Source organism: Rhinatrema bivittatum, chromosome 7 (assembly GCF_901001135.1).
Source record: "Rhinatrema bivittatum chromosome 7, aRhiBiv1.1, whole genome shotgun sequence".
NCBI classification, from domain to species: Eukaryota; Metazoa; Chordata; class Amphibia; order Gymnophiona; family Rhinatrematidae; genus Rhinatrema; species Rhinatrema bivittatum.
In genome coordinates, this window is record NC_042621.1 from 155,517,832 (window position 1) to 155,662,010 (window position 144,179).

At 44.3% G+C, this 144,179-nt stretch overlaps 1 protein-coding gene across 1 annotated transcript; it reads right to left on the reverse strand.

Annotated features, from left to right (window-relative positions):
• Positions 1-32,048: 32,048 nt before the first annotated feature.
• GHITM (growth hormone inducible transmembrane protein) lies at positions 32,049-115,089 on the reverse strand. Its single transcript, XM_029609449.1, has 9 exons — positions 114,852-115,089; positions 98,887-99,025; positions 84,822-84,924; positions 81,809-81,920; positions 72,464-72,605; positions 54,517-54,625; positions 53,811-53,999; positions 40,911-41,082; positions 32,049-32,691 (listed from the first exon to the last, which is right to left on the reverse strand). Exons 2-9 carry the CDS (start codon positions 98,992-98,994, stop codon positions 32,604-32,606), a joined length of 1,023 nt encoding a protein of 340 aa, XP_029465309.1. The 5' UTR covers positions 98,995-99,025; positions 114,852-115,089; the 3' UTR covers positions 32,049-32,603.
• Positions 115,090-144,179: the final 29,090 nt, after the last annotated feature.

The following is a 144,179-nucleotide window of genomic DNA, read 5'->3' on the forward strand; positions in this document are numbered from 1 at the left end:
GATCCCGCGACAGCCTTGCAGTTCCGGTGCTAGTTGGGTGGGCCTGGGTCTAAGTTGGGTGGGCACCTGCCCACCCAGGCCCACCCGTGGCTACGCCACTGCTTTATCATTTCCACCCTCAGCCGCCTTTTCTCCAAGCTGAACAGCCCTAACCTCTTCAGCCTTTCCTCATAGGGGAGCTGTTCCATCCCCTTTATCATTTTGGTTGCCCTTCTCTGCACCTTCTCCATCGCAACTATATCTTTTTTTGAGATGCGACCAGAATTGTACACAGTTTTCAAGGTGCGGTCTCACCATGGAGCGATACAGAGGCATTATGACATTTTCTGTTCTATTAACCATTCTCTTCCTAATAATTCCTAACATTCTGTTTGCTTTTTTGACTGCTGCAGCACACTGAGCCGACGATTTTAAAGTATTATCCACTATGATGCCTAGATCTTTTTCCTAGGTAGTAGCTCCTAATATGGAACCTAAGATCATGTAACTACAGCAAGGGTTATTTTTCCTTATATGCAACACCTTGCACTTGTCTACATTAAATTTCATCTGCCATTTGGATGCCCAATTTTCCAGTCTTGCAAGGTCCTCCTGTAATGTATTACAATCCGCTTATGATTTAATTACTCTGAATAATTTTGTATCAACAACAAATTGGATAACCTCACTCGTCGTATTCCTTTCCAGATCATTTATAAATATTGAAAAGCACTGGTCCAAGTACTGATCCCTGAGGCACCCCACTGTTTACCCTTTTCCACTGAGAAAATTGACCATTTAATCCTACTCTCTGGTTTTTGTCTTTTAACCAGTTTGTAATCCACGAAAGGACATCGCCTCCTATCCCATGACTTTTATCCATTTTAAAAGTCATTTATCCCATGACTTTTATCCATTCCTCATGAGAGGCAGAAGCCTCTCATGAGGAATTTTGTCAAATGCCTTCTGAAAATCCAAATACACTACATCTACCGGTTCACCTTTATCCACATGTTTATTAACCCCTTAAAAAAAATGAAGCAGATTTGTTAGGCAAGACTTCCCTTGAAAAGGGAGTGAGGACGCAACAGGATGTGAGCACATGCCTGCACTGAGTCAGGCCCCACATTCACTTTCTTAATGTCTCCTCCTGGAACTTCAACCACAACACAGTCTTTATGAAAATGCATTGTTTGCCTCCCTCCCCCACCCACCAGTGCCGGAGTGTTCCTGGATCAGCCAAGCCATGTAGGGAGGAGAACCCAGGGCCATGGGGAGATACTGGGCAGGGGAGATATTTGGAAGAGGGGACAGTGATGGGCAATGCTGGGTAAGGGATTTAAGAGGAGGGACGAGATATGCTGGGTGAGGGAGGAGGAGGTGAAAAGAAAAATATGCAGACATGCTGGGCAGGTGGGACAGAGGAGGGACTGCGGGTGGGGGGAAGGGTAGAGGAAGAGAGTCTTGTGAGAAGGAGATGCTGGAAAGGAAGGAGGAGAGGGATGGAGGAAAGAGGGGATACTAGGTTGAGTGGAGAGAAAAGGCTGATGCTGGGCAGAGAGTATGTATGGGGATGGAGAGAGAGAGAGAGAAAGGACCAAAGCTGGGTAGGAGATGGGGGTGGGGTGGGAGGAGAAAGAAAGCGGTGATGCTGGGTAGGTTTGGGGTGAGAAAGAGGTGATGCTGGATAGGAGCTAAGAGGTAGAGAAGAGAGAAAGGGGCAATGTTGAGTAAAGGGGGGGGGGGACAGAAAGAGGTGATGCTGGGTAAGGGGTGGGGAGGAGAGAGAGAGTGAGATTCAGAGCAGTGGTAATGATCTCTCTGTCAGAAAAAGATGTGGGCCCGGTTTTACTCATAGGTAATGTAAGAAACTGCCCTTAGCACCAAATTTTTGTTAGCTCAAGAGCATTGTCGCTATTACCAGTATCCAGGACTGCAGCCTAAGTGCCACTTGACCTATTTAGTGGCACTAGCCCCAGGGCAGTGCAAAATACTGGTAACAGTGGCAATGCTCTCACACCTAGAAAAACCTCAGTGCAGGATCTCTTGTAGCCGCTGCTTGCTGACAAGCCATACTGCACTCCACCCCTTATACAGATTTCTTTGATAAAAGGAAGCTTGTGCAGAAGTGGAGGCAGAGCATCGCAGAGCCTATGTGCATACCATGGCTGCAGAAGCCCCCCCCCCCCCCCCCTGAATTTTCTATCCCCACTGCTGTTGTTACAGGGCTAGCACCACTAAACAGAACAAGTGGCAGAGCAACTTGGAAGTGAAGGAGGACACCCCAGGAGAAGAGGACTGGGCAGGGTTGATTGAAATAGAGGAAGACAGACAAGAGGAAAGCAGAGTAAAAGAGACTGGGACTAACATAACTAAAAAAAATAAAATGTCCAGACAACAAAGGTAAAGAAAAAAGAAAAAAGCATTTTCACTTTAGTGATTGAAATATGTCAGCTTTGGCAATGTGTATCTCTTATATCTTTAATTCTGCTTAATAGAAGAGAAAATGTAATTCTGTTTGTGTTTCTCTAGCATTGTATTGCATGTATAGTCTGGCTTCTCAAGGACTCCATTTCAGTTTTTGTCTGCACATTTGAAATTTGTAATCTCCTATTCTGTATTTGGTGAGGAGCTGTCAGTGTTGTGCGTGTGTGACAGAGGTGAAGAATTTTCCTAGTGTTTGTGTGTGGATCTGTACCAATCCAGCTTGTTTCTTTATCCTTACCATGTGACAGGGGCCAGCCAATGGCACCAGTAGCCCCTGTCACATGGTAAGGGTAAAGGGCCACCAGCACCATTTTGAATACTGGCACCTGAGTCCCGAGAGCAGGAGATTGCTCCTGGGCCCACCGCTGGACCACCAGGGACATTGGGGGAGTCTTAGGGTGTCAGGAGGGTAGGGGTGGGAGTTGTATTTAATTAAATTTGAAGGACTGGGGTAGGTTTGCGGGTTTTTTTTCCCCTAGATGTGCACTTCCCCAAAAAAAAAAAAATAGGAAAACCACCCTAAATTTTGGGGATTTTCCTTTCATTTTTTTTACTTCCCAAAATGCAACGAAATAGGAAATATTGTCTTTCTTATTTCGTTGCAAACGACTGCACATTTCTAGAGCCAAATTGCCTAATTATAGCTCTTTTTTCCATTCTTAGATTCAGAGCCCTCTGGGGACTGGGAAATTTCTACACCACCTGAATATAAGCTGCTTTGAAGTGTCTTGAAAAGCAGAATATAAAATAAAATAAATAAAATAGTGAGAACTGCAGCAAATTTGGATTAAACCAACCATTTGTTGTCATGAATAAGCAAACATGCTGATTCTTGAGCAGTTTTAGCTCATAATATGAAAGTGTGTAATTATAAAAGTACAATGATATTTTGAAGGTTTACACTGGGCAACAATGAAAGTGTTACTGACCTAAAAAGGTCCTACTCTGTAGTATCTTGATGTGCTGAACACGAATATGACCATGAAAAGTTTGTATTGGCTCTCGTTTTGAAGATATTTAATATAGTTCACTTTCTATGTTTAGTCATGTAAATTTATTCAGTAGGACTGTAAATAAGCCTAGAATGATGTAATATTGCATCATATTGCATAATACCATCATGTACGCATCATCCAGAGTTTATTACATCATTTTCTGATGCAATGCAGTTCTACTGCCATGCTGCTGCTGAGTAAGCTGACATCAGCAGTGTACTCTATGAAGCCCAGTCAGAAAGGGTGAGCATTTGAAATATTCATGCTGGCTGACTACTGCTGGACACTCCGCAGAGATGCTCCCGAAAAGGTGTACAAGAGACAAGCAAAGAAATCTAAGACGTAGTCTATGACTTCATTTTTCAAACGGTACTAACCGTAGGTCTCCTACTACTGGCATACAATTCAAGATGTAATTATATTATTGCATATTACAAAAAAACTAGAGCCAATTTTGCATTTTCACAGTCACATTCGTGTTTAGCACATGGAAATGTATAAGAATTGACTAATTTCATTTCCGTAACATGACTTTTGTGAAAATTTGTTGCCCAGTGTTATTTTTGAGTCAGTTCTGAACTATACGTATTTGTGTGGGGAATGCTCCCCTTTTCTTCCTTCTCATTTCACTTTCCCTGGCCTTGGTGCCTGGATTAGTGAGATTTCAATTGCTGCATCTTCTGCACAGGAAGAATGTGCCATGTATTTATTTATTAAAAATATTTATATTCACATATGCTGAAAAACATTGCTAAACAGATTACAAATATTAAACATAAAACAGTCTAAAATACATTTACAATAGTAAAATACAAAAAAACCTTTATATCATAAAATTAAAATCTATGAAAATTCTGTCTAAAATAAAGGCTTCAGCTGTTTGTGAAACACTTTTATATCATCAATTGCTTGAAGGGAGTCTGGTAAAGAATTCAAATGAGAAGGGCCTGAGACAAAGAAAGCTTGATTCCGGGTTTCACTTAGAGGGGGGCATCCACTAAAAACTTCCCTTGAGCGCGCAAGACACATGATGGATGATAAACTTTTAATAATGAAGAAAGGTAACTTGGGACCTTCTGTTTTACACTTTTAAAAATAGTTATCAATTTAAATTCAATGCTCTGTTTGCAGATAGTGAAGTTCTTTTATCTGTAATTTATCTGCTTTTCTAAATATTAAAAAAACAAACAAACATTGGAAGTGGTGCTTTCCTTCATCCTGGTTAAGCCTGCTTGATTAGGTTCAGTTTGGTTGATTCTTTGGATGGGAAAAAAAAATCAGGGTGCTCAGAATTTAGCAAAACATTTAGCTGTAGATCTGTGGCCTGAGTAATGATGCCAACTCTTAATGCAACTCGGGGTTCCCATTCTAAAATTGAGTAAATAAATATAAAACCCTCTTCCTGCTCTTCTGCTGAAAAGTATATGAAGGATAACATTGCAATTGCTAACTGTTCGTGCAGTCAATGTAAAACATAGGCTTAACCATTTGTGTTAAATAGAAAGCAAAATATGTATTATAGGCCCGATTTTAAATGGCCCGCGCATGTAAAAAAACAGGGGTTACGCATTTTAAAAGAGGCCCGGCCAGGCGCGTAACCCCTGTTACGCGCAAAAGAGCCGGGCCTTGGCAAAGGGGCTGTCCGGGGGCAGGAAGGGGCTGGAGGCGCCGGTACAGCGGACATTTGCTGCTGTGCCGGCACACGGAACCTGCTACTACTCCTTTGGAGGAGCAAAAGGTAATGTTAAAAAATTGGGGTTACCTAGGATAGGAATAGGGAAGTTCCCTCCCAGTCCACTCCTTAATTGGGGTGTAGATATTAGCTAGTTCTCGCGGGATCGAGATCGGGGCTCCCTCAGTTCCCTCCCAGTCCGCTCGGGAGCCCTGATCTTAATACTGCATGAATTAGCTAATTTCTCCCACCCTTGCGTGTGCCGCCCAGGATTTTATAACATGCACGCTCATGTTATAAAATCGCGCTCCATGTGTGCGTGCCAGATAGCACACGCCCATGGACATGCGCGCTTATTTTTTAAAAGTCTACCCCTATATGAGCAACTGCTATTTTTGTGTATAAACAAAGTCTGTACAGTTTGCGGTATCTTTTTACCAGGAAGTTCTGGTTCATTTGATTCGATCTCAGCTTGAGTGTAGATGCTTAGTTTGGGCATTTCTTGTTGCCCTGTTCACATGACAGTGGTGTCTATGAAAAAAAAATGGTAACTAAAGCATTGAGGAAGCTTCAAATTGCCTTCACTGATATGACGTATTACTCAATGTAAAAGTGAAGGGGAAATGGTGTACAGTATCATTGCAACTCAAACTTAAAATATACTCAGAACAACATTAATATGCTGAAAGCATGATATCATAAAAATATGTGCCAAGCCAAACATCAGAAAAGCACTGTGATATAATCATTTACCATGCATAGTTGATATACCTTTTTGGTCACTTTTTTGTTTGCTTAGACGTAAAAACATTTTCAAAGTCCTTATTTCCATCTTATATTAAGTCACATCTGATAGATCACTTATCTAAAAAGTGGACATTACAGGGTTAAAAAAATACCACTGTATCTCCATTTGTCTTTTTTTGGATATAACTATTATTTTACAACAGGAACAGTTTCAATTTTCTATATGTAAGAAATATGCTGACCGAAATTCCATTCTGAGGTAAACTAGTCATCACCCTAAGAGCCTTCCGGATTTACATGCAAGCAAATAAAAAAAGAGTAACTATGCATGGTAATAAATGATTATATCTCAGTGCCTTTTTCTTGTTTGATTATCTGGTGCATATTTTTATGATATCATGCTTTCTGCATAGTAATGTTGTTTTGAGTATAATTTTATTGTACTGCAATGATACTAAAAGTAAAGGGGGCATGGTGTAAAGTATGAATAAGAAAAAAATGACCCATGGTCCAAAAAATAAAAATAGTTCAGGAGCAGCTGTAAAATTGGCCAACATGAGGTGGATGCAGGATCCTCAGCAGAGCACAGAGGATCATAGCCTAGGTCCCCAGTGGTGATTTTTTTGAAAGCTCCCCCATCCTGGAATCTTCGAGTGTAATTTTCAAAGGAAATTTGCACATAAATCTAACATACTATTGTAGCAATTTTCAAAAGCTATTTACTTGTGTAAAGTGCACTTGCACAAGTAAATCCTATGGACAACTCAATTGCATATAGGGCCGGATTTTAAAAGGAACGTCCAATTTTATAACATGCACGTGCAGCCGCTCGCATGTTATAAAATCCACGGTCGGCGTGCACAACGGTGCGCACAATTGTGCAACTTGCACGCACCGAGCCGCGCAGCCTTCCTCCGTTCCCTCCGAGGCCGCTCCAAAATCAGAGCAGCCTCGGAAGGAACTTTCCTTCTGCCCCCCCCCCCCCCCCCCCACCTTCCCCTCACCTAACCCGCCCCTCAGCCCTACCTAACCCCCCCCCCTTACCTTTATCCTATAAGTTGCGCCTGCCAGCCGATGGCCAGCCCGCAATCCCAGGCACAGCAGCAAATGGCTGCTGTGCCTGGAGGCTCCGGCCCTGCCCCCGCCTACGCCCCTTTTTTCAAGCCCCGGGACATGCGCGCATCGCTGAGCCTATGCAAAATAGGCTCGGCCCACGCAGGGCTTTTAAAATCTACCCCATATTGTATTAATTTTCAAAAGCCCATTTACTCAAGTAAAACCCAGTTTTATGCATGTAAATGCTTGTTAAAAACAGGCCCATGGTTAGCTTGTTTCCTTTTCTTCATTTGGAAAAAAAATGGGAAGATGGAAGTTGCAGCTAGCACAAACCTGGTACCATTTTTTTTTTTTAATTACTTGTACAAGTCCTAGAATGAATTCAGTGCCAGTCATCTCCTATCTGAGAAGCAGGGGAAAAAACAGTGAATTCTTTCCCCCTTTCCAGGAGCATATAGAGAGAGAATGTGAGATTGGTCTATGCTTCAAGATGGGTCAGGTGGCTCAACAAAAGTCCACCCCAATTGATAATCATTCAGAAATCAGAAGCCCCATCCCTTTTGCCCCCCACCCCACCCTGGAAGGGGTTTCTAGAGGAGGGTGTGGGGATGGTTTTCTTGCTCAGGCCTGGGGAAACGGTGATACTGTTGCCAGGAGACTATAACATGCATCACCAGAGTGTTGAGACCCGACGTCTGATGGTCTTCCCAGATGACCTGGAGCAGGTCATAGCATACCATAGGGGCTGGGTCCGCCCAGGAAGCTTTCCTGCTGGGGGGGGGGGGGGGGGGGATATGATCTCCTGCCTCAGTCTGACTGATCAGCCTGCCAGGGTTGAATTCTCCAGGTTTCACTGCACAGACCCCACTTATTTACCTTTTTATACCCTCTTGAACTCTCTCTTCAAAGTTCTTTTCAATTTTTCTTTACAGTACTTATTGACTATAAATTGATGATCCCCTACCTGAGATGCAAGCCTGGTAGAAAGGCTATGCATTCAGAAGACAGAGAAAACAGAGACACTTAGAAAAATTGAATGTTTCTTAGTGTCTAGACAAGATGAATCCAGAACCAGTGGGTTATGCACCTCTACCAGCAAATGGAGATGGAGCAAATCTAACATCACACTACATATTCCCCTGTAATGACATCAGCCAGTCAGTATTCTCCGTCTCGATTAGATGATGGGCGCACATCACCATACTGGGAATTGCTTTAAAGTTTAGGAGAAAAGAAGAAGGAAATTAATTCAATCCGCTCTCCTGTGGTGATACCTTAAAGTTCCCTGCTTTAGTTGAGAACACCTGAGGCGAGTGCTGTGGTCCCTGAAATGAGTGCTTTTAGCTGTAAAAAAAAAAATCTGAAAGGCAAGAGGGTGCAGGAAGGTATATACCCTCTCCCCCCCCAGCCAGAGACCATGCTTGAACTCAACAGGCACAGGCTGAGCGCAGGTAAAGTTAAAAAAAAAAAAAATTCTTGAGAAGGGGAGTTTAGTAGGGATTCTTCCCCCTTCCCGGTCTCCATGCTCAGCAAGCGATCCGACAGTCATTCCCGCCTCTGGCAGTGTTCAGGGGTCGGGGCAGGCAGCCTGGCGGGTTGAGCAGTCCTTGCAGCTAGACCCCGCTCTACTGTTTGACTGGTTTCCTGCATGATAGGTCACGGTGGCACTTTCGCATGTGTTTGTGTGCCATATATGCCCTCTTCAGGTCCATTGGATCATGCCTTGTGTGTCCCACAGTTAGGCCTATTGTACGTTTAGTAGGGATGTGCAGAGCAAAATTTTATGTTCATATTTTTTATGTCCGAAAGGGGGTCCCACTTGCGGCCAATATGGACATAAAAAAAATCCAATGAGTTGGGTATATGTACATATGTGCAAAAAAAAAATTTAAACCCCCTCACCCTCCTTAATCCCCCCCCCCAGACTTACCACAACTCCCTGGTGATCGAGCGAGGAGTGAGGACGTCATTTCTGCAATCCTTGGCGAGAAGCATGTGACGTCGGTGGCACGTCGAGTGACGCGGCGTCACGTGATTCCCGGCTCGTTCGCGCCGGACGGCTCGTTCGGCCCAAAAAGAACTTTTGGCCAGCTTGGGGGGGCCTCTGAGTGACGCGGCGCCACGTGATTCCCGGCGAGTTCGCACCGGACGGCTCGATCGGCCCAAAAAGAACTTTTGGCCATCTTGGGGGGGTCAGGAGGCCCCCCCAAGCTGGCCAAAAGTTCTTTTTGGGCCGAACGAGCCGTCCGGCGCGAACGAGTCGGGAATCACGTGACGCCGGCGTCACTCGACGTGCCGCCGCCGTCACATGCTTCTCGCCAAGGATTGCAGAAATGGCGTCCTCACTCCTCGCTCCATCACCAGGGAGTTGTGGTAAGTCGGGGGGGGGATTAAGGAGGGTGAGGGGGTTTATATTTTTATTTTGGCTCAACAATCGCGATTTCCCACATATCGAACATATCTATGTTCGATATGTGGGAAATCCGATCGTTTATGTCGAATCAATTTTTTAAGTAAAAAAAAAATATGAGTTGCGTTTTACTAATGCGGTCAATCCGAATGCACACCCCTAACGTTTAGTTGGGCCCCTAGTTAGAAGCATAGGAGCGCCTACCAGGGTGCCCATTTGTACGTGCATCCACGTACCCTTTTTACGCAAACACGCACTCGCTTGTTTTTACACACATTCCATGTTGGAACTCAAGTTGGGAGCTTATTTCAGCACAGTGTTGTGCACCTTATCTGATGGCACCTTTAGCAAAGAAACCTAAGTGCCTTGCCATGTGTGGCGTGTCATATTCTGGCATCTCAGCCTGGCATTCCTTCTAACTTTTGTCAGCGCTGTTTGGAGGCTCAGGAAGGAATTGCCCGCCTCTGATTTTACTAAGCCCAGTATGTCCCAGCCTGGTGCAGTAATGGAGAAAGAGCTGCCAGAAGGATTGCCTGATCTTGGCGCTCCCCTAACTGATTCATCAGCAGGGGAAGGTAGTTCAGTGGGCACAGGACAGCTGCCCCCAGGCTTTGGCATGGATCCTTCAGCTTTTTCTTGACAGGAAACCACTCGGAGCTCTAGTAGGTTTATTTGATAGTGGGATTCTTTGGAGGACCACAGGTCTTGTATCTTGAGATCAGCCAGGTGGGCTCCCCAACCCTTTCTGGAAGCATCCGTTGTGAGTGTGATTTGGTGCGGTGGAGATCGAAAGAAAGTCCCCCTGTTCATGGGGGACAGCCACCACTGGATGTCCTCTGTCATGGATTTCGTCAGTGAAATTTTGGTTGTTAGTGGTTGCAAAAATTGAGACCATTGATGCTTGAGGCCCCATTGCAAGCGGCGCATATGGAGTCTCGTGTGAGGCATGACGTGGATGGCTGCCACCATATGGCCTAAGAGTTTGAGTACTTGACGCACAGAGGGCCGAAATGGCGCCGGCCATTTTAAAGATGGCGCCAGCCATCCAGTGCTCCTACCATGTGACAGGGGCCGGCGAATGGCACGGATACTCTGTCACATGGTAAGGGCAAAGGGCCATCGGTGCCATTTTTATTAGTGGCAGCCGATGGCCCGAGAGCGGGAGATCGCTCCCCGTGCCCCCACTGGACCACCAGGTAATTTTAAAAGGTTATTGGGGGGGGAGGGGGGTCGGGAGGGTTTTTTTTTTTTTTTTAATCGGGCCATCGGCGCCATTTATATTAGTGGCAGCCAAAATGGCGCCGATGGCCCGAGAGCGGGAGATCTCGCCGGGACCCCCCGCTGGACCACCAGGTAATTTAAAACATTTTGGGGGGGTTCGGGAGGGTGGGGGATTCATTTTAAAGGGTCGGGGTGGGTTTAGGGGTTGTTTTGGTATGCCGGTTTTCCCGCCCTCCCCCTCCCCGATTTACGATTTTTCATGATAAATCAGGGGAATTTATATTGTATCGCGACTAACAATTTTTGATGATTTAAAAAATATCTATTTTTTTAAATCGTCAAAAAACGATTCACATCCCTACTCCAAACCATCATATTCTCCAAAATAGATTATTGTACTCCCTCCTCCTAGGACTCCCTGCCTCCACCATCAAACCCCTACAAGTATTACAGAATGCCACAGCCCAAATCCTAACCAACACTCGCAAGAACAACCACATTATGCCTATACTGAAAGATCTTCATTGGCTTCCTATCAACTCAAGAATACAATTCAAAACCTTATCCCTCATACACAAGTCCCTAGTGAATGAAAACACTCAATTGCTGCATGAGCCGCTCCAACTCCATGCCTCCAACAGACCTACATGAACTGCATACCAAGGAACCCTCCACATACCCATCCCCAAAAGTCACAAAACTCGCCTCCACAATGAAGAGAGCCTTCTCAATAGCAGGGCCCTCAATTTGGAATGCCATGTCCCTCGATCTCCGCACAGAATCCTGCACATTGAAATTAAAAAAAAAAATTTAAAAACATGGCTGTTCCACCAGGCCTTCTGCTAACCCATACACACCCTACCACTGCAGAAATCTTATGGAATCTCTATTAAACTCCTGCTGCTAATTTGTACATAGTCATAGTTGCATCTCCTCTTTTCCCCTCCCTCCTAACATACTTAATGCCTAACAGATTTAATGCCCCTTTTTCCATGTTACCTGGTTACCAAACTGTCCATGTAATTTATTATTATTTAATGAAGTTGCTGGTTTTATATGCGTTCCATGTTCCATGTACCTGCTTTGCAATATATTTAGGCAATTTGTTTTCTTGTTCACTGTAAACCAATACAATGTGAAAACAGATATCGGTATATAAAAACTATTAAATAAATAGGACTGAGGGGAGACCAGAGAACCAGGGCTCTGTGGATGTATGGAGGCTGGGGAAGGCCATTTGACAGGGTCCCAGGGCTGAGATGGTGAGGCGGCCGGAGGAGAAGCAAGTGGGGAGGCAGTCAGAGGCTCTGCTCTGGATACCCTGGATTCCAGGTCTGTAAAAAAGGAGGAGTTAAGGGCCTGTGATATCTGCAGCATAGCTTTGGAGGCAAGGCTGCCATCATTAAAGGCTTCCAACAATAAAAAGAGTCCCCTCGCTTCAATTCATCACTAGGAGTTCCTCAGGGTTCCTCCCTGTCCCCCACTCTCTTCAACATATACCTCCTTCCCCTGTGCCAGCTGCTAACTAACCTTAAACTAAAACACTTCCTATTCGCCGACGACATGCAAATCTTGATCCCCATTACAGAATCCATTACAAAAACACTCAAGCACTGGGAAAATTGTCTCCGAGAGATCAACCTCCTCCTCTCTAACCTAAACCTGATACTCAATTCAGCTAAGACTGAACACCTCCTCATTTCCCCAGATGACAGTGAAACTCCTCAAAGGTCACTCACCAATACTTTTGTCACCCAAGCAAGAGAACTGGGAGTATTAATCGACAACCGTCTGAATTTAAAAACATTCATCAACCACACAACCAATGACTGCTTCTATAAACTGCAGGTACTAAAAAGAATTAAACCACTTCTTCACTTTCAAGATTTCAGAACTATCCTCCAAGCCATAATATTCTCCAAGATAGACTACTGCAACTCCATTTTGCTAGGTCTCCCCACCTCCTCCATCAAACCTCTTCAGATGCTAAAAAAAAAATGGTGGCCAGAATCCTGACAAACTCCTGCAGAAGAGACCACATCTCTCCCATTCTCAAAAATCTACACTGGCTACCAATACGTTTCAGAATTCTACACAAGTCCCCCACTAGGGATGTGCAGAGGGACCCCATACATTGCATTTGGGATACGTATTCGTCGGGTGACAGATACGTTGTATACGTCCGTATGGCGTCCCGATACGGTTATACGTCTAATCCTATTCGTTACCTGGCTAAAATTAAATTTACTACAACCCCCCACCCTCCTGACCACCCCAAGACTTACCAAAACTCCCTGGTGGTCCAGTGGGGGTCCAGGAGCACTCTCACACCCTCGGTACCAGTTCAAAATGGCACCGATAGCCCTACCATGTCACAGGGGCTACCGGGGCCATTGGTCAGCCCCTGTCACATGGCCATTGGCACCATCTTGTGCTCCTGCCATGTGACAGGGACTGACCAATGGCATCGGTAGCCCCTGTGACATAGTAAGGGCAAGGCTATCGGTGCCATTTTGGTTCCTGGCACCCGACGGCACGAGTGCAGGAGTTCGCTCCCGGACCCCCGCTGGACCCCCAGGAACTTTTGGCCAGCTTGGGGGGGCCTCCTGACCCCCACAAGACTTGCCAAAAGTCCAGCGGGGGTCCAGGAGCGACCTCCTGCACTCGGGCCGTATTGCCAGTATTCAAAATGGCGCCGGCGCTAGCCTTTGCCCTCACTATGTCATAGGGGCTGACGGTCAGTGACATAGTGAGGGCAAAGGCTAGCGGCTGCCAGTATTCAAAATGGCGCCAGCACTAGCCTTTGCCCTCACTATGTCACAGGTCGGCTCCTGTGACATAGTGAGGGCAAAGGCTAGCGTCGGCGCCATAGCAGGTCAAAGGCTATCAGCGCCATTTTGAACTGGTACCGAGGGTGTGAGAGTGCAGGGGATGGTTCCCGGACCCCCCGCTGGACCACCAGGGAGTTTTGGTAAGTCTTGGGGGGGATCAGGAGGGTGGGGGGGTTGTTTAAATTGGTGGCCGAATAATTCGGCGAAAATTCGTTGTATCCGTGGGGAATCGCGATACGTTTCTCTTCCCCACGAATACAACGAATATTGGCACATCCGTTGCGGATTGCCAATACGAAGGGACCGAATGCACACCCCTATCCCCCACCATCATCCACAAAACCATTCACAAGCAAGCCACTCTCAACCTTCAATTCCCACTCAGACTACACACCTCAGAACTATTAGAGAAGCCTATAGAGGATCCCTGCACGCCCCCTCAACCAAATCCTCACACCATCTAGCATCCAGAGAACGGGCTCTCTACACAGCGGGACCAACCATATGGAATGCTATTCCCCCCAAACTCAGACAAGAACCCTGCCTGGTGACTTTTAGAAAAAGGCTTAAGACTTGGTTATTTAAACAAGCCTTTCCAGAAACTCACTGATTCAACATAGCAATCATTACTGTACATTCAGCACAATGTAAATAATTGCTCTTCTTGTCGTTTAGTTACTTATGTTTTGTTCTTCCTCTTCCCCCAGTTCCAGCACCCCTGTTTTATTGTAACTTCTGCTTTTCTTCGCTTTGTTAATATCTAAGGTTATTGTACCCCCATTCCATGTAAACCGACATGATATAATTGTATCATGAATGCCGGTATAGAAAAGCACCAAATAAAATAAATAAATCATGTGGAGCTGTTTGTCCCTGATTAGAGGAATGTCTTGGTCTTGTAGGCAGTGCTGCAAGCAAGATGTCTTCTGCAGCCGTTCTTTGAAGTTGAGTGCATGGTGGAAGTGCAGGAGAAGGTCTGTGCTGCTTTGTCAGGGTTTACTGGATTTGGGGCGATAGGCGTTTTCGTCTTGAGATAGAGGACAAATCCGAGTAGACTGTGTCTGAGCTCCCCAAATGCCTACCAGATGGAGAGGAGCTAAGAGGATTGTCCAGGTCTGAGGTGACCTCCACATTACTGTGTGCGTCTCCCAAAAGTTCCTGAGGGAGTGAGTGAGGTGGACATTTGTGGCATGCTGAGTGCACTGAATGCTCTGAGTGGGTTGAAGCAGGTTTTGGGTGGATTGAGTGCTTAGAGTGCGCATGATGTTTTGGATGCGGTGGACTCTTCTGGTACGCCATTTGCTTGGGACATACTGACTGGGTCGCCTGCGTCATGCGCGCTGTATTCGTTGGGTGCACTGTATGTATCAGGCATTCCATAGGCCCTTCATGCGGCTGACACTGTGCTCCAAACTGGTTTCCCTGTGCAATTTTCTCCGGTGCCGTGGAGCGGGAAGGGTCCGGTACAGTTCTCTGTCTGTGGCCTGCTTTTCCAGTATTGCTCCCCGTGTAAGGGGATGCAGTGCCGCGGCCTGTCAGGGCTTTCTTGTGGGCCGCTTCTTCTGATCCTGAAGACTCAGGTGGTCTAGAAGGAGGCCACTCCTGGGTGTTGGGTTTGGCACGAGATGGGCCCTGAGGTCCCAGGGAGGACCTCTGTTTTTGCTTTCAGCTTGTGTGGACCCGGTGAAGAGTGAGTCGACCGGTCCGGTATGGTGTGTAGGAACCGGAATGGTACTCAGGCGCGCCATTTTTTGGCACTCTGTCGTGCTCGGGGGGGGGGGGGGGGGGGGGACATCTGACCACAGTCCCAGCAGGAGGACAGGTCATAGTCTGACCCCAAGCAAATGTAGTACCGCACTGGCAGTATTTGAAGCCAGACCGTTTAAGTGCTATTTGAGGGGAAAAAAAAATCTGAGGAGAGACTCCATGTGCGAATGGCACATGGGAAGGGAAAAAAAAAAAGATTGAGAAGGGGGCACTGAATCATGTGGGAAGACAATCGCACAGCCGCACAGAGCATCAAAACTCTGTGACTCATGAGGAAAACTTCACCTACTGGTAGCTGTGGAAGACTCCCAGACAGCAAGGTTAATTGAGCCTTTATCAATGAGAAACAAGCCTAACACGATTTCCCAGGCAGTGATTATATCAATATGGATCAAAGACTAGACCTACTGGGGTCCAGGAGGAGAGATTACAACATTCCTGGAATTGATGAAAAACTTGAGTTGCTCAGGAAGGAAACACACAAAACAATTATTCCAATATCTATTATCTAATAACACATTTACAGGGATATCTAACACAAAGGAACACCCTAAAGAAAAAGCTTGCGGCCTAATAGCAAGAAAATCTTTCCTTCTCTCTTGGGTAGAATGGGCAAAAAGCAGGAAAAATACAAATCTGTCCATGAAATAGAGGAAATATTCTTGAAATATCTTTTCATCACTTCACTTAAATCCTATTCAGAAATAAAATAAACAAGGAACGTAGAGCGCGCAATAATCTCAGAGCCAGAACTTTTTAGAAAATCAACCAAATTTGAAATATTAGGTACATGAACAGATTGAGACTGCTAAGAACTCATTCTATTAGGAGAAGAAAGAAAATAAAATGTGTTAATAGGAGGGGACCTTTTAAGAATTAAAGTGAAGAATCTCAAATATTTCCTAAGGCTATGATAAGGATTCTCTCCCAATCACCCTAGGAAAGTTCAAGAATCACAAGTTAAAATGCCTGATGATTCTCAAGAAGTTCTGTGAGAGGTTATTTCGATCCTTGACCAAGAAGAATTAAAAGTTTGAATGCTTCCAATTACAGTTTCAGTAGCCAGACTCCTAGACTTCAACTTCCCATGCTGAAATTCATATATACTTCCCATACTATCCACCTTATTGGATGGGCACTGAATCTGTGTTTTACATTCTTTCAAAGCTTGCAATCACATTGATGACTCTGTTGGCTCTCCCCTAACCACAACAGGGGAGGAAAAAACCAGTCAAGTGACAAATTTTAGTCTCTCCCCGAATATTCAAGCAGTAAGGATGGTAATGGCTGCTCGAACCCTTCTCTTCCAAACACTCCCCCCATCGCAGGTGCTGAGTGGACATCATTCTGAAGTGCCATGAGTTGCAGTAGGGAAGCAGATCTCTTGGCCAGTAGGAGAGGATCCGGGACACAGAGAAACTTCTCCTGGTGAGTCGAACACTCCTTTGCTCAAACTCACAATGGAGCAGTCTCCATTTGCAGAGCTGAACCTGGTAAGAAAGTTGGCATTAACTGCTAGGGATGTGCATTCATTTTTTACAAATTAGACAATGTCATCGATATTGTCTAAATCGTAATAGATCAGATGCGCACTAAATATGTTAGCGCACAGTAATACTTAGTGCGCTGTAAGTTCTATTAGGGCGGACTAATGAGCCTTAATGCACATTAACATCTATCTAGTGTGCACTATCTCGTTCAGTGTACTGCGCACTAATGCTGATAGTGCGCACTAACTGGTTGATAATGCGCACTAACTGGTTGATAATGCACATTAAGGGGTAGATTTTAATAAAGTGTGCACCAGGCGCGAACAAGAGTACGCTGGATTTTAATCGATATGCATGTAGCTGCGCGTATCTTTTAAAATCCAGGGTCGGCGTGCGCAAGGCTGTGCAAAATTGGCAGCTTGCCTCCGTTCCCTCCGAGATCGCTTCAAAATCGAAGCGGCCTTGGAGGGAACTTTCCTTCCACCCCCCCCCCACACCTTCCCCTCCTTTCACCTTCCTAACCCACCCCCCAACCCTATCTAACCACCCCCCCTACCTTTGTTTGAAGAGTTACACCTGCCCGAGGCAGGCGTAACTTGCTTGCGCCGGCTGCGCGATTCCCCGGCCTGGGAGCAGTTTAGAGGCCTCGACCACACCCCCAAAATGCCCCCCCGAGCCAGAACCACACCCACAGACCTGCCACCGGATGGCGCACAGCGACACGTCCCCCCGACATGCCCCCATAGCAAAGCCCCAGGACTTACACGCATCCCGGGGCTTGCACATGCCACTGAGCCTATTCAACATAGGAGGTTGGAGCAGGTTTTCGGGGGGGGGGGGGGGGGGTACGCATGAATCTTACACGTGTACCCCTTTGAAAATCTGTCCCTAAGGCTCATTAGTGTGCACTAATGCATTTCAGCGGAAATTGCCGAAAAAAACCCCCGAACCATGCAAAAACAAACTTTTTTGCGGAGCAGCCGATCCGAAGCCCAACCTGATATCTTTAAACGAAGCACATCTCTATTAACTGCTGCCTGGATAGGAGAGGTACATCTGGAGGGAAGACCCATACCTTCCTTTTCCTTTTGGATGGCATATCACCAAGGAAAATCAAATTATGAGGAAAAATCCAGAGCAGGAGTTCACCCAGTCTCATTCAGCCTTCTTGCTTCATGCCACGTCTAACTTCTTTTGGGAAAAAGAAACAACACAAATTTGTACCTGCTTTTTGTTTGAATACTTTTTTTGTGTGTGGAAAACAAATGTAGCTTTGACAATGGAAGACTATGTGTGTTGTTGCCTTCCCCAATCTAATGCTGCCTCCGAGCCCATCTATCGGGCCGATACAGTAAAGTCCGCGGGAGAGCGGGCGAATGCCCGCTCTCCCGGCACATGCACAGGCCCCTCTCCTGTGCACACGATTCTCTATTTAAATGAGGCACGGCAGTAAAAACAGGCAAAAGGAGGCGCTAGGGACACTAGCGCATCCCTAGCACCTTCGTTTGGACCGGAGCGGCAGCTGTGAGCAGGTTTGACAGCCGACGCTCAATTTTGCCAGCGTCTGTTCTCGAGTCCGCTGACAGCCACGGGCTTGGAAACAGGACACCGGCAAAATTGAGCGTCCAGTTTTCGACCCGACTTCAAATTTTTATTTATTTTTTACCCTTTGGGACCTCCGACTTAATATTGCCATGATATTAAGTCAGAGGGTGCACAGAAAAGCAGTTTTTACTGCTTTTCTGTGCACTTTCCCGGTGCCCGAAGATTTCTGAAAGTAAAATATGCGGCTTGGCTGCACATTTTGCTTTGTGAATCGCGTGGGAATACCTAATAGGGCCATCAACATGCATTTGCATGTTGCGGGCGCTATTAGGTTTGGGGGATTGGACGCGCGTTTTCGGCCCCTTACTGAATAAGGGGTAATGCTAGTGTGTCGAAAATGCGCGTCCAATAGCGGGTTAACAGTGCGCTCCGTCTGAGGGCACTGTACTGTAGCGGCCCGTATGTTTTGTCCTGGTAAACATAAGCATGTTGTTGATGCTCATGTACTTTTACTTAGGGAAAGGATGGGTATCACTGGTAAACAAATTTCTGGGAACATTTTGTTTCCTCCACGTTTGATGAGTCAAGTAGATTTTAACAAGCTGAATACAAATATGCATTTATTATGTCTGTATCATGTACCATTTGCCAGAAAAGTGCAATATACATTAAGCATTGTTACATGTCTGTAGCGGCATATGATGGCAATGTTGGCACCAGAAAACAAAACTAAACATTTTTTTGCCACAGATTTATTTTTGTAATTACTGACTGAGGCTTCACGGATGAGAGTCCAACAATAGTCACCCAGCATGGAGGGGTTCTACTTGCCTTGATACAGTTTCTCCATTTTGACAATGTCTCGATGAAACCTTTCACCATGTTAGTCACTCACAGCGCTAAGGTTGTCTGGGAAGAAGTCCAAGGGGGAATGAAGAAAATGTATCTTTAATGATATGTTGCACTTCATCAATTTGTATGCCTGAAGCAGATTTTCTACCTGTTCGACAAAGCCTGCTGCCTTATAGTTGTCTAGAAAGTTACAAACGGCATCCTTGAAGGCTGTCCACACAACACATTCTATACCTTACAGAAGACCATCAAAGTGGCTGGCCTTCATCACAGCTCGGATTTGTGGGCCAATGAAAACACCTTCCTTTATCTTGGGGCCGGCGCTTTACTTATGCATAGACAAGCTGGGGCTTGCCCGAGCAAGTTCTGGCATGATCAGGCAGAGTTTCTTGGTGTATTTTAAAAAACATTAGTCTCTGTTATACATTACGTTACTTATGGCCATCAAAAATATGACATGAATTTTAAAAATCATAAAAACTACTGTCCAGGAAGAAAATGTGTATGCAAGATTATGTTTTAAAATTTCACAATTATTGTAACACAAAATTGGCTGTTTCTCAAAAACCTTACGTGATGTACAAATTCCGAAGTAATATCTGTGATCAGCATCAAAAATTCTATTTGGAACACCCAAATGCCTGAAGGAATCAAAAACTTTGTTTACCAGTGTAATTTTCAACTAGTCAATCATCTATGTAAATTATTTTTGAAAATTGCCTTCTTAAACTAATCTTTAAAGCCATTCTGCAAATAAAACAGTGCTTTATCTGCAGAAATGAGCTTTTAGAAAATTGCATTCAATACATTTTAGATTGTTTTTCTAATGAGTTATATTTTAATGTTTTTATGTATGTAAACCTGTACACCATGCTGAACACTTTTGTTGGAAGTCACGGATTATAAGATTTTTAAACAACTTTCTTAAAAAAAAACCCCACATTGCAAGTACAGTATTACTGAGGACATTCCTACCTAATACTTTCCTTAAAAGCTGGAAAACACCTATTACATATTATGCAGGAAATCTTGAAATAGTAAAGTTGATATTTTCTGGCAAGTCAAGCTCTGATGAAAACAAATGCAACACAAACTCCCACATTATATCCCGTTAATCTTGTTTCAATGCCTCACTCCCTTCCTGCCTACATACTCCTCCTTCCCTCCACCACTCAGTCTTACTCTCATAGCTACCTTATGCCCTATGCTACCACCACACCTTATCCACTATGCAGCTGCATAATGACACTTCATTAAACGTATTTTGATATTACGCATACAGTCGCCCCAGTTGTTGTTCCCCTATTTATATATATTATGTTACTCTATGATGAAGCATTTCACTATATATTATTGTTGAACTGTTGACCTGTTCTATGTTTATTGCTCAATGTTCTATGTTCGATGTAACGCCATAGCCGCGACAGTTATGTTCAATTGTAAACCGATATGATTTGATATCTTTGTTCAAGAATGTCGGTATAGAAAAATTCGAAATAAATAAATAAATAATGCAGAACATTGAAAAATGTACTGTCAGGCATTTTCCAGCTTCTAAAAGAAAGTATTCATTTTATTTACAATCAAAAACATTTTTAAAAAATTTGGACATAGCAGCAAGGACATTTATAGACAATGTTTAATTATGACTGGATTTGGTTAAAGGAAGCCTTGAGCAAAAATCCTTAACCGGTTTTATGAAGATCTTCAGTAATACTGCACTTGTGATATGCATTTTTGAAGAAATATAAAGTGTAATGAATGCTCTTTTGTTATAACACTGGCACATTTGACAGACTATTTGGGATACCTTCAGAAAATTGCTCATTCTATATGCGGGTAGAAGTACACAGATATGGCCTCTATTCAAAAACTTTTACCCACACTGACAAGAAGTGCATCTGGGGATGGGAGTGGGTATACACTGTGTGCATACTTTTAAAAGCGGAAAAGTACACACGAGATTTGATTTTCAAAAGCATTTACGCACATAAAACTGGATTTTACACATGTAAACACACTTTATCTGTGTAACTGGACTTTCAAAAATTGCTGCGATATATGCCACTGAATTGTCAATAAGCTATGCATGCAAGTGCACTTTGGGGTAGATTTTAAAAGAAGTGTGCAGGCGTACATGTGTGCGCGCTACCCGGCACACACACATGGATGCCTGATTTTATAACGTGACGCCCGCAGCCTTCACCCGTTCTTGGAGCGGGGAGTGGCCTCGGAGGGAACTTCCTAACCCTCTACTCTATCCTTCCCACCCCCTAGCCCTATTCTAACCCCCCCCCCCCCCCGACCTTTATCCTACCTCTTGCGCCTGCCTCTGGGCAGGCGTAAGTTGCACCCTGCCGGCACGTGATCCTCTGACACAGCAGCAAATAGCCGCTGTGCTAGAGGTCTCTGGCCCCGCTCCACCCCTGCCCTTTTTTGAAGCCCCAGGCCTTAATTGAGTTGCCAGGCCTTTATAAAATAGGCCCGGTGTGTGTGTAAGGCTTTGAAAATCCAGCCCTTTCTGTGGGTAAATGGCTTTTGAAAATGGCTACAAAACCATTTTACATTTATGTGCGTAAGTCCTTTGAAAATTCACTGTTTTCTAGAAAAAAAAAAAGCTATCCACACAAATTTGCAGGTGTAAATTGTGCAGGAGCCTTTTCTGGGATAATACATAGGGAAAGTATGCTTGTCCTTTCTTTTTGAAAGCTGGTGCAAGGTTTGCAGAAAATTGACTTTAAATCAATTTGGGCAGTTCAAAAATACCCCTCATAATGTCCTTCCACTCAAGACACTTGGGAACATGATATAATTACCATTTTCAAAACAGGAGGATTATACCTCCTTTTTTTTTTGACTTTTTTTTTTTTTTTTTTTACTGAATTTTAGAATATACATATACACATGAGACAAGCACAAGCCATAAAATAAAACCAATATCATATAATACAAACGTATTGACCTGTGACAATAGCATAGCAATAGTCAGGATTACAATAACAAAAGGCACAAAACAAAAAAAAAGAAAAGAAGAGGAGAGAAGAACAGTACAAGAAACAGAAAAAGCAAAATAGAAAAAAAAGAAAAGTGGAGAGAAGAAAGACATCATATATGAGAATATCGTACCGGAGGATTACAACTGATGTTAGAAAAATAACTCATCACAAAGAATTTATGAAGGTGTCTAACGGTTTCCACACTTGAGACCATTTGCCAAGGCGACCAAATTTGATCACCATAGCGTTTTCATATTTAGTATATAAACATACTGTATTCCACCATGAATGTTCAGATAGCAGTTCACTTCGCTTCCAGTTTGACAAGACATTGTGTTGGCCACTAGTTAAGAAAAAATCTAATAATTTCCGATGGGGCAGTGAAAGTTGAAATGACTGGTGTGCCCCTTTAAGGACAATTATAGAATACGATAAAGGGAGGCTCAATCCCAAAATATGGGAGATCTTAGCCCATAGATGTTGCCAAAAAGTAGAGACAAAAGGACAGTCGAATAACAAGTGAGATATCATGGCATTAGGAGCAGAGCAGGACCAGCATTTATGAGACTCTAAGAGGCCAGCTCTATGAAGCTTCCAAGGAATCCAAACTGCCCCGTGGAGAATAAAAAAGGAAGTCTGCGTCAAACTGGATGAGAGTGAGATACGGGAAGAGATTAACCAAATATAATGCCACATAGGAGTAATCTCTAGTCCTAAATCTAATGACCACGTCAGTTGTACGGACATCAGAATAGACTGAGAAGAGAACTGTTTTACAAGTTTATAGAGGCAGGAGGCGAGATGCCCCTTATGACCTTGCTTCTGATAAAGTTCCTTTTCTATGGGAGTTTTATTTAAGCAAGGGGAATGCAAAACAGTATCTTGCAAGGTGGCTTGCAGCTGCCGCCAGGCATATTGTTGAGTGACCGGTAAGCCAAAATGCTCAGTTAATTGAGAAAAGGGCAAGGGCTCACCAGCCTCCAAAACTGAGGAAACTAGCCAAATATTACACCGTTGCCATATGGGCCAAGAAGGTGAACAATCTCCAATCTTAATAAATGAATTACGCCATAAGGGAGCTAAAGTAGAGATTCGCCACTCCGAAGACTGACCTGGCCGCTTGGTATCAACTTCAGTGAATGCTTTATACAGAGACCTTAAAATGTGATTAGCAGATATGTGGGTTGAGAGAGTCATGCCTGGGAAACAATACATAGGTGAGGGGGCCAAACTATCCTGTTCAATATGTAACCAAGGGTGATCTTTACCCACCTGCTCAAAATAATAATATCCTTGTTGTAAAATAAAAGCCAAATTATAAGAATAAAAATCCAGGAAATTCACCCCACCTTGATTCCTAGAATTCTTTAATTTAGAAAGGGCAATATGTGGAGCTTTATTGTTCCATAAAAAATCAAACTAATAATCTATCTACTTGTTTATAAAAATCAGGAGAAAAAAATACAGGAATCATGTTTAAGGTATAAGTGATTTTCTGAGCTAACACCATTTTAATAGTATCTAATCTGCCCCACCACGTAAAATGGAGAGGGGATCATTGTAAAGTAATATCTTTTAAGGATTGCAAAATATTAGCTTCAATATAGGCGATGGTGTCCAAAGGATCCATAAAAAAGGTAACACCTAAATATTTTAATTTAGTGGACATCTTTTGGACAGGAAGACGGTGAGGTTCACCAAGGAGGCAGAATAATTTAGTGGTAAAGTTCAGTTTTATGCCAATTTATCTTATACCCCGATAGAGAAGAATAAGTAGAAATAAGATCAAACAGGTGTGGAAGTGAACTCTCAGGCTCTTGCAAAAATAAAAGGACATCATCTGCATATGCATAAAGTTTTAAAAACATCAGTTCCAATAGGTACACCGTGAATAGCATCAGATTGTCTTATGGATTATACCCCCTTTAAAAAAAAAAAATAGGAAAAAGAGGCTTACCTCTTAGCAAAGCATGACCTTGCTCACCATGATGCAGATTGGTACTGCTGATTATACGCACTGGATATTAACACATTTATTTTCTCATGTGCAGTTACAATTCTAAATTATATGTAAAGGTAACACCACTTAATTTATACTGCACCTTTGCATGCCTACAACAGCAGCTGCATCAATGAGCTGCTCCATGCAATTTATATTTGTTTTTATAGATGGGATTTTCAGGAACAAGTCTCACACCTCAGGGAAAATAAAAGGTGACCTCTATGTATTTCAGTTCACTAAAATGGCAGCTACATTACCCTCTCCACATCTCAATAATGAAATAGTCTAGCAGACTGTTATATACAGAGATACCAGTGGTACTAAATCCTGCTATGGATTCAGACTACTGCTTTCACCTTGCTATTTTCCCATTATTTTGCTGCAAAGGTGGATTTAGGTGGGTAAAGCTGGATTATTTTTCTTGCTTTATTCACTTGTGCCCATGTCAGATTTTGACAAATCTCTTAAGTAACAAATACAGACAGGTTTCTCTTGACCTGCACTCAGTGCATAGACCGGTCATAGCTGGATATGAACCTTATGTCTAAATATAATACATGCAATTTTTCCCATAAAAACCCAAAGGGGGCAATTCTGAATAGCCCACCTAGCTGCAAGGTACATGAATACTGTTAGCTAGATTGAGGAAGGCAACTTTCACCCAAACCTATGTCCCATCTTTAATATTGTATATCAAGACTATGATGATATTAAGAAAAATAATTTACAATAAAACTTCATACTTTTTAACCTTTTAGCTTAAGACATTTTCAGTAACTAGGTGTGCTTGAGAATTTGCAAGTGGCAACTGAACTTGGGCAAGGGGGGGGGGGGGGGTTTGTACTGGTGTACTATAGGTACAATTCAGACCAGGTAATTAAATGAGTCTGTTGTCTCTGAACCAAACAAGATAGAGGAAGAAAACAAAGAGGTTTTAAAGACTCTGATACATGGCTGTTATATGCTTCTAATATGAAGTAACTGGGCTGCAATAAACTATGTGAAGGCACCAGACTGTCTACCTTTGGACTTGCCTGGAACAAGGTTTTTGGTCACTAATTGGATTGCTACTTATCTTTAAACATTCCTAAGACTATGCAGTTACATATACAAAAATTACAATATTTATATCCCAGCAATCTTAACATACAAACCAATCTAAAATGAGTCATAATAATTACATGAACATCAATAAAAACTTACAATAAATAATAGGACAAAATTGAACTCTACTTTTTTCTTTTTTAATAAAGTTTTCCACTCAAAAGCTGTCATTGAAACCTCATTCATATAAGTTGACTATGCCAATTTCACTATGACATAAGCAAGGGGAGACAAAGGAGCCAGCCCACCATTACCAATGGACAACACGCTGAGGGCCAGCATCCCCACCACTGCAATTCTTACACAAAGGATGCTGCATATCTGCCCATTCTCCTGTGACCAGCCTATAGATCAGCCATGTCCAACTCTTGTCAAGAACTATAAGCAGGCTGCATACTGTGGAGGTAATGGATGCAAATCTATTTTATGTATATTCATTCTGGATATCCTGAAAACCAGGAATGTCTGTGGCTCTGGAAAACTGGAATTTGTAACCCTGCTATAGATGCTGACATGACATCCTTGTACTAAGCCAAGAATTCTGTGTTCCTAACCAGCACAAAGACTACTTTAAGAGAGAAAGAAACTGCACAGCATTTCAACTGCTAATTTATCAACATGGTGAGAGAAACAGACTAACTTCTAAGTTACATTAAGAAGGTCTGAAGTTACTCTTAATTAGGGAATACTTAAGAATGTAATATTTGTGAACAAATATGTGCAGATTTTTAGTTAATAATTTTGTGCTACCTAAATCTGTGAAGATGCATTTGTCTTGAATTACTAAATATATCGTCATGTAAATGTCTTCACACCCTTGTACATTTTTCATTGTCTAAAAAATAAATCAAAATGCATTACTTTTCCCTTTCACTGTGAAACAATTATAGAAATATTCCAAAAGTAAATACAAATACATTTTTTTTAAAAAAGCCTTGATTGCATACATCATAGCAAACATTTATGACATGCAATATTTTGTGAAATGCAAAGTTACATACATTTATTTATTTATTTAGTGCTTTTTTATACTGGCATTCATGATACAGATCATATCATGTCGGTTTACAAATAACAAGGGTCGTAACCTAACTATTAACATGGTATAGAGAAGACAAAAGCTACAATGAACAGGGGTGCCAGAACTGGGAAGAGGAAGATATAGCAGACAGTAACTAGATAACTGTATCAATTATTTACAATTTGTTGAGTGATTGTTCGTAACAGCTGGGGGGGGGGGGGCCTCTGGGTTTATGGAAAGGCCTGTTTAAATAACCAAGTCTTGAGCCTTTTTCTGAAAGTCAACAGGCAAGGTTCTTGTCTTAAATGAAGTCAGTGGAAAAAGGACCAGGGGGAGGGTCTGACAGAGCAAACGCCGGGGGGGGGGGGGGGGGGGGGGGGCTGAGCTGAAGGAGGCTCTGGGTCCAGGGGATTCACTGGAGAGAGCTCCGGTGGAAAATCGAGGTCCAAGTCAGGGCCTGGCTGCGCAGGAGCTGGCAGCGGGGAATCCAAAATGGCTGCCGTTCCCACGCTGGGCAGGATCGGGTTGGCCCCACTGCGAGACGCGCCTGCAAGCGCGAATGAAGCTGCCTGGTCCATGAGTAGATTAGGTCTAAGTTTCTTGCTATAGGCAAGATGGAAAGCGATATCTGCCATATTCTTGTCTGTAATTGTTATGGAACTGCAAGTACTTGTTTAGGATTGCAGATATATCTTAGTATTCCAAAAATATCCTCCATATGTTCTGCTTCTTCCTATAATGTAAAAAAAATACATTTTTGCCATCATTTGCAGAAACACTTGAGATGACGTCCTCAGGTGGAATGTGCTTCCCACAGGCTGAAGTGAAGGGTTTTCTCTCAGGCAAGTTGATTCCTCATTATTTGAACTGAAAGATGAGGACCCATAAGGTAACAGACTCTTCTTGAGAATCCAATAGCATTATTGGTGGTTCCTCCAATGTTGGTCTATCTTTAGAAGAATGGGAACTTTGAGACTTGTTAGGATGATCCAATTGTGGGATCTTGTCTGGGCTGGTATGGTGGAACAATAGAATAAAATTCTGGCTGCAGTGTAAAAAAATACAAAATAGGTAATTGTATTTGAGCAGGAGGATGAGGAGAGCAAGGAAATTTGCAAGATATTTTTGTACAAAGTCTAGTCACATCCTCTTACAAAAAGGGTGGTGGTACATCATGGGAAACAAAATTCTCATTGAAAAACTGGTTGATTCTGGGACAAGAACAAGCACAAACTCCTTAGAATCAGATTTTTGATTCGTTTGTGCCATCTGAATCTCTGAGCCCTTTGCTAGTGCCGAAGAGGCTTGAGCATGAGAAGTTCCAAGCATGCCAGTCTTCTGCATCTAGATGCTATCACCATAGACCAGGTTCACCTTAATGTTTTGGCATCAAGGATATCTTTTCTCCTTTAGTAGAAGATGACTGATGTCTGCACTGACTTCTGAGAGTCATGGCACCAACTGTGGGTATTCTAGCCTTTTTGTTTCAGGTGTTACTCCTTCAACTGGACATTTCCTCTTTTGTACTGTTGGAGTCAGAGTGGAAATTAAAAATTCTTTAAAACTTGAAATCTTTTACAGCCCTAGAAGACATTAGGATGTAGGCAGCACAATTTGGCACATTCAGTGATAGCACGAGAGTAGGCAGCAGTCATAAAGGTCCAGAACTAAACTGTATAGGAATACTTGGGGTGCCTTTTGAAGCCTGGGTTCCTTTCCTGCATCACAAAAAGGCTGAAGCACTATCAAACTCAATTTCTTCTTTTTATATATATATATATTTTTTTTTTAAATAAGGAAAGAAAAATGTCATACTCTAATATATACATTTTTGGGGGACTTGCAAAAAAAAAAAAAAAAAAATTAAAATAAACTGGAGAAAAACAATAGCATATGACAAGTGGCTTAGAGAAAACAAATTTGCTTCTTTTTGCCCTGGCAGATGAAGAAGGGAGACTTTTTTGAGATGCAGTGACCAGAATTGTACATAGTATTCAAGGTGCGGTCTCACCATGGAGCGATACAGAGGCATTATATTTTCTGTTTTATTCACCATTCCCTAATAATTCCCAACATTCTGTTGCTTTTTTGACTGCCGCAGCACACTGAACCAACGATTTCAATGTGTTATCCACTATGACGCCTATCCTGTATCAAGTGTTCCATGTAAAGCCTGTTGCTGCATTATTTTCTCTGTAAACCGATAAGATGTTCCCAACGATTGTCGGTATATAAAAAGCTTAAATAATCACTTCACCCTTCATTGTCTCGGTATAAACTTAGAGTATAAGCCCTCTGGGGACAGGGAAATTTGTATAGTTCCTGAATGTAATCCACTTTATATTCCACCTTTCAGGCACTTCAAATCAATTAAATAAATGGAAAAATGGTATCAGGGTAAATGAAGCCCATCAATGCTTGCAGGCTATTGCTGGACAGTGGCAAGAGATGTTCCATTGAATGAATACAAGAGATAAGAGCAGAGTAGCTACTAAATAAGGACAAAACTATGTACATATATATACATAATAGTTTTTGTCCTTTACTTTCATGGTACATTTTATTTCTATAATCCTTTTGCTGATTTAATTTTTAAAGTGTTACAAAACCAGGACAGGTGAATATTATGCAACCATAAATATACAAAAAGCCCTAAGTTTAGTTTATGGTTAAAACTGTACACTATAGCAGACAATGTAAAAACTTAAATATCATGGAAATAGCCAATCAGCTGGTTAAACTGACAAATTTGAATTCAGCACATCAATAAGAAATGGCACATTTTATCACTGAAGCAGATGACTTCTAAAAATCTGTATACTGATGCTACTTGTCCCAGCTTTTTTTTCAGGCAGAGAGCAATATATATACATTTTGGGGATTAATCCAGAGCAGAAATGGTCAGATTTTAGTTGGATATTACTCGGAGTAGACAACCTGCCATTATATACTAACTACTTTATTTTATTTAATAGAATAATAATTTATTGCTATTTCAGTATGAAACAAGAAAAAAAGATAGATAAGTCTAGCATTGGCAAGTAATATCTTAAGATACATTCACTTCGCTCCACATATATAACTAAGTTTATATGTTTATACAATTTTGGAAAGGTCATGTGACGCTATGAGAGAAGCAGGATGTAAACTGACTCTGCTCCAAGTAATATCCAATTAAAATCTGAACCTTTCTGCTCTGGATTAATCCCCAAAAAGTAACTGGAAAACTGGTGAAAAAACTAGGGGCAAGTATATTATCAATTTCAATATATTCATTTCAATAATCCTTAACTAATTAAAATTATTCTTTTATTCACATCTTCATACATATAGTATCATGTAGACAAATTTGATTAAAGCATAAATATATATCCTAATTTCTCAAACTATAATTGATCAAATATTTTTACGCATGAACATAGTACAATCTTCACTCATAAAATACATTCACACACACACACACACACATATGAAGTACTTCCTCACAAACACAAATAAAAAATGCTTTAATGAAATTTCTTACAATGAGACCACAAGTATTACTGTTGGGTTTATACGTTTATGTTAAAATACCCTTGTAGATGTGTGGTTCGAGGGAAAGAAGAATGTTATATATTTACCCTGCCATAACAGTTTAAATACTTCTTAAATGCCAGGAGTTTGACTATCAATCCTGGGGTAACAGATCCCTAAGACAATCAAGTAATTTATGTACCCCTGTTAAGCCTGTTCTCGGGTATTTTTTGTTTCTTCAATTATCTCCCTTAGAACTACTGGGCCTTCAATGTTTTTATTTTCCTCTTAGAAAAAAAGTGATGTAACTTTCACTGTTTTCTTGTGAATAGGAAACTATGTTAATGAGGTTAGTAATATCACATCTCTTTTGTATTTTTCCTGTATGGAGTAAGATGTATGCTTACTTTATGAAAAGTTAATAAAATGTGAATTATAAAAAAAAATGCTTTAATGTAAAATATACTCAATAAGAAAAATTCTACAGATATTACTCTTGACATAAAGGGGCTAATGATTTCAAGTAGTCTTGACAAACCCAAATATTGGCTAAAATATATCACTATTTCAAGCCTAAAATCTACCATTAACAACTATCCCAGCAACCAATGAAATCCAAAATCAGGTTAAATTTCCGTCAGTTGCTGAAATCGGGACTGTTCCCTCTGGGCCGGATTTTAAAAGGGTTACCCGCATAAGGTATGCCTTAATCCAATTTTTAGAACGCCCCTGCGCGCGCCGAGCCTATTTTGCATAGGCTTGGCGGCGCGCGCAAGCCCCGGGATGCACGCGGCGTGAATTTCGGGGCGTTCTGGGGGCGTGGTGCCGGCCAGGGGGCGTAGTCGAGGCCTCCGGACCAGTTCACGGGTTGGGTGATGGCGCGCCAGCAGCCCTCTGGCAGGCGTAACTTTCCCAACAAAGGTAGGGGGAAGGTTTAGATAGGGCCGGGGGGAAGGAAAGTTCCCTCGGAGGCTGCTCCGATTTCAGAGCGGCCTCGGAGGGAACGGGCAGCGCGCGCAGGGCTCGGCACGCGCAAGTTGCACAAATGTGCACCCCCTTGTGTGCGCCAACCCCGGATTTTATAAGATACGCGTGCGCGTAGATTTATAAAATCTATCCCTCTGTGCGATCTGCGCATTTGAGTGAAGTGAGAGAAAAAGCTATCTCGATTGCTGGCCCTAAATTGTAGAATTCTCTCTCCATTGATTTAAGATTGTAAAAAGATTTTCTGATTTTTAAGAAGCACTTAGAAGACCTGGCTATTCAAGCAAGCATATAAGAATTGACTAGTAAAATTGGATTAAGGCTCACGGTCTATTGCAACTTTGAAATTGAAATACGAGAGGACCTAGGTTTTATTATTGCTCTTTTAGATGTTTAACTTTTATTATTTTAATTTCTTTTACTTATATTTATAATTGTACATGTCTATATGACCTTTTGCTTTCTTTATTATACAATTGTAAACAGTCATGATTGAAAACAGAATACCGGCACAGAAATTTAATAAATAAATATTTACTGGCTGTTTGGATACTTATATTTAAAGTTTACTAGTGCAGATTTGAAATCAGATCCTGAATTTTTAAATTTATTTCAACTGATTCTACACAATGCTTAGGGGTTTTGTTAACTAGATGATTCAACTTTGGTCTCGTTTTAAGCATGGGGGGAGGAATATATATATAAGGGGAGGGTTGGGGTATGTTCCATAGGATATGTTACGGTTCTTGGTTAATTGGTCATCTTAAACAAGTTAGATGTAAGGGGGGGGGGGGGGGGGGGCGTGGCATGGTAACCAAATAAAGATCATTTGCTCTCTATATTCTTTGAATGTATCTCTGTACAACATGGAAATGGTAGATTGACAAAAATACATAAAGAAATGTAACACAAAAACTAAGTATCAACAACTTTATATACATATATAGTTGAATTGATTCTCATTTTTCACTTGATTTAAGCCCACTCTATATATGGAAACATGAATGAATTAGAACATGTAAAAAGACTAAAGCCAGTTCAAGGGATCGGCAGCTAGTTATTCTGCCAGAAATTGACACACACTGATCCACTTCAGCACGTTTTCTCCTGGACGAAGTAACCATAGATCAGAGGGATAGATGCCTTGCCCCCAGGTGTGGGTTTTGGAGTTTCCATTAAACAAACAAACAAAAAAAAAACCCAAAAAAACTCCACACTTTATGCTTACCAAAGATTCTAAGGCAAGCCTATAAGCTGTTTTTCAATAAAGCTAGAAATCCGGTTACATGGTATTGGCACTATAATAAAACATGGCTTTCTGATAAGCCCTGAAAGGGGAAACTATTGATTTTTTTAAAACATTTTTTCCTCTTAGATCTAGATTTAAGAAAGCTGTTTATTTTTAGATAGTAAAAAACCCCAAAAAGCAAACACAATCCACATCATTCTGCTCCTGGGCACATTATTTACTACTTTCACAAATGTCTGTTCTAGATTTACAGGCAGGATCAGCATTGTCATAAAAATGCACTTCTCAGAGGGGAGATCATAGAACTTTACATCAAGCCTTATATGTGAGTAATAGATTAGCTTTTTTATTTTTTAAATACATCTTTGTAATACAAACCCTAGCAAAAAGCATAATTTTGAACCTCCTTGTTTACTATATCCCATAATTATTTTACAGTTGATAGCATGGCTACATGTGCATTCTTTAGCTTCAACTTCCATAGAAATAAGAGTTGCAAGAAAATTTGAATGTTTATTTCTTAGGTGGTAAAAACTAACCCAAATCTCTGCATTGCTATTAGCATGAGGAGTTTCAAATGCTTTGATCTAAGATAGTTGCTTGCACCTTGCATTACTTTTACAAACAGATGCCATGGGCAAGAGCAAAATGTTTTCAGGTTTCAAGCACAGGTTGTATTCCATTATTTCCTCCTGCTGCCACCACTATTTGATAGCATGATGGCCACCCGCATAAAAATGTTCAGTGTATCCATGTAGATTCCCAAGCATCTAAAACAGAAGCAAAGTGGAAGAAAAAAAAATGCATAACACAGCAATAGAATGAATTCAGCAATTACAATTCACTAGTAAAGGTGTAAACAAATTGAAAACTGCAGTGTAATTGTAGCTGCTAGACTGATGATTGTGAAGTGGTGAATAAGTTTACTGTATATAAATACACTTCACAAAAGGGTGAGAGGTGCAAGACTATGATTTTGGTACAATCAATATCACTTTCACAGATTTCTCCAACTGAATTTATCCACAGATCATAATTATCAATTTGTTCATTCATGACAAGCTGCCTCCCACAGCCCCAAACATAGCTCAACTATTTTTTGATTTTTAAAGTTTATCTTTCAGTTTTCATGACTGGTGGAAGCTATTGTTAAGAACAAAATTACTGGCATATGTATAAACATGGCTAAAAGGAGAAAAGCTAGCATGGCCCCTCATGAAAAACTCTTGAAAATTAAATCATGGGGTAGGAGGCAAATGTCCTATTTTGGACTGATAAGTGGTTGAAGAATAGGAAACCAAGAAGGATCAAATTGTCAGTTTTCCCAATGAAAAAGAAGTGAATGCTGGAATATCCCAGAGAACTGTACTAGAATCAGTATTAACTTATTCATTAATGATCTGAAAAAGGGAGCAATAAATGAGGTGATCAAATCAGCAGAAAAATCATTCATAGTTACCCATCTTCTTTTCTTTTGTTTTTGTGTTCTGTTTTGCTTGTGTTCCTTTTCCCCTCCCCTTCCTTTATTATAACTGCCTTTTAAAAAATTTTTTACCTTCCACCTTTTAATTTCATTTTTGGGGGTTTCTCATTACTACCTTGCTTTCAGACAATCAATAGCCTTCACCCGATTCAGCTTTGTTATTTTATTTTACACTCCGGTCCCAGGTTCCCGAATCTCGTGTGGGTTAACATCCCCCACCCCTCATTTAAATGCGGGTATGCCGCCGCTGAGAAGGCCCTGCAGAGACGCCATCGCTTCACTGTGCCAGGCAAGTTCTTCTTCATTCCACCTTTTCCTTCTTGGCAGTCCCGTTCTTCCAAAAAAATGAATTTTTTTGTCTTTCCCTCACCTATTGCTTTTTATTTGTTTTGCCCTCACAGTTGCTGGCCATGTTATATAATAATTTTTGGAGTTCCTCCTGTGAACAGTTCATAATTAGAACCTATCGCGAACCTTTGTGAGCTAGGAAGGTATGGCTCCATATATTCAGGTCCTGCCCCGCGGGACTCTCTTTCATCATTTTTATTTTCCTTTTTTTTACCATCATTTGTTCCTTTTTTTTTTAGCTTTCATCTCTTGGACAACCCTCCTCAAGGCATTCCTTTTTCAACTCAGGCGTTTTCCCTTGATAGAATGTGATGCGAAAGAGATACCTATGTGGTTTTGACTCTTTTTTCTATCTCCACTTAGTTCATTCTGTTTGTGTGTTTTCCTTTTAGAATATCCGGATATGATCATGGACTTATGCATTAAGCACCCTTGACACTAATATGTACCCATCATGACTTGTTTCGTCTAGGACAGTTGTTTCCCTTTCCTTTCTCCTCTCTCCCCCCCCCCCCCCCTTCCCTTCCCTGTAAAAAAAAAAAAAAAAAATTGTTTTCTATAGTGATTCCATCCCTTTTTTTTTCCTCTCTATTTGCAGCCTTTCTATACTGAGTCTCTAAGTATAACTTTCTCCATTACTTGTTCCTGAGCAGGTTTACAATTTACCTTCCTCCCCTCTCCCTTGAGTTTAATGATTATATGCTTTATGTATGCTACATGCGGAGTTCAACACTTTTCCCTTCCCTTTCTCCCCTATCCCTCCCGATACACATTACTGACACTGTTCACATTTATGTGTTTTATTCATGTTTATAAGTTTCACACATTTATATGCTGAGACACGTGTATAAAACACATGTTTTTAATTTATATGCTTTTCGTATAATATTCTTTGCATAGGTGAGCAGCAGTTTTTGCTGGTTGGTGTCTTCTGTGATTTCTTTATGTAGTGTGGATCCTTGGTTATATATCTGTTTTATGGTTTTGGTTTGGATGACAGTTTTCCCGGGCCTCTGTCCCGCCCGACGCAGCCCATGTAGTGAAACATGGTCCATATCGGGTGACTGAAACTTTTTTCTAAGAATTTATGAATAAAAGGTGGAAACACTTGATCTAAGTCTTCACTTTTTTTTTTTGAGTCATTCGACAAAAGGATCTGTGAACTCTTAGTGCTATACTATCTAAAAATATTATATATACACAGAAGTGGCAGTAACACACCCCTAAAGATGATGCATGGAAAAGGCCAAACTTCCTAGGAGGGTCCTGGACTGTATAGGATTCATGGAAAGAAAATTAGCAGGTAAGAACATTTCTCTTATTTCATCCAGCTACACCAGTCCAGTCCAATTGAACAGCCCCACCAAAGCCCCACTACTGTGGGTTGGAGGAAGTAAAGGTTGCTTTGAGAACACCAGTCCCAAAGCTTGATTCCCCTTTAGTGAATATTTGATGTATTTATCCAAACAATAATGCTTCACCAAAAAAAAAAAAAAATGCAAGGAGGAACACACAGGAGTACTGCAAATATCCTCAGGTACAACTGCAGCAGTTTCCTCTGAAGAACACTATGTCCTCATAGGGTGGGTGTAGATAAGGGTCAGTAGGTCCTAGAGCTTAAGTAAAGATACCAAAGAAATCATGTCCTTGATTCAATGGGCTAGAATAGCCTTAGACTGCTTTTCCCTTATGTGGACCACCAACCACCACAAACAGCCTGTCAGACCTATAAAACAAATTAGTCACTTCTAAGCACCAAATGAGAACTCTGTGAAGATCCATGAACCTCAGCAACCTATTAAAACACCGACACACCTCTCTAGAAAAAGTAAGCAGGGTAACAGACTGGTATAGAGGATATGCCAAGACCACCTTCACCAAACATGAAGTGACAGGCTAAAAGGACACCGAATCAGAGGCGATCACCAAAAATGGATCCCTACAAGATAAAGTTTGGATCTCAGACACTATGTGTAGCAGAAACAATCAACAAAAACCTTGAAAGAGATCCTTCAATGAGGCCTGCTATAATGGCTCAAAAAGGCAGAGACCAGGGTTAAAGCTAAATTAAGATCTGATAGAGGAACTAAAGGTGTGAAAGATGGCCACAGTCTCAATTCTTCAGAGAACACAAACCACATTAGAATGGGCTGTAACCAAAATATCCCGCACTTTATCCCGTAACAGGCGATTGCCATGACTTGAAACTTTAGGGAAAGGGGGGCCAACTCCTTCTCCAACTTTGCCTGGAAAAAGAATAAAATGCAAAGAAAATCAGCATGCCAGGGAGAAACCGGGTGACTCTACAAAAAACCTCAAAGATACGCCAAATCCAAATGTAGGCCAAAGAAGTAGAAGCCTTCTGAGCCTTCAGCATGGTGGAACGGACTGAATAGCTTTTCTTCCTTAAATGAGACCTTTCAAGAACCAGGCCATAAGAGAGTGGAGCTGGATCTTCCAAGACTACAGGTTCCTATACCAGAAGATCCTGGGCATCTGGAAGATGCAGAGGAAGACCGATTAGATCCCTATACAAGGTCTTTGAGGCCAACCCGGAGCTACAAGGATTACGCAATTGTTTACCATCTTGATTCTTAGCAGAATCCTGGCTGATTAAAGACCAATGAGAGAAGACACACCGAAGGCCTTCCCCTTAGCCAAGGTTGAACCATAGCATCTATGCCCTCGGGACTTGACTCCTTGTAATGACAGAACAACTGAGGAATCTCTACATTCTTGTGAGTATCTATTAGATCCATGATAGGCAAGTCCCACTTGAGAACCACACAATGGAAGGCATCCTGGTTCAGTTCCCATTCGTCTGGATCAAGAAGATTCCTGCTCTGGAAATCTGCTTGCATGTTTTCCTTGCCTGCAATATGAACTTACAGAAGCTCCAGATGCTCCTTGGCCTACGGAAAGAGAAACTTCATCTTTTCAGGATCCCCTGACCTCTGGTTCCCATCGCCTGTTAACATATGCTCCCATGGTCGCCTTATCAGATAACACACTGATCAAAGGCAAAAAATGATAGTCAACCTGATCACACTGGTTTTCTAGCCTGTTGATACACCAGGATGCCTTCAGAGGAGCTCGAGACCCTGAGCCAGCTGATCCAGACAGTGAGATCCCATCTTGATGGACTCACATCAGTTGTGACTAGGACCCAAGTGGGGGTCCCTAGGCTGATTCCCTGCAACAGATGCAGTGGTTCCATCCACTACCGGAGGCTGAGGCTTACCGATTTCAGCAGAGGGTTTTGCATATCGTAAACCTGGTACTGAGGTAACCAACGTTACAGGAACACAGACTGCAGAGGTCTCAGATGGGCCCTAGCCCAAGGAATAAGATCCAGAGCAGCTGCCATAGAACCCAACAGCTGAAGCTACTCCCAGACACTTGGGCTCAGACAGAGAGGATGACTATCCACTACTGCACCTGTAGAAACAGCTTGTTTACTTGGGCTGAAAAAGAAATACCAGAGACAAAAAGAAAACAATTTTTAAAAAATAGGATTGTGGGGTGGGGGTGGAGTGTTCCAAGATGAAACAGAAAACCTCAGCAAAAGGCTAATATGGTTGCTGCTTCAGGAAGTGAAGATATCCTTCAGGAGCCATTCTGTGGAAAGTAAGAGCTGCAACCTCAAGAAACAAGAGTCAATCCAAAAAAAAAACCTCACCACATTCACATACAAACTAATGAAATGGAAAACTGTTAGCTCTGGAAGAGCAGCCACCATAGTGTGAGAAAATCCTCTACCAAACTTACCCTTAGAAGGGCCAAGCTGTAAGAGAAAAATAGACTCAAGTCACAGAGAAGCAACGAACCATTTAAATGCCAGTCCCTGAGATACGGAAGCGTCACGGGCTTTTTGTGCTTCAAAGGCATGAAAGTCGCCTACCAAGGACTTCCGGGGCCAAAGCGGAGCTACTAGAATTACCAAACTTGGATGTTCAAGAATCAACTTAACATGACCAAAAAGAAAATGCATACAGGAACACTTCTGTCAACTAGCTCTAAACCAGAGCATCGCTTCAAGAAGAGACATTGCTACTCATGTGGCTGAAAAATTGCTGCACCTTCTCAATCAGGAATATCGTAAGGTCTATCATTGGAATTCCCTATCTGTCCTCACCTTGATCGAAGGCTACCTGTGGCAGAGATCCTGAGGATATTGGATCCTCGAAGATTTACATATGCCTCACCAAGATGTTTATTAGACTGCCTAAACATTCAGCAGAGCATGAAATTTCAGAAGAACCAAATGTATCCAATTTATCCACCCACAGATTGATATTGAGTCCTCAGGTTTCCACTATCCACAAGCTAGCTGCTCCTGACAAGAGTGCTTCCCCAGATTATCAGATTGATTTACATTGTCAGCAGCAGCTAGGCCAGCATGCCAAGCTTACCTTGATGGACTCCGAAACAGATTACCGTATAAAATAGCCTTTAGACTGGCAATCAAAGTGCTGAAGTGGGCCCATGTGCATCCTTCCAAAGGACACCAGTTTCCATGCTGCTGCCATTGAACAGAGACTTCGACCAAGAATCTGCAGCCCTATTGCAAAGCCAAAGGGCAAAGGACTGAGTCGCAACAGCTAAATCTACAAATTTGGAGGATGTAGAGAAGTGGTCATAGAGCACATCATCCAGGAAAGCTACCAGGGACTCCAGTTTCACTGTGTTATTTTTTGGAAGCTGTGGTATCCAGTGCATGAGAGCTCTAATCACAAAGTCACCATAAATAGAAATCTGTACTGCCAGCTGAAGACATCAACAAGTGTCAAAAAGGAAGTTCAAATTCCTGTCCTGCACATCCCTGAGGGAAATTTTACCCTCCACTGGAATATTAGCAAGCCTGGTTACAGCAGTGATCAACGCATTTGCCCTGGGAGTCAGAAAGTTAACGCTGAATCGTATCCATCCACCAGCACCATCTTCTCTACTTCAAAATGGAGAAGGAAAGAGTTGGAGGATTGGGATCCTTTCATTAAGAGTCTACAAAACTGGAGCCTCTTCAGCCTTGGAGTACATTAACCTGAAGCAAGATACTACCTGATCAAATCAGGGTAGAAATTGCCTCAATAAAATAAGTGGACAATAGTCATCCTCTGTCTGAGGGTACCTTCCCTTCTTCCAAAGACGCGCACCTGGTCGAGTCCAGAACGTCGTGTTCCTCTGGCAAATCAACCAAACCTGGTTAAAGAGGACCTGCTGCCTGATGAAGGAAATTAACACACATAGGTGAAAAATCCTATCATTCCCTAGGGAAATCCGGGTCTAGGGACCTGCACCAGGTTCCAAGTTTGGGGGCCCACTAAAATCCCACACTGAATTTAAATACCAAAAATAAAACAAAATACTTAACTGTGGCTACTGCACATCAGAAACACCATAGAGCTCAACCCAAAATGGCCAATGCTCCCACCAAAGCCGCTACACCGGAGTGCAGATTCTCCAGGGGTGCCGCCCCCGATGGAGGGGAAGTGACGGAAGGGCAGTGGGAGCATAGCAGCATTGCTCAAGAACTTCAGTGGCCCTTACATATATGGAGCACAGGGACCTCGTTGCAGACAAGGTCCTCCTGCAGCTGCATTCTGAACTGTCTATGCCATCCCCAAATGGGCACCCCTAGTGCTACTCCAAAGGAGAGGCTAAATAATCAATCACCTCCAAAAACCTCTCTCTGAACCAAAACCTAAGTAAAAGATGGTCAGCTTCTTAGCCTGAAGAGTCTCCAGCCTGCACCAGGCTTTCAGCGACCCATTCACTTGTCTTGTGCGCTGTTTTTTTTCCCCCACAGACCAACTGAGCAGAGAGGCTGGGGGTGGTGGGTAGGGGAAGAACAGGAGAATTCTCTCAGTTCTAACAGCTAAACACCTTAGACTCTTCTCGTTTAAAAGTTGCTTTTTTTTTTTTTTTTAAAGAAATAACCTCTCCCTGGGCTCTACCTACTCCCCTCTGGGACTGGAACCACTTAAGATGGGCTTGCTCTCCTGTGAGTACCAGGGGTCTGGCCCTAATCAACTTAAAAACAATCCTGCTGCACTATCAATGAGTCCTACCATTTGCTGAATGCAGAGTATTTTGGAGTTTCTCTGTGCTGTATTATCTATACTTAGTGGCGATATGTCAAGGAGAAAGTCTGAGTGCTCTGTCTCCATCTGCTGGTCGGGGAATTTAACATACCTATTTGGACTGGACTGGTGTAGTAAGATGAAATTGAAGGATGAGTTGGTTTTCATAGTAGGATTTTATTTACTATGTATGATTTTAAGATGATGTATTTCAGTTTATTCTTGTGGAATGCAGAGTGAGATGGAAAGGAAATAGGGGTGATGTGGAGTGTGATATGCTGCTTTGGGGTTTTATGATTAAAAACAGGTTATTACAATGTAAACAAGTTTAAAGGAAATGTATTTACTCTTTCAAATAGTACTAGGAGACATGCCAAGAAATTAACTGGCAGCAGGTTTAAAACATTAAGAAAAGTATTTTCTTTAGTTATTGCAAAATTAAGATGTGGAATTTGCTGCTGGAGGATTTGGTCAAGGCTAGTAGTATAGCTGGGTTTAAAACAGGCTTGGGCAAGTTTCTGGAAGACTGGTCCTATTAAATATTAAGAATTCCCAAGTCTGCCTATGTTGCTTACTCCCACCATTAGGATCTGTTGAGTAATTCAACTTGAGCTGGACTAGTCACTGTTGGGAGGCAGGTTGCTGGGCATGGACCACTGGTCTTAGTATGGTACTGATGTTTGCGTATGTTTGGTACATATTTTCATTACCTCATGAAGAGTGTTACTATCTGGCTAGAGCAGAGGTCCCCAAATCTGGTCCTGCAAGATCACAAACTAGTCTGGTTTTGAGGATTTCTACAATGAATGTGTAGGAAATGTGATTGGGTGCACTGCACTGCTTCCACTGTATGCAAATATATCTCATGCACATTCATTGTGAAAATCCTCAAAACTAGACTGATATGAGGTCCCAAGACTGGATTTGCAAACCCTGGCTTACAGACAGAATGAAAGAGACAGATAAAGCAGGTAGTCTTTGCAATTTTGTCTTTCAACAGCTAACAAAATCAAGTGCATGTGGGTTAAAATAAACCAAATGAGTACAGTAGAGGAGAGAAGACACCCAGAATACTTACGAATTTATGGGGTCAAATTTTGCCTGTCCATACGTGGGATAGGTCTCTGCACGTTTGATGACTTTCTGAGTGTCATACAGCAGAAACATGCCAAAAAGTAGTAAACCACCATACATTGCTACAGAATACAGGCCAGCACCAACTACAGAGGTGGGAGGTAGGAATATGCTTCCTGGAATTAAAGTACAAGAGAATCAAGTTAGAAATTTAACATCAAGATTCACTCTATTTCAAAATCTACTTTTCATTTAACATGCATTTTAATGCACATTTCTGTTGCAAGAATAGATTTGAACAGAAATAAAAAGTTGCTTACCTGTAAACAGGCATTCTCCGTGGTTAGAACAAACCAGCCACGCAAATGGGTGACATCCACTGCATGGCAGATTTGGAATGTGGTCTCTCAGAGCCCAGAAAGACAAAGTGAGCACTGCCGCCACCATGTAAACCTCAGTAGTCTATTACTTAGCTAAACTACAACTCTATGGAGAGAAGGATGGCTGCTTTAAATGTGCAAGTAACGCATTTAAAACTAAATCACAGACAATTCTCTCATTCAATGAACAATTAAGCTCTGGAATTTGAGGCCAGAGGATGTGGTTAGGGCAGTTAGTGTAGCTGAGTTTAAAAAAAAGATTTGGATAAGTTCTTGGAGAAGTCCATTAACTGCTATTAATCTAGATGACTTAGGGAATAGCCACTGCTTTTACTGGCATTAGAAGCATGGGATCTACTTAATGTTTTGGGTACTTGCAACCTGGATTGGCCACTGTTGGAAACAAGATGTTGGGATTGATGGACCCATGGTTGACCCAGTATGGCAACTTATGTTCTTATATGTGGCTGGTTGTCCTACTGTCCATGCAGAATACCTACTATAGGTAAACAACTTTGCTTTCTCTGAGGACAAACAAGAAAAATCCAGCCATACAAGTAGGTACACTACTAAGTTAAGGGTTGCAATGAAATACTTTCATTTTTTGCTGGATAGAGAGTAATTGCGACTTGGTGAAAGAGACCAGAAGGAGAGTTAAAGTTGTTAGTTAAATAGGGTCTTTATAACTGCTTGATCAAAACTATCATCTCTGCGAGATTCCTCCTTAAGACAATAGTGCTTAGTAAAAGTATGAATGGAAGACCAAGTAGATACTTTACAGATATCTGGAATTGAAGCTGACTGCAGATGACTTATAGATGTTGAAGCTGCCCTTAACTGATAGGCTTTAACATCCATAGCTCTTGGTTGCAAAATGGATTTCATATAAAAGGTATAACAATATGAAATACAGCTGGAAAGTTACGTAGATAAAGGTTTGTTTCTTTACTGGAGAACATTGTGCTGCTGTTGCATAAGATAGAGATAACTTTCTAAAAACCTTTGTTCCCTCTAAATAAAAAAAGACAAAGCTGTTCTGTAATCTACAGAATAAAGAGTCTGTTCTGCTTTAGTAGTATGACGGTTTGGGAAGAAGGGAAAAAATGGTAGAAATGAAAATTGGTTCTTACCTGCTAATTTTTGTTCCTGTAATACCACAGATCAGTCCAGAAAAGTGGGTTTGTTTATCCCTATCAGCAGTTGGAGTCAGAGAACAATTAGAACTTTGGGCACTGCTACATAACGAGAGTGCCACCAGCAGTCACTCAGTAATGACCTGTACCCAAGCCCATGCTAACAGAACTACATAACAAAGGGTAGCACCCAACCAAAATCCGGACTACCACTTCGCCACTGGCAAAAACCAGATCGAACAACTGCTAAAAACTGCTCCATGAATCATGTTTGCAAAAAAGGAGCTTCAACAATAAAAAAAATTTAAGCAGGTTATGACCAAGAGTGTCTTTCAGTATCTGAAGAAAGAGGTGGGCCTCTGGACTGATCTGTGGTATTACAGGAACGAAAATTAGCAGGTAAGAACCAATTTTCATTTCCTGAACATACCCAGATCAGTCCAGAAAAGTGGGATGTACCCAAGCGGATGATACAAAATTATTCAGAGTAGTTAAATCACAAGCAGTTTGTGATATATTACAGGAGGGCCTTTCAAGACTGAAAGATTGGGCATCCAAATGGCAGATGAAATTTAATGTGGACAAGTGCAAGGTGTTGCATATAGGGAAAAATAACCCTTGCTGTAGTTACACAATGTTAGGTTCCATATTAGGAGCTACCACCCAGGAAAAAGATCTAGGCATCATAGTGGATAATACTTTAAAATCGTTGGCTCAGTGTGCTGCAGCAATCAAAAAAGCAAATAGAATGTTAGGAATTATTAGGAAGGGAATGGTTAATAGAACGGAAAATGTCAATGCCTCTGTATCGCTCCATGGTGAGACCGCACCTTGAATACTGTGTACAATTCTGGTCGCCACATCTCAAAAAAGATATAGTTGCGATGGAGAAGGTACAGAGAAGGGCAACCAAAATGATAAAGGGGATGGAACAGCTCCCCTATGAGGAAAGGCTGAAGAGGTTAGGGCTGTTCAGCTTGGAGAAGAGACAGCTGAGGGGGGATATGATAGAGGTCTTTAAGATCATGAGAGGTCTTGAACGAGTAGATGTGACTCGGTTATTTACACTTTCGAATAATAGAAGGACTAGTGGGCATTCCACGAAGTTAGCAAGTAGCACATTTAAGAGTAATTGGAGAAAATTCTTTTTCACTCAACGCACAATAAAGCTCTGGAATTTGTTGCCAGAGGATGTGGTTAGTGCAGTTAGTGTAGCTGGGTTCAAAAAAGGTTTGGATAAGTTCTTGGAGGAGAAGTCCATTAATGGCTATTAATCAATTATACTTAGGGAATAGCCACTGCTATTAATTGCATCAGTAGCATGGGTTCTTCTTAGTGTTTGGGTAATTGTCAGGTTCTTGAGGCCTGGTTTTGGCCTCTGTTAACAGGATGCTGGGCTTGATGGACCCTTGGTCTGACCCAGCATGGCAATTTATGTTCTTAAGCCACCCTACAATGGGCGGGAACCCGAAAGACCCGCACAAAGCACACTCTCCCCGAAGGACGGTTCATCAGAAGCCTTAACGTCCAATCGGTAATGTTTCGTAAAAGTGTGAATAGACGACCACACTGCCACCCTCCAGATCTCCTGAAGCGACAGTAACTGACACTCCGCCCAGGAGGTAGCCTGAGCCCTAGTGGAATGAGCTCTGAGACCCAAAGGCACCAGACGCCCTCGGGCTATGTATGCCGCGCAAATGGCTTCCTTAATCCACCGAGATATGGCCGCCTTTGACGCTTCGTCCCTCTTCTTTGGGCCACCAAAGAGAACGAACAAATGATTGGAATGTCTGAAGTCATTGGTAACCTCCAGATAATGCAATAAGGCGCACCGCACATGCAAAAGATGAAGGTCTCTGTTCTGAGAAGACTCCTGGGACCAGTTAGGGAACCCTGGAAGCTCCACGGTTTGATTGACGTGAAAGGCTGAAACCATCTTACGGACACAGGACGGACCGTACGTAACGATACCCGATCATCGTAAATCCAAAGAAAAGGATCCTGACAAGACAACACCTGCAACTCTGAGATCAGACAGGCCGAGCAAATGGCCACCAAAAACACCGTTTTCAAAGTCATATCTTTCAGGGAAACTCCACGAAGAGGCTCGAAAGGAGCGCCACATAGAACTCGCAGGACTAAATTCAAACTCCAATCTGGACCGCAAATGTTTGACCCCCTTAAGAAACCAAGCAATATCTGGATGTGCTGCCAGCGAACAGCCATCAAAGTTTCCCCGCAAGGCACCTAGAGCTGCAACTTGTACACGAAGGGAACTGAACACAAAGCCCTTAGCGTGGCCCTGTTGCAGAAAGTCAAGCATCCGAGGAACATGCACCGCTAAAGGGTCGCAGGAACGGTGATGACACCACGTCTCAAAAAACTTCTAAACTCACATAGAGGTGGCTGGACGTCTCACCTGTACAAGGGTGGAAATGACTTGTTCTGAATAACCCGCCAAGCGTAAACATCGCCTCTCAAAAGCCAAGCCGCGAGAGAGAAGCGATCCTCCCGATCCGAAAATATGGGCCCCTGATGGAGCAGATGCGTTAGATGAGCCAGCTGAAGTGGATCCTCTACAGCCAAGAGTACCAGATCCACGAACCACAGATGATGTGGCCACTCCGGCGCCACCAGAATCACCATTCCCAGGTGCCGCTCTATGCGACGGAGAAGCCGATCTATGAGGGGCCAGGGCGGGAAGGCATACAGAAGAATCCCCGTGGGCCAAGGACACATGAGAGCGTCTATGCCCACCGAGCTCTGTTCTCGGCGACGGCTGAAAAAACAAACTGTTTTTGTGTTTGCCTGGGTTGCCATCAGATCCAGCTGAGGAGTTCCCCATCTGATGCAAATCAGATTCCAAGCCTCGATAATTCCCATTCCCCTGGGTCTAGCTGCTGACGGCTGAGATAATCGGCTTGCACATTCTTCTACTCCCGCAACATGGGATGCGGCAATGCCCTCGAGATGGCGCTCCGCCCAGGTGAACAGAAGCCGTGCCTCCAGTGCTACAGCTGGACTTCGAGTCCCGCCTTGTCGGTTGATGTACACCGCTGTTGTCGCATTGTCCTAAAAGACTCCCACCATTCTGCCCTGGATCCAGGGAAGAAACACTCGCAGGGCCAGACATACAGCCCTGGTCTCGAGCCGGTTTATGGACCAGGATCTTTCCATCGCTGACCGGAGCCCTTGGAAGGACCTGTCTGCACACACCACCCCCCCCAACCTGAGAGGCTGGCATCGGTGGAGATTATCAGCCAATTCGGAGTGTCCAAATCTACCCCCCGTTCCAGACTGTCCAGTGACAGCCACCATGACAGACTGGCTCTGGATTCCGGAAATAGAGGCATTGGTAGATGGAATTGCTCTTACACCGGGCTCCAGCAAGACAAAAGCACACGCTGTAAAGGTCTTAAGTGAGCGAACGCCCAAGGAACCAAGTCCAAGGTTGAAGCCATGGAGCCCAGGACCTGTAGATGATGCCACACTGTGGGATTGTTCCTTTGAAGGGAATGTATTTGTTCCTGCAACTTCCCTATTCTGTCCGCCGCTAGAAACACTTTGCCCAGCAAGGTATCGAATTGTGCTCCGAGATAAATCAACTTCTGAGTGGGTTCCAAGTGATTTTTCTGCACATTGATTACCCAACTAGAGATAGCAATGTGAACATCACCATGTGCACCAATCTCTCACAGTCCTCTTGAGACTTCGTGCGAATCAACCAGTCGTCCAGGTACGGGTGGACCAAGATTCCCTCCTGACAAAAGAAGGCCGCCGCCACCATCACCACCTTGGTGAACTTACGAGGAGCTGTTGCGAGACCAAATGGAAGGGCTTGAAACTGGAACTGTTGCGCCAAGACCTTGAACCGCAGAAACCTCTGGTGATTCAGCCATATCGGAATGTGTAAATACGCCTCCGTGAGGTCCAGAGAGGCGAGAAACTCCCCTTTTCGAACCGTGGCCATCACTATCCTCAGGGTTTCCATATGAAAGCGAGGAACCCAAAGGCAACAGTTCACCTTCTGCAGATCGAGGATGGGCCGAAACATGCCCTCCTTCTTGGGGACCACAAAGTACATGGAATACCGACCTCAACCCTGTTGAGCCTCCGGAACTGGGACAATAGCTTTGAGCTCGAGAAGTCATTGTAGAGTCACCAGGACTACCTCTTGCTTGACATTTGAGGCCACTCAGGACTCCACAAAAACCTCCCGGACCGGACGCGAGAACTCCAGTGCATACCCGTCTTTGATCACTTCTAAGACCCAGTGGCCTGATGTAATTCTTGCCCATTCCGTGTAAAAGTTGAATAATCTGCCTCAGACAGCTTTGATGACGGAATGGGTGCTCGTGGCTTCATTGGGGGTTTTTATTACTTCCTGCACCAAGATGTCCCGAACCTCTTCCGGTCCGGCGACCCCCTCGAAAGGACTGCTGGCACCCCAAAGCAGGTTTAGAAGCAGGAGGTGCAGAGTATCTACCCTCTCTGATGCGGCAAGAGTCCCGAAACCTAGCTCGAGAAGGGAAGACTTTCTTAGAAGATCTTTTATCTTCCGGCAACCGATTGCCCTTGGATTCAGCAAGCAGCTTTACCAGCTGATCCAGATCCTCTCCAAACAGGAACTTGCCCTTAAAGGATAGATTACAAATCTGGGACTTGGAGGACAAATCCGCCACCCAATTTCGCAGCCAGAGGAGACGCTGCGCTGACACCAAAGATACCATACCTCTCGCCACGGTCCTCACCAGATCATACAAAGCATCTGCAACATAAGCGATGTCTGCTTTTAGGCGGGCGGACACCAGAGCCCCACTGTCGCCTGTACCGGCCCCAGCAGCCGACTCTTGGACCCAACACAGACAGGCCCTCTCTGAATGAGGCTAGCGCAAACCGCCGCCCGAAGGCTTAGCACAGCAACCTCAAATGCTCGCTTCAACTGATCTCCAGCTTGCGGTCCTGCATATCCTTAAGGGCAGCTGCCCCAGCAACCAGGATAGTGGTCTTTTTAGTGACTGCCAAGACCGCGGCGGCCACCTTTGGAATCTTCAGTAAACCCAAAACATCAGACAATAACGGGTACAGTTTCGCCATAGCTCTGTCCACCTTCAAGCCAGAATCTCCCACTCCCGGTCACTAGTTCGCGAACCTTCTTAGGCAGAGGAAAGGATGTTGTGGGACCCCTAATGCTGTCGAGGACTGATTGACACCCTCGTTGTCAGATTCTTCTTGAGAAACCTTAAGTCTAGAACTTCAAGGACCTGGGGAATAAGGGGTCTTAACTCATCCCGCTTGAACAAATGCACCAGGCTGGGGTCATCCCCCTCCGCAGAAGGGTCACTGGGCTCATCCGGATCATCGGTATCCACATCAGCCGGATCCGACCGCGGATCCGGGTCTGCTGCCCCCTACTACCCCAGAAGCCGGCGTCGCCCCAGACCTTGGGATCGGATCTCTCGTACCCTGGGGAGAATCCCCTGTGGGGTGAGCCTGAACAGAGAGGTACTGACGAGGGTCCATACCCCGACCTCTTTACTCAGGCGGGTCCAAAGCTGCCCCCAGGAGACTGGGCCGCTTTACCGCCGAGCATTTCCTTGCCAGGAAAGCCTGGTGCATAAGGAGGACAAATTCTGGGGAAAACCCCTCTGGGTCCCCCCTCCCCCACTGGAGAGTCGGCTGGGGTGATATCACCAGTTCCCCTGGTGAGGTCTTCCCTCACTGGGACTAGACCAGGCGGAGAATCCTCTTCCCGCAAAGCCAAAGGAGAGACTGACATTCCCTCCCCGAGGGAGGAGCTAGAAGCCCTGAAGAGCCCTCTAACCCCGGGGAACACGCTGTGCATAAGGAGGCCGCATCTAACGCCTGGCTGTGTGATCCACATGCGCAGCAGGCCTACGATTCTGTTTTCGGTCTGAAGTGAAATAGAAAAGGGCGCGAATAAAAAAACCGCTCAGTGCCACGACGGAGAAAATTTCAGTCAGGCAGGGCTGGAAAAACAAACTTTTCATGCTGCGGGCTAAGAGACTATCGGCCGAGGAGAAAAAAAAACACGCGTGCCGCCGTGCAGCAGGAAAGGAGCCTGTCTATAGTGAAGTTGCAAGGCCCCCAAGCAGGGAAGCGGCGAGTAAACGAGGCACACGGAGAAAAACTAACCTTTGCCCTCAGAAAACGACCCGGAGCCCCGGGAGCTGAGGGGAACACTGCTGACAGCTTCCCCGGCCGGCCTTAAAAGACCTGGTCCTTCCTGCACCTCTCCTTACCTCAGCACTGAAAACTGTCAGTCAGCCACAGTGAAAACAGCTTTGCTTTTTTTTTTTTTTAAATTAAACTTTACCAAGACACAGAGAAAAGCTGTTGCAGGAGCAAGGGAGCAACTGTAGCAGAGACGGTGGTGAGTAGCCAGGAGCCCCTGGTCGTCAGACACCGAACTGTGGAGGGCGAAACCCTGACAGGAATATCCAATTCCCCTGATGCCCGACTTCTACTGAGGGATAGCCCACGAAGGCACCTAACACCTCAGGAAGCGAGTGTAAATCAAAAAATTAAATTCAAACTAACTAAATAAAAAATATAACTAAAGACTACAGGTGTGCATCTATACCACCTGCTGGAGTCAGAGAAATACTGAGTGACTGCAGGTGGCACTCGTTATGTATCAGTGCCCAAAGTTCTAATTGTTCTCTGACTCTACCTGCTGGTAGGGATACACAACCCACTTTTCTGGACTGATCTCTGGTTATGTTCAGGAATGGACTGGTTTAAATGAAACAAACACGTTTCAATTAAAAAAAAATAATAAAAACCCCCAATTACTTACAGTGTGAAAGTATGATATGGGGATTATCCTATTTTTGAAACTTTGGGTGTACATAGACTGAATTATTAGCCTTTGTAATTCTGCAAGCGTTCTGCAAACTGAAGTAACTGCAATTTGGAATAACACTTACAGATGCTTGAGGCTCAAAAAGAGGATTCACTAAGGCAGCAAGAACTTATGGAGGTCCCACTGAGTAGGAAGGTCTCTAATTGAAGGGTGTAAATGATAGACACTTTTTATGAACTTGCAAATACATTTACATTTATTAAAATGTATGAATCGCCTAACACATCAGGCCTAGGTGATGAACAAGTGAACATACATAATTGTAGCAGGAAATTATATTTCACAATTCAAATAGAGCACAAAAGGCATCTTTAAAAAAACAAAACTAAAAATTAAAACTAATATTCTTAAATAAAAAACAAATTAAATATTAAAAATGTAAAAAAACATAAGTAATAAAATTGATCAATAAAATTAATAAAAAAAATCTCTGTGCCTCTAAAAATAGGCTAATTTAAAGAGAAAAGTCATTTGTTTCGTGAATCTTGACTGTGTCGCACTCTCTAATATCAATTGGAAAGGAGATCCAAAGGATGGTTCCAGCAACAGAAAAAGCACATTCATGGGTCATATGCAATCGTGCAGACTTTTGGGGAAGGAATCTCAAGCAGCCCTTGTTGGGATGTCGTGAAATTGGTTAATCTTCCATCAGAGTCATTTATCAAATCGCGTTATGGTGTTTTCGCATGAGATGCAAATTTTTAAAAGTGGAGGGAATTCTGTAAAAGTGGGCTGGCTTCGCACTTTGCGAAGCCATAACTCATATCATCGCACAATTTTAATGCCGAAAATAACTACACCTTTTTCAATTGTGTTAAGCTGTGCGATGTCATGCGATATGCCCATAACACAATTTCCGATTTTTTTGCAAATTGTTTTGGGCATTTTTAGGCTGGGGAAGGGCAGGAAATGTGGGAGGAGAGTGTGTGGTGTGGGTGGGGGGGGGGGGGGGGGGGAGGAAGGGCAGAGGAGAGAGCTCCTCTAGGGGTGGCACCATAATAAGCAGCTATTTATGCTACTATAGGAGGCCCACCTAGTAACTCAAGGTGAGGTTTAGGTAGTAGTGTAGGGCTTAGGGGGTCACTTTTACATGCAGAGTGAGATGTACGAACAGAACAGTACACTCTTGTGAAGATTTAATGTCTTTCGGAGGGAGGAAACTCACACAAAGATGAGATTTGTACAATGTTGTCTCAACCTAGCATGATGTTACCCAGGTAGATAGTCCAAGTTAGGCTGAGAGAATACTGTACAAATGTCACCAGTGTGAGTTTCCTCACTCTGAAAGACATCAAATCACCACAAGAGTACACTGTTCTGTTCATACATCTCACTCCGCATGTAAAAGTGGCCCCCTAACCCCTACACTCCGTTCCAAATGACTTCCAAAAAAGCACTGATCTGTGGTTATGTGGATCTATTTCTAGCAAAATAGCTAAAGGCATCGGCCTACTCATGGTACCAATGAGTGGACCCACAAAACTTCATTGGATGAAGTAAGTTCTGGACAACCTAGAATTTTTCTGATCTTTTTCTTGCTACTCAAAAGCACTGCATCTTTCACCTGAATCTTTGTGGGTAGGTTGAGGATGGTTTTCCAGGCTGATATGTTCTTGAATTGCATAACTGTCCCTATTAGCCTGATAAAACGTTCTCCTAGGTTTTTGACTAATTTTTCAAGTTCATCTCTGAATAATAACTTCCTTTAAAGAAAAGCTTAGATAGGTGTGCTTTGGACCATGCGTTGGCTGTCCAGTGCTGTAATAAGCCAACCAACAAGGGCAAGCAGTCCAACCAAAAATAATCAATGAAGAATCCAACAAGGACAACAAAATTATTAAAGTCCTTTATAACTTACAATTTTAAGTTGGATTCTTTATTGTCAAGTGTTGTAGCCATAGAAGTCTTCTTGCACTTACTGATGAAGGCATAGATCTTAATGAAATCTGTATATAATCCTATAATGGATCTGCTGCCAATTCCAAGCATGCTGCCTCATCCAGTTCTGATAGTTGTTGCATGCTACGCAAAAAAGAACTCTTACAACACAATCTGAACAAACTGCAATTTGAACTATAAGAACTGTGGATGAAGAAACATTTTAATATCTCTATCTTCCTATCTCGATAGTCCTTTAGTGCTGTTCCTCCCTCTATGACAGGGGTCAGGAACCCATGGCTCGCGAGCCAGATATGGCTCTTTTGAGGGCTGCATCTGGCTCGCAGACAAGTGTCGCCACACTTTCCAGTCCCCCGCTGACCCAGCTGCTCCCCGGTCCTCCTCCGCCCGGGCTTAAAATGCTGTCAGCCTGGGCGGAACGCAGCAGAATAGCTGGAGTCGGCGGCACCGGTATGCTCTCTTCTTCCCGCCCCCCCCCCCCCCCTCGGAAGAGGAAGTGGTGAGCATCGAGTGCGTGCGCGGGAAGAAGAGACCACGCCAGTGTGGTCAGCGTCGGTCCGACGAAAAGAAGACTGCAGTGCGGCTCGGAGGAAAATGAAGAGCTTCAACCGTGGCCGATAGGACTCCTCCTCCGCGAGGGCTGAAAATGAAGGAGGTTAGCGTTGGGAGGAGGCTGCTGCTGCCGCAAGTTCCCGGGGTGGGGGAGAGAGAGAGTGAATGAGCGAGCAAGCATGTGTGTTTGAGATCCTGTGTGTGTGAGTGAGAGATTGCATGTATGTGAATGATTGAGAGCCTGTATATGTGAAAGAGAGAGCATGAATGTAAGTTTACGATTGGGAACCTGTATGTGTAAGTTTGTGATTGAAAACCTGTTTGTGTGAAAGAGTATGTGTGTATGATTGAGATCCTTTGTGTGTGAGAGAGATCATGCGTATGTATGATTAAGAGCCTGTGTGTATAAGTAAGAGAGAGATCATGTGTGTCTGTGTGTGATTGAGAGCTGGTTTAGGTGATGGAGCATGTGAGTATGTGATTGAGAGCCTGTGTGTAAATGAGAGAAAGAGAGGACATGTTTGTAAGTATGTGAATGAGAGTCTGTGTGTGAGAGAAAAAGACAGCATGTATTTATGTGATTGAAAGCCTGTGTGTGTGTAAGCATGAAAAGATAGACAGCATGTGTGTAAATGTGTAATTAAGAGCCTATATAAGTGAGAGAGATAAAACATGTGTATATGTGAGTGACTGAGAGCATGTGTGTATAGGTGTGTCATTGAGAGCCAGTGTGAGAGAGAGCACTGGTATGTGACAGAGGAGAAAGTTCCAAGCAAACCACCCTTCCTCCTAATTCAGAACAATCTCAGGACACCTGGATATCAAACGTTCCCAGGTATGCAGAGCAAAAAATTTTTTGTATCATTTTTCATTACTGGGTCTTTGTGTCTGCTATTTTGAAATATTTTGTTGGTATCTGGAAATGTTTTATATGAGTTTTTAATTATTGGATATTCCACTCATCAGCTGTTTCGAAATATGTTCTTTTTGTTAGTACAGTTTTACTGCTGATGATTTTATATTTCTTGATTTGTTTTATAAGGACTGGTGATGTTTCTTTTCTTCATTACACTGCATACAGAGACTCTGGCTTGTTGCAGTTTCCAATTCAGTATTTTCTGCATGCTTCTAGTTATGCGTTTTGGTCTCTTTATTCTATGTTAGGTGAGGGTCAGCATGTGATTCAGGTGAGGTTTTCTGCTGGCATGTAGTTTCTGTGTAGGACTCTATAGCAGCCTGACTTGGTCCGTTTTCCTAATAGGAGATGTATTGGTGTCTTAAGGCCTGGTGTAATATTTTCAGAGAGTTATTGTACTTTAAAAGTGTGATCTTACATAAAATGCACACATTTACTTGTATTTAGTTTTAAACATATTGTATAGCTCTCATGGAATTATATTTTAAAATATGTGGCGTTCATGGCTCTTTCAGCCAAAAAGGTTCCTGACCCCTGCTCTATGAGAATGGTCATCTTTCTGGTTACAGCTGAGATCATTGCATCAACTCATGGCATCTAAAATAAACATTCCAGGGCATCAATGGAGCAGATAAAGCTTGGAGAAAGTCTTAACTCATCTATAATCAGTTTCCGGTGACTCCCATTCTGCTAATAACCATGTTTTCTATTTCAGAGTAAAGGGGAAAAGCTTCTGATGATTTGTGAACTCCTTTAATAACTGGATCTCATTCAGGGGTTTCCTCCATATTTCTGGTTATTCTCAGATTAATTTTCCTGCAAAATGAATGCCTTTGAAAATTCAGCCCTATGGTTGGGCAAAAGTAGCAATTATTAAAAGCCCATTTATGCACATAAATCCTTTAAGAAATTACCTTCTTAGAGACTTGTCATCAAGTATGCTATATTTAAACCAATAAAGTTATCTGGGTAACGTTCCTATTTAGAAGCTTACTCAATATGAATGGACCTCATTTCCTGGATGTGTATTTTGTCACTGAATTTAAACATTTCCAGCAGAGAAGTTAATCGTTATAACCACTTTTTCATACATTTCACCACAGCAAATACTGTATACTTTTAAAAGAAAGATATTTACCAATAGAAGAGGCAACAACAACACCCAGGCCGATTCCCAGAGGTGCTCCCATATAGAGAAATTTTTCACTTGGTGCACATATGGCCACAGTAGAGAGACCACCTACGAGACCCGCTGTGTACCATGCAGCTCGGATAAGCAGTGGACCACCCAGAAAAGTCAATGGAGCCACAATCGCACCCATGACACCTAGAGGGGGGGGGGGGGGGGGGGGGGAAAAAACCAAAAGACACCTGAATGCTCAAATTTATTTCCAGTTACATACATAAGAACAGTGAAAACCATGATATCTTTATTAGCCAGTGATCAATTTAAATTTGTTAGGCTAATTTAATAAAAGCAAACATATCCACCGCAATACAAAAGACAAGCTATCAGTTTCTAGAAAAAATGAAAAATTTCAAGTAGCAAAGTTTCTTCTTGCCTCCCTCTATAAAGATCTGGTAATATATTTTGCCTCACCAATGTTAGGTCAATTAAAACTGGTAATATTTTGAAGCATTAATAATACAAATACTTGAAAGGTAAGAAATCCAATATGGCAAACAACCATTTTCAAGACCCCAAATTACTCCATAATCTACTCCATAACAGATAGAAAAACTGCAAAATATAAATGATGTTCTGAAAATAAGAAAAAATGCCTAGAACTTTGCTTTTGTAAGAAATACCACAACTAAAAACAAAGCAAAAAATTCCCACATACCTGCATGCAACATCCAAGCAAGATGTTTAGGAATAGGACTGCGATCATATGGTATGGACCTAACCAACATTCCAGCTCCAATCATTGCTGCAAACGTTGCACCTATAGCCTACAAGATAAGTTACCATATTATAAAGAAACAAAGAGCTCCAACAAAATCATATCGCAAAATCTACTTATATAATCACAAACAAAAGGGAAGTGAGAAATTAACAGAAAATTTATTTCATTTTTAATACCTGAAATTTTATTTATTTTTTTAAAAGGAAGAAAAAAAAAAAAAAAGACCTCAGGACAGACACAAAAAGTGTCTTAGCAAAAACTACATACTTTCAATCATTGGTTAAAAAAACCTCCCAATCAGATAAATCTTCAAGCAGTACTCCACAGTTATGATAATTCAATGTTTGCATAAAAGTTGAGGATCAAAGCAGTGTCGTGACTTAGTTTTGCTTTTGGATACAAAAAACATTTAAAAATATATATTTCACACATTATTTAAAGATCTGTCAAATTATGAGGTTTTTTCAACAGTGATTGGAAGTGTGCAATTTATACAAACACTTTTTGTATTTGTTCTGAGGTCTTTTTTTTTTTTTTTAAATGTTTAAATTTCGGATATTTTAAGCCTAACCAGCAAGAATATTGTTTATGCATAATCTAAACAAATGTTGTTCAGTATTATTTCAATATAGATAATTAGGTTTCCATTGAGAAATATATAACTTCTTCAGTACACAGATCCACCTGTTCCTTGCATTTAAAAATCGAAAAAAAGGAAGAAAGTAGAGTTGCTTACCTATAACAGGTATCTTCCCAGGACAGCAGGATATAATCCTCACATGTGGGTGATGTCAGCATATGGAGCCCTATCACGGAAAACATTTCTGTCAAAGTTTCCAAAGTTTCTAGAACTTTTGACTGGCACACTGAGCATGCCCAGTATGCCATAATCCCTGTAGCCAGAGGGGTCTCCCTTCAGTCTTGTTTTAGCAAAAGGTGCGAGAGAAAAAATAAAATAATAAAACTGATTTGAACCCAAGTCCGTGGAGTGGCGGGTGGGTTTCGTGAGGACTACATCCTGCTGTCCTGGGAGAACACCTGTTACAGGTAAGCAACTCTGCTTTCTCCCAGGACAAGCAGGATGGTAGTCCTGACATGTGGGTGATTAGCAAGCTACAGGCTGACTCATATTTAGTTGGACTAACAGCATACAACTTGTGCAACAGGCACAACAACTGGTGTACTGTTGGACAAAATGAGGCAGCCTGAAAATCACAGCAGATGGATGTGGAAGGAGTTGGGATTATACTGGAAACAAGTTCTTCAAGACTGATTGGACAAAGGCGAGTCCTGTCGTCCTTCCTTGTCCAGGCAATAATGTCCTGCAAATGTGTGAAGAGAACTCCATGTCGCAGCTTTACAAATCTCAGCAATCGGCACTGAATGATAGTGTGCTACTGAGGTTGCCATGGCTCTTACAGAGTGCGCTTTTACTCATTCCTGGAGGGGAAGGCCTGCTTTTTCATAGCAGAATTCGATACAGTCTGCTAGCCAGTTGGAGAGAGTTTGTTTGCCCACTGCAACTCCTGGTTTGTTTTTGTCAAAAGAAACAAAAAACAGAGTTGGGTGGATTTCCTATGGACTGCAGTGCGGTCTAGATAAAATGCAAGTGCACATTTACAGTCCAAGGTGTGTAAAACACTCTTACCCTGGTGAGAGTGAGGTCTTGGGAAAAAGGTGGGCAGAACTATAGACTGATTCAGGTGAAAGTCCTTCACCACCTTGGGAAGGAATTTAGGGTGAGTACAGAGGACCACTCTGTCCTCTGTACTCACTCTCGCACTCCTTCCAAGCAATTCTACCCCCCTCGCTACTTTCACCAATATCTACACTCTCACGTTTCGAACTAACCTCCCCTAAGGAGATCGAATCCCTCCTTAAGAGGAAGAAACCATCCAGCCACCCAGCAGACAACATCCCATCCAAACTTCTGCTACTTATCCCAAACACAATCTCGGGACCTCTGACCAACATCATAAACTCCTTCTTAACTCAAGGAATGTACCCAGTCTAAAAAACGCGGCCCTTAAACCCCTCCTTAAGAAACACAATTTAGACCCCAGAGAACTAGCTAATTTCCACCCCATCTCTAATCTACCATTCTTAGCCAAATTTACAGAGAATTTGGTAAACACCCAGCTTTCAGATTATCTAGAACACCACAATATCCTATATCCATCCCAATATGGCTTCCGCAAATCACGCAACACGGAAACCCTTCTCATCTCTCTAACAGACCACATTATCATGGGATTAGACAAAGGCCATTCCTTTCTTCTAATCCTCCTAGACATCTCGGCGGCTTTCGACACAGTCAACCACTCCATCCTCCTGAACTGCCTATCAGACATAGGCATATCCGGATCAGTCCACAGATGGTTCAAGTCTTTCCTTGAACCATCAAAGTCAAAATTAACTTTCCTTGAAGCTTCAAATTAACTTTCCTTGAAGCTTCAAAGTCAAAATTAACAATAAAGAATCACCTTCGACAAATTCTTCTCTTGGTGTACCTCAAGGATCTTCCCTATCACCCACCCTTTACAACATCTACCTCCTCCCCCTTTGCCAACTGTTAACAAGTCTCAATCCAATTCACTACATTTATGCAGACGATGTGCAGATTCTGATTCCCATAACAGAATCCATCGCTAAATCACTCATGCTCTGGAATAACTGCCTAAAATCTATCACCAGCCTTCTCAACAGTTTAAACCTGGTCCTTAATGCCTCAAAGACCGAACTCTTCCTCATCTCTTCTAACCAAGACAACCCCCTCCCACAGACCCACCACAACACCCATCTCACCCATTCTCATGTAAGAGATCTCGGGGTAATTCTCGATAACCGCCTTAACCTAAAGAATATGATCAACACCACAACCAAAGATTGCTTTTACAGACTCCAGGTTCTAAAAAGACTCAAACCTCTATTATATTTCCACGACTTCAGGACAGTTCTACAAGCCTTGCTATTTGCCAAAATAGACTACTGCAGCACTCTCCTCATAGGCCTCCCCAGCTCAACTACCAAGCCGCAACAGATGATACAGAACGCCGCGGCCAGAATTTTGACCAACACCAAGCGTGGAGAAAATATTACTCCCATCCTCCGAAACCTACACTGGTTACCAGTTAACTACAGAGTTTTATACAAATCAATCACCTTAATACATAAATCCATCCATAATCACCTTCAACTCGACCTCGAAATCCCACTCAAACTTCATACTTCAAACAGACCGATTAGAGAAGTCTACAAAGGTTCTCTACAAGCCCCTCCTACCAAAGCCACGCGCCTCACTTCGACCAAAGACCGAGCCTTCTCGACAGCAGGCCCAGCCATTTGGAACAACATCCCCTCAGAACTCAGGCTGGAACCTTGCCTCCTTACATTCAAGAAAAAACTCAAGACTTGGCTGTTCCGCCAAGCCTTCCCAGATCCCTCGGATACACATTAGATGATTACCCTTTTTCAAGATCAATGGAACTTGTCCTTCCCTAAGTTCTTTACAAGCTCTAGTACTTTCATCTAACTACTTAATAAGCACTAGCCCTGTTTCCGCGATGGTATTATGTTCTTAGTTTACTGCCCTCTTAGGCCTTTCTTTCCAGCTGCTTATGCGTCCAAATTCACCACCCCTGTTGAATGTAACTTTGATTCTTCCGTTCATATAAAAAAAAGTTGTTTGTTACAGTTTCCCTATTCGATGTAAACCGATCTGATATGGTATTTAACCATGAAGGTCGGTATAGAAAAATGCTAAATAAATAAATAAAATGTAGGAACCTTGTATAGGGTGAGTATGTGACAAGTGCTTGTAACTCACTAACTCTTTGAGCAGATATAATAGCTACTAGGAAAAGAACTTTCCATGTAAGAAACTTACTATTACAGGAATGCAAAGGCTCAAACGGGGAGCGCATGAGCCTTGTAAGTACTACGTTTAGGTCCCATTCTGTAACTGGTAGCCGTAGAGGGGGCTTAAGTTGTAACAGGCCCCCCATAAACAGATTTACTAGTGGTTGCGCTGATATTGGGGAATTCTCTACTCCCTTGTGGTACGCTGAGATAGCACTAAGGTGTACTCGTACCGAGGAAGTCTGGAGACCAGAGTCTGAAAGATGCCAGAGAATCTAACAGAGATGGAGTGGGGCAGGAAAAGGGGTCAATACCTTTTTGCATGTACCATGTGGTAAATCAATTCCACTTAGAACGATAGGATTTTCATGTGGAAGGGTTTTGTGAAGCCACAAGCAGTTGAGAGACATCAGTTGAAAGGTTGAGCGGTTGTAGGATCAAGCTTTCAACATCCAGGCTGTGAGGGCTAGGGTTTGAAGGTTCGGATGGTGCAACATGCTTTGGTTCTGAGTTATGAGATTGGGCGCTGTGCTCAGGCGAATGGGTTCTCGGATCGAGAAGCATGGGAAACCATACTTGTCGAGGCCAATACAGGGTTATGAGTATCACTGACCCTTTGTCCTGCTGTAGTTTCATGACAGTTTTGGCTATTAGTGGTATCAGAGGATATGCATATTGGAGAGGCCTGTGTTCCAGGGGCAAGCAAAGGCGTCCATGGCTAATTTGTTTTGCTACTTGTGTAGGGAGCAGAATCTGTCCACTTTGTGATTCAGTTCGGATGCAAAGAGATCTATTGTTGGTTGACCCCAGCATTGGAAGATTTTGTTCATTACCACAGGATCCAGTGAACACTCGTGGGGTTGAAATTGTTGGCTGAGGTGATCTGCTACTACATTCTGTATGCCTGCCAGATAAGTGGCCAGAAGATGCATGGAGTGTGCAAGGGCCCGAGCCCAGGCCCAGATCTGTGCAGCTTCTTGGCAGAGGAGATAAGAGCATGTGCCTCCCTGTTTGTTCAAGTACCACATGCAACCGTGTTGTCTGTTTGTATGAGAACAGTCTTGAGTGAGAGGCAGTCCTTGAACGCAAATAGAGCATAACGTATGGCTCGAAGTTCTAGGAAGTTGATTTGAAACTTTGCTTCGAGTTGTGTCCAAGTCCCTTGAGTTTGAAGGTTGTTCACATGAGCTTCCCAACCCAAGTTGGATGCGTCTGTGGTTAAAGTCACTTGAGGGATTGGTTGCTGGAAGGGTAAACCTGTCAGCAAATTGGCATTGTTTGTTCACCAGAAAAGTGAGACGCAGCTAGTTGGTTACTTGGATCTGGGAGGAAAGAGGTTGAGTGGCTTGTAGCCATTGAGATTTCAAAGTCCATTGAGTTATTCTCATGGCTAGGAGTGATGTGGACCGTGGAAGCCATATGGCCCAGCAACGTGAGGAATTGATGGGCTGAGGTTGTTTTCTTTGTGCGCAGAGATGCAGCTAGCTTGGAGAATGTGTCTACGCGGTCGTTGGGCAGAAAGGCCTTTGCGACTGTAGTGTCCAAATCTGCTCCGATGAAGGTAAGGAGATGAGATGGATTCAGGTGGGATTTTTGGTAATTGATGAGAAAACCCAACGAGTGTAGCAGATTGATAGTGAACTTGAGAGCAGAAAGAGCTCCTTGCTTGGATTGGCTCTTGATTAGCCAGTAGTCCAGGTAAAGAAGAGAAAGTTTGCTTACCATAAACGGTGTTTTCCGTAGATAGCAATTGAATTAGACATGCTGTATGGGTACGTCCTCCGTGCCACTAGGTGGCAGAGCTCTAAGACTAGCAAAGTCTTTTAGCTAGGTGCTCCCTCCCTCCTGTATCCTGACAGGAATTACCTCAGGCTCCTCAGTCAGTATCAAAGCAATGTAGGTATGCTAGAACTGTCCGGGGAGGCGGGCGGGTCAGCATGGCTAATTCATCTGCTATCTACAGAAAACACCGCTTATGGTAAGCAAATTTGCTCTTTTCACGTAGATAAGCAGCTGAATTAGCCATGCTGTATGGGAGTCCCCAGCTGACGTATTGAGCAGATAGTGTGATATTCCTTTATTTATTGAACTTTTTTTTTTTTTGCTCAATACAATAATAGTGGAGGACAGTTCCTAAGAAGGCTGTATTTGTTTGGAATTTTGTGCACTTCTGTAGGATAGTCTGTCCCAAAAGGGAATCATCCGCCATCTGTTTGCGTAAACAGTGGTGGGATGCTAAAAATATGTAGCAATGACCATGTCGTCGGTGCATCGATGTCTATGAGAGGTACTTGATGGAGGAAGGCAATAGAGGTTGCCATTGCTCGCACGTGATGTGCACTTAGGGTTGCAAATAGCGGGTGTGACTTTGTATTATAGCTGAACCGCATATAGTTGGATATCCCGGAGGATAGAGTTCTTTTGTCACTGAACACAGGTGTGAAGGTCGATTGGGTGACAGAGTGCGCTTTCTGTAGTATGCTAGCGCACGGTTGCAATCCAAGGTGCGTGACTTTTCCTCATTGGCATTTGCACGAGGACTTAGATGAAAGGTGGTAAGGTGACAGTCTGGTAAATGTGGAAAAACTGGAAATAAGCGCTGGCAGAAAACCCTGGTGAGTGCGCAAGGTCACCTTGTCGTGGCGAAATTGAAGATAAGGAGAGTAGTGAACCAATGCTTGGAACTCACTGTTCTCCTTACAGAACTTAAAGCAAAAACACAAAAAGCACCTTCCATGAGAGGTAGCGAAGGTGACAAGTATCCAAAAGGTGAAAGCATCAGCTGATCGAGAAGTACATTAATGTCTCATGGCACCGGTGGCTTATGCAAAGGTGAATCTGGATACTAAGGAAGGACATGAAATAGGCTCTCCGTTTAGATGAATGTGAAAAGCTGTTGTAGCGCTTAAATGAATTTGTAGCAAGGACGCAGCAAGGCCCTTGCTGTAAGCAAATGGAGATAGGAGAGAAGGCGTTCAGGCGGTAAAGATAATGGGTCGAGACCCATGGATGTAAACCAGGAAGTGTAGTGGAACTATTTTGTTTGGAAATTAAGTCTCGTTGACAGCGTCTTTGATGACAATTATACTTCTTGAAGGGCAGAAGAAATGTGTAAGCGCTAGAAAGCAATTCCACCAAATTCCACACTGTGAGATGCAGGGAGGAGTGAAGAGGAGGTAGCAGTGCTCTCCCATCCTGGGTAAGAAGGTGTGGGCTGGCGGCCTGGGGAATTGGGTTGTGGATTAATAGGTGTAGTAGGTAACTATTCCATGGTTGTCTTGGTCTCATGATTCTGTAGGGTTCTGTTCCTGGAGGGATTTCTCCTTCCTCCAGGGAGTCTTGATCCTCAGAGGTGTCCGTGTCCCCAAAGCTGGGGCTTTTGGATGGGCGAGGAACTTCTCTGGGTTTAGAGGGTCCCGGGATGTCAGGGTCCTCTGGCGGAGGCTGTGTCTGTGTCATCGTAGGCACTGGTTGCATGTGGACGAAGGTATGTAGGCCTTTGAAGAATTCTACCCAGGAAAAAGATGCTGGGTCTAAATTGAGAGGCACTGCGTCACCGGGAAGCCCCGTTTGAAGGAGGCTCCCGCTGGGAGTAGCGAGGTCCAGTGTACTGTCGGTGGAACTGGATCCCCGTATTGGCTGGGGAAGGCCTTGAGCTGGATCACCCCTAGCCTCCTCGCACTGTATAACAAGGCAGCGGCTTCTTTGTGCTGCGCCGCTCTAATGTGGCTTGCTGGGCAGAGGCCCTGGGCCTTAAGCTTCTTGTCCGGTGATGCCATGGTTTGTGTGCGCCGAAGGGAACTCCTGTTTGTGCATTCAAGCATATGCTGGGAGGCTGAGATATGCGCTCTGAGTACGCCGAAGTTGAGCATGTAGGTCCGGATGCGCGCAGAGAGAGATGCGCTCGTAGTTCTACGCACAGGGTTTTTACTTATACGCCCGGCACAGTTGGGCGCGTGGCTGTGCGCCCGGGGCCTTTGCGCGCGTCACTGAACTTATGCACACGCCCGTGTGCACACAGGTTATTTTGTGGCACAGCTCACCTCTGTGCGCACAGAACAAATCAGCGGACAGGGCGGCAACAAATGGAAATGGTGACAATGACCACGCGGGCAATATGGCGACCACCTCTGAGGGTCTCCACGTGGGAGGGCCTTCGTATCGAACCGGGGTCTAGCCCTGAAAGGGCTGATCAACCCGGTAGTACTTACGCCGGCTGGCTACCTGTTCGGCTATTCGAGCTTCGGAGACTTTTAAGAAGTTTTCTACCTTACCTTATCTCAGAGTTTCCCAGTCTCGTTCCGGGCGGTCTCCGGCTGCGGGGGGAGAGGGAAAATACCTCCACCGCCATGCTCTAATTTGCATCCACTGCCTCTCAGCCGCACCACATGTCGGGGGCTAAGTCCATGCCGGGAACCGACTGCCGGACAGAGGCCTACCTCTGAGGGATCGCGGAAATCACCTCAGGAATCTCGACTGGGGGACGGACCCGTAGGTATCACTGCAGGAGAGCGGGGCTTGCCTGTACAGATAAGTTTTCTTCTTCATTTTGGATTTCTTTGGTTAGAATATTCTAATGCTGTGCAATCATGTATTGAGTCCCGAACTGCTATGGAGACGGAAAATACTGAAGAGCACGGCATCTCGCAGGGGTATATGTACTAGGGCTGATGTCAGATTGAAATCTAATCCGTCTCTAACTACAATCAGGAGCACACAATACCCATTGGTCCTGAGTCCATCTGCTACATGCTAGGAAAAAGTGGCTTGTAGAGAGATGGATCCCTTGTGGACCCATTCCAGAATCTGAACTGCCTCGTAGCAGAGGTTCCATGAACCGGACTTTTCTTTCTGGTGTATAGAGAACATCGTCATTTAGTTATCCGTGTGAACCATGACTATCTTCCCTTGTAGGGTGTGCTTACCTCGAAGGGCACGTTAACCTTCTAAAGGTTAATGTGTAGTGTATATTCGAACGAAGTTCATGGACCTTGTTGTTGCAATTTGCTCAAATGAGCTGCCCATTCCTTGGAGGATGCATCTGTGGTGAGTTTCACCTGATGTCGAAAGGGTCGGAGAGGCGAGCCTGTCGATAGTGTGCAACGGGAGTAGCCACCATTGTAGGTCCACGTCTATGTTGCTGGTCAAGGAATAGGTGTGGACAATGGATGAAGAAAAATGAGTTCATTAGTGTTTGAGACCCCATTGTAGGCAGCGCATATGTAGAACTACGTAATGGCTACCACCATGTGTCCTAGAACAGGTAGGCTACCACCATGTGTCCTAGAACAGGTAGGACTTGGCGAGCTGGTATTGTGACACAGAGATGTAAACAGTATGGAGAGAGTGACAGCTCTCGGGTGAGGTAGGAAAGCCCTGTCTTGGATCGTGGCGATGTAGGCTCCTATGAACTGCAAAAGTTTGAATGGTTCCAGCTTCGAGTTTTCGAAGGTGATTAGTAGTTCCAGATTGTCTACGCAAGAAATTGTGCGAAGAAGACTGTGTCATAGTTGTGTTGGATTGGAGGCTAGAAGGAGCCATCGTCGACATAGGAAATATTTGTACCCCTTGTCAACGAAAGGTGTGCCTTTGCTATTGGCCTGCATTTGTTGAAAACCACTGGGGCAGAAGAAAGGTTGAACGGAAGACCTTGTATTGGAAGTGACGGTTGTCCGCCCGGAAAACAGAGGGAAACACTAGGAACTAGGGTGCATGGATATGCGAGCGTATGCCACTTTTTTTTTTTTTTAGTCCAGTGCAAGCCTCGGGAATGAAGAAATGGAAGAATGGACTTGAGAGCAGTCATTTCGAAAAAAATTATTATTATTTTTTTTTTTTTTTGAGTATCTGCAGTTCTTGCAGGATATGCCCTTGTTAGATGACAAGCGTAGTCTTTAGATGACTATGGAGTCAATGTAATGCGATTTCAGGCTGGAAGACAAGTGGGCAATCTTCATCCCAGATGTGATCATGGCGGTCTTATGATTGGTAAAAAAAAATAAATAAATAAAGCCCGACTGGGTTATTTTTTTTTTTTTTAATAATATAAAAAAAAGGAGATACGGGAGTCCGACGAGGAGAGAGAGAGAGGGGGACTTTCGAGTGAGCCCAGGACTGGAGTGCTAATCCACTGCGAATTGGAGGAGAGAGACCCCGGAACAGCTGTGAAACTCCGGTGGAGGCGGCACCCCAGTGACGTCATCAGGCGGCGCCTGCCGATAAATTGAACGGCAGACGCTGAGAGCACCGGAGTCCGACGAGGAGAGAGAGAGAGGGGGACTTTCGAGTGAGCCCAGGACTGGAGTGCTAATCCACTGCGAATTGGAGGAGAGAGACCCCAGAACAGCTGTGAAACTCCGGTGGAGGCGGCACCCCAGTGACGTCATCAGGCGGCGCCTGCCGATAAATTGAACGGCAGACGCTGAGAGCACCGGAGTCCGACGAGGAGAGAGAGAGAGGGGGACTTTCGAGTGAGCCCAGGACTGGAGTGCTAATCCACTGCGAATTGGAGGAGAGAGACCCCGGAACAGCTGTGAAACTCCGGTGGAGGCGGCACCCCAGTGACGTCATCAGGCGGCGCCTGCCGATAAATTGAACGGCAGACGCTGAGAGCACCGGAGTCCGACGAGGAGAGAGAGAGAGGGGGACTTTCGAGTGCGCCCAGGACTGGAGTGCTAATCCACTGCGAATTGGAGGAGAGAGACCCCGGAACAGCTGTGAAACTCCGGTGGAGGCGGCACCCCAGTGACGTCATCAGGCGGCGCCTGCCGATAAATTGAACGGCAGACGCTGAGAGCACCGGAGTCCGACGAGGAGAGAGAGAGAGGGGGACTTTCGAGTGAGCCCAGGACTGGAGTGCTAATCCACTGCGAATTGGAGGAGAGAGACCCCGGAACAGCTGTGAAACTCCGGTGGAGGCGGCACCCCAGTGACGTCATCAGGCGGCGCCTGCCGATAAATTGAACGGCAGACGGCGCTCTGCCGCCGTCGGCGCGCAGCCGGCGAAGGCTGTGAAGTTGGCTAGACTCACTGATCCCACAATCTCTTGATCCTTTCAATTGATAGATTAATGTGAGTAATGAAAATCCTCTCATGGTTTGTTTTTTGTAAAAATTTTTGTGATTAGAATGCCCCATACAAAAAGAAAAGGTAAGGTCAGACAGGATGCCTCGACCCCTGTAAGACCCACCCTAGTACAAACAACCATGCCAGGTTATTTTTCATCAACAGAATTAAATTCCCTGGAGGGTCCCATTAGGGGTGGAGATGGAGAGCAAGCCACTCCCCCCTCGGGAGAAGTTAGTCTAAGTCCCAGGGCACCGATAACACCTATTCCACCTCAGTTTATTGCATCTACTGATGATCTAGGTTTGGAATCCCGACGGATTGCGTCTGGGGTTCTAAGCCTGACTGAGGGAGATCATGGAGAAGGTTTAGCAATAAAGAAAAGTGAAGGAGCTTTAACTCCTTCCCTATTCGAGGTGGAAATTAGGGAAGAGGATACCTCTTCCAGAGGAGCAGAGTCTGCTCCCTATATGGGGAACCAAGGTAACCAAGAACTCCCTTCATTTCAAATATCAGAATCTGTGCCTGTAATATTATCAGGAAACCCACAAAAAGTGACTATAGATATGGTTTGGCAAGCTATAATGGCATTACAAACAAATATTTTAAATATGAACAGTAATATTAAGGATATGCAAAAGGCTTTGTTTAACCTGAATCCAATAGTTACAGGCCATGAGGGGACCTTAGCAAAAGTTGAGGAAGAAATGAAACAAATTAAATCAGTACAGTCATCTATTATACAGGGAGAAATAAATTTATCTAAGAAAATGGAAAATATGGAGAATATTATTAGATATACAAATTTAAGAATTATTAATTTCCCGAAATGTAAGCTAATATCTCCAAAAGAGCAATTAAGAAATTATTTCTTAGAGGTATTATTATTATCACCTGAAAATCTACCATCTATATCGAATGCTTATTTTATCAGCTGGAAAAATGAGGTAACATCAAATCAGGGAGTGCTGGACACGACCCTGAATGTGACAGAACTTATAGAAACTTCTCTGAGTTCCCAAGTAGAAAAAAGGGGTACTCTTATTGTGAAATTTAATCTTTCATCAGAAAGAGATAAAATTTTGAAATTATTTTTGGTTAAAAGAACCTCTTTATACTTGGGCCAGAGAATATGGATATACCCAGACTTAGCTAAGGAAACCCAATTGAGAAGAAAAAAGTTTTTGTTGCTAGCAAATCAAGCTAGAACATTTGGTATTCAGATTGTAGTCAGGTTTCCTTGCAAATGTGTCATGAATGTAGAAGGCAACAGATATGTATATTTTGAACCAGAACATCTAGAGAGATTCTTGGAGACCCGAGGTAACCCAAGGGAAGAACCTGCTGCTTCTTAATTACAATCGGTTTAATAATAAAAGTTCTGTATACTCTCATCTTTATGGTAAATATTACATAGGTTACTTGCTCATGTATCGGACTCCCATTTTGTTTAGTAACGTAGGAAAGGATATGTATTGTTTTGTAAATTATTATATGGGAATAATCTGTAGAAATCCATTTTCTGACTTTCTGATAATTATGTTAAAATGGACATATGTATTTTGAAATTGAAAATAAATAAAAAAAAAAAAAAAAAAAAGGAGATACTCTGCTCTCCAAATATTAACTACACATGAAGGTAGAGAGCAGAAAATATTAAACAGTCCAACACTTATGAATTGTAAATCAAAAAATTCTTTGTTTAATCAATACTCTTTTCAAGCGGCAACTTATACATCTGGCACAGTTGGGAGAGTGGCTGTGCGCCCGGCGCGCACATAAATCGGACAGGGCGGCGGGTTGTAGTTAATTAAATTTAAAGGGTTGGGATGGGGACAAAAAAAAAACATTGGTTGTAGTTAGTTGTTTTTGTTTTTTTATATTCGCTCCATAAGAGGCACAGACATTTTACCCCCATTTTGGGGGGAATAAAAGTGAGTCTTATGGAGTGAAAAATACAGTATGTTGGGGATTCACCGGTTGTTGCAGCTGGCGAGGCATCGTAGCACGCTGACGTGATGCCCGTTGTTGATTAGTGTGTTGTCTCGATGGTTGGCAAGACAGAGGCTTATGACCGGAATGAGGCTTAAGTTGTTTTTTTTTTGATCCTCGGCAGTGGCAGAGGTTGAAAATTTACGTCGTGATATAGATGGACGTTGATGAGATGTTAATGAAAAAAAAAAAAAAAGGCTGCTGTTTTCTGATTCTTAAGGCGTGTGAACGGATGTTGGAAGAAAGGTTCTAGACTACATGGTAAAGCTTTCCATATGTTAGGAACATAGTCTCTTATGGCGGGAGAACGCAACCATGTAAGACGTCTGGTTATCTAGACAGTTGCTGAAATCTAGAAGAGACAGCAAACCCTTTGGAAATGGATTTCAGGAAGCGCCTTCATCCTTCTTCGAGGGAATGGTATGAAGGAAGAAAGTGGCGTCTGCCGAGGCTTGTTTGAGATGTGGTTTTAGAGCCCATAGATTATGGAAAGATATGCACGATGTAAACTGATGATTTGAATGCAGGCCTTAAGCATTTCAGACAAAATGGTCTATGCTTCCCCCTTTTTTTGGGGAAAGTCCTCCAGTGACTTATCTTCAGTCGGCGGTGTGGTGGAATGGATCTTGGATTTACGAGCAGTTTACATTGCCGACTCAACCACCACGGAGCAATGGGAAACGTTAGTATGGAAAAGAGAATCTTTCACTGTACTTCAATTCAATGCTAGGAAATGTTTGACAAAAACAACGGAGTATCATAGGACCTTTACGTTAAGGTCGTCAACTGGGTTTTGTATTAGGGCTACCGGTTCAGTAGGTACAGAAACAAAGCCCTTGATTACCCAGTATTCCGCTGACATGAAAACTGGAATCGATCTAGGGTCTGATTAGTAGGTGACTGAGGTACACGGACTGCTTCGTTGGTAGAACGTAGTTAAGGATGGAACGGGCTCCAGTAAGTGAGACTCCGTTCCTTTTTTTTTTTTACCAATTCCCATTTGCAGCTCTAACGGGGATTAGGCGTGCGTTTCTCCTTTTTATGACCTCGTGTGTAGCTGCAACGTAATTAGACTCGTGGGTGTTGTGCATTCATGAATGTTTCTGCAGGGTTTTTTTTGTGCAAGGTGGCGTACGCCATGGTTGTATCAGGCGGTTGGGTGTGCATGCCTCAGCACCTTCGTAGATGTTTTTGCACATCCTGCGCCGCTGCCCGCACAGATGCTGTGGCGCACATGTGTAAACATGCCAAGGAAGTAACGTGGATGGTTGTGGCCATATGGTCCAATAGCCTCAACATGTGCCAGGCAGACACCTGCTGTCTTTGTTGAATGTCTGCTGCAATAGTCATCTCAGCAATGGACTTCTGGTGGAGCAAAAAGGCCTTGGCCTGAGCTGTGTCTAGCAGGGCTCCTATGAAGGCCAATCAAGATGACTGGCTGAGATGGGAGTTTGGGTAGTTGAGGATGAACGCTAGGGACTCCAACATATGAATGGTCAAGCACAAGGATCTGATGGCTCCTGGCAGATATGCTCTTGACCAGCCAATTGTCCAAATACTATCAGTCTACAAAGATGTGCCGCCACCACAGCCAGCTATTTTGTAAAGACCTGTGGGATGCACAATAGCCCAAATGGCAACACTTGGTACTGGAAATGCTGTGTTCCCACTACAAACTAGAGATAATTCATGTGACTGAAGAAGATCTCGATATGAGAATGTGTCCTTTAGGCAAAGGGAGCAGTTCCCTCTTGCACAAAAGGAGGTTCAAAGTGCCCTGAAATTTATTTTTTTTTTAGAAATGTGTTCAAGGCCCTTAGGTCTCTGATGGGACAGAGTCTTCCTGTTCCTCTTTGGAATCAGAAAGTACCTGGAGTAGAATCCCTGCCCTCTTTGCCCTGGTAGTACGAGCTCGACCTCGCTGGCCGTTATGAGGGAGGAGAGCTCTGCTTATAGTACCTCCTGATGCGCTATCGGCCCCCAGTATGGGCATGCAGGGAAATTTGATGGGACACCCAATAGATTCAATTGGTACCCTTGGCAGATGATGGACAGAACCCACTGGTTCAAGATTACACTGGGCCACTGGTTCGCAAAGAACCATAGCCTGACCCCGACCGGAGGATCCATCATCCCGGGTACAGGCAACTGGCTTACTCTCCCTATGGCCGAGTCAAAATCCCATCCCTGGAGTTGACTGAGGCACTGGCTGGGGTTTGGGGGCTCTCTGCTGCCTGGGACAGCCACAGAAGCCCTGATGGTGTTGACAGGAGTAAGGAGGCAGATATAGTATTTTGTCTAGTGAAAGAAAGACTTCCTTGACCCCGATCTCAATGGCCTCCTAAATGAGGAGGATGGGTCTGGAGTACTAGTGGAGAATTATTGGAGGGTCTCATGGTGGTCTCGAAGTTGGGCCACAACATCCCTCAGAGAATCTCTTAAGAGATTCTCTCCAGTACACGACACATCAGCGTGTCACTCCTGTACCTCCAGCAGAGATCCGAGGCACGCTGCTATGCCATTCTGCAGGTGCCGATTCCTGCTGCAGACACTCTTGGTGCTGTTTTGAAAACATAGGACACAAGTATTTCATATTTCCTGAACTCCAGACCCTTGTGCAACAGAGACATGAGCGTGTCTTGCTGCTGTTGAGGCACCGCCTGCACCTGCTTCCAGATGTCCCATGAGTACTGGCTCCTATAGAGCTGGTAGGCAGCGAAGCAGGCAATAAGCATGGCACCTTGGAACACCTTCCTCCCAAGAGCATCCATCGCTCTGTGATCCTTCCTCAGGAGCACAAGGAATGGGTCTCAGAGCAGATTCAACCATCACAGACTGATGAGGCAGCTGATGCTTATCGAATATGGCAGCCTTCTAGACTAGTTAAACCCCCATCCATCTTCTTAACGTGAGGCTCTGAGGGGGTGTTCCCATATCCTCAGCAGCAACTCCATAAGGATCTTGTGTACCGGGACTGTCACAATCTCCTTAGGAGGCTCCACAAACTGGTGGATCTCAAGCATTTTGTGCTTGCCATGGTACTCTGTCAAAAGTTGAAATGGCATGTCCTCCGCCTTCACAAACCCTGCAAAGGCCAAGTTCTCAGGCGGGGACTTCCTTCATTCCTCTGGAGAAGGATCTGATGGGACTCTGTCTGATCATCACCCAGGGGTCATGGGGACCCTCATCTTCACTGGGTGAGACAGGGGATGGGACCCTAGGTGCTTGACCTTTGTCCACAGGAACAGGCACTGGCAGAACTGGGCAGGGGCCACAGACCTTGGCATCTCTGCCAGCATCCATGGAAGAACTGGCAACAGCCATAGTTATCTGTAAGGGGAAGCCACGGTGCCCTGCTGGGCACCAATGCTGCCCCAGAAACTGGTGCCAGCTGGGTTGGTAATGCACTGATGAGCACGTTCAACTTCTCCAGAAGTGGTATGAGAATAGGCGGCACTGGGTCCGATGCCATAGGACTAAAGCCCTGTAGCACCCACTCTACTGTTAGCTGGACTTGGAACTCCAGCTCCTTCTCAAACGTTGCCAATGCCAACACCGACTGAGAGGAAGGAGGTGTGGCCAGATCTTCAGACCAGCAAGGGGGAATCGGCAACTGGCAACAGGATTGGTGGAGACCGTCACGGACCATCTGCACTGTTAGAGGATGGGCTCTCCTCACTGTGGGGTCACTTCGGGGGCATCATGGCAACAGCTGGTGCATCCCCATGCATGGCACTGTGCATCGACAGGGACCGGTGCTGATGCTTCTTAGGCTTCCCTCGATGCTTGGCCCGGTCTTTTCCCCGGTGCTGAGGTGAAAGACTATGAACCCGGCATCTTTAGCCCGGAGATTGAAAATGGTTGGTCTCCAGCATCCCTAGCCACTGGCATATCGACGTAACTGATGGTCCCAATAATGCTGATGGTGTGGTGTCCACTGATGCAGCTTCAAGGTCCTTTGATGCCGATTGCTCGGACTTCCTCGACCCAAAGAGCAGATCCATCTTGTAGAGTCAAAGCAGACATCCCTTTGGTGTCATCTGGACACATAAGCGGCAACCCCGTACACCATGCAATGCCCCCAGGCAGAGGATACACATCTCATGAGGATCGGTGATGGACATGATCTTCGAGCAGGGACATCGGGAAAAAAATGGACGTGGCCAAGACGGGGCGAAACAAAAAGGACGCAAATTCTAAAGCAAAAGGAAACTTACCCAAATGCCAAAAACCCTGACTAGGGACACTACGGGAAGACACCGAGAGGGACCCAGTGACGTATCGAAGGAAAAAAACCATGAAAAACGAGAAGTGCAAATAAGTTTTCCCAGAAGGCTAAAAACAGCGAAAGTGAGCTCAATCACACTGCGAGGTTTACAGCTCCAAGGAAAAGAAGAGCGACTGAAGAGGGACTCCACATGGATGTGTGGTATAGGGCATGTTCAGTGTGCCTAGTCAAAGTTCTAGAAACTCTGACAAATTTTCCACATTGGAGCTCCAAACGATGATGTCACTCATGCGTGAGGACTACCACCCTGCTTGTCCTGAGAATTTCTGAACACTGTTGACTGTAAAAAAGAAAAAGCAAACTAAATCCTTCATAATTTTCTATTACACCACAAGAATGTTAAACACAGTTATTATGGTGCACCTGAGTAACAAATATTGAATACTAGAGTAAACACAAAGTAAACAATATAAAACTAATGAGTATATTGGTTAAGTCTCTGCAATTACTGTCACATCTGATTACCTTGACTTCCAATGTCAAAAATTAACTGGTTAGAAATCTGTTCACTTCTTAAGCATCCTACAAATACATTCCTCACCATGAAATAGTGGTCATATACAGACATTCTACTAGCACAAAAAAGATTCACATCAGTAAGGGGTTACCTGAATTCTACACCTTCATCTTAAAACATCTGAAAAGACTGTCACAATATAATATCATGTTAAATGATCTTACCAACCAGGAGCTCTTCATCATAAGATTCATGATTGCAGGAGACCTGCTGACTGCCACAGCAGATAATGCTGTGAGACTGATGCTGCCTGCGAAGTACATGTAAGTTGAACGGATTCGATCTTTCACATATTGAGGCCAAATGCTGTAAAGACAGTAAGAAAGAATAAATTATGCTTTTCTGAAAATGCTATAGATTTCAGCAGTTCATATTTAAGTATATTACATTACTCCAGAAATCACTTTTGAAATATGATTTATAAGGTTTCAGATATAAAATTAGGGGAACTAAAAGAGCAAGTTTGCTTACCGTAAACGGTGTTTTCCATAGATGGCAGATGAATTAGCCATGCTGTCTGGGATGTTCTCCGGTCCTGTAGGTGGCGGAGCTCTCAAAGTAAAAGTTCTGAATCTTGCTGTAGTGTGTGCCTGCTTGGCACTTCCCCCACTTTCCTGAGTCTCCTCAGTCCATGATTAAGCAGATGATATGGTAGCAAGACTGTCCTGGAAGACGGGAGGGTCAGCATGGCTAATTCATCTGCTATCTACGGAAAACACCGTTTAAGGTAAGCAAACTTGCTCTTTTCCTGTAGATAAACAGAATGAATTAGCCATGCTGTCTGGGAGTCCCCCGCTAGTGGCTTGAGCGACACGTTTTGATCATGTATGTGATCAGTTTCATCATGCGCTCAAGACATTGGAGAAAGTATCTGTGGACAGTCCTTGTTTCATTCCTAGTTAGGAGGTGCCCACTTCAAGGATTTTCGTGCCTATGCTGACATCGGCTGTGTGAATTTATCTAAGCAGTAATGAATAGTGAAGGTATGTAGCGAGGACCAGGTTGCAGCTTTGCAAATATCCACAATGGGCACGGCAAGCAGGTGGGCTATGGAAGCCGCCATGGTACGTACCTGGTGTGCTTTATGTGATGTAGCTAAGGACTGAGCGTTTTTGGTAGCAATATTGTTTGCAGTTTGTAATCCAAGTTGATAGTGTTCTCTTGGAGACAGGTAGGCCTGGAGCATTAGCGTTAAACGAGATGAATAGTTGCGATGCTCTAGTATTCGATGCTGTTTTGTTTATAATAAGCAAGGACACGCTTGCAATCCAGTGTGTGTAGCCTACGTTCTGCAGCATTGCTGTGAGGTTTAGGCCAGAAGGTTGGAAGAGTTATAGACTGGTTGAGGTGGAAAGATGAAACTACCTTAGGGAGGAAGGTAGGATGCGTGCGTAACGTGACTTTGTTGTGATAGAATTCGAGATATGGAGAATAGTGAACCAGGGCTTGTACGTCTCGCAGGACTGATGCGTCTCGCAGAAGTAAGTGCTACTAGAAAGAGTACTTTCCAAGAAAGGAATCTGGGATGGCAAGTATCCAGAGGTTCGAAAGGCGGTAACATGAATTGTTAAAGCACAATGTTTAAGTCCCAAGGTACGGGGGGCATAGACATAAAACCCCTTTCATAAACCTCAAAATTAGGGGGTGAGAGGATATCGGCGCCTCATTTTGCAGAGAGTGATACACTGCTATGGCACTCAGGTGGACTGACTTGAGGCCGTGGCTAACCCTCTTTGGTATGGTAGATGAAGGTATCCTAATAGTCTTTCTGGAGGACAGGTGAGTGGGTCCAGACCGCTGTCCAAGAGGCATAATGAGTCCATTTTCTTCTATGGTTTATTCTTGTGGTGGGCTTTCTAGAAGATACTTGAATATCTTGGAGCTGAGGTGACAGGTCTAGGCTTTAGAATAACAGCCTTTCAATCTCCACGCCGTGAGATCCAGAGAGTAATGGAGTGGATGTAGGAGGGAGCCTTCTTCTTGGGTGAGGAGGCAAGGGTTGCTTCCCAGGGGAATTGGTTGTTACACAGATAGCCGAATCAGGTATGCGTACCATGGCTGTCTGGGCCATGCTGGAGCGATCAGAATGAGATCAGTGTTGGCTGTGATGCACTTCTGAACCATGCGAGAAATCAGCGGTACTGGGGGAAAGGAATACAGCGGGCACTCCATCCAGTCTACGAGAAACGCATCCTGCGCTACTCTCAGGAAGCTTGGATATATAGAACAGAAGGTCTGAACCTTGCAGTTGCGCTCCGTAGCTAAGAGGTCGATGCGTGGCCAGCCCCAGGTTTGGAAAAATTTGAGTGCCACAGTCTGATGACGTTCTCATTCGGGGGATGAAAAATTCTGCTCAGTTTGTCCGCTCTGGTGTTGTTGATGCCAAGTAGGTAGGTGGCTTGCTGGGTTATGGATCTTTTGGTTGTCCATTCTAAGATTTTTATTGCCTCCTTGCACAGGGTCCAGGAACTGGACCCTCCTCCTTTGTTTATATAGGAGCATGGCTACTTGATTGTCCGTGTGGATCATGACACATTTTCCCTGCTAGTGTTTTTTCGAAGGCTTGGAGAGCATTTCGAATAGCCCTCAGTTCCAGTAGATTTATTTGCTGTGTACACTCCCAAATGGACCATAGGCCTTGAGTTTGCAGGTGGACTAGGCGAGCGCCCCATCCTTTGGTTGACGCGTCTATGGTAAGTATATATGATATGATGAATTGGGGGTTGCAGTGGGGCTCCCACTGTGAGAGCTGTTTGTGTCAACCACCAGTCCAAGTCCTGCTTCATTCTGGCCGTGATGGTGACGGGCGCAGAGAGACGGTCTGAGAACTGATTCCATTGCGTCTTTAGGCCTTATTATAGACGCCGCATGTGGAGACGTGTGTGGGGAACCACATAGATAGCTACCGCCATATGCCCCAGGAGTGTTAAGATTTGGTGAGCAGGGGCAGTGGCAGACCGTCCTAGGTGTTGCGCGAGCTTTGTCAAGTTGCACGCTCGTGCTTCGGGAAGGCAGGTCCTGTCCATTGAAGTGTCGACATGGGCTCCAATGAACTCCAAGGCTTGAGTGGGTTGCAGGTTTAATTTTTCATAGTTGATCATCAGGCCCCAACCCATCTAAGCATTTGATGGCAGTAATGGAGATTGGCTTGTAGAAGAGACAGGCTGGGTGCTACTAGTAGCCAATCATCCAGATAGGGGAGTATTTGTATTCCCTGTCGTTGGAGGTGAGCCATCGCTACCGCTAGACATTTGGTGAAAACTCTGGGAGCCGAGGAGAGGCCAAATGGGAGTGCCTTGTAATGAAAGTGGCAGCCAGTGACCATAAAGCAGAGGTACAGCCAGGAGGCCGGGTGCATCGGTATGTGGGAGTAAGCATCCTTGAGATCTATGAAACACATCCAGTCATTGGGTTGAATGAAGGGAAAAATGGATTTGAGGGAAGTCATCTAGAATTTTTCCATCGTCAAGTGCTTGCTGAGCGCTCGGAGATCCAGGATTGGACGTAACCCTCCTGATTTCTTTGGAATGAGGAAGTATTGCAAATAGAATCCTGTGTGAAACTGCAGTACAGGTAGTTTTCAGATGCATTGCTGTTGGAGTAAGTTGTTGATCTCCAGGTGCATTTGATCGTAGTGCGCAGCTAGGTATCTTGGGAGCAGTAGGTGCAGCGTTGGGGGAGGGGGGAGGATTGGAAGTTGAGAGAGTATCCTTCATTTATTATTTTTAATACCCAGAGGTCAGTTGTAATGGCTTCCCATGCAGGTAGGAAATGTGATAATCTGCCTCCAACCAGGACTGGTAGCAGTGGGTTTGGGTTCTCTAAAAACCATGCGATGGTTTCGGGAGATTTGGATCTTGAGATGTCCGAGATTGTTTCGGAGTCCTCTGACGCTGTCTAGGCCCCTGTGGCTGTGAAGTCTGAGGGTGAAAGGAAGAGTAGTATAGTGGACATGAGGCTGGATAAGGCCTGAAGGGGAGACAATGATATGACTGCTTGCGGTAAGGCTGATAATACCACCTGGAGAATGAAGGGTCAGATGGAGAGGTTAGAGACATCACTGCTAGTTTTTGCTCCTTTAATTGGGCTACTGTCTCCCGAAATTGATCACCAAATTATCCGGCAGGTTTGCTAACTTTTCATGGACATTTTCTCTAATGACACTTGCTCTCAGCCATGCAAGTCTTCTAGCTGCAATGGAATTGGCTGTAGATTTTGCGGATGTTTCAAACCCTTCATATACCGTACGTATGAGATGTCACAAACCCTTTTCCATATGATGGAACTCTTCCAGGAGTTGCTGGTCAGGATATCCCTCCTGAAGCTTGGGTTTCAGGGCTTGAAAACACTCGAATAGGTACTGGGTGATCACAAACTGGTGGTGTTGAATTTTTGCATTGAGCATACCCAATTGGTATGCTCTTTTCCCAAAGTCATCCATGTATTTGGAGCCTCTACCAGAAAGGGTATTTGAATGCAGTCGAGACTTATGAGCCTTTTGCATAGCTGACTTGACAACTACTGAGGCAAGAGGTAATTGAACATGCGAGTAGTAGGAAGATTGTCACATTCGATATTTCAATTCTGACTTCCTTGAAGTGGATGGGCCTGATAGGGGTGTTTCCCAGGCTCTTTTCATTACTGAATCCAGCACCTCGTGAGATGGAAGCACAGTAGGTTCCGCCAGGTTCTCAAAAAATTTTAAGAGGCCAAGAACATCTGCTCTTGGATCTGGAAGTCTCTTGGTTTCAATGTTTAGTTTTTGACCTACTTTCTCGAGGAAATTAGAATAAGTCAGATCCTCAGGAGGTGAGACTAGTTCCGGCTGTTCTTCTGGGGGGTCAGAAGGCCGTTGAGGAGGCTGGTGAAGATGTCAGAGGTGAGAGGAGGAGAAGAGGAAGGTGGTGCAGGAGCAGGTCCCGGACTGGGGCTGTCCTGAGGAGATATTGGAGCCTCTTGTGGTGCTTCTGGCAGGCGTCCACCTTGAGTCGCTACTGTTGCCAAGAACTGTGATAAAATCAAGGAAATTTGTGACATCACCTGCGAGGCCAATATTTCTTGAGGTGGTTCGTCAGGTAAAAGTGCTGCACCCCGTGGAAGAGCTTGCGGCGGCAGAGTGGGTCGTTCCATCCCTGAGTCCATGGTTAAAGGGCATGTTGATGACTTCGCCTCCTTACGTAAAGGCTCTTCAGGGCTGAATGGTGGAGATGCAGAGGATGCTGGAGATGCGTCTGGGGGAGAGGATGAAGGATCTTCGTCCACAATTAAGAGAGGAGATGGTTCTTTCTGCCTCTTGTGGCCAGATATGTGCTTCTTTGGTGATTTAAAGGGCTTTTGCATCGATGGCATAAGGTGGTGATGGTGCGTTAGATCTGATGTGCTTTGATGCTTCGAAGATTTATGTCCATGCTTCGAGCCCGAAGCATGGTTTCCCTAACCAGTGCTGGATGCATCGGTGCGTCGGAGCCCTGACGCCGGTCGACGCTCAGACATCAATGTCGTCTGACGCAGCAGGTGCGTTGTTGGCGCCGTGCGTCGGCACAGATGTCAACTTCTTCGCAGACGATGCAGTGGAAGTGGGAGGCCCCACCGAAGCAGCCCGTTGACGCACCGACGCCTTCGAAGCATGGGGAGGTCCCGGAGAGGATAGAGCAGATTCCTCTGAGGGATGTCCTCCGGTCCTGTAGGTGGCGGAGCTCTCAAAGTAAAGTTCTGAGTCTTTCTGTAGTGTGTGCCTGCTTGACACCTCCCTCACTTCCCTGAGTCTCCTCAGTCCTTTTTTTGATTTATGCAGGCCACCGCTGTAGCACTGTCTGACATTAGTTTTCTAGCTTTTCCTTCCAATTGGGCCTCAAACTGCAGAAAAGCTAGCCAAACTGCTCAGGCTTCCAGCCAGTTGATGGACTAAGATACCTCTTTGGGAGCCCACTGCCCTTGCACCACTAACACCTGACAGCAAGATCCCCAACCCTGTAGACTTGCATCTGTCGAGACCACCAACTAGGCAGAAGTTTCCAACTCCATTCCTTTCTCTAAATGCTCCCTGTGTAAGCAGCAGAGTAACGGCGAAGAAGAAAAGTCCCCATGTGCTGTGAATGGAGTGTGCTCTGCTCGCGGCGAAGAAGGAAGGCCCCTGTGAGAGAGAATGTGTGTGTGCGCGAGAAGGGGAGGGGAGGGTGAGAGAGAGCAGAAGGGTGTGAGAGAGCATGGGAGGTAAGAGCGGGGGGGGGGGGGATGCTTGAGTGTGGGTTTCAGAGAGAGGGAGCCTATATGAGGAGATTGTGAAGGAGTGAGTATGTGTGTGAGAGATTGAGAGCTGTGTGTATGAAAAAGGGGATGTATGTGTATGCGAGAGCATGAGGGAGCCTGTATGAATGTGTGTGTATGTGTATTAGAGAGAGGGAGCATGTGTGTGAGAGAGGGAGGGACAGAGGGAGCCCGTGTGAGGGGCAGCACAGAGAACGGGGTCAGACTGGGACTGGTAATAAGAGTGGAAGGGGTTGAGCCTAGAGGTGGAGTGGAGAGATACTGGCAGGTGGAGGAGTTGGGGCCTGAGAGGGCAAAGTGGATCAGTTCCGCAGCCAAAGAAGTCTTCAAGCCACAATCACCGAAACTACCCCTCGAGCAGCTGTATGCACCAAATCATGTCCTGCATCTGCGAAGAACGTGGCCCCCGGTATGGACCACTCTCGCCCAAAGCCTGTTGAGCCTCTTGGGCCAACTGAAATCTGGCCCTGGTTACTATACAACAAGCAGCAGAGATTTGGAGGTTCATGGCCATTGCTTCAAAGGCCTGCTTCAAAACCACCTCAATGTTGCAATCCTGGGCATCTTTGAAAGCTGCACCTCCTTCCACAGGAATAGTGGTCCGTTTCGTCTCTGCACAGAACAGGGTGTCCACTTTTGGGAAAGATTAGCTGCTCCCTAACCTTAGGATCCATCTGGTACACAACCTCCTTTAAAATTAACCTCAAGAGAACTCCATTCGAAATCGATCAATTCCTGAACAGCCTCGTGCAGAGGAAAAAAACCAGTACGCCTTTCACAAACCAACCATCACAGTATTCTTTTTCAGAACTTGAGCCGCTGTAGGCAAGGATTCCTCACAACCAAAGGCCTTCAGGGTCTGTAAAATTAAACCAGACATCTCATCCCTGTGAAAGAGCCGAAGCATTGTCCTGTGTGGCTCTGCATCTGGGGGAAATCTCCCCCTCTTCCAAAAATGCCTCATCGGGATCCCCCACAGAGGATCCTCTCTCTTCCCAGGAGTCACCTGAATGACCTGCATCCTCCCCTTCTCCTCCCTCCCGCTGTCTCCTTCTCTGCTTCAGCAGTCTGGGAGGGGATGACAACTCCTTTATTTATTTCAAGTCTTTCTATACCGTCGTTTGGTGGGGACCGTCACAACGGTTTACATCAAGGCACATAAAAGTAATGATACTACAATTTGTCCGTTTACATAGGTGCCATAAGGTTCGGTAACATAGTTTGACTGCTTCTATGATCCTGAGGGAGACCGCTGAAACAGGCAACTTCCAGATTCCACCCAGGACCTTTCTTGTCTCTAACAAAAAGCCTGCAGGCACTTGAAAATCTCCACCCATGAAATGGTGGAAAGATCCATTTCATGGGTGGGCTAAAACACTTCCAATTCCCCATCCGCGCCCCCCTCCCGGGAATTGGCAGGAGAGGTGGTAGGGAAAACTCCTCACCTCCCCCCACCACCAATAACATTATTTGTTTTTTCGACATTCAAACAAAGCTTCATTTGATTTAACACCTGTTTTATAATATTTAAGTTAAATATTTTGGCTAATTTCACAAACGGATACATTTTTTGGGGGCAAACGGTGTCAACTATAAATGACAAGCCATTAAGCTCGTAACAACGGGCTACATTAAAATGTTTTTTTTTTTTGTAAGTTTTCGGTCACTGGACCCTTCTACACTGCTTCTCCCTCATTCCCCCTTCCCCTCGCTCATTCGCCTCAGTCACTCATCATCCTCCCCCTCAGTCACTCCTCCCCCCTTCCCTCCCCTCCCCTGCCCCCACTCAAACTCCCTTCCCTCAGTCTTACTCTCTTTCTCCCACTGCCTCCCTCCCCTCTCACTGAAACCCCCCCTTCCCTCACCTCCCTCATTCTCCCTCCCACTCCCTCCCCTTCCCTCAGTCACTCCCCCACCCTCTCTCAATCCCATTCCCCACTCTCATCCCCTCCCATCCCCTTCCCCTCTCCCTCAGCCCTCCTCCACTCCTTTTTCTGTTCTCCACAAGTTCTTATCCTTCCCATTTACTCACTCACATCCCTTTTCCTTCCATCCCCTCTCATCTTCCCTTTTCTTCCCCTCTCACCTCATCCACAAACCCTTCCCTTTCCCTCTTGTTCTCTTCAGCGCGGCCCTGCTCTCGCTGGACGGCGCAGACACGAAAACGCGAGGTCTTCGGGGATCCCTCCTTCGCACACGCCTCAGCTGCTCCTCCCTGCTGCTGCATTTCCTCCCAGCAGCATATGCTGGCCCGCCCGACACTCCGATACCACCGCCGCTGCTCCTCCCGATATCGCCACCGCTGCTCCGCCCAGTGCCATATTGTAGCTCCACTCTGACTGACGTGCTCTCCTGCCCGCGCATGCGCTGTAGAGCTGCTCTCTACTGCGCATTTGCAGGCCAGTCAGAGCCCATTTATAATGGTAGATTGTATCTGGCGATACCTTTTGTATCTATATTGTTTAGTTTCGACAGGTTCACAATTTTTGCTCTTTGTTTTTTGTTAGTTATAATATTTAAGTACATAGTGGTCATTTTAAAAGTTTTTTCTACTGTATCTTATACTGGAATAATTAGCTGAATATCATCAGCATAGATAGAGTAATTAAGTTGTAGACCAGATAGCACTTGACAAATAGGTAATAAGTAAATATTAAACAACGTGGCTGAAAGAGATGATCCCTGAGGGACTCCTGTTTCTAAAGGAAAGATTTCAGACACTGTATTATTGATAGAAACCTGGTAGGTATGATTTTTGAGATAAGCAAACCATGCTAAAGTTTTTTCATTAAGGTCTATCTCGGACAGCCTATTTAAAAGGACACTGTGATTCACAGTGTCAAATGCCGCTGTCAAATCAAGAACTAAAAGATAAAACATGGAAATAAAAATCAGCAGAATGGAAAAGAAAGTGAAAACCCCAAAGTACAAGGTGTCAGTAAGGCCTCATGGCTCAAAAATGAGATGCAAGAGTTAAGAGGTGTGAAGCATTTAATATATCCAGGGAAACTACAAAAAAACTTGAGATACTCCCTAAGGGAAAACGCAGATGAAAGATGTTATAATATACAGGACCAAACATACATGTTAATGATACATTAGATGCAATAAATTACTACCATGGCAGCAGCTATGATTTTCTGAAATGTTGGAAAGTATTAAGGTCTAGTGTGAACAAGCTTGCCTAGAAAATTTAAAAATAATCCAGAATCATTGGAATGTGTTGTCAGTAAGTCACTTACATAGCTTTCTCAATGGCACCAATCTCACTCGACATTCCCAGTCCATAATATCCAAGCGCTCCAAGACCAACTACAGCCCCTCCAGCGATAATCCATTTTCCCATTGTATGAACTGTAAATGTAAAGAAAAATGGTGCCTGTATCAGGATTTTATTTTCATCAAGAATAGAAATCTAAAACCCCCACAATAAGCCAATACCAGAAATATTACATGCTGAGTGAGCTAATTAAGACAAAGGCAAGAACTACTTATCACAACGTGGCTGCAATGTTCATATACTCGAACCCTCTGAAACAGATACTGGACTTGCATTTATCACTGATTTTACAATATCCTCACACCTAATTAAAAAGGAGTATGAACTTCACAGAAAGTTCTGCAAAGGAAGTGTTGCTCTATTTCTAACATAAATAGAATCAGTACCGTGACTCTTAGATCAACTTTGGGGAACTGTGTGGCACAATTGGTATTCACTTTTCTCTGGTTAACACAGGTATATTTTAGTTGTTTCAAAACAAAAGGTTTCACATAAAAATGCCTCTAGTTAAGAGCACTTTCTGTAAACTGCCATGTGTTACCCATATGATGATTTTGGCTACCTTACATACAGGTCCAAGTTTATGACAAGGGCAACAGCTATTTGGCTAGTATTTGCCTGCTGCATGAAATTTTGTTACATTACCACATAGTTCAAAACTCCAGTATCTCTTTACATAATACTGCAGCTTGAATTTTATTTTATAAAATTATAAAAAAGATAAGGGTTATTTTCAAAGATGCGAGCGAGCGTCCATGTGCGCGCGCTACCTGGCGCGCACACATGGACACCCGATTTTATAACGTGCGTGCGCAGGTGCCAGCATGTTATAAAATCGGGGGTCGGCGCGTGCAAGAGAATGCACACATGTATCCTGCGCGTGCCAGTGCCCTGCACCTGCCTCGGGGCAGGCACAGGTTGCGTGCGCCGGCACCCTGCCGGCATATGATCCCCCGGCACAACGGCAAATGGCCGCTATGCAGGGGGCCTCTAGCCCTCCCCTGCCCCCTCCCCCGAGGCCCCTGGACTTATGTGCATGACCGGGCCTTTGAAAATAGGCCCGGCGCGCAAGTCCATTTACGCACGTGGGCCTTTTAAAAATCTGGCCCATACTGCATAACTTATAAAATATGCTAACAATTGTCCCTTCATGCAAATAGAATATCGCGTCAGGACCAACAAATTTACTAGGTTTTGTTTGGTTTTTTTTAAAGTACTCAGATTTAGCAGATGTATTTGAAGCATGTTTGTACAGTAAATGTCTATAAACAGGATTCCAGACGCTGAAGTAGAATTCAAATGTGAAATGGTCAATTTAAAAAACTGCTTTAAAATCCATTTTCTCCGCCAATATAAAATTCCTTTAAAAATAACATTTTTGGTCAATCTTCTCCTGAAATCATCCATGGCTTTTTTTTTTGCCATTGCAGCAGTCCTGGGCCAGGGACCAGAGATTGCAGGTTCTTTAGCGCACTTGGTACATGAGCAACCCAAGTTTTGCCACCTGGTGTTGCTACTGTCCAATGAATGGAACCCTCCCCCATGCAGCATACCCAGCTCTGGCTGTCTGAGGAGCAGGAGTAGGCCTGGCAATCAAATCCAATACTATCATTTAGCCACTGGGTCACTCCTATACTCAACCATTTATATTCAGATAAGGAAAATAGGCAGACAAATATGCAAATAGGAATAGCTACTAGAAACAGAGACCTTGGTCTAAGATTATTCAAGATTAAGGCTACTCAAACAAAAAGGTCTTATTTAAAAAGGTTTTTTTATTCTGAATCCACAAAAAATACAACAAAAAAACCTTTAAGGCCCAACATATACTAAAGGAATGATCTCAAAGCACAGTGAAAAAAAAACCTGATAGGCGGTGTAACATTAAACATATGAAATTAATAACCCCCCCCAAAAAAAAACCCCTTAAATCCTAATTTTAAATATCACAAGTTAACAAGCTCCTAATTTCAACTAATTAACTCACCATCACCACCAAGTGGTCTGCAACATATATCTCTTTCATTTTAATATCCCATAACAAAGGCATCCAGATTTTACTTTACATACAAACAGCATAAGCATCTAATTTCAGATTGCGACAACCTGGTTATTTTTTTTCCTTTCTTTTGACAACTCCACCCCAATTCCTCCTCCCCGCCCAACAACTCTGCCTAATTCACATAAAAGCATGTGCAAAACGCGCCCAACAACTCTGCCTAATTCACATAAAAGCATGTGCAAAACTTGAGTTATGTACATACTGTTTTGCACACAGGCTCTGATGGATTTTGAAAAGAGGATTTGTATGTAAATCTTTTTGAAAAACAGTTACCTAAACCTTAGGATCTCTTCATGAGAAACCCAACCACTCCTGAGGATTACTTGTTCTTTCCAAGGATCACAAGTTTCCCATTTTTTTAAGCATGATCTTTCATGCCAATACCTAAAATTGCTCCTCTTCCCAACTGATAGATTTGCTTTTTAAAAAACAATTGTAAGGTGATTTAAGATGCTGTACGGCTCTGAAGAAATATCATTTGTATTCAGAAAAACCTTTACTACCACATATCAATTTCTTAAGATTCAGCTTCGGTTAATTTTAAATGGCTAAGTTAACTTGGGAATGTAGAAAAGACTTTCATGGCCAAACCCTGATAAGGGCATTTGTACACAATAGTGTGTTTTGAGGTTTTTGTTTAGGGATGGGAAAGCTGTAAGCCTTTAAAATGTACAATGATAACTTATATTTACAATATCTGTCCTGATAGAAATAGTCAGATTTGTGAATCGTTTTTCCTTAGATTCACTTTGTGAAAGTTTTTAACATTTACATAGGTAATTCATAAGCAAGCTTTAATGACTGACCAAATAGTGAATACATGACTGAACTCAAGCTCAACACAACAAGCCATAGTTCATTCTCCTGCAAGTTATTAGCACCTTGGTGAAATAAAGTTTTCCCCATCGCTTACTTCGAGTTGCTGTTTCCATGGCTGGCTCAAATGCCGATTCTTTCACTCCTTCACGAGCAGATTTTGTATGTCGCAGACCAATTCTACTTTTGGAGGCATATCCCTATTATAAAAAGGGGTGAAAAAGCTTTTATTAAAGCTCATGTGTACTGTTATGTTTCAGACAAACAGGAGATGGAGAAATAATTCTGGAGTAGAAAAAAAGATTTAGCAATTAAGCACCAGCCAATTTTTTTTTTTTTTTTTTTTAAAGCCAGGAAAGACCATTTGCTTTACAACTGCATGTGTGTTGACTTTTTGGTTTTAAAATTTAACTGTTTCCTTTAGCTTATTTGGTAGTGTAGGAATGTATTTAAAAAAGTATTTTTTTGCTTGGTTGAGAAGAGGATCATTTTTTCTTCATTTTCTTCTCCTAGCTTCTTTCTTTATTCCTTTTCCCACCCTCTCTTCGTACACACATCCTCCAATACTTCTACTCTGATGCTTCCTCCTTTTCTATAACTGTCATGTTCTCCTCTCATTGGCCTAGTAAGTGGCCAGAGAGAAAGCTCTTGACCTCTGGACCACACTGGGCAAATTTTAACAAGGAGTTAAAATTTTAGTCAGATGGGCAAACAAGGCACCTGGGATTTTTCCACCCTGGTTACCTTGTATCAATACAGTTTATTCAATATTTAGTCCTGGGGGAATACTGCGCTACTGAGGAGTGCAGAATTTGTGCAGAATTCCCCCTCCTGTGCAGAAAATGGCAGAGGAGACCCTGGCATGCCGGGAACGGAGTACATGCCATTTGCGGCAAACATGAAGGCCCTGGCGCATTCACGGCAAAGATGAAGGCCCCGGCGTGCCACAAACTGAGCGCACCCCGTTCACGCTCTGTTCATGGCAAAGATGAAGGCCCCGGTGAAAGTGAATGTGTGTAGAGAGGTGTGTGTGTGTGTGAGAAAGAGAGAGAGGGGAGGGAGGGGAAAGAGCAAGGGGGTGTGAGAGACCAGGGAGGCCAAGCAGTGGTAGTGCTTGAGTGTGGATGCCAGAGAGAGGGAGCCTATATGAAAAGATTGTGAAGGAGTGTGTATGTGTATGAGAGAACGGGGGCTGGTGTGTATGAAAAAGGAGTTGTGTAGTATGTGAAGTTCCTAGCCTGTGTGAAGGGATTGTGTTTATGTGAGAGAGAACCTGTGCGAAGGGGTGCATGAGAGAGAGAGAGAGAGAGACACACAGGTAGCCTGTGTGAGGGTGTGTGTGTGAGAAAGGGAGCTTGTGTGGGTATGTATGGAAGAGAGAGACCCTGTATGAAGGGATGTGAGTGTATGTGCACTAGAGAGGGAGCATGTGTGAGAGAGAGGGACGGACACAGAGGGAGCCTGTGTGAGGGGCAGTACTAAGAACAGGGCCAAACACTGGGAGTGGAAGGGGTTGAGCCTAGAGGTGGAGGGGAGAGATACTGGCAGGTGAAGGAGATGGGGCATGAGAGGGCAAAGTGCCCAGGGGAGTAGGAAGAGCAAGTGGAAGGGACACACTTACAGTGATTTTCTAGGGAAATTCTGCTCAAAGTATTTAAAAATTCTGCATCTTTAAGTAATAACTTTTTTTCTGTATAATTTAAAATGTATTTACTTGGAGACTGTCATGCTTTACTTTGACCAATATAAAGTTTGCAGAATTTTACTTTTTTTTTTTTGCGCAGAATTCCCCCAGGGGTAAATATTTAAGCCTCTCCTCTATACCCCGGGGAACATCTGCAATAGCAAGAAAGATGCACATTACCTCACGCTCACTGCACCCAGTTTATCTACATGGGTTGATGCTACAACTAGGATTTCTCACTGCATGAACAAATACATCCCATTCCATACGTCATTTGAGACAATGTTCCAAAAATGGTTGTCCTAGGGATTCCAAAGACTAGTCTGGGGATGGAGCAGAGCAGCTTAAGAATTCTCAAATGACTTCATAGTAAAAAAAAAAAAAAAAATCAGTCTGTTCTTTTAATAACTGTTCAAATAGCTTAAAGATGTGGCACAAAAATGCAACTGGCCTGAAGTTCTTATGGACTAAGGGTATATTGCCTAGCAATAGAAAATCCAAGATGTGATCCAGTTGCCGAAGTTGTGTCTTTTTCAGAAGGATAAGATCTAGTATTGAACTTATCAAGCAACCACTGTGTTAAGGCTGAACTGTTCAGTTTAAACTTCTTCTATACCCGTTTTGTATAGAAGATGTTTTGCATCCAGTTTTCACTGAAAGATTCAGTATGGTTTCTATTGTGTAATATTATCAATAGACATGGCAATCTAGAGTACTCTCTCAAATTGCATGTTTTTTGATTGTTACTGCATTTGACAGCTGGTAAATTTGATATTGTCGTTACTAAAAGAAGCTTAATGTAAGGAGTAAATTGGTGATTTCTCAACTGCCTTATGATAGCTTGTCATCTTCTTAACATGCTAAAAAAATAGTGTACAGCTTATATTTCATGGACATGATAAAGACCCATAGGGGTAGATTTTCAGACCGCGCGAATAGGCGTACTTTTGCTGGCGCATCAGGCGCAAGCAAAAGTACGCGGGATTTTAGTAGATACGTGCGTAGCCGCGCGTATCTGCTAAAATCCTGGATCGGCGCGCGCAAGGCTATCGATTCTGTATAGCCGGCGTGCGCCGAGCCGCGCAGCCTATCCCCGTTCCCTCCGAGGCCGCTCCGAAATCGGAGCGGCCTCGGAGGGAATCCTCTAACGCCCTCCCCTCACCCTCACCTTCCCCTCCCTTCCTCTACCTAACCCACCCGCCCGGCCCTGTCTAAACCCCCTCCTTACCTTTGTTGGGGGATTTACGCCTCCCAGAGGGAGGCGTAAATCCCCGCGCGCCAGCGGGCCGCTAGCGCGCCGGGACGCGGCCTGGGGGCGGGTCCGGAGGGCGCGGCCACGCCCCCGGACCGCAACCACGCCCCCTGGGCCCGCCCCCAAAACGCTGCCGACACGCCCCCAAAACGCCGCGCCGACCGGGCCCGCCCTCAACACGCCCCCCTCGCCAAACCCCGGGACTTACGCGAGTCCCAGGGTCTGCGCGCGCCGGTAGGCCTTTTGAACATAGGCGCACCGGCGCGCAGGGCCCTGCTCGCCTAAATCCGCCCGGATTTAGGCGGATTTAGGCGAGCAGGGCTCTGAAAATCCGCCCCTTAGTGTAGCAAAACATTGTGACATTTTGAGGCAAGTATAGAGGCTGCTACTAACTGTGAAACAGTCTTCAAGATGGCCATGCTCTAGCTCCACACTTGTCACTATCTATATATCAATAACTAACTAGTCTTACACAAAGTGATTCATTTATATGAATGATCTATATTGGGGGTCTGCAACCTTGCAAACAAGAGCTAGTTTTTGATTTTGTCTTTGACCATAATATTAAGAGCCATATCATACATTTAATATCAATACATCCCCCATAACACATACATGATACATATAGGAGATCATTTTCAAACCCAATTATGCATATAAAATACTGTTTTGTGTGAGTGAATGGAACGTTAGAAAATTGCTGGTCCTTGTGTGCAAAACATTTGTGTGTAACTTAATTTTGTGTATACTTGTGTATATATAAAAAAAAAATTACGGTAAATAAAAAAGGCATTCTTGGGTGGGGATGGGGCAGGAGATGTATACATATACTTTCAATTTAAAAATAAATGTACATAAATCCACATGCAAAATTCACACCTGCTCCTGGCATAATATGCATATACTTTGAAAAATCTCAACGTGAAAGCATGTGCCCTTTTGAATTCTATTACCAGAACAGTAAAAGAATTAAAAAAAAAGAATATAGGACAAACACAGTAGATCCTAAGTGGCTACAGAATGAAAATGAAGAAATGGCATAACCTCTTTTAAACCCCAAAAATTTAAATTGCTGTAGGAGAGTACCTGCACTGAACTGCAGTTACTGACCTAAGCAACATGCTGGCAGACTGGATGAACAATTTTGGTCTATCTGCCATCATTAACTATATTACTTTCACTCTGAAAATCTGTAGGTAAAAAGCACTCATAGGCTTTCTTGTTTTTGAAAATTGCCCTCCCTGATGGCAATTTTCAGTCATTTCTGCAAGTAAAAAAGTGTTTTCTCTACAAATATGGGCTTTCTGAAAATAGGTCACTATGTAGATAAAAGTATATGCACTGTTCCACAGTGCATATACTTTTGCCTACATAATACACAGGTGTTCCTGGGGCAAGATTAGGCTGGAGGAGATGCAAAACTATGTGGGTACTTTATCCCTTGGCAATGATCAAAGCAAAATTATTGCCCCCATAAATATACACATTTATGTGCTACTCCTTGGCCCTGAGCAGAAATCATTCTCACACAGTAAAAACTGGGAGGCAGACCTAGGTCGCTCGTTAAGTCCAAGCAAATGGAATTTGGTTTAATATCATATATAATATATAATATAATATAATGCTCTATATCAGCCCAACTTCAGGAGAACAGTTTCAAGCTTCTTTATAGATGGCATTTAATCCCAGTCAATTTGCATAAATTATTCCCTACACAATCTGATTTGTGCTGGAGGAATTGCGGATTGAAGGGAACCTATCTATATATTTGGTGGCATTGCCCGGTTCTTACTTCTTATTGGTCTGAACTTACTATCTGGTTGAACAAGATTTTGAATACTGATATCTCCTTAGAAGCAGAATTTGTTTTAATACTTTGGCCAATCCCGGATCTAAATAAATACCAACAGTGGTTATTGCCTGCAAGTTTCCATTGCAGCACGATTACTGCCGGCTGGAGACAACCAATTAAGCTCTCTTTCCCGAAAACTTTGGATAAACTTCATACTTTTTGTCATCTAGCATCTCTGACGGCCACAAGATATCATAGATTGTTGTCTTCTTTTTATGCAACTTGGAAGCTTTTCTTAAATTCACTAATCAGCAATAGCCATTTTAGTTATAGTATCCAATTTAGTCTGTTTTATGCTAGACGACCTCCCATGACTTGAGCTCAACAGCATTATTGAAGGGTGGGGTGACTATCTGCATTGTCTGGATGGATTTGTCCCTTGTTAAATAACTTTTTGCCCTGGGGTGGATCCTTCATTTCTTTTCTGCTATAATGGATGTTATTTAACTATTAAGGCTGGTTTTTATGTCCCACTCATATTTTGGGATTCTGCTGATGTCTTGCATTACTTTATAGCATTGATCTCTAGTGGTTTGCTGGGTTTGTTAATAATGATTTTGCTATTTTTCTTTGAAATCCCTAACAGGGGAGGGGAGGGTTGGGTTGGAATGTCTCTCAACAATATATTGCTTACTGTTCTCCGTTATGCTTATGACATTGCTGTATTGTTTAAAAGTCAATAAAAATGTTAATACAAAAAAATATAGCGATAAACAAAGCCTAATAGATATAACATATAACAAACTAATTGTGACTGATGAGAAATAAAAACAAGTGGGGGAATACATTTCCATTCACAATTTTATTCTTACAGCCCCAGTACTCTTCTACCACAGGCCTTTCCCTCACTTCCCACACAGAATCCGCCCTCACATCCCCCAGCCCTTAACAGCACCATTTGTAGCATTCTTCCTCACTCACAGCCTCTGCTCCTGCCCCCTCCTCCAATTAAGATCTGCAGCTTCCCCCTCACCTCCAGATAAGATCTGCTCTCAGCCCCCATGCTGGCCCCAGCTGACAGAGTAGTTCTTATTGCTTTTATCAATATAAATTGTTCTTGTAGTGGACAGCAGTCAGGCTACAAGCTGCACCCCTAATCCTTACAATCTGTGAAGCACTTGTTGCTTAGGTTGAGCACCACTGAACTTTTTCCCCATCGTGACACACCTGACAGACCACGCTCACATGTGTGACACACTGCTCATTACAATTCATCGCAGAAATAAAAAATAAAGGCCCAGTATTATTTTTATTGTTAATAATGACACAAGGGAAAGATATGTATTCTGTCTGAACAGAAATTGCGTAAGTAGCAAACAGCCCACATCAAAACAGCACCAATTTCCTGCACTTAAACAGTAACCACCTTACCTAAGAAAAGGCAACACTGAAAATATTACACCAGGCCTTAAGACACTAATACATCTCCTATTAGGAAAATGGATGGGAGAACGAGAGAGATGTGGATCAGCAGTGGACCAATCTAAAAGGAGCAATCACCAAGGCAACTGCTCTATATGTTAGAAACATAAAGAAAAGCAAAAGAAAATTGAAACCTATCTGGTTCTCAAAGGAGGGTGGCTGACAAAATTAAAGCTAAAAGAACAGCATTCAAGAAATATAAAGGATCCCAAAGGGAGGAGCACAAAGAAGAATATTTGTATCAACTGAGGGAGACGAAGAAAACAATCAAGTTGGCAAAAAATCAAGCAGAAGAGAGGATTGCCAAGGAGATAAAAAATGGTGACAAAACATTTTTCAGATACATCAGCGAAAAGAGAAAGGTCCAAAGTGGTATAGTGAAATTGAAAGGTGGTAATGATCAATGTGTGGAGACAGACGAAGAAATGGCAGAAATATTAAACGAATACTTCAGCTCTGTGTTCACTAAAGAAGACCCTGGAGAAGGACCATCTCTACACAACAAGAAACTGGAGGGAAGTGGAATAGGTGATGAAAATCCTTTTACAGTAGAAAATGTGTGGGAAGAGCTAAAGAACCTGAAAGTGGACAAAGCCATGGGGCCTGATGGGATTCATCCAAGGATATTGAGGGAGCTCAGAGATGTTCTGGCGGGTCCGCTGTGTGACCTGTTCAATAGATCCCTAGAAACGGGAGTGGTGCCGAGAGACTGGAGAAGAGCGGTGGTGGTCCCGCTTCACAAGAGTGGGAACAGGGAGGAGGCTGGCAACTACAGGCCGGTTAGCCTCACTTCGGTGGTGGGAAAAGTAATGGAGTCTCTGCTGAAAGAGAGAATAGTGAACTATCTACAGTCCGGAGAATTGATGGACCAGAGGCAACATGGATTCACCAGGGGAAGATCCTGTCAGACAAATCTGATTGACTTTTTTGACTGGGTAACCAAGGAATTGGACCAAGGAAGAGCGCTCGATGTCATATACTTGGATTTCAGCAAAGCTTTTGATACGGTTCCGCACAGGAGACTGGTGAATAAAACGAGAAGCTTGGGAGTGAGTGACAAGGTGGTGACCTGGATTGCAAATTGGTTGACGGACAGAAGACAATGTGTGATGGTAAACGGAACCTTCTCTGAAGAGAGAGCGGTTTTAAGCGGTGTACCGCAAGGATCGGTGTTGGACCGGTCCTGTTCAATATCTTTGTGAGCGACATTGCGGACGGGATAGAAGGTAAGGTTTGTCTTTTTGCGGATGACACTAAGATCTGCAACAGAGTGGACACGCCGGAAGGAGTGGAGAGAATGAGACGGGATCTAAGGAAACTGGAAGAGTGGTCGAAGATATGGCAGCTGAGATTCAATGCCAAGAAGTGCAAAGTCATGCATATGGGGAGCGGAAATCCGAATGAACTGTATTCGATGGGGGGGGAAAGGCTGACGTGCACGGAGCAGGAGAGGGACCTTGGGGTGATAGTGTCTAATGATATGAAGTCTGCGAAACAATGCGACAAGGCGATAGCAAAAGCCAGAAGAATGTTGGGCTGCATAGAGAGAGGAATATCGAGTAAGAAAAGGGAAGTGATTATTCCCTTGTACAGGTCCTTGGTGAGGCCTCACCTGGAGTACTGTGTTCAGTTCTGGAGACCGTATCTACAAAAAGACAAAGACAAGATGGAAGCGGTACAGAGAAGGGCGACCAGGAAGGTGGAGGATCTTCATCGCATGACGTACGAGGAGAGATTGAAGAATCTAAATATGTACACCCTGGAGGAAAGGAGGAGCAGAGGTGATATGATACAGACTTTCAGATACTTGAAAGGTTTTAATGATCCAAAGGCAACGACAAACCTTTACCATAAGAAAAAATCAGCAGAACCAGGGGTCACGATTTGAAGCTCCAGGGAGGAAGATTCAGAACCAATGTCAGGAAGTATTTCTTCACGGAGAGGGTGGTGGATGCCTGGAATGCCCTTCCGGAGGAAGTGGTGAAGACCAGAACTGTGAAGGACTTCAAAGGGGCGTGGGATAAACACTGTGGATCCATAAAGTCAAGAGGCCGCCAATGAAGAGTGGGTGACTCGCCAGAATGATGGCTACTGCCTGGAGACAATACCCTTAGTCAATAAACATACACATGGTTACTGTGACTCCAACATCACTCTAAGATTCAACAGCATGAGGAAATGTGGAAAAAAGGATTTGCACTCACAATGACGGGAGTAGCTGGCTTGTTACGGCGGTTACTACCCCAAACCAAATATCCAGATTACTACCTCCACCTTCCTCTATTCCTGATGCCTTTCAACTAGCTTGATCACTCCATTCTTATACTTCACTTTCAATGCATATCCAGCATAGTTCTCTGCTTCAACAGCAGGGGAAAAGAAAAACTGTTACTTCACACATCCAGCAGAGCTCTCTGCTTAAACGGCAGGGGAGAAGAAAAAAGGGTTCGCACTCACAAAGCGGGGAGTAGCTGGCTTGTTACGGCGGTTACTACCCCAAACCAAATGTACCTGATACTTCACTCTCGACGCATATCCAGCATGGCTCTCTACTTCAACGGCATCGGAGAAAGACTGATACATCACGAATTTCCAGCATAGCTCTCTGCTTCAACGGCAGGGGAAAAGAAAAACTGATACTTCACGCATATCCAGCATAACTTCAACGGCAGGGGAGAAGAAAAAAGGATTCACACTCACAAAGCGGGGAGTAGCTGGCTTGTCACGGCGGTTACTAACCCAAACCAAATGTGCCTGATACTTCACTTTCGATGCATATCCAGCATAGCTCTCTGCTTCAACAGCAGGGGAGAAGATAAACAACCAATAAGGGCTGTATAACATAATCTGGGTAAAAACAAATAAGCATGGGTGTAGCTTGCTTATTGCGGCGGTTACTACTCCTACTACCTCTAACTAATCAAGCTAGATATTTCACTTGGATGCAGCTCCTCCACCGCTCTCTACATTAATGGCGGGGGTGGAAGGGAATTAGAACCAAGAGCTAAGAGAAACAGATAAGTATGGGAGAAGAAATGAGGGAAGCTTGCTGGGCAGACTGGATGGGCCATTTGGTCTTCTTCTGCCGTCATTTCTATGTTTCTATGTTTCTATGTTTCTATGATCAAGTCAGGCTGTTAAAGAGCCCCACACAGAAACTACACGCCAGCAGAAAACCCCACCTGAATCACATGTGCTGACCCTCACCTAACAAGGAATAAAGAGACCAAAACGAATAACTAGAAGCATGCAGACAAAACTGAATTGGAAACTGCAACAAGCCAGAGTCTCTGTATGCAGTGTAATAAAGGAAGAAAAGAAACATCACCAGTCCTTATAAAATAAATCAAGAAATATAAAAGCAATAGCAGTAAAAAGCCATACTAAACAAAAAGAACAGATTTTAAAATAGCCGATGAATGGAATATCCAATAATTAAAAACTCATATCAAAAATTTCTAGATACCAATAAAATATTTCAAAATAGCAGACACAAAGACCCAGTAATGAAAACTAATGATACAAAAAAATGTTTGCTCTGCAGACCTGGCAACGTTTGATATTCAGATGCCCTGAGATTGTTTTGAATTAGCAGGAGGGATGGTTTGCTTGCAACTTTCTCCTCTCTCTCTCACTGGCTCTCAACCGCTCACATACACATGCCTTTTCTCTCTCTTATATAGGCTCTTAATTACACATATGCTGACTATCTTTTCACGCTTACACACACAGGCATGCTGTCTTTCTCTCACACAGACTCTCATTCACATGCTTACAAACATGCTCCCTCTCTCATATACACACAGGCTCTCAATCACATACTCCCTCACCTAAACCAGCTCTCAATCACACACACACACATGCTCTCTCTTACTTATACACACAGGCTCTTAATCATACATACCTATGATCTCTCTCACACACAAAGGATCTCAATCACATACATACAGGCCTCAATCATTCACATACATGCTCTCTCACTCTCACACACACACAGGTTCTCAAACACATATGCTTGCTCATTCACTCACTCCCCCCCCCCCCGCCCCCGAACTAGCGGCAGCAGCAGCCTCCTCCCAACCTAAAGGCAGCAGCAACCTCCTTCGTTTTCAGCCCTCGGAGAAAGGAGTCCCATCGGCCATGGGGGTTGATGTTCTTCCTCATTTTACTCCAAGCCAAGCTGCACATTAAGGCCGCACCTCTCTTCTTTCCTTCGGGCCAATGCTGAGTGCATTAGCAAGGTCTCTTCTTCCCGCGCACGCACCTGCTTCTCACCACTTCCTCTTCCAGGCTGCGGGGGGGGGGGGGGGGGGGCGGGAAGAAGAGAGAATGCCAGTGCCGGTGACTCCAGCTGTCCTGCCGCGTTCTGCCCGGGCTATCAGCATTTTTTTAAGCCTGAGTGGAAGACTTATTTTGCTCGGGAGGGGGAGCAGCTGAGTCAGCAGCGGAACGGGAAGTGTGGACACCTGCGTGTTAAGAAGAACATAAGAACATAAAATGCCATACTGGGTCAGACCAAGGGTCCATCAAGCCCAGCATCCTGTTTCCAACAGTGGCCAATCCAGGACATAAGAACCTGGCAAGTACCCAAAAACTAAGTCTATTCCATGTTACCATTGCTAATGGCAGTGGCTATTCTCTAAGTGAACTTAATAGCAGGTAATGGACTTCTCCTCCAAGAACTTATCCAATCCTTTTTTAAACTCAGTTATACTAACTGCACTGACCACATCCCCTGGTAACAAATTCCAGAGTTTAATTGTGCGTTGAGTAAAAAAGAACTTCCTCCGATTAGTTTTAAATGTGCCCCATGCTAACTTCATGGAGTGCCCCCTAGTCTGTCTATTATCCGAAAGAGTAAATAACCGATTCACATCTACCCGTTCTAGACCTCTCATGATTTTAAACACCTCTATCATATCCCCCCTCAGTCGTCTCTTCTCCAAGCTGAAAAGTCCTAACCTCTTTAGTCTTTCCTCGTAGGGAAGCTGTTCCATTCCCCTTATTTTGGTAGCCCTTCTCTGTACCTTCTCCATCACAATTATATCTTTTTTGAGATGCGGCGACCAGAACTGTACACAGTATTCAAGGTGTGGTCTCACCATGGAGCGATACAGAGGCATTATGACATTTTCCGTTTTATTCACCATTCCCTTTCTAATAATTCCCAACATTCTGTTTGCTTTTTTGACTGCCGCAGCACACTGAACCGACGATTTCAATGTGTTATCCACTATGACACCTAGATCTCTTTCTTGGGTTGTAGCACCTAATATGGAACCTAACACTGTGTAATTATAGCATGGGTTATTTTTCCCTATATGCATTACCTTGCACTTATCCACATTAAATTTCATCTGCCATTTGGATGCCCAATTTTCCAGCCTCACAAGGTCTTCCTGCAATTTATCACAATCTGCTTGTGCTTTAACTACTCTGAACAATTTTGTGTCATCTGCAAATTTGATTATCTCACTCGTCGTATTTCTTTCCAGATCATTTATAAATATATTGAAAAGTAAGGTCCCAATACAGATCCCTGAGGCACTCCACTGTCTACTCCCTTCCACTGAGAAAATTGTCCATTTAATCCTACTCTCTGTTTCCTGTCTTTTAGCCAGTTTGCAATCCACGAAAGGACATCGCCACCTATCCCATGACTTTTTACTTTTCCTAGAAGCCTTTCATGAGGAACTTTGTCAAACGCCTTCTGAAAATCCAAGTATACTATATCTACCGGTTCACCTTTATCCACATGTTTATTAACTCCTTCAAAAAAGTGAAGCAGATTTGTGAGGCAAGACTTGCCTTGGGTAAAGCCATGCTGACTTTGTTCCATTAAACCATGTCTTTCTATATGTTCTATGATTTTGATGTTTAGAACACTTTCCACTATTTTTCCTGGCACTGAAGTGAGGCTAACCGGTCTGTAGTTTCCCGGATCGCCCCTGGAGCCCTTTTTAAATATTGGGGTTACATTTGCTATCCTCCAGTCTTCAGGTACAATGGATGATTTTAGTGATAAGTTACAAATTTTTACTAATAGGTCTGAAATTTCATTTTTTAGTTCCTTCAGCACTCTGGGGTGTATACCATCCGGTCCAGGTGATTTACTACTCTTCAGTTTGTCAATCAGGCCTACCACATCTTCTAGGTTCACCGTGATTTGATTCAGTCCATCTGAATCTTTACCCATGAAAACCTTCTCCATTACGGGTACCTCCCCAACATCCTCTTCAGTAAACACCGAAGCAAAGAAATAATTTAATCTTTCCGCGATGGCCTTATCTTCTCTAAGTGCCCCTTTAACCCCTCGATCATCTAACGGTCCAACTGACTCCCTCACAGGCTTTCTGCTTCGGATACCAGTTGAGAACCGCTGGCTTAGTTAACAGGAGCTGCACAAGGATGCCCCATTAAGTTTTGGGGGAACTCTGAACTGCAGCCTAAGACTACAGGCAGCAAATGTTTTACTGGCTAGTAGCATCAGAAGTGCAGCTGCTAATATAAGATAATGGTCTCCTCTTCAGCTAGGATTGGGAGAGAAGGGGTAATAAAGAGCTACATGTATATACACTCCACATGCGGCTCGGGAGAGAGTCAGAGTGCAAGACGCCTAACAATCTTTAAACATTTTGTTAACGTAATACTTTCGGGACTTCTGTCACTTCATCAAGCAATTTAAACTTGTTTCTCGATTCTCTTAATTTAGTACCAAATACATACTATGTGTAATTAAACTACCGGTGTAAGTACCTTGGTACAATTGGTCATGAACTACTTCACTAAATGACTATGTCTAATGATATATCGTAACCGAACCTTTGACGGCACCTGTTCGAATGTACTATAGTACACTTTTACCTACATTAATATGTGCCTACGTGTAAACCGTTGCGATGGTATTTAACTTAGCAACAGTATAGAAAAGTTTTTAAATAAATAAAATAAACATACATTGAATATTTACAATCAAAGGTTAAACACTAGAACAAATTATCCAAAGAGGTAGAGGAACCTCTGTCGAATTTACTCTTAAATTTATAATAAACACCTGTAAAGGTTTCAGCAGGGATTGAAAAATTCCTCTGGAACACTCGCCAAGCATGAAATGTACTTACCATGTACTCCTACACCTCTGTCTTTTGCTCCTGGAAAGCATACATCCACACCCCTCTATCTCCTCTCCCTCATCTCACCCCAAATGCTTATCCTTCTCTTCCCCCCATCTCCATTCTAATCCTGCTGCTACCTTTCAAACTCCAATTAGGGCTGAAGACACCTTATCCGCTTCCAGGCCCATCACTGCTAGCATGTCCCAGGATCCCTGATCGGCCCAAAGTCAGCGCCAGCTCATGCTACCAGGGCAGACTTGCTGGCTGAGAAAATCCACTTGCTTCAGGCAAGTAAGCATTTTCAAAACCCTAGTTTAGGTACAGTGAACCCTGACTGAAGGCTGGAATAGATAGGACTGGAAGGTACCACAGGAAGCTATCATTCCAAATCAAATTAAATGTGGCATTTTGTTAGCTCACTAAACTTCCACTGTAGTAATCAAGGTGAGTTAACAGATGCATTTAGGTGGAAAATTTAAACTGATAAATGGAATTTTAAACTAAATTGAGATTTTACTTTTAAGTTTTTTGTTTTGTTTTTTGAAGATGCTATCTGAAGTTCCCTATATCAGAAACCATATTCATAAAAGGAGTCACAACCCTTTTCAGAATCAATTAATCCTCATGGACTGCAGTGTCAAATATCACACATATTGGATAAAATAATCAGATTCTAATTTCTTAAGAGGCAATTTATGACAGCTGTGAACATGATAGATCCCATGACTCTGGGGAATTAAAGGATGCAACTTGAATTAAAAAATATTAGATTATGCAACACAACAAAACAGTATGGAATAACAGAGAATAAACTACTGATACTCAAGACTAACCTACCTGGTTGGGTTGTAAAAGCCACCGATTGGTCTTCAGGCATGAATTTCTCAAAGCTGGAGAGGCCTGTGTGAGGACTGGGCGCAGACATGTTAATCTTGCCACCAACATGATGAAGCCGTAGATTCAACGATAAACTCTCCTGAAGTGGCATAATAAACATGATTGAAAAAAAAAAAAGCATTATGCAAAAAAGTTTATAAAGATATCCATACCTTCTATGCACCCTTACATGTGGTAAAAAATATACATCACAAATAGACTACTGCGACATTTTTTCTGTACATTTTTAAGCCCTACATTTCTAGGAACAATTACAAGAATCAAAGTACCTCACAAACTAGTATTTATTTGATTTAAACAATGTATGTGTCACTTCTGAAATCACAGCCCCCACCCTCCGGACATCGGCGACGACCGCGGCTCCTGCCTCCAGCTGTCAGACAGACGCATCGCACGTGGGAAAGCGGCCCCTATGCGTGCAATTGGCTGCTCAAGACGTGACGTCACATTCTGAAATCACAGTCACAAAATGTAGATGTAATCCTGTGGAAGTAACTTGAGATTATGGCTATCAGAGTAGATTCTAGCAGAATAGTGGAACAGTAGGGAAACAATTCAAATATTTTCTGAAAGAAAGAGTACCTCGATCCTCACCCCAGGCCTCAAACACTCTCCAAACCTGCACGTAGGCCAAGGAAGTGGAGAACTTTCTAGCTCTTAGCAAGGTGGAAATCATTGCTACAGAGTATCTGTAAGGAAGTTTAGGGGTGCAGGGACCTGTCTGCTACAAGACACTTCAAGTTCCCCTCCCACTTCACATCACGATCCTAAGTTCAGGAAAGAGACAAGCTCTCCTCAGAAACAGACTTATTTATCAGATTTGGCAGGATTTAGCATTTAGAAGATAACAATTCCTGTCTCTAACATCTTGGCCACTAAGTACCAATTTACCGTAAGAAAGTTTTGTCCCATGGATGGTTTTCAAACATGACATCAACCTTAGCCTTCTTAATATATTAATACTTATAACTAACTTACTTGCCCCTGGTCCCAACTTCAGGTGATCTCTCTGTTCACCTCTGAAGCAGACACTGGCTAGAGGTCTGAAGAATGTGGGCAGGAAAGAAGGCTTGCTTCCTGGGTTTGGTATTGGCAGAGCTGGCAGGCAGTCTAGGAAGAAGGCTTGCTTCTGGATCTGGTACTTGCTAGGCTGTCTGGGGCTTGCTCTTGGCCCCTCGTTGTCTCAGACTCCGTGTCACTCTCCAACCCTAAGCAGGGTAACTCCTCTCTCCAGTCTCCTCTCCACGGTCTCCTGGCCATACCTAGTCTTCTCCCTCCTCGATAGCAGAGGGTGCTGGTCTACTTCGGGTCCACTATTTCTTTCAGGGGTCGCTCCCTTCTCCTTATTTGTCCGTCCCCCCCACGTCTTATACTTTCCAGCTGATAAATATGCATAAGCTCATGCATAATCACATGGTGGGTGGAGGGTCTACCACATTGCAGGTCTTTTTCCCCTCCCCTTTTCTTTTTTTTTGGTGGGGGGCCTGCTACGTCTTGGACCAAGGCCATATGCCAAGCTGTTATGCCAGTGTCAGTGTTTTCTCCATCTCAGACTGCTCCCCCTTCTTCCAAGGGTGGGGGTCCTCCCTTGACTGGTCCATGACTCCTGCTTACGAGCTTAATTGACTGCAATGTCCCTCTGCCTTGGTTTTATTTACACAGGCACTTACAAACAGGCAGATCTTGACAAACGTTCTTCAGTGTAACGTTCTCATCTGGGCAAGGTTTCTTTTCTTAGCTGTGACAGTTTTTTGGCCTGTCAGCACACTGGTCTGCATACTTCTTTGGCTATTATGATTCATATTTGGTGCTTTCAGTGGTAAAACATAGGATATCTCCCAACATATCCACATTTCAACAAGCGAGCCCTTTCAAGCGCCATACCGTAAGACAAAATCTAGTCGGATCTTCTTGACAAACAGGTCCCTGTCGCAACAGGTTCCTGTGTGCTGGAAGTTTAAGAGATGAATCCGCCAGGAGTCTCCACAGATCTGCATACTACAGTCTCCTGGGCCAATCTGGAGTGAACAAGAGCACCATCCATCTATGGCGTTCAATCCTTCGAAGCAGTCTGCCCAACATGGGCCATGGAGGAAAGGCATACAGCAACTTGTGTTCCGGCCACTCCTGCACTAGGGTATCGATCCCCAATGACTTCCTCCTATGGCTGAAGAAACATGAACTTTCGCATTGTGCAAAGTCACCAACAGATCTAGGAATGGGAGACCCAGCAATCTTGAATCAGATGAAACGCCTCGTCTGACGGCACCCACTCTCCTGGGTTCAGACTCTCCCTGCTGAGAAAGTCTGCTTTTACGTTGTTTTTGCCTGCAATGTGTGAGGCTAAGATTATCTGGAGATGCACCTTTGCCCATTCCATAAGCTGATCTAGTTCCTGCGACACTTGTTAGCTCTAGGTACCTCCCTATCAATTGATGTAAGCCACAGTCATTGCATTATATGACATTATTTGGACCAATCAACCTGTTGCCGAACTGTAAACATGCCAGTCGGAGCACCCTGGCTTCCAACCAATTGATGTTCCAGAGAGACTCTTCTGCACTCCAGCTTCTTTGCGCTGTCAGCTCCTGACAGTGAGCTCCCCAAACAAGACGACTCGTATCCGTTGTCAGTACTAGCCAGTCCAGTGGGGTTAGGAAAACTCCCTTCTGTAGAAGATCGCTTGCAGCCATCACTGAAGTTGGGAGGAGATCTCCATCCGTAGGTGGAGCCAAATCAAATAGTCCTGAGACTGCGGGTTTCACAGAGACAGCAGGGAGTGCTGAAGAGGATGCATATGCACCCTCACTCACAGTATCACTTCCAGGGTTGCCGCCATGAAACCAAGTACCTGCAGGTCATACCATACACAGCTGAACACTGCACCCAACAGACTGAGTTGAGCTAGCAACTTCTAAATTTGAGCTTCTAGCAAGAACACCTTGCCCTGCTTTGTGTCCAACCAAACCCAGAGGTATTCCAGCAACTGAGCAGGCTGAAGACTGCTCTTGGCTAGGTTCACCATCCAGCCAAGCTCCTGCAATAAGGAAATCACCTTGTGAGAGTCACCAGGCAGCTCTCTTCCGGCAACTTAGCTCGAATCAGCCAGTTGTCCAATTACAGGTGAAATAGGATTCCATCCTCTCTCAACTCTGCTACAACTACCATTACCTTGGAAAAGGTTCTGGGAGAGATGGCTAGACCAAAGGACAGTGCCCGAAACTGAAAGTGGCTCCCCAGAACTGCAAACCTCAGAAAGCATTAATGTTCTAGTTGGATGTGATACACTTCAGACAGATCCAGGGAGATCAGAAATTCCCGACTGCACAGCCATTGTAACAGAGTGCAAGGTTTCCATGCAAACATGTTTCACCCACAGATGACGACTGACACCTTTGAGGTTCAGGATGGGATGGAAAAGAGCCCTCCTTCTTTGACATGACAAAATAAATGGAATATCATCCCATATTTTCTTGAGACGTGGGCACTGGAACTACAGCCCTCAGACTGAGGAGCCTTGCCAATGTACTCTTCACTGCCCGCTTCTGCAGGAGTGGCAGGGAGACTCCATGAACACTTCAAGGAACACTGCGAAATTCCATTGCATATCCTTCTCGTATCATTTCCAGGACCCACTGATCTGATGTTATTTTGACCCACCTCTGATGAATGAGAGAGAGGCATTCCCTTATCTCCTGTTCTTAGGGCGGGGTTGGCAAACCTTCATTGGGAAGCTCAGGGAAGTGCCACTACCAGAGCCTGCACCCCTTCTGGGTTGTCTGAGACGAAAGGACTGAGAACTACCGAAAGGTCGGGTCCTCTGAACGTCTCTCCTCTATAGGGTCGAAAATACTTGGATCCTCAAGAATGACTTCTCTTGTGAAAGGAGCGCTGCATCTGCTTCTTATCCTCCAGCAAATGAGGAACCGAAGATTCGTCCCACTTACTGGCCAGTACCTCCAACTCGCTCCCAAATATAAGCAAGCCGTTAAAGGGCAGTTTGGTGAGGTTAGCTTTGGAGGTCGCATCGGTTGACCAATTTCTCAACCATAACTGATGCCTGGCTGCTACTATACAAGCCACGCCTTTGGCTGAAGTGCAGACCAAATTCACCAAGGTGGCAGCAGCTGGTTCTATAATGGTCCTGGAGCTTACCCCAGAGTCATCAACCTCCTGGGAGAGAAGCAGACAAGAGCAAGCCCCCAAGAACAACAAGAAGTGATCTGCAATGTCATTGCCACTGCTTCAAATACTTGATTAAGGACAGAATCTTTTTATCATAAGCATCCTTCAAGGCCACTCCTCCTTCCACGGGATTAGTGGTCCACTTGGAGACTGCACACACAAATGCATCTACCTTTAGAAAACGTAAGTGTTCTCTTACCACTGGATCCCAAGAATACAAGCCTTCCAAAACCTGACCCCTTTTGAAATCAGCCTCTGGGGTGCCCCACTCAAGATCAATCAATTCTTGAATGGCTTCCATCCCGGGGAAAAAATAAGGCGGCTTTACACAAGAAACCAAAATGGGATTTCTCTGCAGCTCAGACCCGGAATCTGCCCTAGGAACCCCGAGCATGTCAAAGGTCTGGGAGATCGGGGCTGGCAATTCATCTTTATGAAAGAACCATAGCATAGTTCTATATGGTTCTAATCCTGGAGGAATTTCACCATCCTCAAGAAAGCCATACAGATTTCTATCAGGAAGTCTTGCTGTCACTCTAGGAGTACTCTGGCACTTAACAGAAGGCCCAGGCAAGCTTCCTACCTGTGCCTCTGCTCTGGGAGCATTGGACAGGGTTGAAGACTGTGCCTGAAGAAAAGATTGCAACCCCTGGAAAAATTTTACCAATGAAAAAGTAGAAGTATCCAAACCAGGAAGCACCTGAGGTGTACTCACTGAGCTATCTTCCTCTGCTGGGGAACCAGTTAGGGGAGATCCAAATTCAGGTGCCCTATCTGAGTCGTTTGTCCCCAGACCTACACCTGGCTGGGAAGAACCAAGTTTAGTACAATCAGTGGAAGATAATTCTCCCTGAGCCTCCAAACAGTACTGGCACAAGTTAGTGGGCACACCTGGCTGAGATACTCTAATATGACAAGCATCGCAAAGAGAAAGGCGCTTAGGCTACTTAGGAAAGCGCCATTACGGCCGACAGTGTATGGAGTGGCAGCCGGAGGTGTGAGTCTAGCTGGGTTTTTTTTTTATACATATACTTCCAACTTTGGCGCCCAAAAATTAGGCGTCCCAAAGGTAAGCACTCCAAAAAACTTAAGCACACAGTACAACTTGTGCACACAGGTAAGCGTGTGGCGACTACAGCGTCGCATATCTTGGATGCACAGACTATAAGGACCGACTGTGCGGCTAAAAACTGGGCACACAACCTGAACACACAGCTAGGTGCACATGCCGAAACAGACAGTCTTGTAGAGGGCAGCCTGAGAAAGCGTTCAGAATGCCATTGCATCCTACCATGCGACATGCAGCAAAAATGCCTCAGAACAGGAGCTAGCTTAAGGAAGCTGCTCAACCTCCAACAGAGCAGGACGAATGTTGGAATGGCACACCAAGCATAGAGACCGGGGGACAGGAGGAAGCCCTACAGCCTCCTGCTAAGTCTCTATATAGGAAAATTGGTTCTTACCTGCTGATCGAGGTACCAAGGATCAGTCCAGACTGCTGAGTTATGCCTCCCTTTCAGCAGATGGAGTCAGAGAAAAGCTGAAAAGCACACCCTAGATATACCGGAGTGCCAGCTGCGATCCTTCAGTATAATCAATATCAAAGCAGAATGAAGTAAATTTAACAACCAATGACTAGATCAAGGAAAAAAAGCCTTCCCCATGTATTTATATTTTTTTTTTCTAAAACAATAACCTGCGAAAACTATGTATAAGTGCTCGTGCGAGACTCGGAAGACGCCAAAACCTGTAATCGAAAACTACAAAACAAGCTGAGCGGACTCTCCTGGACAATATATCTCTGGGTGGGCGTCTGGACTGATCCTTGGTACTACAAGAATGAAAATTAGCAGGTAAGAACCACATTTTCCTTTCCCTGTATGTACCAGGATCAGTCCAGACTGCTGGGATGTACCTAAGCTGCCCTAAATGGGGTGGAGACCTCGAGAGTCCCGCTCCAAGCACACTGCTGCCAAAGGAATCCACATCCAGAGCTCGGACTTCCAAACGGTAATGCTTAGCAAACGTGTGCAAAGACTTCCAAGTAGCTGCCCTGCAGATTTCTTGAGGTGATACACATTGGCTCTCTGCCCACGACGCCGCTTGCGATCTGATAGAATGAGGCTTAAGACCATCTGGCACTTGTCGCCCGTGACATATGTACGTTGAAGCAATAGCGTCCTTTAGCTATCGGGCAAAGGTAGTCTTAGAAGCCTTACACCCTTTCTTTGGGCCGCTCCATAAGACAAAAGGATGATCAGTTGAAAGGCATTAGTCATCTCCAAATACCGCAGGAGAATCAGTCGTACATCCAACTTCCTCATATCCTGGCCCTGAAAAGAACTCTTATCCACCTCTGGAAAGGCTGGTAACACAGACTGGTTGACATGGAACGCTGAGACCACGAAAGGATCTCTGGAACGCCAAGACCACGAACGGATCTCTACATGACAACGCCTGAAGTTCCGAAACGCGTCTGGCCGAACAGATAGCCACGAGAAACACCGTTTTAAGAGTTAAATCCTTCAACGTGGCCCGCTTGATAGGCTCAAAAGGAGAACCGCAAAGACAATAGAGCACCAAATTCAAACCGCCCACACCGGCAGGTGTAAATGTTTAGCTCCTCTCAAAAAACGAACAACATCCGGATGTCCCGCGATTGAGGTACCCTCAAGCTTACCACATAAGCTGCCTAATGCCGCTACCTGGACCCGGAGTGAACTATATGCCAAACCTTTCTTCAAGCCGTCCTGTAAGAAGGCAAGAATGTGTACTATCGTGGCATGCCATGGGGACACCTTCAACCCACTGCACCAGGAATCAAACACGTTCCACACCCGTGCGCGCAGAAGGGTGGTAATCACTGCCTCTGGATAGCCTTTCTTTCTCAATTGCCTCCTCTCATAAGCAAAGCCGCTAGATAAATGTGATCCACCTGATCGAAATATACTGGACACTGTCGCAGTAAATTCGGTAGGTGACCCAGATGCAAAGAGCCCTCTACCACTAGGTTGATCAGATCTGCGACCAGCGGCTTTCTCAGCCACTCCGAAGCCATGAGAATAACCAGTCCCCGGTGGGATTCTATTCACCTTAAAACCTTTCCCACCAATGGCCAAGGAGGAAACACGTAGAGGAGAATGTCGGGAGGCCATGGAAGAACCAGGGCATCCACCCCTTCTGATCCGTGCTCCCTTCTGTGACTGAAGAAACAAGCCGCTCTGGCGTTCAGCCGAGTCGCCATCAAGTCCAGCTGAGGGGCGCCCCATCTGTGCATCATTAGCTGCATCGCCTCCTCGGACAGTTCCCATTCGCAGGGATCTAGCCGCTGTCGGCTGAAGAAGTCCACCTGGAAGTTGTCTACTCTGGATATGCCGCTATGCGGGTCAGATTGCATTCCGCCCAGGCCATCAACTCGTCCGCCTCGGAGGCTACCGGCCGACTCTTTGTACCCCCTTGACGGTTTATGTAAGCCACGGTGGCCGCGTTGTCGGATAGAATCTGCACCACTCGGTGCCGGACAAGCGGGAGAAATTGGTGCAGTGCTAGCCAAACCGCCCTGGTTTCCAACCAATTTATGGACCACTTGGCCTGCTGAGGTGTCCGTTGACCATGTGCCGAGTGGGACTGACAGACCGCCCCCCCAACCGGTCAGGCTGGCATCCATTGTCACAATTAACCACTGGGGACTTTCCAGGTCCACACCTTAAGGCAAGTGATCCGGGACCAATCACCCATCTAGGCTGGCTCTGGTCGGATTCAGTAATGGCAAAGGCAGATAGAACTCGTCTGAATTGGGATCCCAATGGGAAAGCAACGCCCTCTGCAAAAGTATCATATGAGCAAAAGCCCAAGGAACCAACTCCAGGGTAGACGCCATAGAGCCAAGAACTTGTAAATAGTTCCACACCTTGGGCAAAGGACGGACCAACAGACGTCAAACTTGAGCCATTAACTTCTCCATCCTTGCCAGAGACAGGGAAACCTTGCCCTCAGAGGTGCTGAAACGTGCTCTGAGAAATTCCATGTGCTCCTGGAAATTCCAACATCCGGGACAGAGCCGTCTGGCTCTTGGCATAATTGACAACGCAGCCTAGCGAAAGTAGACTGTGCAACACCGACTGCGCCGCAACCTTGCAAGGCTATTTTGATTTTGCTCGAATGAGCCAGTCATCCAGGCAGGAATGAACTAATATCCCATCATGCCGAAAGCATGCTGCGACTACCACCATCACCCGAAGAGTGGGCCAGCAACGTTTCATAGGGTAGATTTAGCCGGAGCTCCTTGCGTAGAGGAGTACCGGAGCTGGTCGCCGGTCTCGAAAGGAATGAGACCAGGACTGTGACCACGAAGAGGGAGTCCTGTGAGGCACCGGTCTAGTCTGATGACCACGCCTTTGCCCTCTGAACCGGGGCCGCGTAGTGTTGGAGGTTCTGGCGATCCGAGGACAATCTTCCGGACAATTTATGTACCTTATCCACCCCAAGCGATTTAATGATATGGTCCAACTCGTCTGGGGCGGACCCATCAACGTCCCCATCTCCATGGAGAAGGTCCTGCGACCCAGGGTCCGGCGGATTAGGAGCTAATGACCCCGAGGAATTAACAGCTGTCCATCCTGACTGTCCCCTAAAGGGATCCAACACCCCTGATGGCCTGGGGCCCTTTGCTGGTGTAGGTCCTTCCTCCTGCCATTCAGCCTCCGCTTCAAAAAAAGCTTTGGGCATTAAAAACACAAACTTAGAAGAAAAAAAACCTGTCTCTTTAAACCTAGAAGAAAAAACCTGCTGTCTCTTTAAAGCCCCCCTAGAGGAAGGGCCGCATCAGAAGGAGAGGCAGGCTCTAGGTCAGCAGATCGCACCAGTTTAAATTAGGTGTAATAAAAGTACAAAATCAGTAGTAAAGTAAGAAGGGGCTTTTGATGGAATTGGAGGAGAGGGGATATCGTTCTAAGGGTCCAGGATCAAATCTGGAGAGCCCACGGGGCGCAAAGCCGGAGGGGGATTGATGAACTACAGAATCCCTTCCCCCATCCGGCAAGGAAACAGGCTCGATTTGTGCAGCAGGCCTGCTCTCCACATGTGGATACAAAATGGCAATCAAGGCATTGGGGGGGGGGGGGGGGAAGAGGAGTTGCCGTGGGAACAGCAAAGTCCTTCTATGCCCTGCTGCTGCGAGCGGGAGAGAGAGAAAACTGCTCTCCGCTCCTTCCCCCGTAAGCTGATGGTCCTTGTACAGGGTACTGATTAATAAAAGGTTTCTTCCCCCCCAGACAGCTTAAAGTGACAGAGGAATGTTACTTCTCTGACCAGAGGTATGAAACTTGTCAGGGGTCTCCACGGGAAAGGACTGGACCACCCCTCCCCCTGCACCCAGCCTCCTCTTCTTCCCCCCGTGGGGAAGGCAAAAAAGCCGCCATTCCCGCAGCATGAGGGGATCCTGAGGCGCTGGAGCCAAAGGCATGGGAACCCCCCCCCCCCCGTCCGGAACCGAGTGGGGGAGCCAAGGCCAAGCTTTCCCTGGGTCTGCAGCCAGTCTAAATTGTTTAGCTGGGGCAGGATACTGTGCGTCCCAGTCAGTCTCAGCTTGCATATATACGTCATGTAGTAGAAAGAAAAATTGGGATGAAAATGGTCGCTGCCTACATAAGGTTCTCCCCCCCCCCCCCCCACCCGAGGCAAAAACGGGGGAGGGTCTGCATCTGGCTGCCAAATCGCGGGGCCGTTGAGGGCTCAAAGACAGCGGGGAGAAAGAAGGGAAATCTCTTCCCCATGAGCCTTGTGCAGCTTCAGAACCCGGAGCAGGCAAGATGGCCACCGCACCCTGGCCGCGTGGGGACGGGACAGGCCTCTGCCTGCGAGCTGCCTGATCGCTCCTCGAGCCGTGCGGCCGTGGCAGGGAATAAAACCCTGCCGAGAAATTGGCCTCTGCGAAGGCCCCCCCCCCCCCCCGCCCGCGGATACAACGGGAGCAGAGCCCTTCGCGGAGGAGCCGCAAAGACAGTTCCCCACAAGTCCCGCAACACGACCCACGCGGCATTAAAAGAGCGCGAAAAAATGAAAGGCAGCTGGGTGAAGTAATCCACCCCCTCCGGAGGCCTGGAAGACTACAGCAGGCTAGGGCTGAAGAAAAGGACTGAATACCCTTTTAAATGTGCCCTTTTTTGAATTTTTTTTTTTTTAATCAGCCACCAAGCAGGGGAATCACCTCCCTGATACCTTAGCACAAGTTAGCACCCACCGAGGAATTTTATCGTCCCTGGACTTGTATAGAAGGGGGGGGGGGGGTGGAAGAGTGACCGGCTCACCAGTAAATACTCCCCCCAGCTCACCGGGTAGGGACACAATCTCCGGATAAAAAGGCATTAGGGCACTGCCCTGCCTTGCTTGCCCTTCAGGACGCTATCAGTACACTTGCCTTTCCTGACAGTATTTATTATTAGTTATATAGATATATAATCAAGATTGATCTAGCCAATGGTCTAAGGGATATCGCAAATGCCAAACCTTTCCCAATTTACAGGATTATCACGGAATTTGACAAGGAACAGGACCGCAGGTTATGCTTTCCTTCATCTGCTGGAGTCAGAGAAATACTGAAGGATCGCAGGTGGCACACCGGTATATCTAGGGGGTGCTTTTCAGCTTTTATCTGACTCCATCTGCTGGAAGGGAGGCATAACCCAGCAGTCTGGACTGATCCTGGTACATACAGGGAAATTACATTTATTTTTAAAACTTACCAGAGCTCAACTTTACCTGGCTAAGGACAGAGTCAGTCTCCTGCTGTTGGGGGAGAGGGCATGTGCCATCACCACCGTGCTCAGCAGCTGCATTAACAGCTAAGTCCACGCCGGCTGAAAACCAGCTACCAAACCAAGGCACTCATCTGCCCGATGTGACCAGAAGGGAGCAGAGGGCAGCAACCAGACCAGCAGGAGCAGGTAGGAGGTGGAGAGAGGAGGCCGGCCAGATGCCAGAGGCGCGCGCTCCCCCTCCCCCTCCTGGAAGGACTAATCAACACACCGGCGCCTGCAGGACTGTTCTCGCCCCCTGCCTGCCCCTGAGACTGCCCACCGCAGCCTGGCACCACTCAACACTGCGCGACAAACGCCGAAGAGAGCGCAGCCTGCCTAACGTGACCAGCAGAAGCAGAGGGCAGCAACAAGACCGGCAGGAGCAGGCAGTAGGTGGAGAGAGGAGGCTGACCAGACACCAGAGGCACACTCCCCCCCCCACCCTCTTCAATACATCAGCGCCTGCGGGACTGTTACCATCCACTACAGCCCAGTGCCACTCAAGACTGCGGCGCGAACACCGGAGGCACTTGCGCCGAGAGGTGTGCACCCTTGGCACGTGCACGAAGGAGCGTGACAAAGGAGCATGCCCCTTTGTGCTCGCCTCAGGTAAAGCCTGCAGATACTTTTCTCTTCTGCTCCTCTGTCCTGACAATAGAAGGAAAATGGTGCAGGAACAGCTCACAACTACTAGGATAGAACAAGACTCACATAGAAACCTTAAGCGATTCCATAAAATCAAAAAGCAAACACTAACCTCATCTACCCCACGAGAAACAACAAATCCTCGGCAGCTAACCCCTACCTAATGTCCTCACTGCTTCTTCTAAATGCTCAGTCTATTTCGAAAAAAATCCCTCTAATAAACGATTTACTTGAGAAATTAAACCAGACCATTTTCTGCATCACCAAAACCTGGCTGAACAATAATGATAAATAATGTTTTCTTAAATCAAATTGAATATTACAACTATGATATCTTTCACTTCACTAGGTGGGGGATTACTAACCATTAATAAAAAAAAGAGCTTAATCTTACGCCTTACAAGTTAGAGGTTACACTCCTTATGAAGTGGCCATATTTAAATCACCAAAATTAAACATCGGTATCATGTATTGTTCCCCCAGGAATACTTCAAAAAGATTGCTCACCTCTCATCGAAGCATTCACCAAAGCATTCCCTTCACCCAAATTCTGACACCACCTTAGGCACAAAGGAAGAAACTGGGCAAATTGTGAGCTCCATCTTCATAAAATGTCAGGTATATATCTCAACACAACAGCACCTGGAGTGCAGAGATCCTTATGGCCAAGCAGATTCCTACCAAGAATACCATCTTCAGAGTGAAATACTGTAGTTAAATCAATGCTTTCTTCAGGGGCTCGAAGGGTGCCTTCATTAAGGCCCTCAGCACCAGATTTAGATCCCACGCCGGTACAATGTGCCGGACAGGAGGGCATACTGTTCACTGCCTTAAGGAAGCTCGTTACATCTGGATGGAAACTTACTCACCTTCCCTTCATCTGGCCCCTATAACACATCAGTGCTTCTACATGCACTTTCAGTGAGTTTAATGCCAGACCCTTCTCTAGGTCCTCCTGTAAGAAATATAAAATTGTTCCTATCTGAACCTTAAATGAGGAAATGCTCCATTTTTAAAACCAGGCTTCAAATATCTTCCAATCTCTGCTATATGCAAAGGAGGTGGAGTGCTTCTTCGCCCACGAAGTTTGAGAAGACTGCTTCTGAATAGCATTGACTTCTCAACTTGCTCCTTTCAATAACCAGGCCGTAAGATAAGACTTGGTTCTTCCATCACCATTGGTCATTGATGGAGAAGGCCTTTGTGGTCTGCCTCCGCAGTGTTTATTATGCTGCCATTTGGTTATCATTTTGTGATATTGCATGGCTTAGATTCTCTGCAGTGTTTTTAAGGCCCCTGCCCTCACTGGTTATTGCTAGTTGCTGTTTGAATGTTTCTGAACTCCCTACTGGATTTGTTCCTATTTGATCTCTCTCTCCTCTTTCTATTGACCTTTCTCCCAAGGACTAACCTGGGACAATATTTCTTGCAGAGACTTTCAGTTGAAAGAAGGCTCTTGGTGGGCTAACAGTTTGTTCCCATCCTCTTCGGACTCTGAAAAACATTATCTTTTCACCTCTTATTTACTATTAACCCACAGCTACTGTCTGCTTTCAGAGAAAAATTATTATACCTTTATCAGTCTCTTCAATTTGTGCTGCCAAGTAAGGGACCTTATTCTCTGCGAGTATTGAATAGCTCTTCATTCAAATATGTTTTTTGTTACCAAGAATTAAGTTTATCTACAGCTGGGGAAGAGTTTAGCTGTCAAGCATTTAAGCCAGCACTAAATGCAGAGGGCAGTACACCGTGGTTCCTGCAAGCCTGAGCGGTCTTACCATACTCAACTTTACCAAGTTTGCATACCATAGACACCTGGGCCAGTCCAGAACTACTAAGATGACCCAACCATCGTGATCTGTCATCTTCCGGAGCATCCTTGCAATCATCAGCCATGGTAGAAACACATAGAAGCAGTTCACCTGCTGCCACAACTGGACCAACTAATCTGTCCCCCATGAGCCACTTCCCCAGGCTCAGATGTAGAATTCTTGGCTTTGGTGTTTCCTTGGGGCACCAACAGGTCTGGTGGGGCTGTCCCCACACAGTTACTATCATCATAAACGCCTCTTCCAGTGTTTCCCATTCCCCTGGGTCTAACTTGTGCCAGCTGAGATAGTCCATCTATACCTATGTGCTTCGCCATCAAGGTGCCCTTCTTTCCAGCTCATCAGGATTCTCACCTCCATCGCTAGATATGAGTTTCAGGTGCCCCTTGCCTGTTGACATTCTACCACTGTAGTGCTGTCCGATAGTACTCTCACAGCTATCCTCCTTAGCCTGGGCAGAAAGTTGTTGGGTGCCTGATTGTTCTTAATTTCAAGGGATTTATGGACCAATTGGCTCTTACTTGCCCTGTGCAGTCTGCCCTTTACAGTGTGTCATCCTAGCCTAGCAGGCTGACATCAGCCCTTAAAGTAATCCAGGCTTACCTCTTTGGATAGACTGACATTGATCAGTTATCAATGGGGGCTGACTCTGGCCTTCTAGTAGCCCTGCGTCAGTAGGGACCACTCTTTGCAGCACGTGCATACAGGCCCTTGAATAAAGCACTAGATCTATTGCGGCTGCCACCGATTTTAGTACCCGCAGGTAGTCTCTTGATCTGGGTCTCCGGATTGTCATTAATTCCCTCCCTTGGGACTGGAGCTTTTCCTCCCTAAAAACCTTCGCTGTCCCCATGATGAAACAAGCTCCCAGGAACTAGGAAGGCTGCATCTGGCTCTTGGCTTTGTTCACAATCCAACCTAACGATTCCAAGAGTTGTTTTAGTCTTAGGGTGAATTGTTTGCTTTCCTGTTTTTCCTTGGCTCTGATTAGCCACTTGTCCAAATGCAGGCAGACCAGAATTCCTTCTTTTCTTAGCACCACCATCACTATCATCACCTTGGTGAAGGTATGAGGTGCTGTGACCAGTCCAAAAGGCATGGCCTTCCTAGGACTACAAACCTTAGAAACTTTTGGTGTGCCTCCATAATAGAGATATGCAGTTAAGCTTCCACTAAATCTAGTGAGGTAATGAATTCTCCTTTTGGCCAGCCCCCACTACAGATTTCAGCATCTCCATCCTGAAAGGAGGTACTCTTAAGGTATCTGTTGACCCTCTTTACTGGGTAAAACATCTCCTCCTTCTTAGGGACTATAAAGTAAATGGAATAACATCTTTCTCCAACTTCTGATTCAGGGAATAGGACTATTGCTTCAACAGTTGTTTAAATGGCTACTTTATTTATCACCTACATGGTGATATTATGCATGCCTCTAGTATGGGGGTTGCCAGTTTGAGGTCACAGGCTTACAAAATGATTTCTAGAATCCATCTGTCCTGGTAATAAGGGTCCACTTCTTATAGAAATCTGTCAATCGGCCACCCACGGGGGGGGGGGGGGGGGGGGGGGGGGGGGGGGGGGGGCAAGAAGTGGACCCTTGTACCTTCACTTCACCCCTTAACTCCCCATGAGCTTTGAGAGCCTATCTAGAAGCCCCTTCTGGCTACCTAGCTTGGGTCTACCTCCCTTGGGGGTTCAGAGGTCTGAGTGACGGATATTTTATTTAATTATTATTTTTTAATACTCTGCTTTTCGCACTTTTTTCAGCACTTCAAAGCTGATTACATTCAGGTACTGTAGGTGTTTCTTTGGATTCCTTTGATTGTCCCTTATAGGACTTTGTAGTGCCCCTAATGCGGTCCTCTGGCAGTCTCTGGGGCTTCAAATTTCCTAGGTTCTTAATCAGCTTTCCTGTTCCTCATGTCAAAAAGATGAGACTATGATTATAAATAGTGGTATTTTCTGAAGGGTCCTTTGTTTCATGTATGATTGTCCCTTCTAATGTTATTTATATTTGCAGTGCTACTAGTTCTGTTTAGTTTATAGTTTTTTTGGCCACATGAATTCTTGGCTATTTATGTTAAGAGGCCAACTGAAGAAACTTTATAAGATTCGGAATGTGTACACCTTATGAGATAGCAAAATCAGAGGGAGGCTGATATTAAAATAAAGCTAGTGGTGGGGAGAGAGAAAGGAACGGAGGGGGCTTAAGGAGCTCTAAATTATAGAAGTCCCAGCCCCAACCTGCAAGTGACGGCCGCTAAGGCTAACAGAGGGATCACCAAGCGACAAGTTCAAAACGCAACAAGGCAGGCATCTCTTAATATAGCAAGCCCCATTCGGCACGCACTATTATAAAGCCATCGACGCCGGGCGGCGAGTTCAACTGCATAGAACCAGCGCGACGGCTCCCGAGCCGGACGGCGCCCAAGGCACAAAGCTATTTTACCTGTGTCTTCACGGCAGACCGCCAACAACGCTCAGTACCTGCACCTCACAGCGTTTCAATGTTCTTTCACGTCAAATGTCACCCTTCTGATGTAACTCACGCCAGTCTTCCCGAAACTTCCCGGCGGCAGCTGCATCACAAAGGAGTAATGGGAATCGTAGTACAATTTCTCCTTTCCTGAAAGAGCCAAACAAGGGCTGTAAACTATAACTCCCAGCAGGCCATGGGAGGCGATTATCCGTTGTCTAATAACAAAACGAGCGACGCGCGCTGCCATTATTGGGAGTTATATGATGACGCGGAGGCGGGGGGGCGTTGAATCCGCGGCGTGCGTCGGGTGCTCTGGGAGCGTGGGTGGGAAGGGCTATCTGGGGTGGTCCAAGTGGTTGATAGCGGTAGTAGGCGTGGTACAGCAGGCACAAACAAACGGTGAACAAAAACTGATGATGGCAGCAAGATTCCCGTCTTAGTGCTATTATTTTATTAGGAGGTGTACGTGAACACTTTTTTCGGTTTTCCATAAATTTTTGGGGATGGCCTATTGTAAATTGTAAATATTTATTATAGATCCTGAAACAAACAAATGCCTAGTGCTAGTTCAAAGTGACTTTAATGATTTAAGTTGGTTGGCAGCTCTGTATTTTTTTGCTAGTGTAGCTTTACTTTGTTTAGATTGCACCACACTAACATGACTTATTGCAACGTTTTCATTCAGATCCTTTCAGTAAATGCATTTTTTTTTGTTGATGTTTAGTAATTTTAAAAAGTGTCAGAAATAAACTCGGGTTCTTACATAAATTTTGCAAAGCTGCCAAAGGAAAGCAATTTTTGAAAGGGAGATTTTCAGCGTACTTCCCAGTGAGCTCCCCCACCCCCTACGAAAAATACCTCATTTATACCTTTTACCACAGAATAAATGAGGTTATATAAAATCTCCTACGGTGGGAGGCCCTTGCCTTCGAGTGCTTACCTAGCACTGGAAAAATAAGGCAGGATGTACTGCAAAAATTAAAATAAACAATTTTCCAACCTGTGTGTCTTTAGTTTTATTTGTATTCTCTTATCTCTGCTTGTTCTTTGCCTTTTCTTGGTTCCAACTCAGCCTTATATTTTCTGATGTCATCTCTTTTATCTGTTTCAGTTCTCTCTTTTCCTTCTTAGTCTCTTTCATGGAAACATTACTGCAGAAAAAAGACGGTATGGCCTATCTAGTCTACTCATCACCCCAACTACTGTAGCTTTACAATTCTCATCACTTCCTCAGAGATCCCCCATATTTATCCCATGCTTTCAGACACCATTTTTGTCTCTTCTACCTCTGCTGGGATGCCATTCCATGCATCCACTACCCTCTCTATAAAGAAATATTTTGTAAGATTACTCCTGAGTCTAACCCCTTTCACCCTCGATCCATGACCCCTCATCGTAGAGCTTCCTTTCTGTTCAAAGAGGCTTGCCGCCTATGCATGGAAACCTCTGAGATTAAATGACTATCATATTTCCCCATCTCACCTTTCCTCTATGGTATACATGCACTATCAAGTGGTGGAATCTATTGTCAGAACTCGTAATCAACACCACTAGCATAATGGGATTTGAAAGAGGTATGGACAAATTCCTGGAGGAAAAGTCCATAAAACATTAGCCAGGTAGAGTAAAGAAAGCTATTGCTGTTCATGGGAATGAATAACAGGAATTAGATCAGTTTATGGGGTCTGTCAAGCACTTGTGACCTGGATTGGCCACTGTTGGAGATGGGATGCTGGGCTTAATGGATCTTGGCATATCCCAGCATGGTAATTTTTATATTCATTTTTATTAATTTTTTTATTTATACATTTTCAAAAAATTAATCCAAGCATATACTTGAAATAAGAACAGCAGACCATAACAACTTCTAATAACAAAACAAAAAAGAAAAGGAAAAAATGGGAATGCATAATACACGGTTCACTGAAATAATGAAAGAGAAATTTGGAGCTGATATATTTCTGAGGATGCAACAAGAAGAAAAACTAGAAGCACTAACAAGAAAACACATGCAGAGAGATTTATACATGCAAGGTAGCTGAAGGAGGAAACACTAGTGATTAATCAGATTCCAACTGGACTGCTATACCAGCTGAATTTTTACCAGAAATACTCAGTTTGTTCTTAAATATATATATATTAGAATCATTTTTAAAAATAATATGTATTACATTTCAAATTATATCCAAGTAAATCACTTGTTTAGAATAAGATGGTATAATAAAAATAAGATAATATAGCTAATGACATGAAATCTCTTATGTCTTATCAACCTAGAACTAGAAAGGGGTTCCTGTCACTAAATGAGAAGGAATTTGAAAAGAAAAGAAGAATAAAGCTGTACCCTAAGCCAAAGGCAGATTGCAGGAAAATATCTGTCTGATTTCCTTGTGCATTTTCCTGCAGCATGTGTTTCAACAGTTACCAAAAGCAGGTCAAACTGACCATCCATAGGTATATCATGTGACCTGGAGCCTGGCAGAACTGAACCAAAAAATCTCCTACAGAAATGTCATATTTTCCTAAATAACTAGAACACACCCTAGACCAGAGGTGAGCAAATGGAGCTGCGTGCCCTCTTCCATCCATGCAATCGGTTGCCATCCGGCCACAAGTCTGGTTACATCTCTCATAATTATATCTTGGATTCCTGGTCAGATATTAAAGTCTCTTGCCAACCAATCAGCTCTTGAAACAGTTGCCAAGTAATGTGACAACCACACTTCCAGCCAGTGTCAGACACACTCATAGTCTTTCAGACACAAAGATGCTCACACACATACTCTTGCTCATAGTGTATGGGTGTGTCAGAGAAAGTGTGCGTATGGGTGTCTCTGTGTCAGGGAGAAAGGCACCCACACAATCTCTGAAACATTCTGTCATTGTGCTGCTGCTGCTGCTCATATGCTCACACAGTGAGTACCCTGCTCCAGTACTGCCACATGATTATCTAAAAAGCTTTTGCTTGCTGCCAGCTCTTCCCCAGCCTGCAGGCAAACTCACCCTTTCCCTTTCCCATTCTCATTCCCACCCTCACTCACTCTAGGAGACTCACTGTTTCCATAGCCAGTTGACCATGTCAGGAGGAAAGCCCAGCTTACAAAAACCTCACCAATACTGCATAGGCACTTCCTCTTAGCTCTTTTTGTAACTGTAGCTTGATCCACTTCTCCATACCCCCCCCCCCCCCCCTTCCACCATTCAAGTGCATTCCCATTGACAGAGTGCTACAGAGCCTGCTGATTTTATAGTTCCCCAGGCTCTGCACCCCCTACCTTCTCTATTACAGCAGGCACTAAAACACCGAATACATCTGATATTAGGATAACAGAACAAGCCAACCTGTTATAGATCCCTACAAACAAACTACACGCTAGCAAAATACCTCACCTCAGTCTCACATGCAGAGCACACAGACCCTCACAAATTGCATAATAAAGAGATAATAAAGTTTAATTAGAAACATGCTAACAAAAACTGAATTGGAAACCATAACAAGACAGATTCCATATGCAAAGTAACGATGGAAAAACAGAAGCATCAACAATCAATAGACATCACATAATAATATCAAGATATATACGGTAAATCATCAATAATAATAGTAAAACTACACTCCTAATACAGTCCGCCCACTTCCCCCATCAATATCAATGTGCAGCGACACCGAAGGAAAGCTCCAGTGGGGAAGCCCGGACTGGTCCACGACCAGCAGACTGCACCAGGGAAAGCACCAGTGAAAGCTCATATTTGATTCAAAAGCTTTGTTCAACTACGTGTCCAGTCTCACAAAAACCATCACTCCAGATATCCCAGATGACCAAGCACAGACTAAAGCAGATGAACTGGCTCTTTACTTCAATAAAAAAATCGCCGACCTCCTTATGAAGCTGACACCAAACCCAAATGCATCCTACAATACCTCATTTCTCTACCATAACAAAGACTTCGCTTTCAACTCATTCGAACCCATCTCTACCGTGGACATACAAACAATCCTGAAGAAAATGAAACCTTCATCACACCCTTTTGACCAACTACCCACCAAAATACTCTTACTAATCCCGGATACGATTTCCAAAACTCTAGCGGACATCATTAATTGCTCCCTTGAACAGGGAATCTACCCAGATGACCTTAAAACGGCTTCAATAAAACCTCTACTCAAAAAACCAAACCTTAACACAAATGATCCCGGCAATTTCCGCCCCATCTCCAACCTCCCCTTCATATCAAAAATTATGGAAAAAATAGTAAATGCACAATTATCTAATTATCTTGAGGACCACCAAATTTTATCTCCTAACCAATTTGGATTCCGTAGAGCAGCAAGCACAGAAACGCTTCTACTCTCTCTCACAGACTTCCTCCTAGCCGGCATCGACAAAGGACACGCATTCCTTCTAATTTTACTTGACTTTTCGGCGGCATTCGACACGGTCAACCATCACATCCTTATAAACCTACTGGCAAACATCGGAGTTTCAGGCAGTGTTCAGACCTGGTTTAAAACCTTTCTGAAGAACAGAGGATACAAGGTAAAAATCCACAACAAAGAATCTCGCTACCATCCATCTTCGTTAGGGGTTCCACAGGGTTCCTCCCTCTCGCCCACCTTATTTAATATATACCTGCTCCCACTCTGCCACCTTCTTACAAAACTAAATTTGAAACACTTCCTTTACGCAGACGACGTTCAGATCGTAATCCCCATAAAAACAACCATTACAAACACTCTAAAATTCTGGGAGAGCTGTCTAACCGAGATTAAACAACTCCTCAACAGTCTAAACCTCATTCTCAATGCCTCAAAAACGGAATTTCTCATTATAGCCCCAGAAAACAACGACATTACCACAAACCCACCAGCTAACCTGCAAACCTCACACATAAGAGACCTAGGAGCAATTATTGACAACCGACTAAACCTAAAACCATTTATTAACCAAACGACCAAAGATTGTTTTCATAAATTATACACCCTTAAAAGAATCAGACATCTTTTCCATTCCAAAGATTTTAGAACTATTCTTCAAGCAATTATTTTTTCCAAGCTGGATTATTGTAATTCCATATTACTAGGCCTCCCCATCTCTCATACAAAACCTTTACAGATGGTGCAGAATACAGCTGCAAGAATGTTGACCAACTCTAGGAGATTCGACCACATCACCCCCATCCTGAAAGCCCTCCACTGGCTACCGATTCATTACAGAATTATGTACAAGACCATCACTACTATATTCAAAGCCACGCAACTTCAGGCACCATTAAATCTACAAATTCCGTTTGAAAAACGTACCTCTGTCAGACCTACTAGGGAATTTTACAAAGAAGCTTTACATGTTCCACACGCCAAAACCTTCCAACATAAATCATTGGAAGTCAGAGCATTATCCTCAGCAGGACCACGTCTATGGAATTCCATCCCATCTGAGCTACGCCAAGAACAGTGCCTATTAACTTTCAGAAAAAGGCTAAAAACTTGGCTTTTTAAAAAAGCCTATCAAATCTCTGATTGATCCATATAAACCTTACCCTTCAATCAGGCTATCCCATGTTACCAGAATCCCAGTGTAAAGACCATCACTCTGCCTTATTCATCATACTCTTCCTATTTTAGCCTCAATTTTTCCAGCCCATGACCACCTTTAGTCTTGACTTTAATTTTGTACATATTGTAAATATTATCTTGTAATTTTGTTTTTTGTACCTATTGCTATATTTTTCTTCTTGCTTCCTCCTCTCCCAGTTGTATTTTTCCTGGTTTTATTGTAACTGCTATTCCTGCACCAGTTCAATTCATTTAGTTTTATGTTCATTACACTAAATGTTAAATGTAAACCGGGTTGATGCGACTACTAGTCGTGAAAGCCGGTATAGAAAAATATTAAATATTAAATAAAAAATAAAGCTCCCAGCACCACGATAGCACCAGAGACACGCTGAGAGCGCTCCCTCCCCCCAGAACCACCAGAGAAGGGAATCTCTGGCGCTGGCTCGGTGACTTCGCCTACAGCCTGCCCACTTCCCCTGTCGACATCAATGCCACAGCAATGCTGAAGGGAAGTTCCGGTAGGGGAGCCCGGACTGGAGCCCTGACCAGCATACTGCACCAGAGAAAGCACCGGTGAAAGCCCCCAGCACCTGTTACGCATGCCAGCTGCAGAAGACCCCTCGGCCCAGCCCTCTCACCTCTCTCAGACGAATCCAGTGCCTGGTTCCTCATCTCTGGCGGCAGTGGGCTGCCAGCTCCGTTCTTCGGCCGTCCCCAGTGCCTCAGTCTCAGCTGTTGATCCCTGTGGCCCGTGGAGAGACGCCACTGTCCAGTGCCGCGCCTCTCCCTAGGCGCGCACGCACACACCATTGAACCTTAAGTAGGGCCCACGGCAGGAACTTGGCCACAGTCCTGGATGATGGCGACAGCGGAGTCCAGCCACTTAAGGCTGGGCTCCGCTTCTCAGGTTTGCTTTTGCAACAGGTCTCCACGCTTATCGTGTACTTGTTGCCTCCTGGTGATTCTTCCTCATCCCTGGTTCCTGATCCTCACTGACTCCTGTTCCTGGTTTCCTCGTTCCTGCATTCCTAATTCCTAACCTTCATTGGATTGCCTTCTCGGATATGACCTTTGCTTTGCTTGACCATGCCGTTGACTTTCTGCAATCCCTGACCTCTGCTTTGCCTGACAACGCCATTGACTCTCTCCAAGCCCAGACCTCTGCATTGCCTGACTACGCTATTGTCTCTCTCCAAGCTCAGACCTCTGCATTGTCTGACTACATTGTTGACTCTCTCCTCGTCCAGACCTCAGCTTCTTCTTGCCACTGTTTTCTTATTGCCACCGGCCCTAACTCCAGCTTGCCAATCGACGCTTCTTCAGTCTACGTCCTGGACTTGGCCTATTCAGGCTTCGGCCTGCTCTTGCTCGGGCGCCCCCTGTCTGACTTTGGTTCTATTGGCACCCAGGTCTCCAGGACTCCATCCAGTACAGACTTCATTATTCCACTGTTGCTGCCTCTGGGCTGACCCCTCGATCCTTCCATCGACGATGACATACGGAGGCCCATCTAAGTCCAGCCAGCCCCGGTACCCAAAAGCTCAACCCGCGGGGAACGAGGGCTGGTATTGGTGAAGCGCCAGCCGGCCTCCGTCCTTCAACCCACTCCGCCTGCCGACGGTGGGTACCCATAGGATCCCTCCTACGGGTTGAGTTAACCCCACCTCGGCCCAAGTGTCCACCTCCGGCGCAACAGCACCATGACAGCACCAGAGACGCGCTGAAAGCACTCCCTCCCCCTGGAACCACCAGAGGAGGGAATCTCTGGCACCAGTTCAGCGACTCCGCCTACAGCCCACCCACATCCCCCGTCGACATTAACACGATGGTGACACCGAAGGTGTTTGCTCCGTTGGGCGCGCATGAAGTAGCATGACAAAGGAGCCTGCCCCTTTGTCCTGCCCCCTCTGGACGTGCCTGAGGTGCATTACTTCTTTACTTCATTGATTTTTCCATTATTCCCAGGACTGTATCTTACAAACATGGACCAGTTGTACTACATCGAACATTTGAGGCCGTGGCATGTATGGAGATCTAAGGAGAACCACAAGCATAAAACAAAGAAGGACAAAAAAACTTGGTCTTCCCAACAACAAGAACTAACCCTTCCACTGTCTCCTCTGGCTTAATGTTTACTCTGTTACTATTAAATGTTCAATCTATTTTTTAAAAAATCCCTCTGATTAATTACCTGCTTGAAGATTTACTGCCCACCATCTTATGCATCTCAAAAACCTGGCTGACTGACAAAGATAATGTAATCCTAAACAAATTTCCCACCCTAACTATGAGGTATTTCTTGTTCCAAGACCAAAACGTAAAGTCGGGGGTTTATTAATAATCAGTAAAAAAAAGAATTGAAACTAGTACCTTACAAAGCAGAAATTAAATAAATAAATAAATTGCCCCACCTTATGAAGTGGCAATACTAAAATCCCATCAACTAAACATAGGACTGGTCTATTGCACCCCAGGTTTACTACAAAAAGACTGCTCACCACTGATAAAATTATTCACTAAAATATTTCCTTCACTAGAATCTACCATAATTGTAGGAGACTTTAACCTACAAGTAGACAAAACACCAAAAACCTTAGCATGTGAAATGTTTCTAGAAACAAGAGAAGCCATGGGATGGTCACAATTTGTCTCGAAAGCAGCTCACAAAAGAGCCGATGCAATATGGCGCGCTGAGCTGAGCGCACTGTTAACCTGCAGTCAGACGTGGGTAGAATAGGCGCTAATCAATCCCCTAATGCAATAAAGGGATTAGCGCATATTCAACACGCGTCCAAGGCAAAGTGAATCTAATAGCGCTCTTCACATGCAAATGCATGACCTTGTGTGTACCATTGCTTTATAAATGTATATCCAATGCAATATTTTGTGACATATCTGTGATTGTATGCACTTACTAAAAGTCCATTGTAAATTATATTGACCAGTAAATTGTTTGCCACACATTATTTCTTCGTTGTACAACATAGTCAGTGACATAGCTGAAAACCTTAGCCCTGTTCAAACAAAAACCATCTACCTTATAAATGGGCTCTGACCGATGGCCCGCAAATGCACAGTAGAGAGCAGCTCTACCGCGTATGCGAGCACGTGGGTCAGAGCGTGGGTCAGAGCGTGCCTGTTAAAATTGGCAAAACGATTCGACTGCAGGAGGTCGTTCCCGGACCCCCGCTGGACTTTTGGCAAGTCTTGTGGGGGTCAGGAGGCCCCCCCAAGCTGGCCAAAAGTCCCTGGGGGTCCAGCGGGGGTCCGGGAGCGATCTCCTACGCTCCTGACGTCGGGGGACAAAAAACATCTACAACGCACCGCAGGCCCGAGAGTAAAAGATCACACCGGGACCCCCGCTCTGGACCCCAGGTAATTTAAGACATTTTGGGGGGGTTCGGGAGGGTGGGGGATTTATTTTAAAGGGTCGGGGTGGGTTTTAGGGATGTTTTAGTGTGCCGGTTTTCCCGCCCTCCCCCGATTTACGATTTACACGATATTTACAAGAACAAAACCGCGACGATCCGATTCCCTCCCCCCCCAGCCGAAATCGATCGTTAAGACGATCGATCACACAATTCACATCTCTACCATCAATACCAGAAATGTAAGAATTATACATCCGACTAATAAAAAGACTCCCCTCTACTCAAAATCATCTGTTGACTACAAAAAAAGAAGATGGCTTATAAAAAGTGCAATCATTGTAATTTAGATTGCAAAATTTAATTACTTAATATATCATTTATAAATTGTTTCAGTAAGTCCTTTCATTCAACAAGAAACCTGTTAGTTTGAAAACATTTTCTGTTTTAGTGGAAGAGCAGGTGGCAATGCAACAATGCAGTATTCCACAGTCCCCAGCAGCTTGAACTGACAGGCTTAATTCCAGAGTCAGAACAAGTTGCTGAGCATTCTACTGCTGAGGGTCCATTAAAAAAGACAGAACTGGTTAAGAGTGAAACCTTACACAGAGACTGCTGCTGGTTACCACTGAGCAAGAGAGAACAGACTGAGGGGACTGCTGCTGGATACCACTGAGCGAGAGAGAACAGACTGAAAGTGACTGCTGCTGGATACCACTGAGTGAGAGAGAACAGGTTGAGAGAGACTGCTGCTGGATACCACTGAGTGACAGAGAACAGACTGAAAGAGACTGCTGCTTGATACCACTGAGCGAGAGAAAACAGACTGAGAGGGACTGCTGCTGGATACCACTGAGCGAGAGAGCACAGGCTGAGAGTGACTGCTGCTGTTTACTGCTGGGCGAGAGAGCACAGGCTGAGTGGGACTGCTGCTGTATACTGCTGAGCGAGAGAGCACAGGCTGAGAGGGACTGCTACAGGTTACTGCTGAGAGAGAGAACTGGTTTACAGAAAGTGTGCACTGAAGAATTTTGACTTATTGCACAAGTGCCACTGTTTAGGTAAACGTGCTTTCAATTTCATTTTGAGTCTAGTGGAACTTCCTGATATTTTTATATGTTTTCATTTTTTTGGCCAGAGCATCCATGATGTCTGGCTCGCAGCACATAAGCACGAATGCTTCCAGATGAGCAGAAGTTCGAGAACTTCACAAGCGGTTCTGGATAAATTTTAGTTTAGAAAAACATCAGTGGCAAGATACTTGTGCAGTTGGTAGTGTCAGAAGATGTTTGTAACAGGTAAACAGTGTTGTATACTCATCTGCAATTAAACTGTACTTTTTCAAGTATTAATTAGCAGCAAAGTGGGCACTGTTTACAGGCCATAATGTGTTCTGTTTCTGTTTCAGTGAATTCTTTGCTGGAAGAAGCCTCAGTAGACTCAGTAGGCTCATTATCAGATTCTTCATCAATGTCACTGACTTCAGATGTTAAATAACTTTCTGGAATGCTGTGCTTTAGACTATCAAATTTAAATGCAAATTATAACAACTCTTCATTACTTGACTTGGGTGTTGCTTTTGAACTGAAGCACAAAACTTTGACACTCAGTGGTCAATGCTTGAAAACTCTGTGGTAGTAAAGCAGACACTTTGTTGAAATTTCTGGGATCGAGGCATGTCAGATCTGCTAATTTCTTCCCCTTCTGAGCAAATCGTTGTTCCAAGCTATTCAAAATTATATCAGATACCTGATTGTGAACTTCTACTTTGTTATTTTCTGTTGCATCACTGATAGGCTCATCATCCACACTTTCTTCAGGTAATCATTTATATTTCCTCAAACGTTTAGCTGGTAGTTCTGGGGTAATCAGATTTTCTTCATCTTTCTCTTCAAGTTTCTCATTTACTCAGTTCACAAAATTTTATGCAGCAATTTTAATATTTTCAAAATCCTGTGAAACAGGGATACCGATGTGAATGAATGTTGCTCACTTGAAATCCCATGAGCCAGCAAACTGTGCAAAAAGAACATTTTTTTCAACATTGTATGTTAACCATTTTTTATTTAAACCATCTTTTCTACAAAATAGATTTCTGGGATGTTTTAAACTTGGCAGCTTTTGTGGTTGAATTGGATGGTAACTGAAAAACTGTTTCACATCTATCATTATTACGCCGGTCAGCCACGGTGCCCGTGGTCGACCTTACTCACCCCCCTGCTGAGCCGACTCCCAGTTTTGCTGCGGACAGCTGGACTTGCCCCACAGCACACCACCCTTCTCCGTGGCCTGCCCCATGGTCAAGAGGCCTCATTCTCGGCACGGACGCCAAGGCCTCCAGGACATATTTAAAGGGCCTAGGGCGGGAACCCTGGGTTGACCCCATTGATGACATCACCACTGGGAGGGCTATTTAACTTCCTTCCTGCTTCTTACTGACGAGTTAGCAACGGATCTCTTCTTTGCTGAATCCTCCCACTTTTGATGGACTTCTATTTCCGTCTCTTATTTCCTTCTTTGGGTACCCGCTCTTCGGGGGCCCTTCCTCTTCTCTGGCTATCCGCTCCTCAGAGGGCCTTTCTGTCTTGGACTACTATCTGTCCCGCTCCCCAGGACCTCTCCTGGAACTACCTCCTATGAGTGCCTTTCTACTTCGGACTTCAACTATATCAAGCCTCATTGTGGGATCCTCTCGGTGTACCCTGTGCCTCGGGCCACTACCACTTCTTCCCCAGTAAGAACCTCCGGTATACCCTGCCCTGCAGGTCACTACAGCACCACCGTTACAGGACCCTCTTTGGGGTTACTGCATCTTCTCATCATCTCTCCCGAGACACCTCTTCAGCGTACCCCGCTCTGCGGGCCACTACCGGATCTTCACTGCAGAGGTATCATTGGTGGATACATTCCTCTGCTCAGAACTATACCTATACTGCACTCCCCACTCTGCGGGCTGTGCCTTTCTCCTTTTCTCAATAAAGACTCTATTCCACAGCTGTGTCTGACATCACTGAGACCGCGCCTACCGACGGTGAGGCTCACAGGGCTCCTCCCTGTGGGTGGAGACACCTCTCACCTCAGCCCAGGGTTCACACTATTACAGATTGTAACAATCATCTTTGCAGTACTAGCTGCTCACTATTTTGTTCTTCAAGTTGTCCAAGGCCTAGCGCTACATTTCTTTTAGCAATCCCAGTTGGACCTGGATCTACTTGATTCTCCTCTTCACCTGTTCCCTGTTTTTGCTTAACATTTCTAAGACATTTCAACAGCTCTTTGCAGTCTCTACTAAAAGTTTCTGTTTTTTCTCACATAGCTTTTCTGCCCCTCTCTTTCTCTTTTTCTTTTTTGTCCTTCTGGGAGAAAAGAAAGCAGGGGTATAAACATGTTTAGAAATTGCTTGTGACTCTCAGAAAATTTTAGTAGTATGGCTAGGGAATTTTTTTCTTACTTTTTTTTTTTCTTTTGCTGTTGCTATTTTGCTTTTTTCCTTCCCTGGTTTTCCTGATGTGGTTCCTGTTCAAGGAAGGTCTATAAATGTACCAATACAACACAAATGTTTGACAATAGTCCATAAGGAATAGATAATTCTTCATATATTCAGATGCATATTAGAAAATATGACTAATAATAATTACCAAATATTAAGAACATAAGAACATAAGAAAATGCCATACTGGGTCAGACCAAGGGTCCATCAAGCCCAGCATCCTGTTTCCAACAGTGGCCAATCCAGGCCATAAGAACCTGGCAAATACCCAAAAACTAAGTCTATTCCATGTAACCATTGCTAATGGCAGTGGCTATTCTCTAATTCTCTATTGTTTGCTTTACAACTTCTAGTTGTCATTGGGCATTATCAGCCTAACTAAAAGGAACCTCCAGGCACACTTTGATATGTTGCCTGTACATATTACACCTGAGGAATCCAAATTGTACAACAGGCAATAGAACGTCATCAATACAGATCCAGCTGCATTGTCTTAGATCTCTACAGAGAAAATACCTGATAGCAGAATCCCTCACCTTGGTCACACAGTAATAGAGACAGAGCTTCACCAAATGCAGAAGAAGAGTGAGCAAATTAGAAGACAGAAAGATGGCTCCTAAAGCAAAAGAAAGTTTCATAAGCTAAGGGAATGGGCAGACAGAGTGCAAGGGACAGTAGCTTAATGCTGCAATCTTACAGAACTTAATTCACACAACCTTTACAAATTCTGCATCTTTGGCTAACATGTTAATATATTCCATTTTAAAACTAATTACTCGGAATGCTTTATAGAGCATTATTTTAACCTAAAAGGTGTAAAATTTTAACTAAAATTTAAATTTTCTACCAGGATGAACATTGTATTTTGCACAATGCAAGAGGCAAATACATTAAGAAATATACATTCCCCAAAAGTGTATATATTCCAATAAAACTTGAAATAAATTATCTTTTCCTACTTTTGTCTGAACATTTTTCAAATCACTTTTGGCCCACTTTTTTTTTTTTTTTAACTTTTTCACCCTATCCCCAAGTCCTTAATTCCTACCCCCAAAACCCAGTATTTCTTTACATCCCAGCTCTCCTGTTACCTTTGGCGCGCGGGCCGCGGCGAGGCAGCGCGCTGGTGGTGACGTTCGGGCTCCGGGGAATAGCAGGGCGGTCCCGGCAGCGTCGGCAGCGCAAGCTAGCGGGGATCAGGGCGTTTTCGCTCAGCGGGCAGAGCAGCGTCTCCGCGCGGCAAGGGGAACCAATCACCGCGGGACTCAAGCGTTGGCCCCGCCCCCTTGACGTCAGACGCCAGCAGAGGCTCCGTTTGCGCGGGAGAATAGACTATTTAAAGGGAGCAGCTTCCCCAATTCGCTGCTTCGGCCACGATTGTTCTGTGGAGCTTTCGCTTGGGGATTTTGCCTCTATTCCTGATTGTCTACTGCCTGCCTTGACCCGGACTGAGTATTGGATTTCGTTGCCGGCTGCCTGCCTCTGGATTATCTGCTGTTTTGGTTCCTGATTGTTTGCTGCCTGCCCCGACCCGGACTGAGTATTGGATTTCGTTGCCTGCTGCCTGCCCTTGGATTATCTGCTGTTTTGGTTCCTGATTGTCTGCTGCCAGCCCCGACCCGGACTGAGTATTGGATTTCGTTGCCTGCTGCCTGCCTCTGGATTATCTGCTGTTGTGGTTCCTGATTGTTTGCTGCCTGCCCCGACCCGGACTGAGTATTGGATTTCGTTGCCTGCTGCCTGCCCTGACTCGGACTGCCTTTGGGACTTCTCGTCACTAGGTAAGCGGTCTAACCGGTGGTTCCACTACTATCAGCCAGGGATCCTAACATCTCCACACTGAATACCTCAGGCCAGTCACCAAATACAGACTAAAGGCATCAAAAAGTATAAATAAGAACATGCTAACCAAAGCTGAACTAAGAACCATAAAGTAGACCTTGATGTAGTGCAGCAATTGTTCATCATAAAACAAAATCGAAATATAAACCAAACTAGTAAAAACAATATTTCAAAACAGCTGACAAATTGACCCCTAGATGTATCAATAATGCAGTGATAAGTGCCAGAGCTAAGAAAAAGGGACATGTTTAGGGAAATTTGTGCAGTGAACTCTACTTTTTGAAAGAGAGAGAGAGATGGCACAGATGTTAAAGTATATACCTCCTTCCTAGGCCCTAGTGACACAGCAGCACTCGTAGCTGATCCAGAATCTCTTCCAGAAAGATATAGTTCAGAGTGACTGCCTCTCTCCACTACCATCTACTAAGATCCCCTGGAGATTCCTGCTAGATCCTGCTGAGGCCAAAACTAGGGAGGGAGCTGCTCAAGCCTCTTCCCCAGAAGGCTCCAAAAACGGCTCAGTTGCCATGCCAGTCGCAGTTAAGAACATAAGAAAATGCCATACTGGGTCAGACCAAGGATCCATCAAGCCCAGCATCCTGTTTCCAATAGTGGCCAATCCAGGCCAAAAGAACCTGGCAAGTACCCACAAACTAAGTCTATTCCATGTTACCATTCCTAATGGCAGTGGCTATTCTCTAAGTGAATTTAATAGCAGGTAATGGACTTCTCCTCCAAGAACTTATCCAATCCTTTTTTAAACACAGCTACACTAACTGCACTAACCACATCCTCTGGCAACAAATTCCAGAGTTTAATTGTGCGTTGAGTGAAAAAGAACTTTTTCCGATTAGTTTTAAATGTGCCCCATGCTAACTTCATGGAGTGCCCCCTAGTCTTTCTACTATCCGAAAGAGTAAATAACCGATTCACATCTACCCGTTCTAGACCTCTCATGATTTTAAACACCTCTATCATATCCCCCCTCAGTCGTCTCTTCTCCAAGCTGAAAAGTCCTAACCTCTTTAGTCTTTCCTCATAGGGGAGCTGTTCCATTCCCCTTATCATTTTGGTAGCCTTTCTCTGTACCTTCTCTATCGCAATTATATCTTTTTTGAGATGCTGCAACCAGAATTGTACACAGTATTCAAGGTGCGGTCTCACCATGGAGCGATACAGAGGCATTATGACATTTTCCGTTTTATTCACCATTCCCTTTCTAATGATTCCCAACATTCTGTTTGCTTTTTTGACTGCCGCAGCACACTGAACTGACGATTTCAATGTGTTATCCACTATGACACCTAGATCTCTTTCTTGAGTTGTAGCACCTAATATGGAGCCCAACATTGTGTAATTATAGCATGGGTTATTTTTCCCTATATGCATCACCTTGCACTTATCCACATTAAATTTCATCTGCCATTTGGATGCCCAATTTTCCAGTCTCACAAGGTCTTCCTGCAATTTATCACAATCTGCTTGTGTCATCTGCAAATCTGATTATCTCACTCGTTGTATTTCTTTCCAGATCATTTATAAATATATTGAAAAGTAAGGTCCCAATACAGATCCCTGAGGCACTCCACTGTCCACTCCCTTCCACTGAGAAAATTGTCCATTTAATCCTACTCTCTGTTTCCTGTCTTTTAGCCAGTTTGCAATCCACGAAAGGACATCGCCACCTATCCCATGACTTTTTACTTTTCCTAGAAGCCTCTCATGAGGAACTTTGTCAAAAGCCTTCTGGAAATCCAAGTATACTATATCTACCGGTTCACCTTTATCCACATGTTTATTAACTCCTTCAAAAAAGTGAAGCAGATTTGTGAGGCAAGACTTGCCCTGGGTAAAGCCATGCTGACTTTGTTCCATTAAACCATGTCTTTCTATATGTTCTGTGATTATGATATTTAGAACACTTTTCACTATTTTTCCTGGAACTGAAGTCAGGCTAACTGGTCTGTAGTTTCCCAGATCGCCCCTGGAGCCCTTTTTAAATATTGGGGTTATATTTGCTATCCTCCAGTCTTCAGGTACAATGGATGATTTTAATGATAGGTTACAAATTTTTACTAATAGGTCTGAAATTTCATTTTTTAGTACCTTCAGAACTCTGGGGTGTATACCATCTGGTCCAGGTGATTTACTACTCTTCAGTTTGTCAATCAGGCCTACCACATCTTCTAGGCTCACCGTGATTTGATTCAGTCCATCTGAATCATTATCCATGAAAACCTTCTCCATTACGGGTACCTCCCCAACATCCACTTCAGTAAACACCGAAGCAAAGAAATCATTTAATCTTTCCACTATGGCCTTATCTTCTCTAAGTGCCCCTTTAACCTCTCGATCATCTAACGGTCCAACTGACTCCCTCACAGGCTTTCTGCTTTGGATATATTTTTAAAAGTTTTTACTGTGAGTTTTTGCCTCTACAGCCAACTTCTTTTCAAATTCTCTCTTAGCCTGTCTTATCAATGTCTTACATTTAATTTGCCAACATTTATGCACAGTGAAGCATCCGCTTCTGGGTTGGGAGATGCGCCAATGTCAAGTCTGGCCATGGAGGCATTATTCTCTGGTATTGAACTGAGGAAGCCCCAAATCGACAGCTGAGAGTTGTCTACGATAGGCACAGGTACAGGGGGGAAAATCCTTTATCCTTCCTTTGCACTTGACCATAATTCCAGGCAAAACAAAGAGTAGGAAACTCATAGCTCCTCCAGGTCAGTATGTTCAGCCTCTTGCCATCTTAAGACTCCTCTCCCATGCTGTGGTTACATGATGTTAGGTTCCATATTAGGAGCTACCACCCAGGAAATAGATCTAGGCATTATAATGGATAATCATTGAAATTGTCGGCTCAGTGTGCTGCAGCAGTCAAAAAGGCAAAGAGAATGTTAGGAATTATTAAGAAGGGAATGGTGAATAAAACAGAAAATGTCAGAATGCCTCTGTATTGCTCCATGGTGAGACCACACCTTGAATACTGTGCACAATTCTGGTCGCCACATCTTAAAAAAGATATAGTTGTGATGGAGAAGGTACAGAGAAGGGCAACCAAAATGATAAAGGGGATGGAACAGCTCCCCTATGAGGAAAGACTAAAGAGGTTAGGGCTGTTTAGCTTGGAGAAGAGACGGCTGAGGGTGGGGGGGGATATGATAAAGGTCTTTAAAATCATGAAAGGTCTAGAATGGGTAAATGTGAATTGGTTATTTACTCTTTCAGATAATAGAAGGACTAGGGGACACTACATGAAATTAGCATGTAGCACATTTAAAACTAATCGGAGAAAATTATTTTTCACTCAATACGCAATTAAACTCTGGAATTTGTTGCCAGTGGATGTGGTTAGTGCAGTTAGTGTAGCTGGGTTTAAAAAAAGTTTGGATACGTTTTTGGAGAAGTCCATTACCTGCTATTAATCAAGTTAACTTAGAAAATAGCCACTGCTTTACTAGCTTCATTAGCATGGGATATACTTAGTTTTTGGGTAATTGTCAGATACTTGCAGCCTAGATTGGCCACTGTTGGAAACAGGATGCTCGGCTTGATGGACCTTTGGTCTTACCCAGTATTGCAATGTCTTATGTTTATTTTTTTTATCACCTTGCACTTGTCCACATTAAATTTCACCTGACATTTGGATGCCCAATCTTCCAGTCTCACAAGGTCATCCTGCAATTTATCACAATCCGCTTGTGATTTAACTACTCTGAATAATTTTGAATCATCTGCAAACTTTATTACCTAACTCATCATATTCCCTTCCAGATCATTAATAAATAAAAGCAATGGTCCAAGTACAGATCCCTGAGGCACTCTACTGTTTACCCTTTTCCACTGAGAAAACTGACCATTTAATCCTACTCTCTGTTTCCTCTCTTTTAACCAGTTTGTAATCCGTGAAAGGACACCGCCTCATATCCCATGCCGTTTTTGTTTCCTTAGAAGCCCTTCATGAGGGACTTTGTCAAACACCTTCTGAAAATCCAAATACAATACATCTACTGGCTCACCTTTATCCACATGTTTATTAGCCCCTTTAAAAAAATGAAGCAGATTTGTGAGGCAAAATTTGCCTTGGGTAAATCCATGCTGTGTTCCATTATACCATGTCTTTCTATATGTTCTGTGAATTTGATCTTTAGAATAGTTTGCACTATTTTTCCCGGCACTGAAGTCAGGCTCATGGATCTATAGTTTGCTGGATTGCCCCTGGTGCCCTTTTTAAATATTGGGGTTACATTGGCCACCTTCCAGTCTTCAGGTACAATGGATGATTTTAAAGATAGATCTGAAATTTCATATTTTAGTTCCTTCACAATGCTGGGGTTTATACCATCCGGTCCAGGTGATTTGCTACTCTTTAGCTCCAACTACAGCTGCAATTCGTCTGTCTTTGACTACTGGGCTTCCAGAGACTCATCACAGCTGACTGCATGGCTATTCTTTGTCTTGCCATTCACAGTGACTGTTGAACTATTTCATCATTCTAATAAATGTTGTTTGCTACTCAAGTACGGAGTACTCTGGTATCTGAAGTGAGGAAAAAGTTTTAACTCACTGTCTAGACACTTACGCTAGAGATCAAGGGCTGAGGGCATTACATAGCTCCTATGCTAAGACTGTCTATTTGTGAAGATAGCAACTTTTGATTTTAAGCTGCTGAGGTAAGCAAACCTTTTTCTACCTGTTTTTTTTTGTGCTGTGTGCTAACAGCCAGAGAAAACAACAGATTTGCTCTGGCTGTGGCTTAAGTACACTTTATTTTCAGTGGAATTAACTTCAAAGAATCTGGCAGCATGCCTTCACTTCAGGTATCACAAACACTATTGCTCATTTTACTTCAAGTTTGGCACAAACCTTTAATCTCGGGAGCTTCCTGGGTACTCCCAGCTCTCTCTGGCCCTGTCAACCCCTAACTAAAGGGAACTCCCCTGGACCAGAATCCCTGGAGGATTTGCTCCTTAAGGAAGACCAGGCCAGATACCTGTGGCTGGTCCTTTAAGGTAGTTTGAGGGAGTTTCTTATGAACTCCCTCATATGCTATAATATAATTGTCCTGTGAAGAAAAAGTCTAGAGTCCAGACTGCTGTATTCTCTAGGCCTCTCTGTAAGGACTACTCACCCAAAATTGCAGCCTGGAATCCATTTTTGGTCTGGCAACACCTAGAGTCAGAACAACGCAGACCCTAAGCTTATAGGGTTGTATCCTCCATCAGGCCCGGATCAGCATTGAGAGCTTCTGGAGCAGATTCTAGGGAGTGGAAGGTAAGGTCAAGACATGGATCAGGAGGAAATATTTTTGTGAATTGTTGGTTGGGAGAGGGCAACTGGTAAGCACATTTTTTATACATCCAGATGATGGAAGAGAGGATTGGGGGGAAGCCTATTGTGAGGTTTTTTTTTTAATTGAAGAGTGGGCTGGTAAAAATGATGCTCAGGGATGTTGCAAGTGTGTGTGTGTGTGTGTGTGTGTGTATGTGTGGAGGGGGGAGGGGGTGGGGGTGGCCTTGAACTGTTATAGATAAGGCAAGTGGGAGGAAACTGTGGGAGGAAACTGCTAAAATTAAAAAAAAAAAAACAAAAAAAACCCTGCTAAATAAATAAATAAATAAATAAATAAATATGCAAATCTAACTCATGCATATTCATTGTGGTAATCCTTAAGACCCGACTGAATAGTTGTGCCTCCAGGATAGAGTTGGGAAACATTGCGCTAATGTGTGTAGAATTTAAAAAGTGCACTGATTCAAAAATGTTCACACATACCCTTGTTGAAATATGCAAAGTGTCTGCACATCTTGTGGGGGGATTTCTCACACATGATTCATGTGCACAAAATGTTGATTGTTATTATTATTGTTTATTAAATTTCATATACCACATAGATTTTTTTATGTATAAAACATAATTTATACACATAAAATATGATTTATGAACAGAACTGCTTTTAGCACAAAGCATGTTTTTTTCTGCATAAATTCAGATTACAGGTCCTAGAACCAGATCTCCAGCTCCTCCCCATAGACTGACACTAGCACTGGAAACTTTACTTCATCGCTGACCAGGAGTATATATTCCAGGGTTAAGAAAACAGGAATTAAGCCAGTGCTCCTCTCCGTACTGGGGGATAACAGTTAATGCTTTTATTAGCATTGGGTTTCTATACAAAGGTGCTAAGCAGAACACACAGTTTTTCACTCACACTTTTTGTGTGCAGAACTCCTTGCGGCATTAGGAGAAACAACTGAGCACAAAAAATGTGTGATCTGTTGAGCCCACCTTAGTATGTCGTGCCCATAGAAAGCTAAATTTAGCCACTCAGCCCTGGTAACTTTTCAAAGGGGCTCAGTTAGCTGCTTCACTCTCAAACAGGCCAGTGCAGAACGGTGCGTTCAGTCAAACATACCTTTCTGCCTGCATTTGAAAGTATATTTTCTGTGCGCAAAGCATTCTGCCGATGCAGTAAGGAGTTTTGTGCATGGAAAATTTGCATCCCTAAATGGGAGTACTGCATGCATGGAAATCACATGTAAGTAAGGGCATTAAGCAGTACTTCCTGATGCAGAGAGATTGCATCTGGCCAGCACACTTTTCTTAGCACTGGAAAATTAACCCCTGGTTCAGAGTTGGAGCTAAGTTTCCAGCACTACTGCACTGGCACTTAAAATGCTTTAAAAAAGGGGGGAAAAAGTCCAAAATACTTAGCCAGATAAGTACTGAACTTATCCGGAAGTACTGATTTATCTGCTTATCTAGCAGTGGTGAGCTGCTGCCACTTAGCCGGATAAATCAGTAGGTATCTGGGTAAGTGGCAGCGACTGCTGCTGCTTATCCAGTTAATTGCCACAATCTGTCAGGGATGCCTCCCTCCACCTTCCTGAATTAAAATTTGCATTTGACTTGTGCCAAAATGGTTTTTAATTCCCAATGCATTGGCAAAGCATTAGCTTACTGCATCAGGAGTTAAAAAAAAATGTAATCTGAGCATTAAGAATGTGCGCTGAAAGCCAATGCATAGTTTCTTAACGCTCAGATTATTGCATCTGCCTGACAGTTAGGAGGCTATCCCCCTTTGAAAATTGATCTCCATGTCACTTTATAAAACCATCTTGAGGCTTTCTGCTGAAACACCTTTTTTCTTATCAAAAGCTTACCTGTTCTGACAAGTTTTAATGTGTATCAAGCACATTTAAAAAATCAACACCATCATATTCTTCTGGATATTTTCATTCTCCTTTTTATTTGGAGGCATTTGTCCTCAGGTTGATTTGGGACTGTTTTATCATTTTGTCCATGAAAGCAATGACACTTACTGTGCTCTGAAGCAACTGGGAAGGCAATTATCCTTGGAAACAAGATCCATGACACAGAGTTTATCCTCAGGACTAATGCCCATGCATCTTTCCTGCTCACCACAGAGATGGAGGGCTAAGCCAAGGGCTTTATAATAGCATTTGCAAGTATTTAAATATCAGCCCAGTCAACAGAGTGACAACATGTCTCAAAGGATTTCACCGCCTTACCGGAAAGTTACAAATTGCTAAGAAATGCATCAATTTTCTCATGTAAGCTGCATGAATTTTTTTTTCTATTCAGCAGAGCACTGTATTTTAAATAAGATAATATAGTGTGCTCCAGTTTAGCCTGATGCAATGAGGGAGGAAGCAGCATAAATCTCTGCTAATTGAATTAACAAATATGTTGCCTATGAAATTCAAAGTTGAAACTCATAGCTCTCTCCAAGTCTGGCAGCCAGATGCAGGTGAAGACAATTTTATCAACGCTTCACACAGCCCATGTTCTGCAGAAAATAAATGAGTCTGTCTTGGTGCAGTCTCTGCCTGGCTCAAACTTGACGTTGAGGTTTTTTTTTCCCCCAAATTAAATCTGAAGGAAAAAAAAATGAGTGTTTTGTGATTCTGGTTCCTGTTTAACATTCCATACTTCTCCTTGTCTTATTGCATAGAACCTTAGGGATATATCTATTTCAGCTCCATGTACCTTGAGTGCTCATTTAATAAGAAGTCTTGGCTTGTGTACTGGGGTAGGTAATGGATGCTGTGCTGTCAGAACTACTGGTGGTGTCTTTAGCTTTTTGCATACCTAATTATAACAGACATTTAAAAGGACATTTCTTGGCAAATTTAATGACTTGTGGTTAATGGTTTTGTAGCGTGTAATTCATACAAATGATTTGTTTTTTTATACAGCTCTGGATTTTCATGAGCCCGGTTCTTCTTTCGTGTATGCCAACTTTTGAACATTCTTCAGAGGGAGCTTTGGGAGGGGGAAAGAGGCCCAAACATAAGGCCCTTTGTCCAAATCATTTCAAGGGGGTGGAGATTAAGAGAACTTTTGGAAGGAAGACATTAAAAAATGGCACAATTTTTTAGGAAGAATTGGCAGCATCTGTGAAAGAAGGAGCAGATGGAGGTTGTGGAAATGAGACAAGGCATAACAAGTTTTCAGCCTCAAACCTGCTGTTCTTGTTGACTAAAATAACAGTCCATATTGGTCACAGGAAAAAAAATGAAATGCAAAGGTAGCGTTTCAGCAATTAGAAACAAATCCTTATTTGGATCAGTGTGAGCTGAATTAATTTTGTTCTGACTTCTTCATACTGCTGATTTATTCTCCACCTTTCCATTGCTAAGAAGAGCCAGCTGAGAAAATCAGACCTGCCTGGATATTACTGCTCCATTTGTAACTGCTGGTGTAGAAGAGACATAAGTACCTGCAGGAACAAAATAAAATAAATTAGGATGCAATATTGTTTCTTGTCTGGAAGACTATATTTTGGTCCAATAGTCTTGTTAATTCCCATAATTCCCCTTTCTCTTTCTTGGAGACTTTTTGGGAGCAGTTTTCAGACTGCCTACATTGTTGCAAAAGCCAATTGGTAGCTTTCAAAATAACTATATACATATGTAATGTGCTTAGAAAGAAGTGGTGTCTGTCTGCCTGCAGCAGAGGATTGGAAGGCTTATGTTGTGTTCCGCGGCCGTGGTAGGCCATGACCACGGTCCCCTACCTTGCCCGCGACGGCGAACCGCCGCGGGAGTCCCGGGGGAAGGCCCTGACTCGAGACCCGTCGCTCCGGCACAGGTCCCTGTGCTGCTCGCCGCAGGGGAAGCTGTCCCTGCTCCCTCCTCGCGGCGTCCAGCAGCGATTTCCTCCGCAGAGAAAATCCAAGATGGCCGCCACCATCTTTAGGTGTGAGGCCGCGCCCCCTTGACAGATTTAAAGGGACCTGATCCTTTTAACTCACTTCAGTTGTTCTCTATCAGCCAGAGCAGAGGAAGTATAAAGGGTGGCTTCCTCTGCTCATTCCTTGATTTGGCAACTTCCTTGGTTAGTCAGGTCTGCTTGCTTCGGTGAGTTCTTGTGCTTTGGATCCTTGTTCCTGTTTCGTCTGGTTTCCTGGTTCCTGACTTCAGATCGGCTAATGGTGATTCCTGGTATTGACTTCGGATTGGCAAGCGGTGATTCTCTGGTGTGTGACTTCGGACTGGCAAGTGGTGATCCCTCGGTGTGTGACCTCAGACTGGTGAGCGACGACCCTCTGGCACTTGACCTCGGACTCTTCTTGACCGTTGTCTGCAAGGGCCCGCCTAAGTCTCAGCGGCCTGGGTCCCTACGGGCTCCTCCCGGGGGGACCGCGGGCTTCCAGGGGTGAAGCTCCAGTCAGCCCTTGCACCGAGCTCTTGACCTCTCAAAGGTCCACCTAAGTCCCAGTGGTCCGGGTCCCTACAGGCTCCTCCTGGGAGGACCGCAGGCTTCCAGTGGCGAAGACACACTTCTTCTCCTCAAACATCTCGACTCCTCGTCTGCCTCCACAGTCGCCTCTGTCTTCAGTGCCGAGGGTCAGCTGGTCACATCTTCTGCTCCTGCCTCGCCACCCAACGGGAGAACCTTCGGATCTTCCTCCTAAGGTATTCCATCCTCCCGTCGGCCCAAGGGTTCACAAGCCTGAGCATAACAGCTTATCTGCATACTTGACCCAGCAGAGAATTCTAGAGGATACTGTGAGCTGTCTAGACTTCACCTTCCATGGCCACCACAATATTTCCAGCAGAAGAGAACTAAAAGATTCATTTGCATGCTTTTCCCAGCAACTCTAGCAGAAGACTCCAGAGGACACTACGTGCCATCTAGATTTCAGTTTACACAGCCCCTGCACTCAGAAAGTCTATTCTAAAGTACTTTTAACCTATTGGTTTATTGAGTATTTGTCTGTTGGTGATCATCCAGAGGTTACAATTAATCTACTTATAACTTCATGGTTACACCTTATTTACCCATGTTTAGAATTAATTTTTTGTTATTGTGTCAAATATGTATATCAGTTGTATACGATGTGGCGTTTTGGCACATGCCTTAATCTGCTGTTGGAAAGAAGGGGAGATGTGTTAGCTGGGCAGTGGAAACTAAAGTCTAAATAGTTCCTAGGATCTTCTGCTAGTGCTGCTGGTAGAAGTATGCAAATTTGCATCTCTTCTGTTCACCACAGAGATGGAGGTTTAAGCCAAAGACTTTATAAAAACATATGCAAACATTTAAATATCAGCACAGTCAACAAAGTGACTACATGCCTCTTAAAGAATTTCACTGCCTTACCGGAAAGTTAAAAATTGCATACTTTTCCCAGCAGCCCCAGCAGAGGACAGCATGAGCTGTCCACACTTCAGCTTTCACAGCTCCCAAGCTGTTTTCAGCAGCAGAGAATTGGAAGGCACTTTTGCATGTTTCTTCCAGCAGTCCCAGCAGAGAACTCCAGAGGATACTGACTAGGCTTTAGCTTCCAACGGTTTCTAGCAGTCGAGAACTAGAAGGCTCATTTGCATATTTTTTCAAACAGCCCCAGCAGAGGACACTGTGAGCTATCTAGGTTTGAGCTTTCACAGCCCCTGCACTCTTTATAGCAGCAGAGGACCAGAAGACTCATCTGCATACTTCTCCAAGCAGGGGAGTCTGGGAACTATTTAGACTTCAGCTCCCACAGCCCAGCTTCCACATCTCCTTTTGTTTCCAATAGCAGAGGAAGGGATGTGCCAAAACACCAATGTCACAATTAGTGTGTAAACCATTGTAGGAAAGGTGCAAGTCTGCAAGGCAGGACACTGGGTTGAACAAAGGTCAGTCTTCTGCCTAGCTAGCCCCTTCCCCCACAGGTTGAGGGCTTGGGTTATGGGGACCAGTAGGTCTTTGCTGTGGCAGTATAACATATGGGCCGATACAGAAAAAAGTGCGGGAGAGCCGGCGAGCGCCCACTCTCCTGTGCACGCGATTTAGTATCGGCCCTAGCGCCTCCTTTTTGACAGGAGTGGCGGCTGTCAGTGGGTTTGACAGCCGACGCTTAATTTTGCCGGCGTGGGTTCTCAAGCCCGTCGGAAAATGGACGCCGGCATAATTGAGCGTCTGTCTTCCGACCCGCGGGCTGCTGGCCAATTTAATTTTTTTTTTTTAAATTTTTGATTTTTTTTTAAATTTTGGGGCCTCCAACTTAATATCGCTATGATATTAAGTCAGAGGGTGTACAGAAAAGCAGTTTTTTCTGCTTTTCTGTACACTTCCCCGACGCCGGCAGAAATTAACGCCAGCCTTTGGGCAGGTGTTAATTTCTGAAAGTAAAATGTGCGGCTTGGCTGCACATTTTACTTTCTGTATCACGCGGGAATAACTAATAGGGCCATCAACACTCATTTGCATGTTGCGGGCGCTATTAGTTTCGGGGGGGTCGGACACGTGTTTTCGACGTGCTATTACCCCTTACTGTATAAAGGGTAAAGTTAGCACATCGAAAATGCGCGTCCAAACATGGGCTAACAGTGCACTCCACCGGAGCTCCACCGGAGTGCACTGTACTGTATCGGCCCAAATGCGAGTCCAGGCAGGCTAAAGCATGGCTGGATAAGGCAAGGCTTGGACAGGATGGCTGAGGCAAGGCTCAGATAGGCAGGAGCAGTTACCAGAGCAGGACACTGAGCTGGGACTGGAAATGAACACAAACATAACAAGGCAAGGTACTGAACATGGACTGGGAGAGACACAGGCAAGGCAGGACACAGGACAGGAACCTCAACTAGATATTGGCTGGAGCAAGATAAGGTACTGACAAGACAGGGAGTGAATATCAGGAACAGGCCTGGGCTGGGCACAGCAAAACCAAACAAAGACAGGACAAGACATGGCAGACTAGGACAGGACTGGACTAGGGCTTGACAAAACAACACAGAACAAAGAATATAGAAGCCCGAAGGCAGCAAAGCTGGAGACATGAAGGCCACTAGGCTATAGAAAGGCCTGGATAGACCACAAGGCAGATACATGAGTAGAGTAGGCATGAAGGCTGCAAGGCAAGATAAGGTCTAGATAGGCCACAAGGCAAGGAGCAAGAGAGCAAAAAGGCCCAGAGGCCACAAAGCAAGGTACACGAGTAGAATGACCAGGTCAGAGAGCCAAGAATGACTCCATGAAGAGGCAAGGTGGTTCTGGGAAGGCTGGGTTACATAAGGCTGAGACTTGGGCATGACGAGAACAGCGAGAAAGAGCTTCAGAAGGCTGGTGGTGAGGTTCATTGAAGGCCTCTGCAGGTGAGAGAGTCATAGCAGGCAAGACCAGAGCACAGAGAGGCTTCATGGCAGGCAAATCCGTGACAACCACTTTCTATACATTTTCAACAACAGATGTATTTCTTTGATACAATAAAAAAAGAATTAGTTCTAAATATGGGTAAATAATGTGTGTAACCATGTATTTATAAGTAGATTGATTAATTGTAATTTCTGGAGAATCACTGATAGACAAATATAAAATAAACCAACAGATTAAAAATTCTTTAGATCAGTTTGAACATCCCTATTTTCTTAGAAATTTAAAATCACTAGCAACTGAACAAAATTAAGATGCAGACAGTAGTCCAGCAGTGGGTAGGGGTGGGGGCTATCTAGTCTTTTTCACTGAGTGCCATATGTATGATTATCTACCAGTCGGTGAGAAGTTGCATGTGTGCACTTGGTGGAAAGAGCTCTTATTTCTCAGACAATGAGTCTATCTGGAGGTTAGAGTGGGGGGCTCAGGCTGGTGGTGGTGCAGGCTGGGGCTGGGAGGAGGGGCTTGACCTGGAGGGAGCTGGCTATGCTGGATCTGGAGGTGGAAGTTGCTGGGGCTGGTGCGTAATAAATAAGAGCATCCGAAGAATTTCCATGGGTGGCTGTGCTGCTGCTGGTGCTGGGACTGGGAGGGGGAAGTAGAATTGCCAACTATCCAGTTTTAAACCAGACATTCTTGTTTTTTGTTCACCTGTACAGTGTCTGCTCATAAGTATATATATTTGATACAGCTTATCTCTACCCCCTGATTTATATCTCTCCAGCACCCTGTGTTTAAAGTGCTACCTCATCCTTGCTACCTCACCCCATATATCATTCCTCCCCTGACCACCTTAGTCATTGTATGAGTCTTTCGCTAAAATGTATGATATTTGAACACATCAAGTAAATGTTATTGTCTACCTATGATATTTTTGTCAAGATGTAAACTGTTGCGATCTTCACTTGGAACGCTGGTGCATAAAATGGCAAAATAAATAAATAAATAAATTAATTAAATAAGTACTGACCGAACACTAAAAATCTGTCTCCTGTGGCAGGCAGCTTCTTTCCCCTATAACTCTACACCACTTCCTGTTTACAGAGGGGGGAGGGGACTAAGGCAGAACAAGCAGCCTGAGAGTGGAGCTGCAGCCCTGCCCTGTCTCCTCCCTCCATGCTGTGATTGGCTGCTGTGGGAAGTAGGGGTGGGACCTCACCTGACCACAATCTCCTTAGCAGCTGCTCTGCAGCTCTTCCCCCACCTCCTCTCTCTACTGTGATTGGCAGCTGTGGGGAGTGGGGGTGGGAACACAGCTCAATCTCTCCCTCCTCTCGGCTGCTCTAGCAGCACTTCCTCCACATCTCAGGAATGCCTCAGAGGAGAGAAAGAGGCACAGAGGAGGCAAAAAAGACAGGGTGGGAGAGAAAAATAAGAGGATACAGGGAATGGAGAAGGGAGATGTAGGGGAGAGGTACAGGCTGGAGGGGAGGGATAGGAGAGGGAGGTGCACAGGATGGATGGGAGAGCCTGAGATGCCACATGAAAGGAAGGAAGGGGAGAAAGAGAGAGACAGAGGAGGATACAGGGAATGAAGAAGGGAGATGTAGGGCGGAGGTACAGGCTGGAGGGGAGGAATAGAGAGGGAGGTGCAACTGCTGGATGGCAGAGCCAGAGATGCCACATGGAAGGAAGGATTGGTAGAGAGGGGGAACAGGGTATGAAGGAGGGAGAGAGAGACAGAGCCCAGGGGGCTGGAGGGACAGAGACAAAGAGGATGGCACAGGGGATGGAGAAGGGAGGAGTCAATAGTGCACAGGAGAGTTTGGAGGAAGAGAGAGTAGGAGCACAGAGGCTAAGGATGAAAAGACAGGAGGGCACAGAAGATGAGGGGAGAGAGATGGGGCACAGGGCCTGGAGGAGACAGGAAAAGAGACAAGAGAGGCCACAGGAGACAGGAGGGAGAGAGATGAGGGGTAGTAGGAGGTGAAAGAGAGACAGTTGAGATACAAGGAAAGGGGCGAAAAGAGAGGCGATAGGAGCAGGGGACACACATATGCAAATTTATGCTAATGTCGGAAAGGGATGGGGCTCCCCCTCCCCCCATTCCTCAAGAATCCAGTTATGATCTATGCAAAACCTGGTAGTCCTAGAGGGAAGCAGCAGTTCTGCACCTGGGTGGGGGAGGGAGGGCAGGCTATGATGGGGCTGAGTAGGCTGTACTGGGGCTCAGAGCAGGAGGGCAATTCATGGGCACAGTTAGTTGGCATTTACTGTAATTCTGTTTGCTCTAGAACATAATTGTCATACAAATAGGTTTTCTTTTGCTTCAAACCATATAGTAAAACAGAAAATAGTCAGCATTGTCTATTTATGGTTTTTGCCAAAATCTAGCAATCACCCAGAAAGAGAAAATGTACTGCAATGCTTCCAGT

Bases quoted from the DNA above. Each gene is read 5' to 3' on its own strand.
- GHITM (XM_029609449.1), bottom strand. From the start codon at position 98,994: ATGTTGGTGGCAAGATTAACATGTCTGCGCCCAGTCCTCACACAGGCC. The intron at 81,921-84,821 runs GTAAGCGATGGG...TTACATTTACAG, and splicing joins CATGGAAACAGCAACTCGAA to TTCATACAATGGGAAAATGG. The intron at 54,626-72,463 runs GTAAGATCATTT...CTTATCTTGTAG, and splicing joins TGATGAAGAGCTCCTGGTTG to GCTATAGGTGCAACGTTTGC.